Source organism: Mobula birostris, chromosome 28, assembly GCF_030028105.1.
Source record: "Mobula birostris isolate sMobBir1 chromosome 28, sMobBir1.hap1, whole genome shotgun sequence".
NCBI classification, from domain to species: domain Eukaryota; kingdom Metazoa; phylum Chordata; class Chondrichthyes; order Myliobatiformes; family Myliobatidae; genus Mobula; species Mobula birostris.
In genome coordinates this window covers 41,320,426-41,464,604 of record NC_092397.1, presented here as the reverse complement: position 1 = coordinate 41,464,604, position 144,179 = coordinate 41,320,426, and positions in this window count along the sequence as shown.

The window sequence follows — 144,179 nt, the reverse complement described above, 5'->3', positions numbered from 1 at the left end:
TCTATACCCATCTGCCTTACCCATGTGTGAGGTTGAATCCTTACAAGCACCGAGCCAATTTGGTGAGATCGAGAACAGCTTCAGGCCAAGAACGTTGCCACACCAGAGTTCAAATCCTTGAGTGAGTCACTGCTTGGTGCTTGACAATTGAAATGTTGGTTCAGATAGACTGAAAGCCCAAGAGTCAGGACCAGAGGTGAGCGTCGAGCTGATTTTGCTCACTCTCTCGCAATCGTGCTCCTCTCTGTTCCAGCAGCTGATGTCTCCGCAGGTTTGCGACATTTTTGCCCACTAATATGATGAGCCTTGGGTTTACTCTGGCTGCTTGGAGAGCAGATCTACGGAAAGGAGATTCAGTGGACAGGAATAAGATTTCAGGATGTTATGTTGCTTCCTTCGTCAATATCAGGGATATCTTGGAACAAGTCTTCAGACTTCTTAAAAGGAAAGATGAACAGTCAGAAGTTGTGGTCCATGTTGGTACCAGTGACATGGGTAGGAAGAGTGATGATGTTCTGCATAGGGAGTTCAGGGAGTTAGTTTCTAAGTTAAAGGGCAGGACCTCAGGGTTGTGTTCTCAGGAATGGGAGAAGTACCAGAGGATTGGAAGGTTGCAATAGCTGTTCCCTTGTTCAAGAAAGGGAATAGAGCTAACCCAGGAAATTATAGACCAGTGAGTCTGATTTCAGTGGTGGACAAGTTGTTAGAGAAGATCCTGAGAGACAGGATCTATGATTATTTGGAGAGATAAAATCTGATTGGGGGTAGTCAGCATGGATTTGTCAAGGGCAGGTAGATGGATTGAATTCTTTGAGGATGTAACAAAACACATTGATGAAGGTCGAGCAGTAGATGTAGTATATATGGATTTCAGCAACGCAATTGATAAGGATCCCCTTGCAAGGCTCATTCAGAAAGTAAGGAGCCATGAGATCCATGGAGACCTTGCTTTGTGGATCCAGAATTGGCTTGACCACAGAAGGCAGTGGGTAGTTGTAGATGGTTTGTATTCTGCATGGAGGATGGTGACCAGTGCTGTTCCACAGGGAGCTGTTCTGGGATCCCTACTCTTTGTGATTTTTATAAATTACCTAGAGGAAGTAGTTTGGAGAAGTAGTTTGAGGAAGAAGTGGGTTCGTAAGTTTGCTGATAATACAAAAGTTGAGGTGTTGTGGATCGTCTGGGGGGTTGTCAGAGATTACAGCGGGACATCGATAGGATGCAGAACTGGACTGAGAAGTGGCAGAAGGAGTTCAACCCAGATAAGTATAAAATGGATCATTTCAGCAGGTCAAGTTTGAAGACAGAATATTATATTAATGCTAAGACTTGGCAGTGTGGAGGTCAGTGAGATATTGGGGTCTGTGTCGATAGAACACTCAAAGCTGCTGTGCAGGTTGACAGTGTTGTTAAAAAGGCCTATGGTGTGTTGGCCTTCATGAACCGTGGGATTGAGTTCAAGAGCCGTGAGGTAATGTTACAGCTATATAAGACCTTAGTCAGACCCTACTTGGAGTACTGTGTTCAGTTCTGGTCACCTCACTACGGGAAGGATGTGGACACTATAGGGAGAGTGCAGAGGAGATTTACAAGGATGCTGCCTGGATTGGGGAGCATGCCTTATGAGAATAGGTTGAGTGAACTTAGCCTTTTTCTTCTTGAGCGACAGAGGTTCAGATGTATAAGATGATGAGGGGAATTGATCGTGTGGATAGACAGAGGTTTTTTCCCAGGGGTGAAATGGCTAACACGAGGGGGCATAGTTTTAAGGTGCATGGAAGTAGGTACAAGGGGGATATCAGGGGTAAGTTTTTCACACAGAGAGTGGTGGGTGCGTGGAATGCACTGCTAGCAAAGGTGGTAGGGTCTTTTAAGAGATCTTAGGTAGGTACATGGAGCTTAGTAAAATAGAGGGCTATGCGGTTGGGAAATTCTTGGCAGCTTCTCGAGTAGGTTACATGGTCGGCACAACATTGTGGGCCGAAGAGCCTGAAATGTGCTGTAGATTTTCTATGTTCTACTGCTACCTGTGCCACATGCTAATGAGGCCAGAACTAGACAGTTTATACAGTTTAACACGTGGCGAAGGAGTTGGTGTAGGCAGGAAGGCATAAGATTTTTGGTTCAGTGGGCTCTCTTCCAAGGAAGATGGGACCTGCACACAAGAGAAGGTTTGTTCCTGAACTGGAAGGAGATGAATATCCAAGTGGGAAGGTTTTCTGGTGCTGCACGTGAGGGTTTAAACTAGAGTTGCAGGGCAATGGGAGAATGGGAGAAGAGTGTCAGAACAGTTAATGGATAGGTTGTGGAGGCATCAGACAAAGTCAGAAATCAAAAGGCTGAGCCTGGTGTGACTAGTATCCTGAGCTGCGTATATTTCAAAGCAAGAAGTATCATAGGAAAAGCAGATAAGCTCAGGGCCTGGATGAACACCTCCTGTTATGACATTGGTTCCAGGACTGCCAGCTCAGTATTCTGGGGTTCCATTGTTTTTGACGTGACAGAGTGGGAGGGATTAAAGGAGGGTGCTGTTACCAGACATGGAGAATGTCATGACAGTGCTCAGCCAGGACCGACAGAAACACTCATCTAGTGAGGCGTTATGGGTGGAACTGAGAGATTAGAAAGATATGATCACGTTAACGGGGTTATATTTCAGACCACACAACAGCCTGATGGATTTACAGGAACAAATTTGTCAAGGGACTGCAGACTGTAGCAAGAAACATTATAGTTTGTTTTTGTCAGTGGTTTTAACTTTACACATATTGATGGGACGCCCATGCTATAAAAGGACTAGACGGGATAGAGTTTGTCAAATGTGTTCAGGAAAGTTTCTTAATCAGCATGTAGAAGTCCCAAAGACAGAGTGTGTGATATTTGATTTGCTATTAGGCAATGACAGCGACAGTGACAGAACTTTGTTTACGGGAAGATCTTCATCCAGTGCTCACAATGCCATGAGTTTCAAAGCAAATATGGAAAAAGATTGGTCTGGTCCGTTGGTTGAGATGCTAATTTGGAGAAAGGCCAATTTTGATGGTATCAGAAAGCTTTTAATTGGAGTAAAGTCTATCAGGCAGAAACTTGGAAGCATAAATGGGGAACAGATGTTCTCAGGGTAATGCACGGCAGAAATGTGGCAAATGTTCAGATGATATTTGCATGGAGTTCTGCATAGGTACGTTCCGATGAGACAGGGAAACAATTCTAGGGTACAGAAACTATAGTGTACAAAGACTGTTGTAAATCTAGTCAAGAAGAAAAGAAGAGCTTACAAAAGGTTCCAAAAGCTAGGCAATGATGGACAGCTAGAAGATTATAAGGCTAACAGGAAGGAGTTTAAGAATGAATTAGGAAAGACAGAAGGGGCCATGAGAAGACCTTGGCAGACAGGATTACGGAGAACCACAAGGCGTTCTACAAATATGCGAAGAGCAAGAAGATAAGGCGTGAGGGAATAGGACTAATCAAATGTGACAGTGGAAAAGTGTGTATGGAACCGGAGGAGATGGCAGAGGTACTTAATGAATACTTTGCTTCAGTATTCACTACGGAAAAGGATCTTGGCAATTGTAGGGATGACTTACAGTGACTGAAAAGTCTGAGCATATAGATATTAAGAAAGAGGTGCTGGAGCTTTTGGAAAGCATCCACAGGACACTCAATGCTGCCACACAGGTTGACTCTGTGGTTAAGAAGGCATACGGTGAATTGGCGCTCATCAACTGTGGGAGCCAAGAGGTAATGTTGCAACTATATAGGACCCTGATCAGACCCCACGTGAAGTACTGTGCTGAGTTCTGGTTGCCTCACTACAGGAAGGATGTGGAAACCATAGAAAGGGAGCAGAGGATATTTACAAGGGTGTGGCCATTACTGGGGACAATGCCCTATGAGAATAGGTTGAGTGAACTCGGCCTTTTCTCCTTGGAGAATTGGAGGATGAGAGGTGATAAGATGATGAGAGGCATTGATCATGTGAATAGTCAGAGGCATTTTCCCAGGGCTGAAATGGCTAGTACGAGAGTGCACAGTTTTAAGGTGCTTGGAGGTACATACAGAGGAGATGTTAGGAGTAAGTTTTTTTACGCAGAGAGTGGTGAGTGCGTGGAATGGGCTGTAGGTTTTCTGTGTTTCTATGTTTAAATGATCTGCCAGGTGCAGATTCGAACCGGCTGTTTCCTTGCAAATGTGTATGTATCTCCTAAGTGGGAGGACTTCAGAAGTGAAATTTTGAAAGGACAAAGCTTGTATGTACCTGTCAGAATAAAAAGTAAAGATAACAAGTGTAGGGAGCCTTGGTATTCAAGAGAAGAAAGGAGGTGCATAGCAGGTATAGGCAGGAGGGAACCAATGAGGTGCTGTGGAGAATAAGAAACTCCAGTGAACACTTAAGGAAGAAACCAGGAGGGCTAAAAGAAGGCATGACATTTACCTAGCTGACAAGGTGAAGGAGACTCCTCAGGGATTCTACAGGTATATTCAGAGCAAAAGGATTGCAAGGGACAAAATTGGTGCTATGGAAGATCAGAATTGTAATCCAGGTGTGAAACCAAAACAGATAGGGGAGAACTTAAATACATTTTTTGCATCTTTATTTACTCAGGAGATGGATACAGAGTCTATCAATCTGAGGCAAATTGGCACCAACTTTTGTGGATTTCATGATACATGCCAGTACTAATAAACCTAATGCTGATTCTGTAATATCAATAAGCCGGCTGGTGGTGTCATGGCATCCTTACCAGGCTTTGAGGTGAGTGAACCTGAGTTCGATTCTGATCATCTGCTTAAATGCTATCCATCAGCGCTGGATTGATGGTCGAGCTTGCAACATAGCCTCGTAAATGGAGGAGGAGAAGTTGGCGGTGTGACGGCAGCGCGCGCGGCCTCTCTGGTGAATGATATCTGTTATCTGTCAAGTAGGGTACCGTGCACAATTCTGATTTGATGGAGACAGACGTGAGAGTATCGAGGAACATCTGGAGAAACTTCTGAAATGCCCGCTTCGCTGCCGCTGCTACTGTGTGGTAACCGGAATCTCCTGAGCAGAAGGCCCCGAATCCTCGACTTTGCTTGTTTCAGCGGCCAGGGCGACGTCAAAAGCGCTCAGGAGGCTGTATCAGAGGGGCTGGTCGGAGGCTCGAAGTTTTCGGATGGACAGATTCAGTGTCAGTTGTGGTCAGCTGCTTCCGAGGCATCAGCAGTTCTCGGTGCCTGGAGGTTTATGGCAGGGAGTTTCTCACTTTTGCTGGCTGCTATCGGGGACTCAGGAGTCAATCGACTCGGAGACTTCAAGACTTTTTTTTACTGTGCCCATGGTTTGTTCTTCATCAAATTATGGTATTGCTTTGCACTGCTGTAACTATATGTTACAATTATTTGGTTCTGTCAGTGTTAGTCTTTGGTTTGTCCTGTTTTCTGTGATATCACTCTGGAGAAACATTGTATCATTTCTTAATGCATGTATGCATTTCTAAATGAAAATAAAAGAGGACTGAGTGTTCTCATAATTTAAAAGAAGACAAAAATGCAAAACAAATGGTTGAAAGGAACAACAACAAACATTAATATAGATAACAAACAGCAACAGACACAGCACCATCCCCTGCAGCACATTACAAGTCACAGGCGTCCAGTCAGAGAGGCAACCATCTACTGCCACTCTCTGGCTTCTCCCACAAAGGCAATGTCTTATGAAGTTTACTACCTCACTCTGAATGCCAAGCAACCGAACCTTCTAGACCAACCTCCCATGCGGGACCTTGTCAAATTCCTTGCTAAAGGCCGTATAGACAACACCCACTGCCTTTCTTTCATCAATAGTCCTGGTAACCATTTCAAAAAACTCTTCAAGATTAGATAGGCATGATCTACCATGCACAAAACCATGCTGACTATCCTTAATCAGTCCATGTCGATCCAAATACTTATTTGGTCCCTTAGAATACCTTCCAATAATTTACTCCCCTGTGATGTCTGACTCATCGGCCTGTAATTTCATGACTAATTCTTTGATGTTTTCTTCAACAACAGGTCGCGTTCCACAATTCACAGAGTGTACACTGACAATGGGATCAATGGTTTGAAACTGACCTCATCGCACAGTCACAGAGTATATACATACAATGAGTTCTAAGGTTTGAAACTGCCCTCGTTCTGCACTCAGAGTGTACACCGACAAAGGGTTCAATGATTTGAAACTGCCCTCTTTCCACAAGCACAGTGTGTGCACTGGCAATGGGATCAATGGGTTAAAATTGCGTTTCTTCCAGAGTCACAGAGTGTAAGCTGACAATGAGACCAGTGTTTTGAAACTGCCATCTTTCCACAGTCACAGCCTGTACACTGACAATGGGATGAATGGTTTTGAAACAACCCTCCTTCCACACTCACATAGTGTATACTGACAATGAAATCAATAGTTTGAAACTGCCCTCGTTCTACACTCACAGTGTACACTGATAATGGGATCAATGGTTAGAAACTGCATTTGTTCACATTCACAGAGTGCACACTGACAATGAGATCAATGGTTTGAACCTGCCCTCCTTCCAGAATCCGAGCGTGTACACTGACAATGGGATCAATAATTTGAAAGCGCCCTCGTTTCACATTCACAGAGAATACGCTGACAATGGGATGAATGGCTTGAAAGTGCCCTCGATCCACAGTCATACAGTGTAAATTGACAATGGGATGAATAGTTTGAAACTGCCCTCATTCCACACTCACAGAGTGTACACTGACAATGGGATCAATAGTTTGAAACTGCCCTCATTATACTTTCACAGAGTGTACACTGACAATGAGATCAATGGTTTGAAAGTGCCCTCGATCCACAATCAAAAGATGTATGCTGTCAATGCGATAAAGGGTTTGAAACCGCCCTCGTTTCACAATTCACAGAGTGTATGCTAACAATGAGATCAATGGTTTGAAACTGCTCTCGTTCCACAATTCACAGAGTGTACACTGACAATGGGATAAATGGTTTTAAATTGTCCTCGTTCCACACTCACACAGTATATGCTAATAATGAGATCAATGGTTTGAAACTGTCCTTGTAGAACAATCACAGAGTGGAAACTGCCAATGGGATCAGTGGTTTGAAATTGCCCTTGTTACACACTCACAGAGTGTACACTGACAATGGGATTAATAGTTTGAAACTGCCCTCGTTCCACAATTAAAAAATGTATGCTGGCAATGGGATAAAGGGTTTGAAACTGCCCTCATTCCACAATGACAGAATGTACACTGACAATGGGATCAATGGTTTGAAACTGTCATCGTTCCACAATCACAGAGTATACGCTGACAATGGGATCAAAGGTTTGAAAGTGCCATCGTTTCACAATTCACAAAGTCCATGCTGCGAATGTGATCAATGGTTTGAAAATAATCTTGTTGCACAATCACAGAGTATACACTTACAATGAGTTCCAAGGTTTGAAACTGCCCCCGTTCTGCACTCACAGAGTGTACACTGACACTGGGATGAATGGTTTTGAAACTGTCCCCGTTCCACATTCACAGAGTGTACACTGATAATGGGATCAATGGTTTGAAACTGCCCTCGTTCCACAATCACAGTGTGTGGACTGGCAATGGGATCAATGGGTTGGAATTGCCCTTGTTCCACAGTGTAAGCTGACAATGAGACCAGTGTTTTGAAACTGCTGTCCTTCCACTATCACAGCCTGTACCCAATGGGATGAATGGTTTTTGAAACAGGCCTCCTTCCACACTCACATAGTGTATGCTGACAATGAAATCAATGGTTTGAAATTGCCCTCGTTCCACACTCACAGAGTGTACACTCTCAATGGGATCAATGGTTAGAATCTGCCTTTGTTCCACAATTCACAGAGTATATGCTGACAATGGGATCATTGGTTTGAAAATGCCCTCGTTTCACAATTCACAGAATGTACGCTGACAATAGGATCAATTGTTTGAAACCGCCCTCGTTCCACAATCACAGAGCGTACACTGCCTGTGGGATCAATGGTTGGAAGTTGCCCTTGTTCCACAGTCATAGAGTGTAAGTTGACAATAAGATCAATGGTTTGAAACTGCCCTCGCTTCACACTCACAGAGTGTACACTGACAATGGGATCAATAGTTTGAAACTGCCCTCGTTCCACAATCAAAAGATGTACGCTGGCAATGGGATAAAAAGTTTGAAACCCGTTCCACAATTCAGAGTGTACACTGACAGAGTGTACATTGACAATGAGTTCAATGGTTTGAAGCTGCCCTCGTTCCACACTTACGGAGTGTACACTGACTGTGTGATCAATGGTTTGAACATGCCCTGCTTCCACAATCAGAGAGTGCACACTGACAATAGGATCAATGGTTTGAAACTGCCCGCGTTCCACAATCAGTATGCTGCGAATGGGAGCAATTGGTTTCAAACTGTCCTCACTCCACATTCACAGAGTATACATTAACGATGGGATCAATGGTTTTAAACTGCACTCTTTCCACAATCACAGAATGTACACTGACAATGACATCAATGGTATGCTGCAAATGGGTTCAATGGTTTGAAACTGCCCTCGTTCCACATTGACGGATCGTACGCTGACAATGGGATCAATGGTTTGAAACCGCCATCGTTCCACATCACAGAGTGTACCCTGACAGTGAGTTCAATCGATTGAAACTGCCATTGTTACAGAATTGCTCTGAAGGTCAAGACAAGCAGAGTCATATTTGGCATATAGATTGTAGCATAGTGGTCAGCACAATGATTTCCAGGGTTCAATTCCCGCCACTGTCTTAAAAAAGTACAGCAAAGAAACAGGCTCTTCGGTCCATCCAGTCCATGCCAAAACTATGAAAGGTGCCTACTCCCATTGCCCTGCACTGGTTCTGTGGCCCTCCATACCTCTATTATCCATGTACCTATCCAAACTGCTCTTAAATGTTGAAATTGAGCTTGCATGCACCACTTGTGCTGGCAGTTCATTCCACACTCTCAGAACTCTCTGAGTGAAGAAGTTTCCCCTCGTGTTCCTCTTAAACTTTTCACCTTTCACCCTTATCCCATGACCTTTGGTTGTCATCCCACACAACCTTAGTGGAAAAGGCTACTTGCATTTACCCTCTGTACACCCCTCACAATTTAGAATACCTCTTTCAAATCTCCCCTCAGTCTTCTACATTCCAAAGAATTAAGTCCTAACCTATTCATTAAAATGTGTGGCCACTGGGAGATCATGTCCCATTCAAGATGAAGCCACACTCAGGTTGGAGGAACAACACCTTATATTCCGTCTGGGTAGCCTCCAACCTGATGGCATGAACACTGACTTCTCAAACTTCCGCTAATGCCCCACCTCCCTCTTGTACCCCATCTGCTATTTATTTATATACACACATTCTTTCTTTCTCTGCAACACACATCAAAGTTGCTGGTGAACGCAGCAGGCCAGGCAGCATCTCTAGGAAGAGGTACAGTCGACGTTTCGGGCCGAGACCCTTTGTCAGGACTAACTGAAGGAAGAGTTAGTAAGAGATTTGAAACGGGGAGGGGGAGATCCAAAATGATAGGAGAAGACAGGAGGGGGAGGGATGGAGCCAAGAGCTGGACAGGTGATTGGCAAAGAAGATATGAGAGGATCATGGGACAGGAGGCCCGGGGAGAAAGACGGGGGGGGCGGGGGGACTAGAGGATGGGCAAGGGGTATAGTCAGAGGGACAGAGGAAGAAAAAGGAGAGTGAGAGAAAGAATGTGTGTGTAAAATAAATAACCGATGAGGTACAAGGGGGAGGTGCGCATTAGCGGAAGTTAGAGAAGTCAATGTTTCTGCCATCAGGTTGGAGGCTACCCAGACGGAATATAAGGTGTTGTTCCTCTAACCTGAGTGTGGCTTCATCTTTACAGTAGAGAAGGCTGTGGATAGACATATCAGAATGGGAATGGGATGTGGAATTAAAATGTGTGGGCACTGGGAGATCCTGCTTTCTCTGGCGGACAGAGCGTAGGTGTTCAGCAAAGCAGTCTCTCAGTCTGCATCAGGTCTCACCAATGTATAGAAGGCCACATCGGGAGCACCGGACGCAGTATATCATCCCAGCCAACTCACAGGTGAAGTGTCGCCTCACCTGGAAGGACTGTCTGGTGAACGGTGGCAAGGGAGGATGTGTAAGGGCATGTGTAGCACTTGTTCCGCTAACAAGGATAAGTGCCAGGAGGGAGATCAGTAGGGAGGGATGGGTGGGATGAATGGACAAGGGAGTCGTGTAGGGAGCAATCCCTGCGGAAAACAGAGGAGGGGCGGAGGGAAAGATGTGCTTGGTGGTGGGACCCTGTTGGAGGTGGCGGAAGTTACGGAGAATAATATGTTGGACCCGGAGGCTGGTGGGGTGGTGGGTGAGGACCAGGGGAACCCTATTCCTAGTGGGGTGACAGGAGGGTGGAGTGAGAGCAGATGTGCGTGAAATGGGGGAGATGCGTTTAAGAGCAGAGTTGATAGCGGAGGAAGGGAAGCCCCTTTCTTTAAAAAAGGAAGACATCTCCCTCGTCCTGGAATGAAAAGCCTCATCCTGAGAGCAGATGCGGCGGAGACGGAGGAATTGCGAGAAGGGGATGGCATTATTGCAAGAGACAGGGTGAGAAGAGGAATAGTCCAGGTAGCTGTGAGAATCAGTAGGCTCATAGTAGACATCAGTGGATAAGCTGTCTCCAAAGATAGAGACAGAAAGATCTAGAAAGGGGAGGGAGGTGTCGGAAATGGACCAGGTAAACTTGAGGGCAGGGTGAAAGTTGGAGGCAAAGTTAATAAAGTCAACGAACTCAGCATGCCTGCAGGAAGCAGCGCCAATGCAGTCGTCGATGTAGTGAAAGAAAAGTGGGGAACAGAGACCAGAATAGGTACGGAACATAGATTGTTCCACAAAGCCAACAAAAAGGCAGGCATAGCTAGGACCCATATGGGTGCCCATAGCTACACCTTTAGTTTGGAGGAAGTGGGAGGAGCCAAAGGAGAAATTATTAAGAGTAAGGCCTCTCCTTTTTCTCCCTCTGTCCCTCTCACTATACTCCTTGCCCATCCTCTGGGCTTCCCCCGTCCCCCTTTCTTTTTCCCTAGGCCTCCCGTCCCATGATCCTCTCATATTCCTTTTGCCAATCAACTGTCCAGCTCTTGGCTCCATCCCTCCCCTTCCTGTCTTCTCCTATCATTTTGGATCTCCCCTTCCCCTCCCCTTCCCCTCCCCTTCCCCCTTCCACTTTCAAATCTCTTACTAGCTCTTCTTTCAGTTAGTCCTGACGAAGGGTCTCGGCCCAAAACGTCGACTGTACCTCTTCCTACAGATACTGCCTGGCCTGTTGCATTCACCAGCAACTTTTATGTGTGTTGTCTAATCCAATTCACTACCTTATCTTGATTGCCCAGCAACAGAACCTCTTGATCAACCTTCCTTGCGGGACCTTGTCAAATGCCTTGCTGAAGTCCACGTGGTCAACATCTACTGCCTTGCCTTCATCCACTTTCCTGATAACTTCCTTTTCCAATATTTTTTTTATTAATTTTACTAGAGTACAAGAAAAATATATATGTCAATACATTATACTAAATCGCATATAAAGACTCCTTACCCTATATTCATACAGATTAATTAATTCGTAACATTGAAATATAGTAATTTTATTATATTAAAAACATGTAACCCACTACCATACTGAAGCTGACGAGTAAAGAAAAAAAGGAAAAAAAATTATTAGTCATCATCTGTGCTTTAACAGCAAATCAAAGGTTTTGAAAATAATTCAAAAAAGGTCCCCACAATGTTTGAAAGTCTTGCCTAGATTCAGAGACTGAACATAAAATCTTCTCTAAATTTAAACATGACATCACATCATGTAACCATTGAGCGTGAATAGGAGGGGCCACATCTTTCCATTTAAGCAAGAGCATCCTTCTGGCCATAAGAGACATAAAAGCAAGTCACATGACTCCAAAATAATATCCTTTCCTCCAACAATACCAAATAAGGATCCCAAAAGGATTAGGCTTAGAATTTACTTTGAAAAGTATCGAGAAAGTTTGAAATACTTCTTTCCAATATTTTACAAGACGCAGGCATGTCCAAAACATATGAATAAGTGAAGCTTCTCCATTATTACATTTATCACAATACGGAGATATATCGAAATAAAAACGAGACAACTTATCCTTGGTCATGTGGGCCCTATGGACCACTTTAAATTGTAGGAGAGAGTGCACATAATGACGAAGTATTAACCAATTAAAAAATTTGATTCCAGGTTTCCTCAGAATTGAAGTCTGTAAATCTTGTTCCCAAAGATTTTTAAGTTTATCTAAAGGAACACTTCTCATTCCCAACAGCATATTATATTAGATATAGATCCATTATAAAAAGGTTTCAAATTAAAAATTACATCTAATAGATTATTATCAGGACTTTTAGGAAATGTACTTATTTGAGACCGCAAAAAATCTCTTATTTGTAAGTATCAGAAAAAATGAGTTTGGGTAAAATATATTTAGTTGACAGTTGTTCAAACGAAAATAGACTTCCCTCTACAACAAGTCCTGAAAGCATTTAATACCTACCCTATCCCATTCTTTAATAGCCACATCAATCAACAGAGGGTTTAAAAAAAATTAGAAAAAATGGGATTCGAAAGAGAAAATCTCAATAAGCCAAAGTATTTTTGGAATTGTATCCAAATTCTCATAGTGTGTTTAACTACCAGATTATCAGTCAACTTACTCAGAGACAAAGGAAGTGAGGAACCAAGAAGAGAAATAATAGAAAATTTATTGACAGTTAGCTTCTGAAAAAAACCCACATCGGGCAATCCTCACGATTAATGTAATATAACCAAAATGTAAGATTTCTTATATTAACTGCCCAAAAATAAAATCTAAAGTTTGGTAGGGCTAATCCACCATTCTTTTTATCTCTCTGAAGATGAATTTTATTTAAACTAGGACGCTTATTCTTCCATATATAAGAAGATATAATATAGAGTCAAGAGAATCAAAGAAAGATTTAGGAATAAAAACAGGCAATGCCTGAAAAAGACATATAAATTTAGGTAATATATTCATTTTAAATAGAGTTAATTTGGCCAATCAGCGATAACGAAAAAGGCGACCAATTTGATAGTAACACACATCAAAGTTGCTGGTGAACGCAGCAGGCCAGGCAGCATCTCTAGGAAGAGGTACAGTCGATGTTTCAGGCCGAGACCCTTCGTCCGGTCTCGGCCTGAAACGTCGACTGTACCTCTTCCTAGAGATGCTGCCTGGCCTGCTGCGTTCACCAGCAACTTTGATGTGTGTTGCTTGAATTTCCAGCATCTGCAGAATTCCTGTTGTTTGTGTTTCCAATTTGATAGTATCCTTTTTACGTGATTCAATAGGGTAAGAGAATTTTCTTTAAATAGACGATTTTAGTTTTTAGTAATTGTTACACCTAAGTAGGTAAATTGGTTTCTTACAATTTTAAAAGGAAGGTTAGAATTTGTTGGTATCAAATTATTCTAAGGGAAAAGTTCACTTTTATGTAGGTGATATCATTAGATTCTCGAAAGGCAATGGCTGAAGGTTCTAAGGCCAGATCAAAAAGAAAAGGGCTCAAAGGACAGCCTTGTCTAGTGCCACATTGGAGCTTAAATGGTTTGGAATTATGAGAATTAGTGATAACCCTAGCGGAAGAAGCTAAATAAAGTAATTTAATCCATTGAATGAAAACGGGTCCAAAATTGAATTTTTCTGAAGTTTCAAATAAATAATTCCATTCAACTCTGTCGAAAGCTTTCTCAGCATTTTGGGATACCACATATACCAATATCATGTGTTACATGCCTCAAGGAAGTCTGTGATTTTTTTTTTGTGAAAATGATGTAATGGTCTTTTGGAGGTCACCTGATGTAATTTTCCCACCGATGTGAGGTCACGTGATGACATGTGCACCAGCGGTATATAAGAGTAGACGCAGTTAGTTTTTAGTTTGTAGACTTCCAAGTAGAACGTGCTGTCTCCACGTTTCTATTGCGTATTTGTTTTTATGACGCAGTTTCATTTTTTACACGGTTGTTCCGTTCTGTTGCAAGGTACAATATTACTGGAGTGGAAATTTTTGGCTAGATATGCTGATTTACCCTATTCCAGCAGTAGAAGGGAGAGTGAAGACTTTATCGAAGTACAGGACCGAAGGATTGAGAGGGGTCAGTATCGTTTGGCAGTTTAACAAAGGATCGACCTTATTGAGTCTTCGTTGAAGGAGTAGCGACCTGCATTAAAGATAATTCTTGCCAAAAGAGCAAAGAGTTCATGCAGAGGTTTGCTCTCTCTAAAAGAATTTAAGGTCAGTTGTTTTAAACTGTTTATTTACTGCATCGTGAATCCTTTGGACAGAACCAGCAGGAAAGTCACGTCAATGAAGAAATCCTTCTCCAGAGAAGTCTCTCCCAATTGAATGTATAAATCTGTTGGACTTTCGAATTTACCAATTAATTTTGCCGCCTTAAGAACAGTTTTCTCATTTAAAGCTTTAAGAACAAGTGCTGAGTGACGATTCGTTGAACGCCTGCACAGCGGTTAACTTCCCCTTGAGGTTTTCATTTGTTTTTTTTTTTGTTTATCGTTTATCTGTGTTTAATAAATATTTGGTTGTTTTTATATAACCTATCTCGATTGATATTCATTGCTGCCGGTTACGTAACACACGTTAGGAGAATAAATAACATTTAATAAACGATGAATATTAAAGTGAGAATATCGATTTTTGATAAATCCAATTTGGTTATCGGAAATGACAGATGGTAAAATATTTTAAATTCTATGGGCCAAAACATTAGATAGGATCTTAGTATCAACATTAAGTAAAGAAATTGGTCTATAAGAAGAGCATTCAGTTGGATCCTTTTTCTTTTTAAGGATAAGCGAAATGGAAGCCTTATAAAAAGATTGAGGGAGTCTGCCCAACTTGAATGAAACTGAACATAAATGAGGTATAAACAGCGAGGAAAAGATCTTGTAAAACTCTCCAGAAAGTCCATCTGGACCCGAAGCTTTCCTCAAATGTAATGAGCGCACAGCCTCAACAATTTCCTCAAAAGAAATAGGTTGTTCCAACAACTTTCTGTTGTCAGCAGAAATTGTAGAAATGTTTAGTTGGTCTAAAAAATTGTTCATTATAGTGTTATCCTTAAGATTCAGAACTATAGAGATTAGAATAAAATTCTCTAAAAGTATCATTTATTTCTAAATAATCAGTTGTCCTATCACCATTAGCTTTGCATATTTCTTTAATCTGCTGTTTAGCTATAACGGTTTTAATTTGATCAGCCAATAATTTACCTGTTTTATCTCCATGAATATAAAATTGACTTTTATCTTTTAGGAGAAGGGTTTCAACTGGACCTGATATCTTCCACGAAAAACTCTGTAAGATTGGTTAGACATAAGCTACCATGCACGAAACCATGCTGACTATCCTTAATCAGTCCATGTCTATCCAAGTACTTATACATCCAAGCTCTAAGGTATGTCCAACAACTTTCCCACAACTAATGTCAGGCTGCCGCTGTAAGAGTAGATGGAGAAGTGAGTCAGTTTATGAAAATCAAGAGAGGCGTTAGACAAGGGTGTGTTTTTTCCTCTGATTTGTTTAATGTGTACAGTGAAACAGTATTACAAAATATAAGAGACATCTTGGGAATCAAAACTGGCGGTGAAAGCATCAATAATTTTAGATATGTGGATGACACTGTGTTAATTGCAAGTATGGAGGAAGAACTACAAAACTTAATTGATATAGTTGTTGAAGAAAGTGCAAAAATGGGTCTATCTATCAATTGCAAAAAGACAGAATGTATGGTGATATCCAAAAAGAAGGAGAATCCTATCTGCAGGCTGAGAATAAACGGGGAAGACATAAAACAAGTACAGAACTTTTGCTACTTAGGAAGCTGGGTGACATCAGATGTCAAGTGCGACATGGACATCAAAAGAAGAATAGGGAAGGCAAAAGACACCTTTATGAAAATGAAGAGTATACTGACCAATACCAAACTAGGCATGACAACCCGCTTCAGAGCACTGAAATGTTACGTTTATCCAGTTACGTTATATGGCTCAGAATGTTGGACAATATCTAGTAACATAAAGAAACAATTGAAGCAGCACAGATGTGGTTTTTGAGGACGATGCAAAGAATATCATGGACGAAACAAATATCTAATGAGGATGTCATGAAAGAGAAATAATGTATGAGATCATGAAAAGGCAATGTGACTTCATTGGATATGTGATTAGCAAAGACAAGTTAGAATGCACAGTAATTGAAGAGAAAAAAACAAGAGGAAGGCAAAGACAAACGATGATGGAGACAGCAGCCAGAGAACTGGAAATTAATACCAATGAATTGATCCACTTGACCCGAAACAGGAGTGTGTGGGCATTGGCACCCGATGATGACGATGAATGTCAGACTCACCGGCTGATAATTTCCTGGTTTCTGTTTAGAGCTTTTCTTAAACAGCAGAACAAGATTGGCTATCCTCCAATCCTCTGGTACCTCTCCTGTCACTGAAGTATATTTAAACATCTCTGCTAGCATCCCAGCACTTGCCTCCTGTAGTGTCAGAGGGAACATCTTGTCAGGTCCTGGACATTTATTCACCCTGATTTGCCTCAGGGTAGCAAACAGCTCCTCCTCTGAAATCTGTACAGGGTCCATGAAGTTGATGCCACTTTAACTCACTTCTGTGTCCATCTCCTGAGTATGTCCAGGGGAAAAATTATTTAATATCTCCCCCATTTCTTTTGGCTCCACACATGGATTCTGATCTTCCAGAGGGCCAACTTTGTCCCTTGCAATCCTTTAGCTCTTAACATATCTGTAGAATCCCTTAGGATTCTCCTTCACCTTGCCTGCTAGAGCAACACTGTGCGTTCTTTTAGCCCTCCTGAATTCTTTCTTAAGTGTTCTCTTGCATTTCTTATACTCCAGAAACACCTCATTTGTTTCTACCTGCTTATACCTGCTATGCACCTCCATTTTTCCCTTAACAGGGTCTTAATATCTCTTGAAAACCAAGGTTCCCTACACTTGTTATCTTTACCTTTTGTTCTGACAGACACATACAAGCTTTGTCCTCTCAAAATTTCACTTTTGAAGACCTTCCACTCACCAAGTACACCTTTGCCAGAAAACAGCCTGTCCTAATCCACATTTACCAGATCATTTCTGGTAAAAATCAGCCCTTCAGAATTAGCGTTTCTCCAATTTAGAATCTCAACCTGTGGACCAGACTTTTTGCACATTTACTTTGAAACTAATGGCACTGTGGTGCAGAGTTTTCCCTACATAAACTTGTCTGTAAGGAGTTTGTACATTCTCCCACACTCCAAAATGGACGGTTAATTGGTCAACATAAATTGTTCTGTGATTAAGTCAATAAATGAGTATCAATAAATTAAGATTCTGTTGGTGCAAAATATTTTTGCAGACTGCACTTCACAAAGCAAAGATTGCAATTCATTGTGCAACGTCATCGATCAAGCAGATGGAAGTGACGTTGTGCATTTGCAGATGGCATGGCACCCTCAGACTGACGGAAGTGACATTGTGCATTTGCAGATGGCACAGCACCCTCAGGCTGACATAAGTGGCATTGTGTATTTGCAGATGGCATGGCACCCTCAGACTGACGGAAGTGACATTGTGTATTTGCAGATGGCACAGCACCCTCAGTCTGATGGAAGTGACATTGTGTATTTGCAGATGGCACAGTACTCTCAAGCTTTGGATAAGATTGAGTTTTTCATGCAACATTAACTGAAGAGAGTCAGGTTAGACAATGAAATGAATGTTTAAAGACACTCGAGCATTGATCTTCCTTCAGAAGCGGATTACTATCTGTCAGTCTGAAGATGGGTAGGGTTGGTGAAAAATACATCAAGCATTGCAAATGAGATTTATAGATGGTACGGAACTCGTAGCTTGATGTGTTTTGATAAGATCTGTGTATTTTGTGTTAGAAAAACTAAAAGAGGTTAAGCCTGATAGTCAGATAAAATTTCCAAATACTCAACCATTGTATAAAGTACGATCATTATATGACAAATGTTGAAATAGTTAACAGGCACCTGAAGGGCCAATTTTTTTTCATAAACGGCGGTATGTATGTGGAATGAGGAAGTGGCTGAAGCAGGCTTAACAACAGCTTCTAAGGGACTCTTGGACAGCTACGGTACTGTGCAAAAGTCTTAGGCACATATATATGTGTCAACGTGGAGCGGAAAGCCAGTTTGTAGATTTGGCGTGAGCAAAGGATGTGGGGAATGGTGAGAGTGGAGCACTGTGGGAGGGGTGAGGGACAGGTGGCAGAGAAGGAGTGTCAGGGTGGGTACACACACCCAGCCCTGAGACACCAGGCAGGGTCATTTGATTCCAAACAATTGGTTTATTGATCATTACAGAATGTCTATCTGGTGCTTCCCGCTCCCTCTCCTGCACACGGATAGGAAAGGCTTTATTTCTAAGAGGATTTAAGCTAAACTAGCAATGATACCAGCTTGGACTGGAACTCTTGCTCAGATTAGAACAGTTGGGCCAAAGGCCTATGTCCATGACTCTGTGATCTGATGACTAAACATATTATGTTGATACATTGTACATTACAATTAAGGTGTGCCAGATAATAATAAAAATTATAATAATTAACTATTTCATTTAGATAATGAAGTTCAAAGTTCTTTACAATGGAGTAAAAGTACAAATATGAAGAATAAAATAAATATGTAAGTAAAAGACAAAAAATCCCAGAGTTTAGCAGCCTACTTCAAAATAGCTGACCTGCCAATTATCTTTTGAGGGAATTTAAGAGACCGGTGGAAGACCAGAAAGCTCCAGTAGGATTATAAAACAAAGTATTTTTGTGATGTAGGTAATTTTATGTATTGCACTGTACTGCTGCCACAAAAAAAAATAAATTTCACGAAATATGTGAGTGATGATAAACCTGATTCTGATCTGGGTCTCTATTGTGGACTGAGAGTGGGAAGGGGGCAGGGAGGGGGAATCATGGTTGGGAAAAGGGGAAGGGAGAGTGTTGTGCAAAAGTCTCTGGAGCCCTAGCTTTATAAATGTGCCGGGATCTTTTGCACGGTGCAGCGTAGCAGCGTGACACTAACTGCTGGGCTATCATGTTGCTTATTGATCCTTCCTTGATTTCAAATGAGGTTTGCAGACGGTAGCACACTTAAATATCTTCGGATAAGATCGAGCATTTTCTTCCTTGGAAGATCAAATTCCATCTTAGCTGAGATAAATGTTTCCAAGCATGTCGCAGTCGCTCTCCACAAGAAAAAAAAGATTTGATTGCCTGGAATAGAGAATACGACGGCACCATAAAAGCCCTTCGGCCCATGATGTTGTGCTAACCTACTCTAAGAAGGGTCTAATCCTTCCCCCTAGATAACCCTCCACTGGTTATTATCCATGAGCCTACTGAAGAGTTCCTAGATGTCCTCAGTGTATCTGCTTCTGCAACACCCATGGCAGGGCATTCCTCAAGGTCATAAGGGTACAAAACATAGGAGCAGAATTAGGCCATCTGGCCCATGGAGTCTGCTCCGCCATTCATCACGGCTGATCATTTTTTTTAACCTCCTCCTCAACCCCCAGTTCCCGACCTTCTCCCTCTACCCTTTGATGCCATGTCCAATCAAGAACCTATCAATCTCTGCCTTAAACACTCCCAACGACCTGGCCTCCACAAATTTGTGGTAAACAAATTCCACAAATTCACCACCCCCTGGTTAAAGAAATTTCTCCGCACCTGTTTTGAAAGGACGCCCCTCTATCCTGAGGCTGTGCCCTCTTGTCCTCGACTCTCCCACCATGGGAAACATCCTTTCCACATCTACTCTGTCTAGGCCTTTCAACAATTGAAAGGTTTCAATGAGATCCCCCCTCATCCTTCTGAATTCTAGTGAGTACAGACCCAGAGTCATCAAACCCTTTCATTCCTGGAACCATCCTTCTGAACCTCCTCTGGACCCTCTCCAATGCCAGCACATCTTATCTAAGATAAGGAGCCCAAAACTGTTCACAATACTCAAGGTGAGGCCTCACCAGTGCCTTATAATCCCTCAGCATCACATCCTTACTCCTGTATTCTGTACCTCTTGAAATGAATGCTAACATGGCATTTGCCTTCCTCGCCACTGACTCAACCTGCAAGTTAACCTTCAGGGTGTTCTGCACGAGGACTCCCAAGTCCCTTTGCATCTCAGATTTTTGGATTTTCTCCCTGTTTCGAAAATGGTCTGCACATTTATTTCTCCTACTGAAGTGCATAACTATGTACTTTCCAACATTTTATTTAATTTGCCACTCTCTGCCCATTCTCCTAATCTGTCTTAAGTCCTTCTGCATCCTACCTGTTTCCTCAACACCACCCACCCCCCCCACCAATCTTTGTATCATCTGTAAACTTGGCAACAAAGCCATCTATTCCATCATCTAAATCATTGAAATACAGCATAAAAAGAAGCAGTCCCAACACCGACCCCTGTGGAACACCACTAGTCACTGGCAGCCAACCAGAGAAAGATCTTTTTATTCCCACTCGCTGCCTCCTACCAATCAGCCAATGCTCTGACCATGCCAGTAACTTTCCTGTATTACCATGGGCTCTTAACTTCTTAAGCAGCCTCATGTGTGGCACCTTGTCAAAAGCCTTCTGAATATCCAAATATACAACATTCACTGCATCCTCCTTATCTATCCTACTTGTAATCTCCTCAAAGAATTTCAACAGGTTTGTCAGGCAGGATTTTCCCTGAAGGAAATCATGCTGACTTTGTTCCATCTTGTCCTGTGTCACCAAATACTCCATCACCTCATCCTTAAAAATTGACTCTAACATCTTCCCAACCACTGAGGTCAGGTTAACTGGTGTATAATTTCCTTTCTGCTACCTTCCTCCTTTCTTAAAGAGTGGAGTGACATTTGCAATTTTCCAGTCCTCTGACACCATGCCAGAGTTCAATGATTTTTGAAAGTTCATTTCTAATGCCACCACAATCTCTACCGCTACCTCTTTCAGAACCCTAGCATGCAGTTCATCTGGTCCGAGTGACGTATGTACCTTCAGGGTGTTCTGCACGAGGACTCCCAAGTCCCTTTGCATCTACACTACAATGTCTACCGCTACCTCTTTCAGAACCCTAGGGTCAGTTCATCTGGTCCGAGTGACGTATGTACCTTTAGGTCTTTCAGCTTTTTGAGCACCTTCTCTCTTGTAACAGAAACTGCACCCACTTCCCTTCCTTCACACACTACATCTGGCACACTGCTAATGCCTTCCACAGTGAAGACTGATGCAAAATACTCAATTAGTTCATCAGCTATCTCCTTGTCTCCTGTTATTATTTCTCCTGTCTCATTTTTCTAGCGGCCCTATATCGACTCTCATTTCCCTTTTTATTTTTACATACTTGAAAAAACTTTTACTATCCACGGATATTATTTACTAGGTTACTTTCATATTTCATCTTTTCTAATGGTTTTTTAAGTTGCAGGCTTGTAGGTTTTTAAAAACTTCCCAATTCTCCATCTTCCCACTAATTTTTGCTTTGTTGTATGAACTTCTTTTGCTTTTACATTAGCTTTGACTTCCCTTGTCAGCCATGGTGGTACTATTTTACCATTTCTTCATTTTTGGAATACTCATGTCCTGCACCTTCCTCATTTTTGCTCTAAAAAGCCATGTCTTAGACATTCAACAAACTCGCTCTCTTGAGATCCATTACCAACCTGATTTTCCCAAAATCTCCCATGACTACCATAACATTTCCCTTTTGACCCTCCTTTCCAAATTTCCTGTTGTAACCTGTGGTCCATCTCCCGGCCACTTTTGGGGGGCCTCTATATAACTGCCATCAACATCCTTTTAAACTTGCAGTACCTTAACTCAACCCACTAGGATTCAACATCTTTTGATCCGATTTCACAGCTTTCTACTGATTTGATGCCACTCTTTACCAGCAGAGCCACACCAACTCCTCTGCCTACCTTCCTATCCTTCCGATATAACGTGTAACCTTGGACATTCAGTTCCCAACTACAACCATCCTCCAGCCACGATTCAGTGGAATGGCCACAGGGGTGCTCTGCTCTATTTGCCTATTTCCATTTCTCCTGACAGTCATCCGGCTACTCGTCTCCTGCAACTTCGGGGTGGCTACTTCCCTGTAACTCTGATCGATTATCTCCTCACTCTCCCGTACAAGCCGAAGGTCATCCAGCTGCCGCTCCAGATCCCGAACACGGTCTTCAAGGAGCTGCAGCCCAATGCACTTCACGCAGATGTAGTTCCCCGGGAGACTCCGGGTCTCCCAGAACTCCCAACAGCCGGCACGAAGAGCACACCACAGCCATTTAAATGGTACAGTAAGAAAGGGGGAGAAACAGAAAGGAAACCTGAACAGACGCTTTACACAGAGCCGTCGTCTCCTCCGAGCCGAAGCCTGTCGCCTCTCCTCTTTCCACTGGCCTACTCCTGACAATGACCACTCCGCTTACCCCTCCTGTATTTTTTAGTTATAGAGCTTTGGTGACGCCGCTGTATAATGGACAAACGCTCTCGGCCCCTTTTTAAGATAACCGCTGCTGACCTGCGGGAAATCCCTCTTGGTAAAGCTCTGTTGATGCCGCTGATAAGCCTCATGTACAATGGACAAACGCTCTCGAAGGTCTCTTTTTAAATAACCCTCACACCCACCACCCTAAAGAACCTCTGCCGTTCCCTCCGATCACTTTAAATCAGGTCTACTCCCATTGGAATGGAACGATGCACCAACGAGCTAACATGAAGACTCCAGAATGTTCTGCGACGTCTACCCTCGATGGTGACAGGACAATTGCGTCCTGGACAACTGTGTCCCGGTCAAATGCGTCCCTGGACATTTGCGTCTGGTTTCTTTGCGTCCCGGACATATGTATCCCAATATATGTACATCTCATATTAGATTTGTGTCCCAATATATGTATATTTCATAAAAGATATAATTTTACATATTCATGTAATGTTTTAAATTAAAAACAGTTTTATTAATTAAAATAGGGATTGTACAATGTATTTTATTGATTAAAAAGTTTAATTTATAAGTACAAACTTAAAAAGTATGCATGTTGTAGGCAACTCCTCGTAAGAAAATTAACTTGTTCTCAGGATTGTAACGTGCAATTAATGACTGATTCAAGATTCAAGATTCAAAAAACTTTATTGTCATTTTAACCGCACATCAGCTCTGCAGGGCAGAATGAGACAGCGTTTCTCAGAGGCAGTGCAATCATAACATAACAAACGCAACACTAAATAATAAACATAACAATAAATAGTAAAACACAACAGCCACATGCCAGTTAAAATCAGTTATAAGTGTCCGGTGCAAGTTAAAAGTGTCCAAAGCAGAGTCAGGTAGAGCAGCTATTTAGCAATCTGACTGCCTGTGGGAGGAAGCTGTTTAGTAGCCTTGTGGTTTTAGTTTTGATGCTCCTGTAAGGTTTGCCTGATGGCAGAAGAACAAACAGTTCATGGAGAGGGTGTGAGGGGTCTTTAATGATGTACTGTGTCTTCTGAAGGCATCGACTCTGAAAGAGGTCTTGGACAGAAGGTAGGGAGACCCCAATAACCTTCTCTGCTCCCTTAACCACCCTCTGCAAGGCTTTTTTGTCGACAGTACTGCAGCTGGAGTACCAGGTTGTGATGCAAAAGGTCAGCACACTCTCAACCATGCCTCTGTAGAATGTAGTTAAGATGTTAGTGGGGAGTGATGCTTGTTGAAGCTTCCTCAGAAAGTGCAAACTGAAGGTGCTTATTGATATTCTTATTTCTTGGTTGGACAATAATCCTTCTTTGGTAGTCAATTTTCTTCTTTGTTGACATAGCTTCCTCTTTCTTCAACCATATAACCATATAACAATTACAGCATGGAAACAGGCCATCTCGGCCCTTCTAGTCAGTGCCGAACTCTTACTCTCACCTAGTCCCACCGACCTGCACTCAGCCAATAACCTTCCACTCCTTTCCTGTCCATGTATCTATCCAATTTAACTTTAAACGACAACATCGAACCTGCCTCAACCACTTCTGCTGGAAGCTCGTTCCACACAGCTACCACTCTCTGAGTAAAGAAATTCCCCCTCATGTTACCCCTAAACTTTTGCCCTTTAACTCTCAACTCATGTCCTCTTGTTTGAATCTCCCCCACTCTCAATGGAAAAAGCCTGTCCATGTCAACTCTATCTATCCCCCTCATAATTTTAAATACCCCTGTCAAGTCCTCCCTCAACTTCTACGCTCCAACGAATAAAGACCCAACTTATTCAACCTTTCTCTGTAACTTAGGAGATGAAACCCAGGCAACATTTTAGTAAATCTCCTCTGTATTCTCTCAATTTTATTGACATCTTTCCTATAATTCGGTGACCACAACTGTACACAATACTCCACATTTGGCCTCACCAATGCCTTGTACAATTTCAACATTATATCCCAACTCCTACAATGGACGAGTTGACAGCACTTGTCAGGAGTCAGAGAACATTTCGGGAGAGCGGTGTTATGTGTTTTACTGCAACGTAGCTGCACGAGGGCATACCCGATCAAAACGTTTCCATTGAGGGCTGCCAGACCGTTCGGGCTGGCCGGAATTGCACTGAGAGTGGTAAGCGTAAAGGAGTGGGGGGCTTGCTGTTCTGGTAAACAACAGATGGTGCAATCCTGATCATATTACGATCAAGGAACATGGTTGTAGCCCAGATATTGAACTTTTTGCTGTTGGACTCCGGCCATATTATTTGCCAAGGGAAAACTCACATGCAATTGTGGTTGTTGTGTACATCCCTCCCTCTGCCAACCCGATGTCGGCATGTAACATCATTTACACCATCATAGCCAGATTACAAACCCAGCACCCTAGTGCCCTCATTACCATCTTGGGTGACTTCAACCATGTTACCATGGCTAGAACACTGCCCGACTTCACGCAGTATGTGAACTGTACAACCAGAGGGGAGAGGACTCTGGCTTTGATGTACGCTGACGTTAAGGATGCATACAGCTCCTCTCCCCTCCCCCCACTGGGAAGGTCAGATCACAACCTGGTGCATCTAAAACCCTGCTACGTGCCTCTGGTGAAGAGTAAACCTGCAACCTCGAGGACAGTGAGGAAATGGTCGGAGGAGGCTTATGAGGCACTCCAGGGTTGTTTTGAGGTGACAGACTGGCAGGCACTCTGTGAGCCACATGGAGAGGATATTGATGGACTCACAGAGTGCATCACTGATTACATCAACTTCTGTGTGGACTGCGATGTTCCAACAAGAACTGCCCATTGTTAATCAAATAACAAGCCATGGGTAACAAAGGACATCCTGAACGCTAAAAGAGGGCGTTTAGAGATAGAAATAGGGAGGAGCTGAGGGCAATACAGAGGGACCTGAAAGCCAGGATCAGGGAGGCTAAAGACAGGTATAGGAGGAAGCTTGAGTGGAAACTCCAGCAGAACAACATGAGTGAGTTCTGGAGTGGGATGAGGACCATCACTGGGTTCCGGCAAACTAGCAACAGAGGAGCTGAAGGCAGTGTGGACAGGGCCAACGAACTTAACCTGTTCTTTAACAGATTTCACTTTGCGGCCCCTGCCCATCCCCCACATGAGTCATCTGTTGTCGGCCCCCAACCAACACATATTCCACTCTCCCCTCCTACCCCTCCTCATAATCCCCCACCCTGCTCTCATGACTATACCCCTTCCCCACACGAAACTGCCACGGTGGGCTTCACAGCTGAACAGGTGAGAAGACAGCTGAAACGTCTCAACCCAAGCAAGGCTGCAGGACCGGATGGTGTCAGTACCAGGGTGCTCAAAGCCTGTGCCCCTCAGCTATGTGGAGTACTTCGCCATGTCTTCAACCTGAGCCTGAGGCTCCGGTGGGTTCCTGTGCTGTGGAAGATGTCCTGCCTCGTCCCTGTGCCGAAGACGCCACGCCCCAGCGGCCTCAATGACTACAGACTGGTGGCATTGACCTCCCACATCATGAAGACCCTGGAGAGACTTGTTCTGGAGCTGCTCCAGCCTATGGTCAGGCCACACTTAGATCCCGTCCATTTCGCCTACTAGCCCCGACTAGGAGTTGAGGATGCCATCATCTACCTGCTGAACCGTGTCTACACCCACCTGGACAAGCCAGTGAGCACTGTGAGGGTCATGTTTTTTGACTTCTCCAGTGCGTTCAACACCATCCGCCCTGCTCTGCTGGGGGAGAAGCTGACAGCGATGGAAGTGGATGCTTCCCTGGTATCATGGATTCTTGATTACCTGACTGGCAGACCACAGTACGTGTGCTTGCAACACTTTGTGTTCGACAGAGTGATCAGCAGCACTGGGGCTCCACAGGGTACTGTCTTGTCTCCCTTTCTCTTCACCATTTACACCTTGGACTTCAACTTCTGCACAGAGTCTTGTCATCTTCAGAAGTTTTCTGATGACTCTGCCATAGTTGGATGCATCAGCAAGGGAGATGAGGCTGAATACAGGGCTACGGTTGGAAACTTTGTCACATGGTGTGAGCAGAATTATCTGCAGCTTAATGTGAAAAAGACTAAGGAGCTGGTGGTAGACCTGAGGAGAGCTAAGGCACCAGTGACCCCTGTTTCCGTCCAGGGGGTCAGTGTGGACATGGTGCAGGATTACAAATATCTGGGAATACGAATTGACAATAAACTGGACTGGTCAAAGAACACTGAGGCTGTCTACAAGAAGGGTCAGAGCCGTCTCTATTTCCTGAGGAGACCGAGGTCCTTTAACATCTGCCGGACAATGCTGACGATGTTCTATGAGTCTGTGGTGGCCAGTGCTATCATGTTTGCTGTTGTGTGCTGGGTCAGCAGACTGAGGGTGGCAGACACCAACAGAATCAACAAACTCATTTGGAAGGCCAGTGATGTTGTGGGGATGGAACTGGACTCTCTGATGGTGGTGTCTGAAAAGAGGATGCTGTCCAAGTTGCATGCCATCTTGGACAATGTCTCCCATCCACTACATAGTGTACTGGTTGGGCACAGGAGGACATTCAGCCAGAGACTCATTCCACTGAGATGCAACACAGAGCGTCATAGGAAGTCATTCCTGCCTGTGGCCATCAAACTTTACAACTCCTCCCTTGGAGGGTCAGACACCCTGAGCCAATAGGCTGGTCCTGGACTTATTTCATAACTTACTGGCATAATTTACATATTACTATTTAACTATTTATTACTATTTTCTATTACTATTCTATTACTATTTATTATTTCTATGACTATTACTATTTACTAATAATAATATTACTATTACTATTACTGTTTATTATTTATGGTGCAACTGTAACGAAAACCAATTTCCCCCGAGATCAATAAAGTATGACTATGACTATGACTTCTCTGGACCCTCTCCAATGCCAGCATCTCCTTTCTTCACTAACAGGCACAAAATTGCTCACAATACTCTGTCAAATGCGGCCTGACCAATGCCTTATGAAACCTCACCATTACATCCTTCCTTTTGTATTGTAGTCATCTTGAAATGAATATTAATATTGCATTTGCCTTCCTCACCACCAACTCAAACTGTAAGTTAACCTTTCAGGAGTCCTGCATGAGAATTCCCAAAACACTTTGCATCCCTGATTTCCAAATTTTCTCCCTGTTTAGAAAATAGTCTGCACCTTTATTGTTTCTATCAGCGTGCATGACCATACACTTCCTGATATTATATTCCATCTGCCACTTCTTTGCCCATTTGTGCCACTCCCATCCCTCTTTAAATTGGCAGCACAGCTGTGGAAACTGCGAGGACTTTCAAACTCGCAAGTGTACATCTCGCACAACCTCGCATAGTCCCAGAACACATTCCCCATAGTCAGGAAAGCTCACCAACGCCTCTATTTTCTGAAGAGAGCTCTTTGTGCATACCTACATTCGTAGCCTTCTGCAGATGCATGGTAGAGAGCATCCCAACAAGCTGCATCGTTGCATGTACAGAAACTGCTCTGCGGTGGAGAGGAAGGTTCTACAACGGGTGGTCAAGGCTGCCAACACATCCCTGGCACCAGCCTACCCACCTTCAAGGACATAGGTACAGAAAGGTGCCAGAAAAAAGGCATTCTTGAAGAATCCCACCCACTCCCATCAGGGAGGTGGCTAAGTAGCATCCACACCAGGACTTTCAGACTCAAAATCAGTGACTTTCTCCCCAAGCAGTAAGGCTGAGCAACACCTCCACCCACAAACCCACCCGTCCACAACCCCAACTACCACTACTTTATCACTTCCTGTCAGTCACCTTGTGTACAGACACTCCTGTGCCTAGTGTCACTTTACATTCTGTAAATTCAATCAATCCATCTATATAAGCTATCATACATAATCATTGTGTTTTTGTTATTATTGTGTTCTTCAGCTTATTTTGATTTTTCTTATGGTGCATTGGATCTCAAAGAACAATCATTACATTCTCCTTTACATGTGTGTACTGGAAGTTACATTGATCAGTCTTGAATCACAAATCTTGTTCTCAAAATCTGTCCAAGTCCTTCTGCAAACTCCACACTTCCTCAAAACTGCCCTCCACCTGCCTCTGTACTGTCCACAAACTTGGCCACAAAGCCATCAATTCCGTCATGCGAATCATTGACATATAACGTGAAAAAGAAGCAGTTCCCAATACCGAACCCTGCAGAACACCATGAGTCACCAGCAGCCAGATAAGGTCACCTTGCTCCCACGCTTTGCTTCCTCACAGTCAGTCAATACTTCCTGTAACACCATGGGCTCAAATTCTGTTTCACTGCCTCTTGTGCAGCATCTTGTCAAAGGCCTTTTTGAAACTCCAAGTAAATAACATTCCCATGTCATTACTTCCTCAAAGAATATGAATAGATTATTCAGGCAAGATTCCCCTTAAGGAAAACATACTGACGGTGGTATATATTATCGTGTGCATCCTAGGGGCTGAATTAGGCTATTCCATCATAGCTGACTTGTTACTCCTCTCAAACCCTTTCTCCTGTCTTCTCCCCATAACCTTTGATGCAATCAGGAACCTATCAACCTCTGCCTTAAATACTCCTAGTGACTTGGTCTCCACTGCTGTCTGTGCCAAAGAATTCGACAGTTTCCCCACCCCCATGCTAAAGGAATTCCTCCTCATCTCTGTTCTAAAGGGATGTTCCTCCATTCTGAGACTGTGTCCTCTGGTCCTAGACTCCCTCACTATAGGAAACATCCTCTCTACATCCAATCTATCTGTGTCCTCTGGTCCTAGACTCCCCCACTATAGGAAACATCCTCTCCACATCCACTCTATCTGTGTCCTCTGGTCCTAGACTCCCCCACTATAGGAAACATCCTCTCCACATCCACTCTATCTGTGTCCTCTGGTCCTAGACTCCCCCACTATAGGAAACATCCTCTCCACATCCACTCTATCTGTGTCCTCTGGTCCTAGACTCCCCCACTATAGGAAACATCCTCTCCACATCCACTCTATCTGTGTCCTCTGGTCCTAGACTCCCCCACTATGGGAAACATCCTCTCCACACCCACTCTATCTGTGTCCTCTGGTCCTAGACTCCCCCACTATGGGAAACATCCTCTCCACATCCACTCTATCTGTGTCCTCTGGTCCTAGACTCCCCCCACTATAGGAAACATCCTCTCCACATCCACTCTATCTGTGTCCTCTGGTCCTAGACTCCCCCACTATAGGAAACATCCTCTCCACATCCACTCTATCTGTGTCCTCTGGTCCTAGACTCCCCCACTATAGGAAACATCCTCTCCACATCCACTCTATCTGTGTCCTCTGGTCCTAGACTCCCCCACTATGGGAAACATCCTCTCCACACCCACTCTATCTGTGTCCTCTGGTCCTAGACTCCCCCACTATGGGAAACATCCTCTCCACATCCACTCTATCTGTGTCCTCTGGTCCTAGACTCCCCCCACTATAGGAAACATCCTCTCCACATCCACTCTATCTGTGTCCTCTGGTCCTAGACTCCCCCACTATAGGAAACATCCTCTCCACATCCACTCTATCTGTGTCCTCTGGTCCTAGACTCCCCCACTATAGGAAACATCCTCTCCACATCCACTCTATCTGTGCCCTCTGGTCCTAGACTTCCCCCATGTTAGGAAACATCCTCTCCACATCCACTGTATCTGTGCCCTCTGGTCCTAGACTTCCCCCATGTTAGGAAACATCCTCTCCACATCCACTCTATCTGTGTCCTCTCATGAACCTCCTCTGGGCTCTGTCCAATGCCAGCGCATATTTTCTTGGATTATCAGCCCAAAACTCCTCACAATCCTCCATTTGGTCTGACTGATGCATTTCCTCAGGTGGGCTGAACCACAAGCTCCTCTGAAAATCCATCTCGTAGGCATTCTACAAATAACCTGTCTTGCGATCCAGCAACAACCTGACTTTCCCAATCTACCTGCATATTGAAATACCCATGACCTCTGCTACATTGTCCTTTTTGCATGCCTTATGTATCTGCATAAAATTGGAGCCCCAGATGTCACTGTCCGTTGATGCCGTTAAGCTGAATTTTATATCTGCCCGCTATCTTCTGTGTGCTTTGTGTGTGACGGACTGTTGGTACGGGGTTTTGAATCTTCGCCCTTTGGCTGTTTTGTTTAGGCATTCCTGTCTTGTTGACTGACAATTAAACTTGAATTTATGGCTCTGTTAACCTTGTTCAGTGCTGCCACCTGCTGTTGACTTGTGGAGATGGCATAACTTGCTTGGGTTTCACTTCAGCTCTTCATGAAACGGCTTTCTTTCACTTCCTCCTGAGATCTGTAGATTCGGATCAAGTGCACCTTAACACCTGTAACCTGGTGTCGCTCATTATGTTTAGATTCAGAAAATATTCAGTACATCATGGAAACGAGCCCCTTGGACAAATTGGTCCACATTGACCAAGGGGCACCGTCAAGCTCGTCACATTTCAAAATTATTGATCATCACAGAATGTCCCTCTGGTGCTTCTCATTTCTTCTCCTCTGCCTTCCCCTTTTCCCAACCATGATTCCCCTCTCTCTGCCCCCTTCCCACTCTCAGTCCACAATAGAGACCCAGATCAGAATCAGATTTATCATCACTCATATATGTCAGCCCTAGCCCATATAGGTGCCCTAGCAATGTATATGTGCCTAAGACTTTTACACAGTACTGTACATATATGTCACCACATTCAACCCTGAGATTAGTTTTGAGGACATACACAGTAAATCAAGGAATCATAATAGAATAAATGAAAGACCACACCCAACAGTGCAGACAACCCATGTGCAAATGACAATAAACTGTGGAAATAAAAAAGAGAAAACTAATAATAAATAAATAAATACATAAATAAATAAACAAACAAACAAACAATAAATATCCAGACCATTTGATGAGGAGTCCTTGAGAGTGAATCCATAGGTTGTAGGAACATTTCAATGATGGGGCAAGTGAGGTTGAGTGAAGTTATCCCCTCTGGTTCAGGAGCCTGATTGTCGAGGGGTAATAACAGTTCCTGAACCTGGTGGTGTGAGTACTGAGGCTCTTATACCTCCTTCCTGATGGCAGAACTGAGAAGAGAGCATGTCCTGGGTGGTGGGGGTCTCCAATGACGGATGCTGCTTTCCTGTGACAGTGTTTCATATAGATGTGCTCAATGGTGGGGAGGGCTTTACCCATGATGGACTGAGTCTACTTTTTGTGGAATTATCTGTTCTTGGGCATTGGAGTTTCCATACCAGGCTGTGATGCAGCCAGTCAATATACTCTCCACTATGCTTCTATAGAAGTTTCTCAAAGTTTTGCCAAATCTCTGCAAACTCCGATAGAAGTAGAGGTGGTGTCATACTTTCTCTATAAATGTACATCTGCTGAGCCCAGGACAGGTCCTCATCAACAGTAATACCCAGGAAATCAAGGTTGCTGACCCTCTCCACCTCTGATCCTCCAATGAGGACTGACTCGTGGACCTCTGCTTTCCTGCTCCTGCTCAATAACATCTCCTTGGTCTTGCTGATAATGAGTGAGAGGTTGTTGTTATGACACCACTCAGCCAGATTTTCAGTCTCCCTCCTGTATACCGATTCATCAGAAGCTTTGATTCGGCCTATGAAGGTGGTGTCATAAGCAAACTTAAATATGGCTTAGCCACACAGTCATAAATGTAAATAGAGTTGAGCAGGGGACTAAACACACAGCCTTGTGGTGAATCTAATGTCTTCTTTTAGCCCTCCTGATTTACCAGAGTTCCCTTAGTTTTCTCATTCTTCTCAAGTACCTCATTTGTTCCTGCCTGCCTGCCTATACCTGCGATGCCAGGGTCTCAATATCTTTCATAAACCAAGATTTCCTTAAACCTGCTATCATTCCATTGTATTCTGACAGGCACGCACAAACTCTGTACTCTCAAAATTTCACTTTTGAGGGCCTCCTACTTACCAAGTGCTCCTTTGCCAGAAAACAGCCTGTCCCAATCTACACTTGCCAGATCCTTTCTGATACTATCAAAATTGGCCTTTCTCCAATTTAGAATCTCAACCCACAGACCAGACCTATCTTTTAGCATATTTATTTTGAAACTAATGGCATTATGATCACCAGATGCAAAGTGTTCCCCTACACAAACTTCTGTCGCCTGCTTTGTCTCATTCCCTAATGAGAGATCTGGTATCACACTTCCGATCTATTCTTACTTTCTTCTTCTTACTTTTTAACTTACGTTATTTGTTTGTATTTTTTTTCTCACGGTAACACGTCGAAGCTGCACCCTCTCTAACATGCTGGTAGAGAGAGTTTTATTTGGGTTTTTTTTTTAGCGCTGGAGATAGATACATCCCGACACGCGGGACAGAAGCAAGGTCGCATTGTGTATTCCAGGGACCAGCTAATCCAGCCGGTTTAGCGAGCAGAGCGGCAGGCACCCCTGCTGAAATCTGGAGGAAAACACACAGAGGGGGATCACAAAGTCGAGGAAAGAGGACCGGGTCGAGACAACATAGACTTATGGAGAAGAGGAGTTCGGTGGGTAATACCATTCCGCCTGACCGGAAGTGTACTGAGAGCGGTAAGCGTAAAGGAGTTGGGTGCTTACTGATCTGGTTAACAACAGGTGGTGAAATCCGGTCGAGGAACAAGTTTGTAGACCGGATATTGAACTTTTTACTGTTGGACTTCGGCCATATTCCACCGTGATACAACACTTGGCGGCACGGGAGGTCGATCCTGCCTGTGGCCATCGAACTTGCAGCTCCTCCTGTGGAGGGTTCGACACCCTGAGCCAATAGACTGGTCCTGGACTTATTTTCCACCTGGCATAGTTTGCATTTTGTTGTTTGATTGTTTGTTGTTTTTGTATTGCTATGTTTACACTCTGGTGGTGCGGCTGTAACGAAACCAAATTTCCCTCGGGATTAATGAAGCATATCTATCTATCTATCTATCACTCTCTCTCCTGCTGGGTCTTCTGTGTACTGATTACGGAAACTTTCCTGAACACATTTGACAAACTCTGTCCTATCTAGCCTTTTTGCAGTATGGGAGTCCCAGTCAGTACGTGGAAAGTTAAAATCACCTACTATCACAACCTTGTGCTTTTCGCAACGAATTTGCTCCTGTAAATCCTGCAGACTACTGGGTGGTCTACATATCGACCCATTAATGTGGCCATAGTTTTCTATTTCCTCAGACCTACCCATGAATCCTACTAGAGAAGTCTCCAGTCTGTTTTGACTGAGAACTGTCGTGACATTTTACCTGAGTAGTAATGCTCCATCCCGTCCAAGACAACAGCACTCCGCAACGTTCCACTGCCAGTCCTGCCCCTCTGGCAAGCAGGTCTCAGTAATGGTTGCATACAATGTCTGTTTACATCGTCACCAGAGAAATTCCGCCAGGAAAACAGTCCTTTAACTCCCTTCGCCACAGGAAACCGCTGCCGCCCATCGAGACTCTGCCTGCTCACAGACAAACCCACCCAACTGTTCTTGCACCCACCGCACTCAGATTCTATCCCTCTGCTGAAGGTAATTTTCAGCGCCCCATCACCCAGCCTAGCCAGCATTTCGTGTGTGTTTCCCAATCACCGGCCTGCAAGGAACTTACTCCAACGTTTGAAAACTACTCCGCTGCACGGAGGCAGAGCTATTGTCGGTGCAGCAGAGTTGTTGTTGTATCTGGTGACTTGGCTCAATTGCTGCCCCCAGGGGCTGCACTGTGAAGTTTGCTTGTGGCTGTTTTTCGGTAACCTGGTGGGATTTTCACTTCAGCACCTTGGAAACTCCGCTTTCTCCGGCAGGAATAGATCCACCCAGCCCGCAATATCTTTCACCCTACCGTAGGGCAGGAGAATCAGATGAACCCCGCCCTCTCCTCCACCATCTGTGACCTAATCTGGAGGTCCTGGGAAATGGAGAGGCGATGGAGAACGTTCATCTCCGTTTTAGGAATCAGATTTCCGGAGTTTTGTGGGAAACTTTTGCAGTTTCAGGAGGAGAAAATATAACTTATTTCAAGTTCAAGTTTATTGTCATCTTAATATATAATAGTTTATTGCGTTACATGCCTTCTTCTTAGTTGTTTATTGTCGTCTTAATGTGCATACAGCACAGTACTGTATTTGTCAACGTGGAGCGGAGAGCGAGTTTGTGAATCTTACGGGAGCAAAGGATGTTGGGAATGGTGAGGGTGGGGCGCCGTGGGAGGGGTGTGGGACAGGGGGCAGAGAAGGAGTGGCAGGGGTGGGTACAGACGCACCCAGCCCTGAGACACCAGGCAAGGTCATTTGATTCCAAACAATTGGTTTATTGATCATCACAGAATGTCTCTCTGGTGCTTCCCGCTCCCTCCCCTCTCCCTTCCCCTTTTCCCAACCATGATTCCCCTCTCCCTGCCCCCTTCCCACTCTCAGTCCACAACAGAGACCCAGATCAGAATCAGGTTTATCATCACTCACACATGTCACTGTAAAAAGTAAAAAGTAAAGGCATCCGTTAGTCTTGCGAGACCATGGATCTGCGCCTGGAAAGCCTTCACTCTCCAGGGTGCAGGCCTGGGCAAGGTTGTATGGAAGACCAGCAGTTGCCCACGCTGCAAGTCTCCTCTCTCCACAACACTAATGTTGTCCAAGGGAAGGGCATTAGGACCCATACAGCTTGGCACCAGTGTCGTCACAGAGCAATGTGTAGTTAAGTGCCTTACTCAAGGACACAACACGCTGCCTTGGCTGGGGCTCAAACTCACGACCTTCAGGTCGCTAGTCCAATGCCTTAACCACTTGGCCACGTACTGTCAGTGACAGTAGTACAATGCAATACATCAAATTACTACACAGTCCTGTGCAAGTCCAGCCACCCTAGCTACAGTATACATGCCTAATACTTTTCCATAGTAGTGTACACACAACGAAATTAAACACCAGTATATCCTCACAGTGTGTCACACACAGCAAATAAAATATAATCTAAAAAAACTTAAAATATAGTTCAAAAATGTGTGGTGCACGGCACAGGTAACAGCAAACAGCGTTCCGTCTGAGTGACAAGATGTTGGTGGTGGCAGGGTATTCATCACTCACCCTGCTTGGGGGGAGAAGCTGTTACCCAGTCTGGTAGTCGAAGTCCTGGTGCTTTTGTACCTCTGTCCTGATGATAGTGGGTCAAAGAGATCATGGGATGGGTGGCAGCGACCCTCAACAATATTCTGGCTCTTGGGCAGCAACACTTCTGGTGAATGGAGTAGAAGAGTTTGTGAATGAGTGTAGAGGAGAAGGATTGGGGATGAGAGGGGTTCGGGAGGGATACAGAGGAGAGGGATTGGGGACGTGGAAGAGAGGGATTGGAGAGGAATGTGAAGGAGAGGAGTTCAGGAGGGATGTGGAAGAGAGGGATTCAAGAGGAATATGAAGGAGAGGGGTTTGGGAGGGATACAGAAGAGAGGGATTGGGGAGGTGGAGGAGAGAGTTTAGGGAGTCGGAGGAGGGATTGGAGAGATGGAGGAGAGGGATTGTGGATGTATGTGGAGGAGGGATTGGAGAGATGGAGGAGAGAGATTGGGGAGATGGAGGAGAAGGATTGGGGTGGTGGAGGAGAGGGATTGGGGAGATGGAGGAAAGGGATTGGGGATGTATGTGGAGGAGAAGGATTGGGGAGGTGGAGGAGAGAGATTGGGGAGGTGGAGGAGGGGGATTGGGGTGGTGGAGGAGAGGGATTGGGGATGTATGTGGAGGAGAGGGATTGGGGAGATGGAGGAGAGAGATTGGGGAGATGGAGGAGAGGGATTGGGGTGGTGGAGGAGAGGGATTGGGGATGTATGTGGGGGAGAGGGATTGGGAAGATGGAGGAGAGGGATTGGGGTGGTGGAGGAGAAGGATTGGGGAGATGGAGGAGAGAGATTGGGGAGATGGAGGAGAGGGATTGGGGTGGTGGAGGAGAGAGATTGCGGAGATGGAGGAGGGATTGGGGTGGTGGAGGAGAGGGATTGGGGAGATGGAGGAAAGGGATTGGGGATGGATGTGGTGGAGAGGGATTGGGGAGATGGAGGAGAGGGATTGGGGAGATGGAGGAGAGGGATTGGGGTGGTGGAGGAGAGGGATTGGGCAGATGGAGGAAAGGGATTGGGGATGTATGTGGAGGAGAGGGAGTGGGGATGTATGTGGAGGAGAGGAATTGGGGAGGTAGAGGAGAGAGATTGGGGAGATGGAGGAGAGCGAATGGGGTATGTGGAGGAGAGAGATTGGGGAGGTGGAGGAGAGAGTTTAGGGAGATGGAGGAGAGAGATTGGGGAGGTGGAGGAGAGAGTTTGGGAGTTGGAGGAGGGATTGGAGAGATGGAGGAAAGGGATTGGGGAGATGGAGGAGAGGGATTGAGGATGTATGTAGAGGGAAAGAATTTGGGATGAATGTGCAGGAGAGAGATTAAGGTCGAAGGTAGAGGAGAGGGATTGGGGACGTCAAGGACATGTTGAACCAGTTTGTGTTTGTGCATTAAAATGACATCCTTATCTGTTCCTGCTCTCATCAGGAGCACATCTAGCATGCCTAGAGAGTTCTCAGACGGCTTCTGGAAAGTAACCTGTATGCCAAGCCTGAAAAATGTGATTTCTATGAAGACCAGGTGTCGTTTTTAGGCTATATGCTTACCCCATCCAGTCTTCAAATGGACCCTAGTAAAGTTCAGGCAGTTGCAGAGTGGCCCAAACCATCTACAGTCAAACAGGTATGGCGCTTCATGGGGTTTGCAAACTTTTATCGCTGCTTCATCCGGAATTTCGGTTTATCCCAGCTCCAATTAATGCACTCACCTAGAAGCCCTCGGTAGGATTCAATTGGACAGACGATGCCGACCAAGCATTTTCCAAGCTAAAGTGACGTTTCACCACTGTCCCACTGCTGCAATTCCCAGACCCATCTCAGCCATTCATTGTCAAGGTGGATGCATCCGATGTAGGCATTGGAGCTGTCCTCTCTCAGCACTCATCTGCGGATAGCCAGAGGCACCCCTGTGTCTTTCTTTCCCATCGCTTGACTCCAGCCGAGAGGAACTGAAATTTGAGAGCCAGGAGCTTCTGGCGTCAAGCAGGCCCTGGAAGAATGGCGACACTGGCTGGTGGGGGCAGAGCATCCATTCTTGGTCTGGACAGATCACAAGAATCTCTCCTACATTCAGGATGCTGGGAGACTCAACTCTCGTCAAGTCCGGTGGGCTCTCTTCTTCACACGGTTCAATTTCGTCCTCATTTATCGTCCCAGCAACCAGAATACAAAGGCTGACGCCCTCTACCGACAGTTTGATGGATCTGAGGACAATGCTGGTCCAGAGCCCATTCTTCCTCACTTGTGTATCACTGCTCCATTGATCTGGGGATTAGAAACAGAGGTGAAGGCTGCCCAACAATCAGATCCAAGCCAGAATGGGGTCACTCCTCCCGTCTGGCTGGACATCCGGGAATTCAACTGACTCAGGAGTTTAGAAAGAGACAATTTTGGTGGTCATCTATGTCCCAGGATGTCCACAATTTTGTATCTGCCTGTCCCACCTGCAGTTGGAACAAGACATCACGGCAGCGTCCTGCAGGTCTGTTACGTTCACTGCCTGTGTCCCACCGCCCCTGGTCCCACCTCTCAGTGGATTTCATCACAGGGCTGCCCCCAGTTAATGGAAACACCACCATTTTGTTCATTGTGGATTGATTTTCCAAGGCTGCCCACTTCATTGCCTTCCCCAAGCTGCCATCTGAAGGACTGTCACATTGATGGTTCAACACGTGTTCAGGCTCCTTGGCTTTCCTCAAGACACAGTGTCTGATCATGGACCACAGTTCACTTTCTGCTTTTGGAAGATTTTCTGCTCTCTTGTAGGAGCCACAGCCAGCCTCTCATCTGCCTTCCACCCCCAATCTAATGGCCAGACCGAGAGAGTGAACCAGGAGTTGGAGACAACCCTACACTGCCTTACCTCTTCCAACCCCACATCCTGGAGCTCCCAACTGGTTTGAGCAGAGATCGCCCACAATAACCTCCAGTCATCCTCTGGTATGTCTCCCTTTGAATGCCAGTAGGGAATCCAGCCCCCGCTCTTCCCTGATCAGCAGATCGACGTAGGAGTTCCCGCTACCGAACAGCTGATCCAGTGCTACAAGCGCACCTGGAGATGGGCCAGGGCTTCTCTGCTGCACGCCCAGAAGCAGCGTTCCCGGCAAGCTGATCGGCTCCATCGACAGGTAAGGCCATTCAAGCCAGGAGAGGAGGTCTGGCTGGCATCAAGGGATCTTCCCCTGAAAGTTCAGAACTGGAATTTGGCACCATGCTACGCGGGACCATTTGTAGTGGAAAAAGCTGTCAACAAGGTGTCCTATAGATTGCGTCTACCAGCATCACTGAAGATCGAACCAGTATTCCATGTTTCCCACCTCAAACTGGTTACTACCTCTCCCTTGGCCCCAGTCACTCCACCTCCCCCTCCTCCCCGCCTGGTAGTTGGTTCCCTTGTCTATACTGTATGGCACCTCCTGGCATCTCGCCGGGTACGTAGTAAGGTCCAGTACCGTGTAGACTGGGAAGGGTATGGTCCCGAAGAACATACTTGGATCCTGGTGCTCCCGGTATGGCCACCTGTGTATCGGTGAGACTCGATGTAGATTGGGATTTACTGAGCACCTACGCTCCATCTGCCAGAACAAGCGGGATCTCCCGGTGGCCACCCATTTTAATTCCACTTCCCATTCCCATTCCGGTATGTGCATCCATGGCCTCCTCCACTGTTGGGATGAGGCGACACTTAGGTTGGAGGAACAACACCTTACATTCTGTATGGGTAGCCTCCAATCTAATGGCATGAACATTGATTTCTCAAACTTTCAGTAATGCCTCCAACCCCTCCCACCCCCACTTCACCGTTTTCCATCCCCTTGTCTCTCTCTCATGTTATCTCCTTGCCCTCCCATCACCTCGCTCTGGTGCTCCTCCCATCCCCCCTTTCTTCTTTCTTCCATGGCCTTCTGTTTCTTTCACCAATCTACTTCTCAGCTCTTTGTTTCATCCCTCCCACTCCAAATTTCACCCACCGCCTGGCCTTTCTCTCTCCCTTCCCCCTACCTTTTAAATCTACACCTCAGCATTTTTGCTCCAGTCCTGCTGAAGGGTTTTGGCCCGAAAAATGTCCAGTGTACTCTTTTCCAGAGTTCCTCCAGCATTTTGTGTGTGCTTCTTGGATTTCCAGCATCTGCAGATTTTCTCTTGTTTGTTACCAGTCAAGGAGATTTGATTCCAAATTATTGGTTTATTCACCTTTACAGAATGTCTCTCTGGTGCTTCCCGCTCCCTCTCCTCTCCCTTCCCCTTTTCCCAACCATGAATCCCCTCTCCCTGCACCCTCAGTCCACAACAGAGACCCATGTCAGAATCAGGTTTATCATCACTCACTTATGTCATGAAATTTGTTTTTTTTTACAGTGCAATACATAAAATTACCACAGTACTGTGCAAAAGCCTTAGGCACCCCAGCTCTATATATGACTTTTGCACAGGACTGTAGGTAATTGATTTGTTGTAGTCTGGCGGCAGGACAGTGCAAGGCATAATGATAAGAACTGTAAATTTCAGTAAGAAGTAGATACGTATCTAATTTTAAAGTTAAATTAAATAAATACTGCAAAAAAAAAACTAGTGAGGTGGCATTCATGGGTTCAACGTCCATTCAGAAATCTGATGGTAGAGGGGAAGAAGCTGTTCCTGAATCAACAGCATTGTGTGTGTGTGTATCACTTGAATTTCCATAATCTGCAGATTTTCTCTTTTCTGTGTTGTTCCTGAATGGTTGAGTGTGTGCCTTCAGGCTTCTGCACTTCCTCCCTGATGGTAGCAATGACTGCTTGGACTGGCCTCCTGGTACACATCAGCTTTCAATAAATCACTCATTATCCCATCATTTGCTCGGTGTGACCTTTCAATTTGCTCCAGAGAAATGCTTCGCTGATCTCCGTGTGTCTGTGACGTTACTCTGGAGCAACTTTTAGGGTTCTTTCCCGTGTTAGTTCTACATCATTTTCTGCAGCATGAATTGCACAGGCTGAGTTGCTTGTTATGCTGTGTGCTCGATAGGACCCGTGCCTTGGAAGCCAAAGGTCATTCTGTTGTGTCTTATGGGTCTGGAATTTGTTTTCTTTTCTGTAACCCCTGCTGTAACACATGCCAATATTTTGTAATGCTTTCCAAATTCGAGGTGTTTCTATGTGCAATATATTGAAGTCTCAGGGTGTTATATTGAATTCGCTTTTCAAAATTCCAAGCTCTGTTGTTTTGAAATGGTTTTAGAATCTAAGATAAGATAAATGCTTTATAAATCCGGGCTGTTGCCGTTGATCTTTGTATGTTGGTTGTGTCACGCCTTTTAAGCTCTTTTCATGTTAGACCGCCATTGTACCTGATAAAGTGCTCCGTGGCCTTCTGTTGCTGTAGCCCGTCCACTTCAAGGTTCAACATGCTGTGTCTTCAGAGACACTCCTCTTGCTCACCACTGTTGTATAAAGTGGTATTCGAGTTACTCTCACCTTGAACTAGATTGCCATTCTTTTCTGAACTCTCGTTAATAAGGCATTTTCACCCGCAAAACTGCTACTCACTGGATGATTCTTTTTGCACCAATTTCAAAAAAATCCCCAGATATCAGCATTTTCTGATATACTCACACTGCCCCATCTGGCACCAACAATCATTCCACAGTCAAAGTCACTTAGATCACATTTCTCCCCCATTCTGACATTTGGTCAGAATGACAACTGAACGCCTTCACCGTGCCTGCTTGCTTTCAACACTGAGTTGCTACCAATTGATTGACTGATTAGATACACTACCATGGAAAAGTCTTCGGCATATGTGGTACCTAAGACTTTTGCACAGTACTGTAGTGCTGCACAAAAAAAAACAAATTTCATGACATGTGTGAGTGATGATAAACCTGATTCTGATATAGGTCTCTGTTGTGGACTGAGAGTGGGAAGGGGACAGGGAGAGGGGAATCATGGTTGGGAAAAGGGGAAGGGAGAGGGGAGGGAGCGGGAAGCACCAGAGAGACATTCTGTAATGATCAATATACCAATTGTTTGAAATCAACCGACCTTGCCTGTTGTCTCAGTCCTGGGTACAATTCGCCCTCACCACCGTATCCACACAACCACCCCCATTCCCTGCAGCTCCTTCTCTGCCACCTGTCCCACATCCCTCCCATGGTGCCCCACTCTCACCATTCCCAACATCCTTTGGTGCTGCCAGATTTACAAACTCACTCTCAGCTCCACATTGACAATATCAAATATCTTCGCAATATATGTGCGTGTGTGTCTGTGTGTGTGTGTGTGTGTGTGTGTGTGTGTACGCACACACGTGTGTCTGGGTGTGTCTATGTGCCTAGGACTTGCAAAAATTTATGTACCAGCTTGTTGCTGAATTTGAAAATACATCAGTGAGGATGTAACACTGAGGCTTTATAAGGTGTAGTACTGTTAGAAGATTGGACCGATTATCACAAATAGGGCGTGATGACATTGTAGAGAGTTCAGAGGAGGTTCGCGAGAATTATTCTGGAAATAAAAGAGTTATCATATGATCAGCAATTGATGCCTCTGGGGCTGTACTCGCTGGAATTTAGTAGAATAAGAGAGATCTCACTGAGACCCATTGAGTGGGAAAACGCCGAGATAGAGTGGATGTGGAGAGGATGTTTCCTACAGTGGCATGCAAAAGTTTAGGCACCCCTGGTCAAAATTTGTGTTGCTGTGAATAGCTAAGCGAATAAAAGATGACCTGATTTACAAAAGGCATAATGTTAAAGATGACACATTTCTTTAATATTTTAAGCAAGATTACTTTTTTATTTCCATCTTTTACAGTTTCAAAATAACAAAAAAAGATAAAGGCCTGAAGCAAAAGTTTGGGCACCCTGCATGGTCAGTACTTAGGAGTAACACCACCTTTGGCAAGTATCACAGCTTGTAAACACTTTTTGTAGCCAGCTTAGAGTCTTTCAATTCTTGTTTGGGGGATTTTCACCCATTGTTCCTAGTTCTGTGAGATTCTTGGGCTGTCTTGCATGCACTGCTCTCTTGAGGTCTATCCACAGATTCTCGATGATGTTTAGGTCAGGGGACTGTGAGGGCCATGGCAAAATCTTCAGCTTGTGCCTCTTGAGATAGTCCATTGTGGATTTTGAGGTGTGTTTAGGATCATTATCCTGTTGTAGAAGCCATCCTCTTTTCATCTTCAGCTTTTTTACAGATGGTGTGATGTTTGATTCCAGAATTTGCTTGTATTTAATTGAATTCATTCTTCCCTCTACCAGTAAATGTTCCCCATGCCACTGGCTGCAACACAAGCCCAAAGCATGATCGATCCAACCCGTGCTTAACAGTTGGAGAGGTGTTCTATTCATGAAATTCTGCACCCTTTTTTCTCCAAACATACCTTTGCTTATTGAGGCCAAAAAGTTTTATTTTAACTTATTAATGTCCTTAGGACTTGTTTCCAAAATGCATCAGGCTTGTTTAGATGTTCCTTTGCAATCTTCTGAGGCTGAATTTTGTGGTGAGGACACAGGAAAGGTTTTCTTCCGATGACTCTTCCATAAAGGTCATATTTGTGCAGGTGTCGCTGCACAGTAGATCAGTGCACCACCACTCCAGAGTCTGCTAAATCTTCCTGAAGGTCCTTTGCAGTCAAACGAGGGATTTGATTTGCCTTTCTAGCAATCCAATCTTACAAGCAGTTCTCTCGGAAAGTTTTCTTGGTCTTCCAGACCTCAACTTCACCTCCACTGTTCCTGTTAACTGCCATTTCTTAATTACATTACGAACTGAGGAAACGGCTACCTAAAAACTCTTTGCAATCTTCTTATAGCCTTCTCCTGCTTTGTGGGCATCATTTATTATAATTTTCAGAGTGCTAGGCAGCTGCTTAGAAGAGCCCATGGCTGCTGATTGTTGGGACAAGGTTTGAGGAGTCAGGGTATTTATAAAGCTTTGAAATTTGCATCACCTGGCCTTTCCTAACAATGGCTGTGGAGAAGCCATACCCCTAACAAGCTAATTAAGGTCTGAGTGGATGTGGAGAGGATGTTTCCTATCGTGGGGGAGTCTAGGACCAGAGGACACAGATAGAGTGGATATGGAGAGGATGTTTCCTATAGTTAGGGAGTCTAGGATCAGTGGACACAGATAGAGTGTATGTGGAATGGATGTTTCCTACAGCAGGGGAGTCAGTGGTGATACCACTTATTTTCATGTTATTGGGCAAAGTCGTGTTGAGGAAGCAGAGAGTCTGCACAAGTGCTCAGACAGATTAGGGGAATGGCCAGTGAAGTAGTCTTGGACAAGAAAATACAGATAGAGTAGATGTGGAGAGGATGTTTCCTATAGTGGGGGAGTCTAGGACTAGAGGACACAGATAGAGTGGATGTGAAGAGGATGTTTCTGATAGTGGGGGATCTTGGACCAGAGGGCACAGCTTCAGGATGCAGTTGAGGAGGAATTTCTTTAGCCAGAAGGTGGTGAATCTGTGGAATGTATTGCCATTGGGTGCATTTAAAGCTGAGGTTGATGGGTTCTTGAGTAGTCAGGGTGTCAGAGGTTATAGGGAGAATCCAGTAGAATGCCGTTGAGGAGGAAAATGGATCAGCCATAATGAAATGGCAGAAGATACCCAATGGGCCGAATGGCTGAATTCTACTCCTATATTTTATTATCTTTATGGCCTCATTATATCCCTCTCAATCACCTCTATAGCATTCCCTGCAACAGATATTAGACTTACTGCTCTATAGTTCCCAGGATTTTCTTAAATAAAATAAACTGCTCTCCTGACTTCAGGCAGCTTCCTCACTCACCAACAACGATGATGTATATATCTCTTCAATTTCTTCTCTCACTTCCCCGGAAATTTATACTACATCACAAGTACATACAGAACTGTGCCAAAGTCTCAGGCACGGTACTGTATTTGTCAACGTGGAGCGTAGAGAGTTTGTAAATCTGGTGGGAACAAAGGATGTTGGGAATGGTGAGGTTGGAGCGCCATGGGAGGGGTGTAGGACAGGTGGCAGAGATGGAATGTCGGATGTAGGGGTGTGGCAGGGGTGTAGACACCAGGCAACGTCATTTAATTGCAAACAATTGGTTTATTGATCATTACAGAATGTCTCCTTTTCCCAACTCAGTCCACAACAGAGACCCAGATCAGAATCAGGTTTATCATCACTCATATCTGTCATGAAATTTGTTTTTCTTTGCGACTGCCCTATAGTGCAAGACATAAAATTACAACAGTACTGTACAAAAGTCTTAGGCCCTCTCGCTATATACTGTATGTGTGCCTAAGGCTTTTAAACAATACTGTGCGTGAAGAACTTCTTGGGATTGTCTTAAACCATGCCTGTGAAATCCATCTCACCCTCTCGTTTTCCCTCCTGATTTCCCTCTGAAGCTATTTATATTCATCCAGAGATTCATTCATGCCTTGCTATCCACCTCTTTATATTTTTCCTGACCGGGGCCTGGATATTTCTCCTGAGCCGGAGTTCCCTGCATCTGCTATGTCTACCCTTCATCCTAACAGGAATATGCTGCTCCTGCACTCATGAAATGAATCTTTGAAAAGCCTCCTACTTGTCAACTGGTCATTTGCCTTTAAACAGAGCCACCCAGATAACATAGCTAAATCCTGCCTTCAAGTTGGACCTGCTCCAGTTCAGGACTTTAATCTGTCGACATTTTCCATTTTTTTCGACAACTATTTGACACTACTCGAATTGCGCACTGAACCACAATGGTCACTTCAGTTACTTGGCCTTCCTTGTGCGCGAAGAGAAGGTCCCACACCGATCGTGAGTAGGTTCACCTGTTTATCACGAGTGGAACCTATCTGGTCAAATTCTGCACCTTTGAACTCTGGGTGGTCCAGTCGATGACCAGGGAAGCAGAAATCTCTCACTAGCACTACCTGACTGTTCACACAACTGTAGTACTCTGCAAAAGTCATATATGTAGCTCAGGTACCGAAGACGTTTACACAGTACTGTATTTGTGGAGTAGAGAGCAAGTTTGTAAATCTGGCGGGAGCAAAGGATGTTGGGAATGATGAGGGTGGAGCACCGTAGGAGGGGTGAGGGACAGGGGTGAACCTCCTCTGAACTCTCTACAATGTCAACACACCCTATTTATGATAATCGGCCCAAATCTTCTAACAGTACTACACCTCATAAAGCATCAGTGTTACATCCTTACTGATGTATTTTCAAATTCAGTAACAAGCTGGTACAGTACTTTGTGCAAGTCCTAGGCACATAGACACACACACACACACAGACACACACACACACACACACACACACACACACACACACATATATTGTTGAGATATTTGATATTGTCAACATGGAGCGGAGAGTGAGTTTGTAAATCTGGCAGGAGCAAAGGATGTTGGGAATGGTGAGGGTGGAGTGCCGTGGGAGGGGTGTGGGACAGATGACAGAGAAGGAGTTGCAGGGAATGGGGTTGGTGGTGTGGATGCGATGGTGGGACTGAGTTGTACCCAGGACTGAAACAACAGGCAAGGTCGGTTGATTTCAAACAATTGGTTTATTGATCATTACAGAATGTCTCTCTGGTGCTTCCCGCTCCCTCCCCTCTCCCTTCCCCTTTTCCCAACCATGATTCCCCTCTCCCTGCCCCCTTTCCACTCTCAGTCTGCAATAGAGACCCATATCAGAATCAGGTTTATCATCACTCACATATGTCATAAAATTTATATATATGTGGCGACCCACTTTCTAGCACACACTAACCGGCTCACAACAGCGCGCGCAGGCAGAGGGCCGGCCCCAAAAAGGGCACCAGGCCATCTTCACCAGCAGGGGGAGAATCCCGCGCGCGGAAAGGGTCTGGGAATGTGCATTCCCCATGGTAGTCCTGCCCAGGGAGGGCGGGAACAGGAAGGCTTTAAAGCAGGCCGCGAAGTTTGAATAAATCTCTTTCATCACAGCTCCAACTCACCGAATCCGTGTGGTTAGTCTAGCGCTGTGTGTAGCACACCGCTACAATTGGTGACCCCGACGACCCAAACGATATTTGGGCCAGAGATGACCGACGCCGTATCTGTTCACACAGTTCCGTTACAACTGCCAAGCTTTTGGCCGCTGAGAGCCCGTCTGTGGTTCGAACAAGCAGAAGCACAATTCCACATTCGGCAGATAACCTCAGAGTCCACTCGTTACTACTACATGCTGAGCTCTCTCGACCAAGAGACAGCTGCACAAGTTGAGGAGTTTATACAGTCGCCCCCGGAGGAAGGCAAATACACAGCATTCAAAGCCCTGCTCATAAGGACTTTCGGACTCTCACGGCGCGAACGAGCACGCTGCTTAATGCACCTGGATGGTTTGGGAGACAGGCCGCCATCGGCATTAATGAATGAAATGCTGGCCCTGGCTGAAGGATCATGTTTGAGCAGGCATTCCTAGAGCAACTGCCCGAGGACATATGCCTGCTGCTGTCCGACACAGATTTCAGCGACCCCTGGGAGGTGGCGGCCCGAGCAGATGTGTTGTGGAATGCCAAGAAGGAGAGAGGGGTGTCCGTCGCACAGATCACCAAGCCGCGTGCCCAACGACAGACCAGACCAGGCCTGGCAGCAGAGCCCAACGAACAATGGTGCACAGAGGCCCGCCGCTGTAGACCACCCTGCAAGTTTCCCGGAAACGCCAAGGCCCAGCTGCCGCCAATCGCTACAGCAGCTGGCCATCAGGACAGCCTCCTGTACGTCTGGGACAAGCAGTCAGGACGCCGATTTTTGGTCGACACCGGAGCGGAGATCAGCGTTTTACCTCCAACGAGTTACGACACCTGCAACAGAGAACCGGGACCCACTCTGAGGGCCGCAAATGGCAGTACAATACAAACCTACGGCATCCGCACGGTGCGGCTACAGTTCAGCTCCAGCCGGTTCACGTGGGACTTCACACTGGCCGCCGTGGTCCAACCACTCCTGGGGGCGGATTTTCTGCGAGCCCACAGCCTGCTGGTCGACCTGCAAGGGAAGCGATTAGTCCACGCCAAGACTTTTCAAACGTTCCCTGGGTGAAGCACAGCTGCCAGCCCCACACCTGGACTCCATCACGCTGTCCGACGACGAATTCACCAAGGTCCTGGCGGATTTCCCATCAGTACTGACACCGCAGTTCACGGCAGCCATGCCCAGACATGGAGTACAGCACCACATCCCGACCCAGGGACCACCCCTCCACGCCCATGCTCAAAGGCTTCCCCCGGACAAGCTCCGACTGGCGAAGGAGGAGTTCAAGAAGATGGAGGAATTGGGGATCATACGACGGTCCGACAGCCCATGGGCCTTCCCCCTTCATATGGTGCCCAAGGCAACAGGGGGCTGGAGACCATGGGATGACTACCGCAGACTGAACGAGGCTACAATGCCAGACCGCTACCCTGTGCCGCACATTCAAGACTTCGCAGCAAACCTACACGGCGCAAGGATCCTTTCCAAGGTAGACCTCGTCCGGGGATACCATCAAATCCCTGTACATCCAGACGACATCCCCAAAACAGCACTTATCACCCCGTTCGGACTTTTCGAATTCCTCCGAATGCCGTTTGGTCTAAAGAATGCCGCACAGACTTTCCAGCGGCTAATGGACGCGGTGGGACGCGATCTGGACTTTGCATTCATCTATTTGAACGACATCCTCATAGCCAGCAGTAGTCGGCAGGAGCATCTGTCCCACCTCCGCCAGCTCTACTCCCGCCTGAGTGAATTCGGCCTTGCAATCAACCCAGCCAAATGCCAGTTCGGACTCGACACCATTGACTTCCTGGGCCACAGGATTACTAAAGACGGGGCAACCCCGCTGCCCGCCAAGGTAGACCGCAACTTCCCCCGACCCAACACAATCAAAGGCCTGCAGGAATTCATGGGTATGGTGAATTTCTACCACCATTTCCTCCCCTCAGCAGCCCGAACCATGCGCCCCTTGTTCACTGTAATGTCAGGTAAGGGCAAGGACATTACCTGGGACGAAGAGGCCGCAGCCGCTTTCGTTAAAACCAAAGAAGCCTTGGCAAACACGGCGATGCTAGTGCACCCCAGAATGGACCTTCCTACTGCCCTCACAGTGGACGCATCCAACACAGCAGTCGGTGGAGTGCTGGAACAACTCATCGAGGGTCGCTGGCAACCCCTGGCGTTCTTCAGCAAACACCTACGACCACCCGAACTCAAATACAGTGCTTTCGACCGGGAGCTATTGGCACTGTACCTGGCAATCCGGCATTTCAGGTACTTCTTAGAAGGTAGGCCCTTCACCGCGTTCACAGACCACAAACCGCTTACCTTTGCGTTCACTAAGGTGTCCGACCCCTGGTTGTCCCGCCAGCAGCGACATCTGTCCTACATCTCCGAGTACACGACGGACATCCGGCATGTCTCTGGAAAGGACAACGTCGTGGCGGACGCACTTTCCAGACGACCATACAGGCCCTGTCCCAGGGGGTGGACTATGCAGTGCTGGCAGAGGCACAGCAGGCAGACGCTGAGATCCCCAGTTACAGGACTGCAGTCTCCGGTTTGCAGCTCCAAGACCTCCCCGTAGGCCCAGGTGAGAGGACCCTACTATGTGACGTAGCTACCGGCCAACCCCGCCCCGTTGTCCCAGCAGCCCGGCGGCGGCGGGTTTTCGAATCCATTCACAACTTAGCGCATCCCTCCATCAGGACGACCGTCCGGCTGGTTGCCAACAGGTTCGTGTGGCATGGACTGCGTAAACAGGTCAGTGAATGGGTCAAAACGTGCATGCAGTGCCAAACGGCCAAGGTGCAGTGGCACACCAAGGCTCCGCCGCAGCAGTTCGAACCCACCCGCTGGAGGTTCGACCACATTCATGTGGATATCGCGGGGCCCCTGCCAGTGTCGCGAGGAGCGCGGTACCTCCTAACTATGATAGACCGGTTCACCAGATGGCCAGAGGCAGTCCCGCTCACCGACACCACCTCCGAATCCTGCGCCCGAGCACTGATCGCAACCTGGGTAGCCCGCTTCGGGGTACCGGCCCACATTACCTCCGACAGGGGCGCCCAGTTCACCTCCAGCCTGTGGTCAGCGATGGCCAGACTTTTAGGATCGCAGCTACACCACACAACTGCCTACCACCCACAGTCGAACGGACTAGTGGAGCGTTTCCACAGTCACCTGAAGTCGGCTCTCATGGCCCGCCTGGAGGGGCCTAACTGGGTGGACGAGCTTCCCTGGGTCCTGCTTGGAATCCGCACGGCGCCCAAGGAAGATCTGCACACCTCGTCGGCCGAGTTTTGGTCGTCCCAGGAGAGTTCATACCAGCCCCAAGGGGGCAAGAGGAAGAACCCGCAGCAGTCCTGGACAGACTACGTGAGAGGCTCGGTAACCTGGCCCCCATCCCCACTTCACAGCAGGGACAGAGCCCGACCTGCGTACCCAAAGACCTGCAGAACTGTAAGTTTCTTTTTGTACGATGGGGCGGACACCGGGCACCGCTACAGCGGCCCTATGAGGGGCCGTTTAAGGTGATCAGGAACAACGGGTCCACGTTCGTGCTGGACATTGGGGGGAGAGAGAAGGTTTTCACGGTGGACCGACTCAAACCGGCCCATGTGGACTTGGCGCAGCCGGTCCAGGCTCAGGCACCGCGGAGCAGGGGCAGACCTCCCAAACAGAGGCCAATCCAGACTGTGGACATTGGGGGAGGTATCGCCGGTTCTGGTGGGGGGGATATGTGGTGACCCACTTTCTGGCACACACGAACCGGCTCACAACAGCGCGCGCAGGCAGAGGGCCGGCCTCAAAAAGGGCGCCAGGCCATCTTCACCAGCAGGGGGAAGATCCCGCGCGCGGAAAGGGTCTGGGAATAGGCATTCCGCACGATAGTCCCGCCCAGGGAGGGCGGGAATGGGAAGGTTTTAAAGCAGGCCGCGTAGTTTGAATAAATCTCTTTCATCGCAGCTTCAACTCACCGACTCCGTGTGGTTATTCTAGCGCTGTGTGTAGCAGACTGCTACATACATATATAATTACCCGGTACTGTACATAACCCTCCTTTGATAAAATAGTCCACCGAAAATATTACTTTCCAGTCCATGAAGCAATAAATTCCAGCACATTCAATCCATTAAACACTCAGATAATATATCAGATCAAATCAATGAAATTCTTTGAAATATTGAGATAGTAGACACTGAAAGCAGCCAATGTATTACAGAAATTGTAATGCTTAGAAAAGGAAAATTCAAAGAACTGCGAATTCTTGTTGACGTCATTGGAATATTTTAACTTTCTAGAGCTGAATGCAAATGTGGATTCGGTCTTACAAAGTCAAGCAAATGTAAATACAGAAACTGTTCTAGAAGTAGAACATTTGGATCAGCTCACGAGGAGTAAGACATATCTTTTATCTGGATGTGAAGTTAATCTGGACAATGTTTAAAGACAATGGATTTGTAACAAAGTCAGACTAGAAAATGTTTACAAAACTTGAAAGATTTTCATTATTGTCCTGCATTTGATTATAGGTTGCAATTCATCGATAAAATCAAAAGTATGTGATTCTGCGATTCTCATTCTAAATATTCATCATATGCACATTACCAAAAAAAAATTTACAGTGCCATGCAGTTTTCAAGGCCATTTAAAGATTTCCAGCTCAAAGCAATGGTTGGTCCACACATCTGTAAAACAAGTGAGAGGGAATGTTGCCTAATACAGTTAACAAAACCATAGAATCGCAAATTTCAGAATCAAAACTAGGATTAACATCACCGGCATATATCATGAAATTTGTTGTTATGCGGCAGCAATACATTGCAATACAGGTCTTAAAACCTGTGAATTACAGTGGTATATATATTTAAATTTAAAATTAAATTAAATAAGTAATGCAAAAAGAGAAGAAAAATGTAGAGAGGTTCACTGTCCATTCGGAAATCTGATGGCAGAGGGGAAGAAACTGTTCCTGAATCGTTGAGTGTGTGTCTTCAGGCTCCTGTACCTCCTCCCTGATGGTAGCAATGAGAAGAGGGCCTGTCCTGGGTGACGGGGGTCCTGAACGACGGATGCTGCCTTTTTGAAGCATTGCTCCTTGAAGATGTCCTGGATGCTGGAGAGGCTGGTGCCCATGATGGAGCTGATTGGGTTCAGAGAGTGAGCAAACATCCAATAATGATGAACCTCTCAGACGCACAAAGTTTAGAGCAGTTCGTGTGCGTGAAGAATGACAAATGAACAAGAGACAGCAAATGTCTCCAAAGCACTGTTCAGTGTTTAAAAGGTGCCACAGATCTGTTACAAACAGCATAGACGTCCAACAGCAAAGCACCACCAATGCCAGATCACAAACAAATTAAATATTACATTGAACACAGAACAACATAGCAGCTGACCATTCTGGCCATCGTGGCTGCACAGCCACAATGCCAATTATAAACTAATCCCATCTGCCTGTTCATGGTCCACAGCCCTCCATTCCCTACCTCTTCACAAGACCAGAAGATTCCGTTTGTTAAGAGCACGATTAAGCCATTTGAGTCTGCTCCACCATTCCATCATGGCTGATTTATTATCTCTTTCACCCCAATTCTCCTGACTTCACCCCATAATCTTTGACACCCTGATTAAGTAATAACCTATCACCCTCCACCTTAATTACATACAATTACTTGGCCTGTACAGCCATCTATGCCAATGAAATCCACAGATTCACTGCACTCTGACTACAGAATATTTTCATCATTTTTGTTCTAAATGGGCATCCCTCTATCCTGAGGCTGTGCCCTCTACTCCTAGACTCCCCCACTATAGGAAACATCCTCTCCACATCCACTCTATCTGTGTCCTCTGGTCCTAGACTCCCCCACTATAGGAAGCATCTTCTCCACATCCACTCTATCTGTGTCCTCTGGTCCTAGACTCCCCCACTATAGGAAACATCTTCTCCACATCCACTCCATCTGTGTCCTCTGGTCCTAGACTCCCCCACTATAGGAAACATCCTCTCCACATCCACTCTATCTGTGTCCTCTGGTCCTAGACTCCCCCACTATAGGAAACATCCTCTCCACATCCACTCTATCTGTGTCCTCTGGTCCTAGACTCCCCCACTATAGGGAACATCCTCTCCACATCCACTCTATCTGTGTCCTCTGGTCCTAGACTCCCCCACTATAGGAAGCATCTTCTCCAGATCCACTCCATCTGTGTCCTCTGGTCCTAGACTCCCCCACTATCAGAAATATCCTCTCCACATCCACTCAATCCGTTCCCTCTTTTTCTAGACTCCCCCACTATCGGAAACATCCTCTCCACATTCCCCTCGCCCCTCTCTCTCTCTCTTTCTTTCTTTCTGTATATGTGTGTCTGTACGTTTGTGTGTGTGTGTGTGTGTGTGTGTGTGTGAATGCACACACCTAAAGCGAAGGAGGTATTTGCAGCCTTGAAGTTCTTTAAGGTGGGCAAATTCCCAGCACCTGCCCACATGCACCTCTTGACCTTATGGGAAGTCAGAGAAGAAATCGGAGTTGAGAGATTTGTGTTATCATTCTCCACAGGCTCCTGCAGTTTGAGTGTGGATCATGTTGTTCTGTTGCTCGGGACAGGTAACAGTGACTGCCCAGTGAACTACAGACCGGTCAGCCTGAATTCAGTTGTCGGGAAGTTCCTGAAGGAGTTCAGAAGGAGCAGATTGACCATCACTTTGTTACAAGACTCATCCCTTGTAATAATGATCAGTGAGGCACAGCGAATCCGTATTTATCGACAAGTAACTTTTATTGCTTCAACTAAAAGCACGTGGGTTCACAAACTACCTAGCTGAATGCAGCCTACTAGAATCCCTGACCCTCCATAAAGAGAAAAGCTATTACCCGGGAAGGAGTGTACGCTGGCCAGGCGTCCCTCGTGGTCCCGATCTCCACGTGTCTGTGGGGTTCTCCTGATCCGCGATGGTTGGTCTCTGGCTGCTGGAGAGTTATTGCCCCAGTGCATTTGGAGCTCCTGAGTCTCATACGGTTCCTCATCCATCGAACCATTGGATCTCCACCCCATTGGCTCAGGGTCACCTGACCTACCTGGGCCACCTTCTTACTGGTCATTGTACAGGGTTACAGCCAACATTGTTTCATGGCTCTGCCTACCCCAGCCTTGTGTATTCATGCCTTTACACTCTGACTGGTTCAAACCAGTTAAATGAGGCAGTACTAGCGTATTTGCATCCTGGACGATTGTGTCCCGGTCATTTGCGTCCCACTATATGTAACTATTACAGGGTAACAATCCCCATGTTATATATGCTAAGCCTCTTATCTCAGCTCAAAAAGCAACCGTCTGATCAATTAGGGTAATTGTAGGCAAATGAGGGGTGCCTCATTTGCGACTGAGCTACTTATAAACAAACCCCCACGTTTCCTATCACAATTTGGCTTTAAATTTACTTTTTTTTTCAGAAACCAAGCTATGTCATAGTTCTTGAAATCAAGCAAAGGTGGAAACATACTTGTTGATGACGGAAATTATATCTATCACTATCATAAGAAAAATGCTGCAGGCACGAAAACGTACTGGAGATGTGTGGTACGATCCTGAAAAGCAAGAGTTCATACCGAGAGCGATGTAATAACAAAACGAATTATTGAGCATAACCATGGTTCTTCTGCTGCTGCAATTAGAGCAAAATAATCGATTTTAGAGTTGAAAGAAACTGCGATATCCTCACAAGAATCAACAAGATATCTCATTGGAACAACTTTGTCAAAACATGATGAATTTTCAATGGCAGAAATGCCCTCTGTCTCAGCAATGGGGAGAAATGTTCATCGTTAGAGACAGAAAGCACAAAATGCTCCATCTATACCAAACCAAAGATGTAATTATGAAATACTGGAAGAATATTGTATTCTCCCGACAGGACAAAGGTTTCTTGCAATTGATACTGGCATAAATGATGAAAATAGAATGCTCATCTTTGCTTCTGAAGAGGGTTTGAATGACTTGACACGATCTCAGAATTGGGCAGCAGATGGCACTTCTAAAATTTGCCCACAAATCTATTATCAATTGTACTGCCTCCATGTCCAAAAAGGTACATTCAGTATTCCCTGTGTTTTCGCTCTTCTACCCAATAAGGCTAAGGAACAATATGACCGACTATTCACTCTTTTGTTGCAGACTCGCCCTCAACTTAATCCCAAATTAGTGCTGATGGATTTTGAACTAGGAGCAAGAAAGAGTATAGCAGAAACATATCCTAATGCAACAATAAGCTCGTGTATTTTCCATTTGTCAAAATCCATCTTTAAGAAAATATGTGATCTCAGTTTAAGAACGGTATAACAAAGGTCAAGAATCCAATTTAAAAATGAGTTGTTTCTCTGCATTAGCTTTCCTTCCAGTAAATGATGTGGTAGCAGGCTTTTTGGATCTGAGTGAACATCACGACTTACCTCCCGAATTAATCGCATACTTTGAAGTTACATATATTGGCCACGCAAGAGGTAGAAGTGGGCACAGGATTGCAGCAATCTTTTCCATTGCATCTTGGAATGTTCATGATCGAACAATGAACGACTTACCGAGATCTAACAATAGTTTAGAGGGGTGGCATAATGCTATCCAAAATTCAATTACTTGTCATCACCCCTCTGTTTGGAAACTAAATGATGCGTTGAGTGGGAGTGCGGCGGAAGCCATTTTGAATTTTTCAGTGTCTTTCATCGGAGTTCAGAGAGGCGGGATTGCGCAGACATGTGACATTGAGCAGTGAAGCGCGGAAGGTTTAAAAGGTCAGAAATCCTGATTCAGGTTTAATTCAGAGCAGGAAGTCTGAGAATCAGAGCAGGAGTGCAGTGGAAACCATTTTGAATTTTTTGTTTTTTTTCATCAGAGTTCATAGAGGCAGGACTGTGCAGGCATGTAACGTTGGGCAGTGAAGCACGGAAGATTTAAAAGGAACACAGCCTTATACAGTGGGCAGCATTGTTTGCGGTCTGAGGAGTGAGCTGGGAGCAGAGTGAGGGCTTAAGGGCTTTGGCTCAATGGGCTTAGGTGGAAACGGGCGAGGCAAAGTAGGTTTGGTTTTCATTTTTTCCTGTTATTTGAGGAGAGGGGGAAGTATGAGTGTGAGGGCAGCTTGTTGTTCTCAGTGTCGGATGTGGGAGGTCCTGGGGTCTCCCAGCCTCCCGGATGTCCACATCTGTGCCAGGTGCACCAAGATGCAGCTCCTAAGGGACCGCATTAGGGAACTGGAGCTGCAGCTCGATGACCTTCGTCTGGTCAGGGAGAGTGAGGAGTTGATAGAGAGGAGTTACAGGCAGGTGGTCACACCGGGGCCACGGGAGGCAGACAAGTGGGTCACGGTTAGGAGGGGGAAGGGGAAGAGTCAGGTAATAGAGAGTACTCCGGTGGCTGTGCCCCTTAACAATAGGTACTCCTGTTTGAGTACTGTTGGGGGGGACAGCTTACCCGGGGGAAGCGACAGTGGCTGTTCCTCCGGCACAGAGTCCGGCCCTGTAGTTCAGAAGGGTAGGGAAGGGAAGAGGAGGACAGTTGTAATAGGGAACTTGATAGTTAGGGGGTCAGATAGGTTATTCTGTGGATGCAGTCTGGAGACCCGGATGGTAGTTTGCCTCCCTGGTGCCAGGGTCCAGGATGTTTCTGATCGCGTCCAAGATATCCTGAAGTGGGAGGGAGAAGAGCCAGAGGTCATGGTACATATAGGAACTAATGACATAGGTAGGAAAAGGGAAGAGGTCCTGAAAGGAGAATATAGGGAGTTAGGAAGGGAGTTGAGAAGAAGGACCGCAAAGGTAGTAATCTCGGGATTACTGCCTGTGCCACGCGACAGTGAGAGTAGGAATGGAATGAGGTGGAGGATAAATGCGTGGCTGAGGGATTGGAGCAGGGGGCAGGGATTCAAGTTTTTGGATCATTGGGACCTCTTTTGGCGCAGGTATGACCTGTACAAAAAGGATGGGTTGCACTTGAATCCTCGGGGGGACCAATATCCTGGCGGGGAGATTTGCGAAGGCTACTGAGGTGACTTTAAACTAGGATGGTTGGGGGGTGGGAATCAAATTGAAGAAACTAGGAGAGAGGAGGTTAGTTCACAAATAGAGAAAGTTAGTAAGTGTGTGAGGGAGCATAGGCAGGGGACAGAGATCGGGAGCACTCAGGCTGAAGATGTAGGGGAGAAGGAAGAAAAAGATAACAAAGTTGTTTGCTCCATTAAGGATAAACAGAGAGTAAGAGGTGGAGAGTTTCTTAAATACATCTATTTTAATACTAGGGCTTAGAGCATGGATTGATACGTGGAAATATGATGTTGTAGCTATTAGTGAAACATGGATGCAGGAGGGGTGTGATTGGTAACAAAATATTCCAGGATTTCGTTGCTTCAGATGTGACAGAATAGGAGGGGAAAGAGGTAGAGTTATTGCATTGCTTGTCAGAGAAAATATAACAGTGGTGCTCTGGCAGGATAGATTAGTGGACCCGTCTAGGGAGGCTATTTGGGTGGAATTGGGGAATGGGAAAGGTGTGGTGACGCTTATAAGGGTGTATTATAGACCACCTAATGGGGACTGAGAATTGGAGGAGCAAATTTGCAAGGAGATAGCAAATATTTGTAGTAAACACAAGGTTGTGATTGTGTGAGATTTTAATTTTCCACACGTTGACTGGGAAGCCGATTTTGTAAAAGGGCTGGATGGTTCGAAGTTTGTCAAATGTGTGCAAGATAGTTTTTTGCAACAATACATAGAGGTACCAACTACAGAAGGGGCAGTGTTGGATCTCTTATTAAGGAATGAGATAGGGCAGGTGATGGAGGTATGTGTTGGGGAGCACTTCGGGTCCAGTGATTACAATACCATTAGTTTCAATATAATTATGGAGAAGGATAGGACTGGACTCAGGGTTGAGATTTTTGATTGGAGAAAGGTTCACTATGAGGAGATGCAAAAGGATTTAGAAGGAGTGGATTGGGACAATTTGTTTTATGGGAAGGATGTAATAGAGAAATAGAGTTAATTTAAAGGTGAAATTTTGAGGGTACAGGATCTTTATGTTCCTGTTAGGTTGAAAGGAAAGGTTAAAAGTTTGAGAGAGCCATGGTTTTCAAGGGATATTGGAAACTTGGTTCGGAAAAAGAGATGGATCTACAATAAATACAGGCAGCTTGGAGTTAATGAGGTGCTTGAGGAATATAAAGAATGTAAAAAGATTCTTAAGAAAGAAATTAGAAAAGCTAAAAGAAGATACGAGGCTGCTTTGGCAAGTCAGGTGAAAATAAATCCAAAGGGTTTCTACAGTTATATTAATAGCAAAAGGATAGTGAGAGATAAAATTGGTCCCTTAGAGAATCAGAGTGGATGGTTATGTGCGGAGCCAAAAGAGATGGGGGAAATTTTGAACAATTTCTTTTCTTTGGCGTTCACTAAGGGAGAAGGGTATTGAATTGTGTAAGGTAAAGGAAACAAGAAGGGTAGTTATGGAAAGTGTGACGATTAAAGAAGAGGAAGTACTGGCACTTTTAAGGAATATAAAAGTGGATAAGTCTTTGGGTCTGGACAAGATATTCCCTAGGACCTTGAGGGAAGTTAGTGTGGAAGTAGCAGGGGCTCTGATAGAAATATTTCAAATGTCATTAGAAACGGGGATGGTGCCGGAGGATTGGCATATTGCTCATGTGGTTCCATTGTTTAAAATGGGTTCTAAGAGTAAACCTAGCAATAATCGTCCTGTGAGTTTGACGTCAATGGTGGGTAAATTGATGGAAAGTATTCTTAGAGATGGTATATACAATTATCTGGATAGACAGGGTCTGATTAGGAACAGTCAACATGGATTTGTGTGTGGAAGGTCATGTTTGACAAATCTTATTGAATTTTTTGATGAGATTACTAGGAAAGTTGACGAGGGTAAAGTGATGGATGTTGTCTGTGTGGACTTCAGTAAGTCCTTTGACAAGGTCCCACGTGGAAGGTTAGTTAGGAAGATTCAATCGTTAGGCATTAATATCAAAGTAGTAAAATGGATTCAGCAGTGGCTGGATGGGAGACGCCAGAGAGTAGTGGTGGATAACTGTGTGTCAGATTGGAGGACGGTGTGTAGCTGTGTGCCTCAGGGATTTGTAATGGGTCCAGTGTTGTTTGTCATATATATTAATGATCTGGATGATGGGGTGGTAAATTGGATTAGTAAGTATGCAGATTATACTAAGATAGGTGGCATTGTGGATAATGAAGTAGGTTTTCAAAGCTTGCAGAGAGATTTAGGACAGTCAGAAGAGTGGGCTGAAAGATGGCAGATGGAGTTTAATGCTGAAAAATGTGAGGTGCTACAGTTTGGTAGGACTAATCAAAATAGGATATACATGGTAAATGGTAGGGCATTGAAGAATGCAGTAGAACAGAGGGATCTAGGAATAATGGTGCATAGTTCCCTGATGGTGGAATGTCATGTGGATAGAGTGATGAAGAAAGCTTTTGGTATTCTGGCTTTTATTAATCCGAGCATTGAGTATAGTCATAGTCATAGTCATAGTCATACTTTATTGATCTTGGGGGAAATTGGTTTTCATTACAGTTGCACCATAAGTAATTAAATAGTAATAAAACCATAAATAATTAAGATAGATAGACAGATAGATAGATATACTTTATTAATCCCGAGGGAAATTTGGTTTCGTTACAGCTGCACCAACCAAGAATAGAGCGTAAATATAGCAATACAAAAAACCCCAACAATCAAACACCAAAATGCAAATGCATAAGTCCAGGACCAGTCTATTGGCTCAGGGTGTCTGACCCTCCACGGGTGGAGCTGCATGTTCAATGGCCCCAGGCAGGAATAACCTCCCGTGCCGCCAAGTGTTGTATCACGGTGGAATGTGGCAGAAGTCCAACAGTAAAAAGTTCAATATCCAGTCAATATCCGATCTGCAAACACGTTCCTCGATCGTAATATGCCCCGGATTGCACCACCTGTTGTTAACCAGATCAGTAAGCACCCAACTCCTTTACGCTTACCGCTCTCAGTGCACTTCCGGTCAGCCCGAACGGTATTACCCACCGAACTCCTCTTCTCCATAAGCCTCTTTCCTGGACTTTGTGATCCCCCTCTGCATCCTCTGTGTGTTTTCCTCCGGATTTCAGCAGAGGTGTCCGCCGCTCTGCTCGCTAAACCGGCCGGCATTAGCTAGTCCCTGGAATACACAATGCGACCTTGCTTCTGTCCCGCGTGTCAGGATGTAACCATTTCCAGCGCTAAAAAAAACCCAAATAAAACTCTCTCTACCAGCATGTAAGAGAGGGTGCAGCTTCGATGTGTTACCGTGAAAAAAAAATACAAAAAATAACGTAAATTAAAATGTAAGAAGAAGAAAGTAAGAATAGATCGGAACGGCTGTACCAGGCTGCGTGCACGACCAGCACATGCGCACTAAGTCTAAATAGTAATATGTCAATTATGCCAGGAAATAAGTCCAGGACCAGCCTATTGGCTCAGCGTGTCTGACCTCCAAGGGAGGAGTTGTAAAGTTTGATGGCCGCAGGCAGGAACGACTTCCTATGACGCTCTGTGCTGTATCTTGGTGGAATGAGTTTCTGGCTGAATGTACTCCTGTACCCACCCAGTACATTACGTAGTGGATGGGAGGCATTGTCCAAGATGGCATGCAACTTGAACAGCATCCTCTTTTCAGACACCACCGTCAGAGAGTCCAGTTCCATCCCCACAACATCACTGGCCTTACGAATGAGTTTGTTGATTCTGTTGGTGTCTGCTACCCTCAGCCTGCTGCCCCAGCACACAACAGCAAACATGATCGCACTGGCCACCACAGACTCGTTGAACATCCTCAGCATCGTCCGGCAGATGTTAAAGGACCTCGGTCTCCTCAGGAAATAGAGACGGCTCTGACCCTTCTTGTAGACAGCCTCAGTGTTCTTTGACCAGTCCAGTTTATTGTCAATTCGTATCCCCAGGTATTTGTAATCCTGCACCATGTCCACACTGACCCCCTGGATGGAAACAGGAGTCACTGGTGCCTTAGCTCTCCTCAGGTCTACCACCAGCTCCTTAGTCTTTTTCACATTAAGCTGCAGATAATTCTGCTCACACCATGTGACAAAGTTTCCTACCGTAGCCCTGTACTCAGTCTCATCTCCCTTGCTGATGCATCCAGCTATGGCAGAGTCATCAGAAAACTTCTGAAGATGACAAGACTCCGTGCAGTAGTTGAAGTCCGAGGTGTAAATGGTGAAGAGAAAGGGAGACAAGACAGTCCCCTGTGGAGCCCCAGTGCTGCTAATCACTCTGTCGGACACACAGTGTTGCAAGCACATGTACTGTGGTCTGCCAGTCAGGTAATCAAGAATCCATGATACCAGGAAAGCATCCACCTGCATCGCTGTCAGCTTCTCCACCAGCAGAGCAGGGCGGATGGTGTTGAATGCACTGGAGAAGTCAAAAAACATGACCCTCACAGTTCTCGCTGGCTTGTCCAGGTGGGCGTAGACATGGTTCAGCAGGTAGATGATGGCATCCTCAACTCCTAGTCGGGGCTAGTAGGCGAACTGGAGGGGATCTAAGTGTGGTCTAACCATAGGCTGGAGCAGCTCCAGAACAAGTCTCTCCAGGGTCTTCATGATGTGGGAGGTCGATGCCACCGGTCTGTAGTCATTGAGGCCGCTGGGGCGTGGCGTCTTCGGCACAGGGACGAGGCAGGACGTCTTCCACAGCACAGGAACCCACCGGAGCCTCAGGCTCAGGTTGAAGACATGGCGAAGTACTCCACATAGCTGAGGGGCACAGGCTTTGAGCACCCTGGTACTGACACCATCTGGTCCTGCAGCCTTGCTTGGGTTGAGACGTTCCAGCTGTCTTCTCACCTGTTCAGCTGTGAAGCCCACCGTGGCAGTTTCGTGTGGGGAAGGAGTATAGTCATGAGAGCAGGGTGGGGGACTGTGAGGAGGGGTAGGAGGGGAGAGCGGAATATGTGTTGGTTGGGGGCCGACAACAGATGACCCATGTGGGGGATGGCAGGGGCCACAATGTCAATTCTGTTAAAGAACAGGTTAAGTTCATTGGCCCTGTCCACACTGCCTTCAGCTCCTCTGTTGCTAGTTTGCTGGAACCCAGTGATGGTCCTCATCCCACTCCAGACCTCTCTCATGTTGTTCTGCTGGAGTTTCCACTCAAGCTTCCTCCTATACCTGTCTTTAGCCTCCCTGATCCTGGCTTTCAGGTCCCTCTGTATTGTCCTCAGCTCCTCCCTATTTCCATCGCTAAATGCCCTCTTTTTAGCGTTCAGGACATCCTTAATGTCCTTTGTTACCCATGGCTTGTTATTTGAATAACAAAGGACAGTTCTTGTCGGAACAGGAACTTTGCAGTCCACACAGAAGTTGGTGGAATCAGTGATACACTCTGTGAGCCCATCAATATCCTCCCCATGTGGCTCACAGAGTGCCTGCCAGTCTGTCACCTCAAAACAACCCTGGAGTGCCTCATAAGCCTCCTCCGATCATTTCCTCACTGTCCTCGAGGTTGCAGGTTCACTCTTCACCAGAGGCTCGTAGCAGGGTTTTAGATGCACCAGGTTGTGATCTGACCTTCCCAGTGGGGGGAGGGGAGAGGAGCTGTATGCATCCTTAACGTCAGCGTACATCAAAGCCAGAGTCCTCTCCCCTCTGGTTGTACAGCTCACATACTGTGTGAAGTTGGGCAGTGTTCTAGCCATGGTAACATGGTTGAAGTCACCCGTGATGGTAATGAGGGCACTCGGGTGCTGGGTTTGTAATCTGGCTATGACGGTGTAAATGATGTTACACGCCGACGTCGGGTTGGCAGAGGGAGGGATGTACACAACAACCACAATTGCATGTGAGTTTTCCCTTGGCAAATAATATGGCCGGAGTCCAACAGCAAAAAGCTGGGCTACAACCATGTTCCTTGATCGTAATATGATCAGGATTGCACCATCTGTTGTTTACCAGAACAGCAAGCCCCCCTCCTTTACACTTACCACTCTCAGCGCAATTCTGGTCAGCCCGAACGGTCTGGAAGCCCTCTATGGAAACGTTTTGATCGGGTATGCCCTCGTGCAGCTACGTTGCAGTAAAACACATAACACCGCTCTCCCGAAATGTTCTCTGACTCCTGACAAGTGCTGTCAACTCGTCCATTGTAGGAGTTGGGATATAATGTTGAAATTGTATAAGGCATTGGTGAGGCCAAATTTGGAGTATTGTGTACAGTTGTGGTCACCGAATTATAGGAAAGATGTCAATAAAATTGAGAGAATACAGAGGAGATTTACTAAAATGTTGCCTGGGTTTCATCTCCTAAGTTACAGAGAAAGGTTGAATAAGTTGGGTCTTTATTCGTTGGAGCGTAGAAGTTGAGGGAGGACTTGACAGGGGTATTTAAAATTATGAGGGGGATTGATAGAGTTGACATGGATAGGCTTTTTCCATTGAGAGTGGGGAAGATTCAAACAAGAGGACATGAGTTGAGAGTTAAAGGGCAAAAGTTTAGGGGTAACATGACGGGGAACATCTTTACTCAGAGAGTGGTAGCTGTGTGGAACAAGCTTCCAGCAGAAGTGGTTGAGGCAGGTTCGATGTCATTTAAAGTTAAATTGGATAGATATATGGGCAGGAAAGGAATGGAGGGTTATTGGCTGAGTGCAGGTCGGTGGGACTAGGTGAGAGTAAGAGTTCGGCACGGACTAGAAGGGCCAAGATGGCCTGTTTCCGTGCTGTAATTGTTATATGGTTATATCGTTGAAGAAAGAGGAAGTTATGTCAACAAAGAAGAAAATTGACTACCAGAGAAGGATTATTGTCCAACCAAGAAATAAGAATATCAATAAGCACCTTCAGTTTGCACTTTCTGAGAAAGCTTCAACAAGCATCACTCCCCACTAACATCTTAACTACATTCTACAGAGGCATGGTTGAGAGTGTGCTGACCTTTTGCATCACAACCTGGTACACCAGCTGCAGTGCTGTCGACAAAAAAGCCTTGCAGAGGGTGGTTCGGGGAGCAGAGAAGGTTATTGGGGTCTCCCTACCTTCTGTCCAAGACCTCTTTCAGAGTCGATGCCTCCAGAAGACACGGTACATCATTAAAGACCCCTCACACCCTCTCCATGAACTGTTTGTTCTTCTGCCATCAGGCAAACATTACAGGAGCATCAAAACTAAAACTACAAGGCTACTAAACAGCTTCCTCCCACAGGCAGTCAGACTGCCAAATAGTTGCTCCACCTGACTCTGCTTTGGACACTTTTAACTTGCACTGGACAGTTATAACTGATTTTAACTGACATGTGGCCGTTGTGTTTTACTATTTATTGTTATGTTTGTTATTTAGTGTTGCGTTTGTTATGTTATGATTGCACTGCCCCTGAGAAATGCTGTCTCATTCTACCCTGCAGAGCTGATGTATGGTTAGAATGACAATAAAGTTTTTTGAATCTTGAATCTTGAATCAGTCATTAATTGCACGTTACAATCCTGAGAACAAGTTAATTTTCTTACGAGGAGTTGCCTACAACATGCATACTTTTTAAGTTTGTACTTATAAATTAAACTTTTTAATCAATAAAATACATTGTACAATCCCTATTTTAATTAATAAAACTGTTTTTAATTTAAAACATTACATGAATATGTAAAATTATATCTTTTATGAAATATACATATATTGGGACACAAATCTAATATGAGATGTACATATATTGGGATACATATGTCCGGGACGCAAAGAAACCAGACGCAAATGTCCAGGGACCCATTTGACCGGGACACAGTTGTCCAGGACGCAATTGTCCTGTCACCATCGAGGGTAGACGTCGCAGAACATTCTGGAGTCTTCATGTTAGCTCGTTGGTGCATCGTTCCATTCCAATGGGAGTAGACCTGATTTAAAGTGATCGGAGGGAACGGCAGAGGTTCTTTAGGGTGGTGGGTGTGAGGGTTATTTAAAAAGAGACCTTCGAGAGCGTTTGTCCATTGTACATGAGGCTTATCAGCGGCATCAACAGAGCTTTACCAAGAGGGATTTCCCGCAGGTCAGCAGCGGTTATCTTAAAAAGGGGCCGAGAGCGTTTGTCCATTATACAGCGGCGTCACCAAAGCTCTATAACTAAAAAATACAGGAGGGGTAAGCGGAGTGGTCATTGTCAGGAGTAGGCCAGTGGAAAGAGGAGAGGCGACAGGCTTCGGCTCGGAGGAGACGACGGCTCTGTGTAAAGCGTCTGTTCAGGTTTCCTTTCTGTTTCTCCCCCTTTCTTACTGTACCATTTAAATGGCTGTGGTGTGCTCTTCGTGCCGGCTGTTGGGAGTTCTGGGAGACCCGGAGTCTCCCGGGGAACTACATCTGCGTGAAGTGCATTGGGCTGCAGCTCCTTGAAGACCGTGTTCGGGATCTGGAGCGGCAGCTGGATGACCTTCGGCTTGTACGGGAGAGTGAGGAGATAATCGATCAGAGTTACAGGGAAATAGCCACCCCGAAGTTGCAGGAGACGAGTAGCCGGATGACTGTCAGGAGAAATGGAAATAGGCAAATAGAGCAGAGCACCCCTGTGGCCATTCCACTGAATCGTGGCTGGAAGATGGTTGTAGTTGGGAACTGAATGTCCAAGGTTACACGTTATATCGGAAGGATAGGAAGGTAGGCAGAGGAGTTGGTGTGGCTCTGCTGTTAAAGAGTGGCATCAAATCAGTAGAAAGCTGTGAAATCGGATCAAAAGATGTTGAATCCTAGTGGGTTGAGTTAAGGTACTGCAAGTTTAAAAGGACGTTGATGGCAGTTATATAGAGGCCCCCCAAAAGTGGCCGGGAGATGGACCACAGGTTACAACAGGAAATTTGGAAAGGAGGGTCAAAAGGGAAATGTTATGGTAGTCATGGGAGATTTTGGGAAAATCAGGTTGGTAATGGATCTCAAGAGAGTGAGTTTGTTGAATGTCTAAGACATGGCTTTTTAGAGCAAAAATGAGGAAGGTGCAGGACATGAGTATTCTAAAAATGAAGAAATGGTAAAATAGTACCACCATGGCTGACAAGGGAAGTCAAAGCTAATGTAAAAGCAAAAGAAGTTCATACAACAAAGCAAAAATTAGTGGGAAGATGGAGAATTGGGAAGTTTTTAAAAACCTACAAGCCTGCAACTTAAAAAACCATTAGAAAAGATGAAATATGAAAGTAACCTAGTAAATAATATCCGTGGATAGTAAAAGTTTTTTCAAGTATGTAAAAAATAAAAGGGAAATGAGAGTCGATATAGGGCCGCTAGAAAAATGAGACAGGAGAAATAATAACAGGAGACAAGGAGATAGCTGATGAACTAATTGAGTATTTTGCATCAGTCTTCACTGTGGAAGGCATTAGCAGTGTGCCAGATGTAGTGTGTGAAGGAAGGGAAGTGGGTGCAGTTTCTGTTACAAGAGAGAAGGTGCTCAAAAAGCTGAAAGACCTAAAGGTACATACGTCACTTGGACCAGATGAACTGTATGCTAGGGTTCTGAAAGAGGTAGCGGTAGACATTGTAGTGTAGATGCAAAGGGACTTGGGAGTCCTCGTGCAGAACACCCTGAAGGTTAACTTGCAGGTTGAGTCAGTGGCGAGGAAGGCAAATGCCATGTTAGCATTCATTTCAAGAGGTACAGAATACAGGAGTAAGGATGTGATGCTGAGGCTTTATAAGGCACTGGTGAGGCCTCACCTTGAGTATTGTGAACAGTTTTGAGCTCCTTATCTTAGATAAGATGTGCTGGCATTGGAGAGGGTCCAGAGGAGGTTCAGAAGGATGGTTCCAGGATGAAAGGGTTTGATGACTCTGGGTCTGTACTCACTACAATTCAGAAGGATGAGGGGGGATCTCATTGAAACCTTTCAATTGTTGAAAGGCCTAGACAGAGTAGATGTGGAAAGGATGCTTCCCATGGTGGGAGAGTCGAGGACAAGAGGGCACAGCCTCAGGATAGAGGGGCGTCCTTTCAAAACAGGTGCGGAGAAATTTCTTTAACCAGGGGGTGGTGAATTTGTGGAATTTGTTTACCACAAATTTGTGGAGGCCAGGTCGTTGGGAGTGTTTAAGGCAGAGATTGATAGGTTCTTGATTGGACATGGCATCAAAGGGTAGAGGGAGAAGGTCGGGAACTGGGGGTTGAGGAGGAGGTTAAAAAAAATGATCAGCCGTGATGAATGGCGGAGCAGACTCCATGGGCCAGATGGCCTAATTCTGCTCCTATGTTTTGTACCCTTATGACCTTGAGGAATGCCCTGCCATGGGTGTTGCAGAAGCAGATACACTGAGGACATCTAGGAACTCTTCAGTAGGCTCATGGATAATAACCAGTGGAGGGTTATCTAGGGGGAAGGATTAGACCCTTCTTAGAGTAGGTTAGCACAACATCATGGGCCGAAGGGCTTTTATGGTGCCGTCGTATTCTCTATTCCAGGCAATCAACTCTTTTTTTTCTTGTGGAGAGCGACTGCGACATGCTTGGAAACATTTATCTCAGCTAAGATGGAATTTGATCTTCCAAGGAAGAAAATGCTCGATCTTATCCGAAGATATTTAAGTGTGCTACCGTCTGCAAACCTCACTTGAAATCAAGGAAGGATCAATAAGCAACATGATAGCCCAGCAGTTAGTGTCACGTTGTTACGCTGCACCGTGCAAAAGATCCCGGCACATTTATAAAGCTAGGGCTCCAGAGACTTTTGCACAACACTCTCCCTTCCCCTTTTCCCAACCATGATTCCCCCTCCCTGCCCCCTTCCCACTCTCAGTCCACAATAGAGACCCAGATCAGAATCAGGTTTATCATCACTCACATATTTCGTGAAATTTATTTTTTTTTGTGGCAGCAGTACAGTGCAATACATAAAATTACCTACATCACAAAAATACTTTGTTTTATAATCCTACTGGAGCTTTCTGGTCTTCCACCGGTCTCTTAAATTCCCTCAAAAGATAATTGGCAGGTCAGCTATTTTGAAGTAGGCTGCTAAACTCTGGGATTTTTTGTCTTTTACTTACATATTTATTTTATTCTTCATATTTGTACTTTTATTCCATTGTAAAGAACTTTGAACTTCATTATCTAAATGAAATAGTTAATTATTATAATTTTTATTATTATCTGGCACACCTTAATTGTAATGTACAATGTATCAACATAATATGTTTAGTCATCAGATCACAGAGTCATGGACATAGGCCTTTGGCCCAACTGTTCTAATCTGAGCAAGAGTTCCAGTCCAAGCTGGTATCATTGCTAGTTTAGCTTAAATCCTCTTAGAAATAAAGCCTTTCCTATCCGTGTGCAGGAGAGGGAGCGGGAAGCACCAGATAGACATTCTGTAATGATCAATAAACCAATTGTTTGGAATCAAATGACCCTGCCTGGTGTCTCAGGGCTGGGTGTGTGTACCCACCCTGACACTCCTTCTCTGCCACCTGTCCCTCACCCCTCCCACAGTGCTCCACTCTCACCATTCCCCACATCCTTTGCTCACGCCAAATCTACAAACTGGCTTTCCGCTCCACGTTGACACATATATATGTGCCTAAGACTTTTGCACAGTACCGTAGCTGTCCAAGAGTCCCTTAGAAGCTGTTGTTAAGCCTGCTTCAGCCACTTCCTCATTCCACATACATACCGCCGTTTATGAAAAAAAATTGGCCCTTCAGGTGCCTGTTAACTATTTCAACATTTGTCATATAATGATCGTACTTTATACAATGGTTGAGTATTTGGAAATTTTATCTGACTATCAGGCTTAACCTCTTTTAGTTTTTCTAACACAAAATACACAGATCTTATCAAAACACATCAAGCTACGAGTTCCGTACCATCTATAAATCTCATTTGCAATGCTTGATGTATTTTTCACCAACCCTACCCATCTTCAGACTGACAGATAGTAATCCGCTTCTGAAGGAAGATCAATGCTCGAGTGTCTTTAAACATTCATTTCATTGTCTAACCTGACTCTCTTCAGTTAATGTTGCATGAAAAACTCAATCTTATCCAAAGCTTGAGAGTACTGTGCCATCTGCAAATACACAATGTCACTTCCATCAGACTGAGGGTGCTGTGCCATCTGCAAATGCACAATGTCACTTCCGTCAGTCTGAGGGTGCTGTGCCATCTGCAAATACACAATGTCACTTCCGTCAGTCTGAGGGTGCCATGCCATCTGCAAATACACAATGCCACTTATGTCAGCCTGAGGGTGCTGTGCCATCTGCAAATGCACAATGTCACTTCCGTCAGTCTGAGGGTGCCATGCCATCTGCAAATACACAATGCCACTTATGTCAGCCTGAGACACAGTGCCATCTGCAAATGCACAACGTCACTTCCATCAGCTTGATCGATGACGTTGCACAATGAATTGCAATCTTTGCTTTGTGAAGTGCAGTCTGCAAAAATATTTTGCACCAACAGAATCTTTATTGATACCCATTTATTGACTTAATCACAGAACAATTTATGTTGACCAATTAACCGTCCATTTTGGAGTGTGGGAGAATGTACAAACTCCTTACAGACAAGTTTATGTAGGGAAAACTCTGCACCACAGTGCCATTAGTTTCAAAGTAAACATGCAAAAAGATAGGTCTGGTCCACAGGTTGAGATTCTAAATTGGAGAAACGCTAATTCTGAAAGGCTGATTTTTACCAGAAATGATCTGGCAAATGTGGATTAGGACAGGCTGTTTTCTGGCAAAGGTGTACTTGGTGAGTGGAAGGTCTTCAAAAGTGAAATTTTGAGAGGACAAAGCTTGTATGTGTCTGTCAGAAGAAAAGGTAAAGATAACAAGTGTAGGAAACCTTGGTTTTCAAGAGATATTAAGACCCTGTTAAGGGAAAAAAGGAGGTGCATAGCAGGTATAAGCAGGTAGAAACAAATGAGGTGTTTCTGGAGTATAAGAAATGCAAGAGAACACTTAAGAAAGAAATCAGGAGGGCTAAAAGAACGCACAGTGTTGCTCTAGCAGGCAAGGTGAAGGAGAATCCTAAGGGATTCTACAGATATGTTAAGAGCTAAAGGATTGCAAGGGACAAAATTGGCCCTCTGGAAGATCAGAATCCATGTGTGGAGCCAAAAGAAATGGGGGAGATATTAAATAATTTTTCCCCTGGACATACTCAGGAGATGGACACAGAAGTGAGTCAAAGTGGCATCAACTTCATGGACCCTGTACAGATTTCAGAGGAGGAGCTGTTTGCTACCCTGAGGCAAATCAGGGTGAATAAATGTCCAGGACCTGACAAGATGTTCCCTCTGACACTACAGGAGGCAAGTGCTGGGATGCTAACAGAGATATTTAAATATACTTCAGTGACAGGAGAGGTACCAGAGGATTGGAGGATAGCCAATCTTGTTTGGCTGTTTAAGAAAAGCTCTAAACAGAAACCAGAAAATTATCAGCCGGTGAGTCTGACATTCATCATCATCATCAGGTGCCATGGCTCACACACTCCTGTTTTGGGTCAAGTGGATCAATTCATTAGTATTAATTTCCATTTCTCTGGCTGCTGTCTCCATCATCGTTTGTCTTTGCCTTCCTCTTGTTTTTTTCTCTTCAATCTTTCCCATAATTACTGTGCATTCTAACTTGTCTTTGCTAATCACATATCCAATGAAGTCACATTGCCTTTTCATGATCTCCTACATTATTTCTCTTTCATGACATTCTCATTAGATATTTGTTTCGTCCATCATATTCTTTGCATCGTCCTCAAAAACCACATCTGTGCTGCTTCAATTTGTTTCTTCATGTTACTAGATATTGTCCAACATTCTGAGCCATATAACGTAACTGGATAAACGTAACATTTCAGTGCTCTGAAGCGGGTTGTCATGCCTAGTTTGGTATTGGTCAGTATACTCTTCATTCTCGTAAAGGTGTCTTTTGCCTTCCCTATTCTTCTTTTGATGTCCAAGTCGCACCGGCCATCTGATGTCACCCAGCTTCCTAAGTGGCAAAAGTTCTGTACTTGTTTTATGTCTTCTCCATTTATTGTCAGCCTGCAGATAGGATTCTCCTTCTTTTTGGATATCACCATACATTCTGTCTTTTTGCAATTGATAGATAGACCCATTTTTGCACTTTCTTCAACAACTATATCAATTAAGTTTTGTAGTTCTTCCTCCATACTTGCAATTAACACAGTGTCATCCACATATCTAAAATTATTGATGCTTTCACCGCCAACTTTGATTCCCAAGATGTCTCTTATTTTTTGTAATACTGTTTCACTGTACACATTAAACAAATCAAGGAAAAAACACACCCTTGTCTAACGCTTCTCTTGATTTTCATAAACTGACTCACTTCTCCATCTATTCTTACAGTGGCAGTCTGACATTAGTTGTGGGAAAGCTGTTGGACATACCTTAGAGCTTGGATGTATAAGTACTTGGATAGACATGGACTGATTAAGGATAGTCAGCATGGTTTCGTGCGTGGTAGCTTATGTCTAACCAATCTTACAGAGTTTTTCGTGTAAGTTATCAGGTCCAGTTGAAACCCATCTCCTAAAAGATAAAAGTCAATTTTATATTCATGGAGATAAAACAGGCAAATTATTGGCTGATCAAATTAAAACCGTTATAGCTAAACAGCAGATTAAAGAAATATGCAAAGCTAATGGTGATAGGACAACTGATTATTTAGAAATAAATGATACTTTTAGAGAATTTTATTCTAATCTCTATAGTTCTGAATCTTAAGGATAACACTGTAATGAACAATTTTTTAGACCAACTAAACATTCCTACAATTTCTGCTGACAACAGAAAGTTGTTGGAACAACCAATTTCTTTTGAGGAAATTGTTGAGGCTGTGCGCTCGTTACATTTGAGGAAAGCTTCGGGTCCAGATGGACTTTCTGGAGAGTTTTACAAGATCTTTTCCTCGCCGCTTATACCTCATTTATGTTCAGTTTCATTCAAGTTGGGCAGACTCCCTCAATCTTTTTATAAGGCTTCCATTTCGCTTATCCTTAAAAAGAAAAAGGATCCAACTGAATGCTCTTCTTATAGACCAATTTCTTTACTTAATGTTGATACTAAGATCCTTTCTAACGTTTTGGCCCATAGAATTTAAAATATTTTACCATCTGTCATTTCCGATAACCAAATTGGATTTATCAAAAATCGATGTTCTCACTTTAATATTCGTCATTTATTAAATGTTATTTATTCTCCTAAACAACAGGAATTCTGCAGATGCTGGAAATTCAAGCTACGCACATCAAAGTTGCTGGTGAACGCAGCAGGCCAGGCAGCATCTCTAGGAAGAGGTACAGTTGACGTTTCAGGCCGAGACCCTTCGTCCTGACGAAGGGTCTTGGCCTTTATTCTCCGAACGTGTGTTACGTAACCAGCAGCAATGAATATCAATCGAGACAGGTTATATAAAAACATCCAAACATTTATTAAACACAGATAAACGATAAACAAAAAAAAACAAATGAAAACCTCAAGGGGAAGTTAACTGCTGTGCAGGCGTTCAACGAATCGTCACTCAGCACTTGTTCTTAAAGCTTTAAATGAGAAAACAGTTCTTAAGGCGGCAAAGTGAGATATAGTTCTTAAAATGGTAAATTCGAAAGTCCAACAGATTTATACGTTCAATTGGGAGAGACTTCTCTGGAGAAGGATTTCTTCATAGACGTGACTTTCCTGCTGGTTCTGTCCGAAGGATTCACGATGCAGTAAATAAACAGTTTAAAACAACTGACCTTAAATTCTTTTAGAGAGAGCAAACCTCTGCATGAACTCTTTGCTCTTTTGGCAAGAGTTATCTTTAATGCAGGTCGCTACTCCTTCAAGGAAGACTCAATAAGGTCGATCATTTGTTAAACTGCCAAACGATACTGACCCCTCTCAATCCTTCGGTCCTGTACTTCGATAAAGTCTTCACTCTCCCTTCTACTGCTGGAATAGGGTAAATCAGCATATCTAGCCAAAAATTTCCACTCCAGTAATATTGTATCTTGCAACAGAACGGAACAACCGTGTAAAAAATGAAACTGCGTCATAAAAACAAATACGCAACAGAAACATAGAGACAGCAGGTTCTACCTGGAAGTCTACAAGCTAAAAACTAACTGCGTCTACTCTTATATACCGGTGTGCACATGTCATCACGTGACCTCACATCGGTGGGAAATTCAGGTGACCTCCAAAAGACCATTACATCATTCTCACAAAAAAAATCACAGACTTCCTTGAGGCATGTAACACATGATATTGGTATATGTGGTATCCCAAAATGCTGAGAAAGCTTTCGACAGAGTTGAATGGAATTATTTATTTGAAACTTCAGAAAAATTCAATTTTGGACCCGTTTTCATTCAATGGATTAAATTACTTTATTTAGCTTCTTCCGCTAGGGTTATCACTAATTCTCATAATTCCAAACCATTTAAGCTCCAATGTGGCACTAGACAAGGCTGTCCTTTGAGCCCTTTTCTTTTTGATCTGGCCTTAGAACCTTCAGCCATTGCCTTTCGAGAATCTAATGATATCACCTACATAAAAGTGAACTTTTCCCTTAGAATAATTTGATACCAACAAATTCTAACCTTCCTTTTAAAATTGTAAGAAACCAATTTACCTACTTAGGTGTAACAATTACTAAAAACTAAAATCGTCTATTTAAAGAAAATTCTCTTACCCTATTGAATCACGTAAAAAGGATACTATCAAATTGGAAACACAAACAACAGGAATTCTGCAGATGCTGGAAATTCAAGCAACACACATCAAAGTTGCTGGTGAACGCAGCAGGCCAGGCAGCATCTCTAGGAAGAGGTACAGTCGACGTTTCAGGCCGAGACCGGACGAAGGGTCTCGGCCTGAAACATCGACTGTACCTCTTCCTAGAGATGCTGCCTGGCCTGCTGCGTTCACCAGCAACTTTGATGTGTGTTACTATCAAATTGGTCGCCTTTTTCGTTATCGCTGATTGGCCAAATTAACTCTATTTAAAATGAATATATTACCTAAATTTATATGTCTTTTTCAGGCATTGCCTGTTTTTATTCCTAAATCTTTCTTTGATTCTCTTGACTCTATATTATATCTTCTTATATATGGAAGAATAAGCGTCCTAGTTTAAATAAAATTCATCTTCAGAGAGATAAAAAGAATGGTGGATTAGCCCTACCAAACTTTAGATTTTATTTTTGGGCAGTTAATATAAGAAATCTTACATTTTGGTTATATTACATTAATCGTGAGGATTGCCCGATGTTGGTTTTTTTCAGAAGCTAACTGTCAATAAATTTTCTATTATTTCTCTTCTTGGTTCCTCACTTCCTTTGTCTCTGAGTAAGTTGACTGATAATCTGGTAGTTAAACACACTATGAGAATTTGGATACAATTCCAAAAATACTTTGGCTTATTGAGATTTTCTCTTTCGAATCCCATTTTTTCTAATTTTTTTTAAACCCTCTGTTGATTGATGTGGCTATTAAAGAATGGGATAGGGTAGGTATTAAATGCTTTCAGGACTTGTTGTAGAGGGAAGTCTATTTTCGTTTGAACAACTGTCAACTAAATATATTTTACCCAAACTCATTTTTTCTGATACTTGCAAATAAGAGATTTTTTGCGGTCTCAAATAAGTACATTTCCTAAAAGTCCTGATAATAATCTATTAGATGTAATTTTTAATTTGAAACCTTTTTATAATGGATCTATATCTAATATTATATGCTGTTGGGAATGAGAAGTGTTCCTTTAGATAAACTTAAAAATCTTTGGGAACAAGATTTACAGACTTCAATTCTGAGGAAACCTGGAATCAAATTTTTTAATTGGTTAATACTTCGTCATTATGTGCACTCTCTCCTACAATTTAAAGTGGTCCATAGGGCCCACATGACCAAGGATAAGTTGTCTCGTTTTTATTTCGATATATCTCCGTATTGTGATAAATGTAATAATGGAGAAGCTTCACTTATTCATATGTTTTGGACATGCCTGTGTCTTGTAAAATATTGGAAAGAAGTATTTCAAACTTTCTCGATACTTTTCAAAGTAAATTCTAAGCCTAATCCTTTTGGGATCCTTATTTGGTATTGTTGGAGGAAAGGATATTATTTTGGAGTCATGTGACTTGCTTTTATGTCTCTTATGGCCAGAAGGATGCTCTTGCTTAAATAGAAAGATGTGGCCCCTCCTATTCACACTCAATGGTTACATGATGTGATGTCATGTTTAAATTTAGAGAAGATTTTATGTTCAGTCTCTGAATCTAGGCAAGACTTTCAAACATTGTGGGGACCTTTTTTGAATTATTTTCAAAACCTTTGATTTGCTGTTAAAGCACAGATGATGACCAATAATTTTTTTTCCTTTTTTTCTTTACTAATCAGTTTCAGTATGGTAGTGGTTTACATGTTTTTAATATAATAATATTACTATATTTCAATGTTACAAATTAATTAATCTGTATGAATGTAGGGTAAGGAGTCTTTATATGTGATTTAGTATAATGTATTGACATATATATTTTTCTTGTGCTCTATTATACGTAAAATTAATAATAAAAATATTGGAAAAGGAAGTTATCAGGAAAGTGGATGAAGACAAGGCAGTAGATGTTGACCACGTGGACTTCAGCAAGGCATTTGACAAGGTCCCGCAAGGAAGGTTGATCAGGAGGTTCTATTGCTGGGCAATCAAGATAAGGTAGTGAATTGTATTAGACAACACACATAAAAGTTGCTGGTGAATGCAACAAGCCAGGCAACATCTCTAGGAAGAGGTACAGTCGACATTTTGGGCCGAGACCCTTTGTCAGGACTAACTGAAAGAAAAGCTAGTAAGAGATTTGAAAGTGGGAGGGGAGTGGGAGATCCAAAATGATAGGAGAAGACAGGAAGGGGAGGGGTGGAGCCAAGAGCTGGACAGTTGATTGGCAAAAGGAATATGAGAGGATCATGGGTCGGGACTCCTAGGGAGAAAGAAAGGGGGAGGGGGGAAGCCCAGAGGATGGGCAAGGAGTATAGTGAGAGGGACAGAGGGAGAAAAAGGAGAGGCCTTACTCTTAATAATTTCTCCTTTGGCCTTACTCTTAATAATTTCTCCTTGGCTCCTCCCACTTCCTCCAAACTAGAGGTGTAGCTATGGGCACCCATATCGGTCCTAGCTATGCCTGCCTTTTTGTTGGTTTTGTGGAACAATCTATGTTCCGTACCTATTCTGGTATCTGTCCCCCACTTTTCCTTCAGTACATCGACGACTGCATTGGCACTGCTTCCTGCACGCATGCTGAACTCGTTGTCTTTATTAACTTTGCCTCCAACTTTCACCCTGCCCTCAAGTTTACCTGGTCCATTTCTGACACCTCCCTCCCCTTTCTAGATCTTTCTGTCTCTATCTCTGGAGACAGCTTATCCACTGATGTCTACTATAAGCCTACTGACTCTCACAGCTACCTGGACTATTCCTCTTCTCACCCTGTCTCTTGCAAAAATGCCATCCCCATCTCGCAATTCCTCTGTCTCCGCCGCATCTGCTCTCAGGATGAGGCTTTTCATTCTAGGACGAGGGAGATGTCCTCCTTTTTTAAAGAAAGGGACTTCCCTTCCTCCACCATCAACTCTGCTCTCAAACACATCTCCCCCATTTCATGCACATCTGCCCTCACTCCATCCTCCTGCCACCCCACTAGGAATAAGGTTCCCCTGGTCCTCACCTACCACCCCACCAGCCTCCGGGTCCAACGTATTATTCTCCGTAACTTCCGCCACCTCCAACGGGATCCCACCACTAAGCACATCTTTCCCTCCCCCCCCCCCTTTGTGCTTTCCGCAGGGATCGCTCCCTACGCGACTCCCTTGTCCATTCGTCCCCCCCATCCCTCCCCACTGATCTCCCTCCTGGCACTTATCCTTATAAGCGGAACAAGTGCTGCACATGCCCTTACACTTCCTCCCTTACCACCATTCAGGGCCCCAGACAGTCCTTCCAGCTGAGGCGACACTTCACCTGTGAGTCGGCTGGGGTGATATTCTGCGTCCGGTGCTCCCGATGTGGCCTTCTATATATTGGCGAGACCCGACGCAGACTGGGAGACCGCTTTGCTGAACACCTACGCTCTGTCCACCAGAGAAAGCAGTATCTCCCAGTGGCCACACATTTTAATTCTACATCCCATTCCCATTCTGACATGTCTATCCATGGCCTCCTCTACCGTAAAGATGAAGCCACACTCAGGTTGGAGGAACAACATCTTATATTCCGTCTGGGTAGCCTCCAACCTGATGGCATGAACATTGACTTCTCTAACTTCTGCTAATGCCCCGTGGAATTAGCTTGCAGCATGATCTCCCAGTGGCCGCACATTTTAATGAATAGGTTAGGACTTAATTCTTTGGAACGTAGAAGACTGAGGGGAGATTTGAAAGAGGTATTCTAAATTGTGAGGGGTGTACAGAGGGTAAATGCAAGTAGCCTTTTCCACCAAGGTTGTGTGGGACGACAACCAAAGGTCATGGGATAAGGGTGAAAGGTGAAAAGTTTAAGAGGAACACGAGGGGAAACTTCTTCACTCAGAGAGTTCTGAGAGTGTGGAACGAACTGCCAGCACAAGTGGTGCATGCAAGCTCAATTTCAACATTTAAGAGCAGTTTGGATAGGCACATGGACAATAGAGGTATGGAGGGCCACAGAACCAGTGCAGGGCAATGGGAGTAGGCACTTTTCATAGTTTTGGCATGGACTGGATGGACCGAAGAGCCTGTTTCTTTGCTGTACTTTTTTAAGACAGTGGTGGGAATTGAACCCTGGAAATTATTGTGCTGACCACTACGCTACAATCTATATGCCAAATATGACTCTGCTTGTCTTGACCTTCAGAGCAATTCTGTAACAATGGCAGTTTCAATCGATTGAACTCACTGTCAGGGTACACTCTGTGATTGTGGAACGATGGCGGTTTCAATCCATTGATCCCATTGTCAGCGTACGATCAGTCAATGTGGAACGAGGGCAGTTTCAAACCATTGAACCCATTTGCAGCATACCATTGATGTCATTGTCAGTGTACATTCTGTGATTGTGGAAAGAGTGCAGTTTAAAACCATTGATCCCATTGTTAATGTATACTCTGTGAATGTGGAGTGAGGACAGTTTGAAACCAATTGCTCCCATTCGCAGCATACTGATTGTGGAACGCGGGCAGTTTCGAACCATTGATCCCATTGTCAGTGTACACTCTCTGATTGTGGAAGCAGGGCATGTTCAAACCATTGATCACACAGTCAGTGTACACTCTGTAAGTGTGGAACGAGGGCAGCTTCAAACCATTGAACTCATTGCCAACTTACACTCTGTCAGTGTACACTCGGAATTGTGGAACGGGTTTCAAACTTTTTATCCCATTGCCAGCGTACATCTTTTGTGATTCAAACCATTGATCTTATTGTCAACTTACACTCTATGACTGTGGAACAAGGTCAGCTTCCAACCATTGATCCCACAGTCAGTGTACATTACGTTAGTGCGGAACAAAGGCAGCTTCCAACCATTGATTTCATTATCAGTGTACGCTCTGTGAGTGTAGAACGAGGGCAGTTTCAAACCATTGATCTCATTGTCAGTACACACTATGTGCATGTAGAACGAGGGCTGTTTCAAACCATTCATCCCATTGTCAGTGTGCACTCTGTGAGTGCGGAACGGGGGCAGTTTCAAACCTTGGAACTCATTGTAAGTGTAACTATGTGAGTGTGCAACAAGATTATTTTCAAATCATTGATCACATTCGCAGCGTGGACCATGTGAATTATGAAACGATGGCACTTTCAAACCTTTGATCCCATTGTCAGCGTATACGCTGTGATTGTGGAACGATGACAGTTTCAAACCATTGATCCCATTGTCAGTGTACATTCTGTCATTGTGGAATGAGGGCAGTTTCAAACCCTTTATCCCATTGCCAGCATACATTTTTTAATTGTGGAACGAGGGCAGTTTCAAACTATTAATCCCATTGTCAGTGTACACTCTGTGAGTGTGTAACAAGGGCAATTTCAAACCACTGATCCCATTGGCAGTTTCCACTCTGTGATTGTTCTACAAGGACAGTTTCAAACCATTGATCTCATTACTGGCGTATACTGTGTGAGTGTGGAACGAGGACAATTTCAAACCATTGATCCCATTGTCAGCGTACACTCTGTGAGTGAGGAACTATGGCATTTTCAAACCATTGATCTCATTGTCAGCGTACACTCTGTGAATTGTGAAACGAGGGCAGTTTCAAACCCTTTATCGCATTGACAGCATACATCTTTTGATTGTGGAACGGGAGCACTTTCAAACCATTGATCTCATTGTCAGCGTACACTCTGTGAGAGTATAATGAGGGCAGTTTCAAACTATTGATCCTTTTGTCAGTGTACACTCTGTGAGTGTGGAATGAGGGCAGTTTCAAACCATTGATTTCATTGTCAGTATACACTATGTGAGTGTAGAAGGAGGGTTGTTTCAAAACCATTCATCCCATTGTCAGTGTACAGGCTGTGACTGTGGAAGGATGGCAGTTTCAGAACACTGGTCTCATTGTCAGCTTACACTCTGTGACTCTGGAACAAACGCAATTTCAACCCATTGATCCCATTGCCAGTGCACACACTGTGATTGTAGAACGAGGGCAGTTTCAAACCATTGATTTCATTGCCAGTATACACTATGTGAGTGTGGAAGGAGGCCTGTTTCAAACCATTGATCCCTTTGTCAGTGTACACTCTGTGAGTGCGGACCGAGGGCAGTTTCGAACCATTGATCCTATTGTCAGCGTACAGGCTGTGAGTGCGGAACGGGGGCAGTTTCAAACCTTAGAACTCATTGTATGTGTATACTCTGTGAGTGTGCAACGAGGTCAGTTTCAAACCATTGATCACATTCACAGCGTGGACTCTGAATTGTGCAACGACGGCACTTTCAAACCATTGATCCCATTATCAGTGTACACTCTGAATTGTGGAACGCGGGCAGTTTAAAACCATTGATCCCATCGTCAGCGTACATTCTGTGAGTGAGGATCTATGGCATTTTCAAACCGTTGATCTCATTAGCAGTGTACACTCTGTCATTGTGGAACGAGGGCAGTTTCAAACACTTTATCCCATTGACAGCGTACATCTTTTGATTGTGGAACGAGGACACTTACAAACCATTGATCTCATTGTCAGCGTACACTCTGTGAGTGTGGAATGAGGGCAGTTTCAAACTATTCATCCCATTGTCAACTTACACTGTATGACTGTGGATTGAGGGCAGTTTCAAACCGTTGATCCTATTGTCAGTGTATATTCTGTGAATGTGGAACGAGGGTGCTTCCAAATTATTGATCCCTTTGTCAGTGTACACGCTCTGATTGTGGAAGCAGGGCAGTTTCAAACCATTGATCTCATTGTCAGTGTGCACTCTATGAATGTGAACAAATGCAGTTTCTAACCATTGATCCCATTGTCAGTGTACAATCTGTTAGTGTGGAACGAGGGCAGTTTCAAACCACTGATCCCATTGTCAGCGTACACTATGTGAGTGTGGAAGGAGGGCAGTTTCAAAACCATTCATCCCATTGTCAGTGTACAGGCTGATATTTTGGACCAAGGGCATTTTCAAACCATTCATCCCAATGTCCGTGTACTCTCTGTGATTGTGGAACGAGGGCAGTTTCAAACCATTGATCACTTTGTCATCTTACACTCTGTGAGTGTGGAACAAGGGCAATTTCAACCCATTGATCCCATTGCCAGTGTACACTCTGTGATTGTGGAACGAGGGTGGTTTCAAACCATTGATCCCATTGTCAGTGTACACTCTGTGAATGTGGAAAGAGGGCAATTTAGAACATAGAACATAGAGAAGTACAGCACAGTAACAGGCCCTTCGGCCCACAATGTTGTGCCGAACCTCAAACTCTGCCTCCCATATTAGCCCCCACCTTAAATTCCTCCATAAAACTGTCTAGTAGTCTCTTAAACTTCACTAGTGTACCTGCCTCCACCACCAACTCAGGCAATGCATTCCATGCACCAACCACTCTGAGTAAAAAACCTTCCTCTAATATCCCCCTTGAACTTCCCACCCCTTACCTTAAAGCCACGTCCTCTTGTATTGAGCAGTGGTGCCCTGGGGAAGAGGCGCTAGCTATCCACTCTATCTGTTCCTCTTATTATCTTGTACACCTCTATCATGTCTCCTCTCATCCTCCTTCTCTCCAAAGAGTAAAGCCCTAGCTCCCTTAATCTCTGATCATAATGCATACTCTCTAAACCAGGCAGAATCCTGGTAAATCTCCTCTGTACCCTTTCCAATGCTTCCACATCCTTCCTATAGTGACGCGACCAGAACTGGACACAGTACTCCAAGTGTGGTCTAACAGGAGTTTTATAGAGCTGCATCATTACATCGCGATTCTTAAACTCTATCCCTCGACTTATGAAAGCCAACACCCCATAAGTTTTCTTAACTACCCTATCCACCTGTGAGGCAACTTTCAGGGATCTGTGGACATGTACCCCCAGATCCGTCTGCTCCTCCACACTACCAAGTATCCTGCAATTTACTTTGTATTCTGCCTCAGAGTTTGTCCTTCCAAAGTGTACCACCTCACACTTCTCCGGGTTCAACTCATCTGCCACTTCTCAGCCCACTTCTGCATCCTATGCAACCTCTCTGCAATCTTTGACAATCCCCTACACTATCTACAACACCATCAACCTTTGTGTCGTCTGTAAACTTGCCAACCCACCCAAACCATTGATTTCATTGTCAGCATAAAATATGTGAGTGTGGAAGGAGGGCTGTTTCAAACCTTAGAACTCATTGTAAGTGTATACTCTGTGAGTGTGCAACGAGGTCAGTTTCAAACCATTGATCACATTCACAGTGTGGAGTCTGTGAGTTGTGAAATGTGGCACTTTCAAACCTTTGATCTCATTATTTGCATATACTGTGTCAGTGTGGAATGAGGACAATTTCAAACCATTGATCCCATTGTCAGCATACATTCTGTGAGCGAGGAACTATGGCATTTTCAAACCATTGATCCCATTGTCAGTGTACACTCTGTGAGTATGGAAGGAGGGCTGTTTCAAAACATTGTCAGTGTACACTCTGTGAGTATGGAAGGAGGGCTGTTTCAAAATCCATTGTCAGTGTCCAGTCTGTCATTGTGGAACAAGGACAGTTTCAAACCATTGATCACATTCACAGTGTGGAGTCTGTGAATTGTGAAATGTGGCACTTTCAAACCTTTGATCTCATTATTAGTGTATACTCTGTGAGTGTGGAACGAGGACAGTTTCAAACCATTGATCTCATTATTAGCGTATGCTGTGTCAGTGTGGAATGAGGACAATTTCAAACCATTGATCCAATTGTCAGTGTTCACTCTGTGAATTGTGGAACGAGGATAATTTCAATCCAATGATTTCATTGTGAACTTGCACTCTATGGCTGTGGAACGAAGGCAGTTTCAAACCATTAATCCCAATGTCTGCGTAATCTCTGTGATTGTGGAACGAGGACAGTTTCAAACCATTGATTTCATTGTCAGCATACACCATGTGAGTGTGGAAGGAGGGCTGTTTCAAACCATTGATCCCATTGTCAGCGTACATTCTGTGACTGAGGAACTATGACATTTTCAATCAATTGATCCCATTATCAGTGTACACTCTGTCATTGTGGAATGAGGGCAGTTTCAAACCATTTATCCCATTGCCAGCATACATCTTTTGTTTGTGGAACGAGGGCGCTTTCAAATTATTGATCCCATTGTCAGTGTACACTCTTGGATTCTGGAAGGAGGGCAGGTTCAAACCATTGATCTCATTGTCAGTGTGCACTCTGTGAATGTGAACAAATGCAGTTTCTAACCATTGATCCCATTATCAGTGTACACTCTGTGAGTGTGGAACGAAGGCAGTTTCAAACCATTGATTTCATTGTCAGTATACACTATGTGAGTGTGGAAGGAGGGTTGTTTCAAAGCCATTCATCCCATTGTCAGTGTACAGGCTGTGACTGTGGAAGGACAGCAGTTTCAAAACACTGGTCTCATTGTCAGTTTACACTCTGTGACTGTGGAACAAGGACAATTTCAACCCTTTAATCCCATTGCCAGTGCACACACTGTGATTGTGGAATGTGGGCAGTTTAAAACCATTGATCCCAATGTCCGCGTACGCTCTGTGAGTGTGGAACGAGGGCGGTTTCAAACCTTAGGACTCATTGTATGTGTATACTCTGTGATTGTACAACGAGGTCAGTTTCAAACCAATGATCGCATTCACAGCATGAACTCTGTGAATTGTGACACGATGGCACTTTCAAACCATTGATCCCAATGTCCACATACGCTCTGTGAGTGTGGAACAAGGGCAGTTTCAAACCTTTGATCTCATTGTCAGTGTGCACTCTGTGAATGTGAACAAATGCAGTTTCTAACCATTGATCCCATTATCAGTGTACACTCTGTGAGTGTGGAACGAGGGCAGTTTCAAACCATTGATTTCATTGTCAGTATACACTATGTGAGTGTGGAAGGAGGGTTGTTTCAAAGCCATTCATCCCATTGTCAGTGTACAGGCTGTGACTGTGGAAGGACAGCAGTTTCAAAACACTGGTCTCATTGTCAGTTTACACTCTGTGACTGTGGAACAAGGACAATTTCAACCCTTTAATCCCATTGCCAGTGCACACACTGTGATTGTGGAACGAGGGCTGTTTCAAACCATTGATCCCATTGCCAGTGTACACTCTGTGAAAGTCATAGACTTACTGGTATTATTTACTCCATCTTCTCCTTGGACATGGAACCAAGATTGCAGTGGCATCCCCACACCTCACTTCCAGTCACAGGATCTGAATATTGTGTGTCAGGCTATCGTCTGCATCACTTCATGGGAAGATTATTTTTGTGCTATTTGCAGGTGCTTATCTCTTTCAAACATTTCAGTCTGTTTGGTTAAGACCTTTGTGCCACAAATTCCTGTATCTTTGCCAAAATAATCTGACTGAATATGCTGTACAATCTGCAAAACCCACATGTAAGTTGCTGAATATTTTTTATCAAACGAATTTATTCATGTTGTGATGGAGTGCACTCCGCTTCTTGAACAGAGAACAGAGCAGGTCAGAAACTGGTCCCTTGGCCCACCATATTGTGCTGAAATGATTAAATGAGCTATCAAGTGGCCAGCTAAACTCATCCATTCTGCCTACACTAATCCTTCAGGTTGTTAAAGCCAGGGGTGGTGTTGCTAATCAGTCCCCACTACCTATTAAATGCTCCCATGGTGTGCGTCTCAAATAGTCTCTGACCCCCCAGTCCAGCTTCTACCCTTCACGTGTGGCTTAGCTACTAAGCTCGGCAGAACCACTTCTACTGACAGGAGAAGGGACAAAGACAGGTTACTGGCACCTTAAAACCAGTTGCTTCGGACAGTTGGGGCTCATCCACCGTGGTTGGCAGCTCATCTAGGAGAAGGAAAACTGATCTCAAACCTCTGCTGCCTTGCCCACTCATGGGGAGGGCTTCAGGAATAAATCCTGAGGGGAAAAATCCGGAGCTGGTGTCCCTGAGGTGGTGTGACATTAAGTTCAATGCTGACGGGCAGCTCCTGAGCTGTCGGTGGTTTCAAACTGTGTCGGTTTCTGCCATTCCTTTGGGTTCATCAGCTGTGTGGAGAGGGGGAGCCTGCTGCATGGGCGACAACTTGCTCTCCATATGGTACTGTCCAGGCTTGTGTACAGTATCTAGACAGCTAGGACACAACATCTATGTTCGACCCTGACCGAGAGAGTCCTCACTCACACTATGTGTGGACCCTTCCAAGTCCTGCACCTTCACGTCTCTAAGAGCTTTTGAATTCCTTGCTGTGTGTCCATGCTACCTTGAGATGCACATCATTTAATAGGTAGTGGGAACTTGACCCCATTACCACCCCCGGCTATAACAACCTTGATGTCGACACAGCACCTATATCCCTTCATTCTCTGCCCTGTTTCTGCTTAAGGGGAACACCAGGAAAAAGTTCTTCACTCAGAGGGTCGGGAGAGTGTGGAACGAGCTACCAGAGCAAGTGGTGGATGTGGGTTCGATTTCAACATCTAAGAGAAGTTCAGATAGGTACACGGTTGGGAGGGCTATGTTCTGGCTGCAGGCCGATGGGTCTCGGCAATTGAAATGGTTCGTCACGGACCAGATGGGCAGAATGGCCTATGGCTCTATCCATCTACCTCCACTCTCACACAGAAAGCTCGTTCCAGGTACCCAGCAGTCTCTGTGTAAAAAAAAACGTGCCCCGTACACCTCTTTTGAAGTTACCCCTTCTCGCGTTAGATCATGACACACTTGGGCCCCACGATGAAGAAACTGGCGGCCTACTCTGATCTCATCAAACCAAGGCATGCTGGCTCACACAATGCTACCACACCTCAACGTGTCAGAGATCCGGCAACATTCTGTAAGAAGTCTCTGAACGTTCCCCTCGTGGGATGCAGAGGTTTCCCTGGGTGCTATTGTTTCCTCACACAGTCCAAAGATGTACTGGGTAGGTCATTCTGTCAGTGTAAACTGTCCTGAGATTAGGCTCGGGTTAAAAATTGGGGATGTCGGGTGTTGCTGAGCGGTGTCCCTGCTGTATCACTGAGAAACCTCGATCAAGTCACCCTCAGCCTCCAGTGCTCCAGAGATAACAACTCAAGTTTCTCCAAACTCTCCTTATAAGTCATGCTCTGAATCCAGGCAGCATCCTGGTGTAGCTCGACATCCTTCCCCCAATGAAGGAACCAGAACTCAGTTCAATCATCCAACAGCCCGACTCTATTTGTCAACATGAAGCAGAGACAGGGTTTGTAAATGTGGCAGGAGCAAAGAGTGTTGGGAATGGTGGGAGGGGTGGGGGACAGGTGGCAAAGAAGGAGTGTTGGGTGGGGGGTGGTGTGGATGCAGACGCACCCAGCCCTGAGTCACCAGCCAAGGTCATTTGATTCCAAACAATTGGTTTATTGATCATTACAGACTGTCTCTCTGGTGCTTCCCACTCCCTCCCCTCTTCCTTCCCCTTTTCCCAACCATGATTCCCCTCTCCCTGCCTCCTTCCCACTCTCAGTCCACAATAGAGACCCAAATCAGAATCAGGTTTTTGTCATCAGAATCAGATTTAATTTAATATGTTGTGAAACTTGTCTTTGCGGCAGCAAGCAATACAGAGCAATACTAAAAGCTATGAATTACAGTGAATTATTTATTTTTATATATATATATATATATATATATAAAAAATTAAAAAGTAGTGAGGTGGTGTTCATGGGTTCAATGTCCATTCAGAAATCGATGGCAGAGGGGAAGAAGTTGTTCCTGAATTGTTGAGTGTGTGTCTTCAGTCTCCTGTACCTCCTCCCTGATGGTAACAATGAGAAGTGGGCATGTCCTGGGTGATGGGGGTCCTTAATAATGGACGCCACCTTCCTGAGACACCGCTCCTTGAAGATACTACTGATGGAGCTGACTAATTTTACAACTGTCTGTAGCTTCTTTCAATCTTGTGCAGTGCCTCCCCCTCCATACCAGACAGCGATGCAGCCAGTCAGAATGCTCTCCATGGTACACCTGTAGAGATTTGCAAGTGTCTTTGATGACAAACCAAATCTCCCCAAACTCCGAGTGAAATATAGCCACTGCAGTGCTTTCTTTGTAGCTGCATTGACATGTTAGTCCCTGGTTAGGTCCTCAGAGATACTGACACCCAGATATGTCATGAAATCTGTTTTTTGCAGCAGCAGTACAGCACAATACAAAAAATTATTACGGCAGTGTGCCTACTCTTAGGGAAGGATTCAGGAGCAAACTCTGAGGAAAATCCCAAAGCTGGAGTCCCTAATGCAGGCCTATGTTGAGTTCAACACTCACTGGTAGCTCCTGCAAGGCTGCTGGTACCAAACTGTATCGTCCTCGGCTGTTCCTTGGTTCATGGGCTGTGTGGAAAGGGGGAGCCTGCTACGCGGGCATCAGCTTACTGTCTGTATCATACTGCCCTGGCTTACATATGAGACACGAGAGAGGAGCTGGCCAAAGTTGATTGGAAGGGGACACTAGAAGGGATGACGGCAGAACAGCAATGACTGGAGTTTCTGTGAGCAATTGGGAAGGCACTGAATAGATACATCCCAAAGATGAAAAAGTATGCTAAGGGGAGAATGAGGCAACTATGGCTGACAAAGACAGCGTAAAAGCGGATGTGGCAAGTTCAGGGCCTGGATCTACCAGCATGGTATCATTCCCCAAATTCCCTGGCCCATTCTGGTATATGAAATGCCCATATCAATAGTTCAACTCTTGAATCAATGGCTACCTTCGAAGATGGCTGGGTCTCCTGCGTAGCCTGAGCAGCATTTCTCCATACTGGAAGAGGAATAAACTGCAGCTCCCCTTGAACGAGAAGTTCATGGTTTCTCGTACAAGGGAATTGCTGCAGTACAGAGATTCCAGCAACCACAAAATCTTGTTAGGAGACACAGAGGACTGAGGTCCAGACAGGCAGGAAATGGATGGACAAGGACGCAGTGGAGGTGGCTGAGTCACATCTGAGGTACAGGGATCTCGTAGAGACAGTGGCGTCCAGTAAGGTGGGGCTTCCCTTCATTAGGGCCCAGGGCAGGGACAGGAAGAGGAGTGTACAGCTGCTGAGAAAGTGGGTACCACCAGGATGGTAGGATTTGGGCAGCAGGGAGCTTGGACAAAGTGGGAGGGTGCGCTGAAGCAGAAGATCTCCTGGTCCAACATCTGGTAGGCAGAACCCCAGCGCATTAAGTACGGCCTGCTGTCTAGTCCAGCAAAACTTTTGCGTAGGGCAAAGGAAAGGCACCATCCTGTCCTCTCTGCCTTGGCAGAGAAATCCAGGAACACATCCACAGCAGCTGAGGATGTTTCCTGTAGTGGGGGAGTCTAGGACCAGAGGACACAGAAAGAGTGGATTCCCCTTTAGTGGGGGAATCAACGATGATGAAATGGTGGAGCAGATGTGATGGGTTGAATGGCCTAATTCTGCTCCAATGTCTTATGGCCACGTGGTCTTATTTAGAGTCACACACAGTCATAGTGTATTACAACATAGGAACATGCCCTTCGGCCCATCTAATCTGTTCCCATTTACCTGCACCCGGACCATACTCCTCCTATCCATGAACCTCCCCAAACTTCTCATGAAAATTACAGTCGAGCCTGTATCCACCACTTGCACCATCTCTAGACTGTTTTGGGATTTTCATAAAAAGGGCCCACCAATGACACTTCATGTGATGGCGTTCCCCTCCTCTCTGTTTTTTACTCCATCCCGAAATTTCCAATATCTCTGCTGTTCCCCGTCTGGCTGTATCCTTTATCGGACTCAGTCTCTCCACGTGCCAGGTTCCTTGAGTTTGTTGTCTTTAACTTTCACCCTCACTGGAACACGTTGGCCTTGAATGCACACTGTCTCACTTGTAACTCTCTCCCACTTGCAAGATATAGGCTTGCCTGCCACTTGCTGTTACCAGTCTATTGTCATTCGCCTCTGCCTTATGACACTGAAATCACCCTCCTCCAATCTGTTAATTCCAGCCCATCCTGATATTTATTTTTTCTACTTAATTGTGAAGGTTACTGAGTTACAATCACGTTTTGGAAATGTTTTACCTTGGACCCTTGAGCTATTCTTGGCTGCACAGGTCATCGTGTCTGCAGTACTGTGCAAAAGACTAACCTACTGACCCATACATCTTCCGGAGGAAACCACAGTGGAGAAACCCTCACAGTCATGGGGAAAACATACGGTACTATGCAAAAGCCTTAGGCACATATATATTGTTGGGGTGCCTGAGACTTTTGCACAGTACTATAGTAATTTTATGTATCAAACTGTACTGTAGTAATTTTATTTATTGCACTGTACTGCTGCCACAAAAAAAAACAAATGCCATGATATATGAGAATGATGATAAACTTGATTCTGATATGGGTCTCTATTGTGGACTGAGAGTGGGAAGGGGGCAGAGAGAGGGGAATCATGGTTGGGAAAAGGGGAAGGGAGAGGGGAGAGAGCAGGAAGCACCAGAGAGGCATTCTGTAATGATCAATAAACCAATTGTTTGGAATCAAATAACCTTGCCTGGTGTCTCAGGGCTGGGTGTGCCTACCCCTGCCCCTGGTACTCCTCTGCCACCTGTCCCACACCCCTCCCATGGCACTCCACCCTCACCATTCCCGACATTCTTTGCTCCTGCTGATTTACTGTATTTCAGCCCACAAATTAGGCCAGTCCCTCTGCTCCTGCATTCTTCATTCTTCCGGCAAAAGTGTGTCATCTTGTCTCCACACTCAACTTCACCTGCCCGTTCCAAATGTTAAGATTCAAAGTGCTGCCAACCAGTGCATCAGCCGCATAGGTCAGCACCACGACATACCCATGATGTCAGAGTTCACCACTGGTCAATGCCACCATCACCTTCCTCCAGCCTGAAGAACAATCATTGCCTCCGACCCCTACTGTCCACCACTCAGCTGACACCTGTATCTGGTGCTCTCGGTGAGGACTTCTCAACGTCGGTGAGACCCATCGTTGACTCGCGGATCACTTTGTCGAGCACCTTCTTTCTGCCAGCAAGAAGCAGGATTTCAAATTATAGGCCAGATAACCTGATGTCAGTGGTTGGGAAGATGTTTGGACTCATTGTTAAGGATGAGGTTTTGAGGCCAAAGTCAGCATTGTTTCCTTGAGGGGAAGTCTTGCCTGACAAATCTGTTGGAATTCTCTGAGGAAATAACAGGCAGGCAAGAGAAAGGAGAGACAGTATATGTTGTTTATTTGGATTTTCAGAAGAGTTTTATGAGCTGACACACATGAAGCTGTTTAGACAATAGACAATAAGTGCAGTAGTAGACCATTCGGCCCTTCGAGCCTGCACCGCCATTCTGAGATCATGGCTGATCATCTACTATCAATACCCTGTTCCTATCTTGTCCCCATAACCCTTGATTCCCCTATCCATAAGGTAACTATCTAGCTCCTTCTTGAAAGCATCCAGAGAATTGGCCTCCACTGCCTTCTGAGGCAGCACGTTCCACACCTCCACAACTCTCTGGGAGAAGAAGTTCCTCCTCAACTCTGTCCTAAATGACCTACCCCTTATTCTTAAACCATGCCCTCTGGTAATGGACTCTCCCAGCATCTAGAACATATTTCCTGCCTCTATCTTGTCCAGAACCTTAATAATCTTATATGTCTCAATCAGATCCCCCCTCAATCTCCTTAATTTCAGTGTGTACAGGCCCAGTCTCTCTAACCTTTCTGCGTAAGACAGACAAATCTGTTGGAATTAACCTAGTGAACCTATGCTGCACCTCCTCCACAGCCAGGATGTCCTTCCTTAACCCTGGAGACCAAAACTGCACACAATACTCCAGGTGTGATCTCACCAGGGCCCTGTACAAATGCAAAAGGATTTCCTTGCTCTTGTACTCAATTCCCTTTGTAATAAAGGCCAACATTCCATTAGCCTTCTTCACTGCCTGCTGCACTTGCTCATTCACCTTCAGAGACTGATGAAGAAGTACTCCTAGATCTCTTTGTATTTCTCCCTTACCTAACTCCACACCGTTCAGATAATAACCTGCCTTCCTGTTCTTGCTCCCAAAGTGAATAACCTCACACTTATTCACATTAAATGCTATCTGCCAATTTTCTGCCCACTCACCCAGCCTATCCAAGTCACCTTGAATTCTCCTAACATCCTCATCACATGTCACACTGCCACCCAGCTTAGTATCATCAGCAAATTTGCTGATCTTATTCACAATGCCTTCCTCTAAATCATTGACGTAAATCGTGAACAGCTGTGGTCCCAATACCGAGCCCTGTGGCACCCCACTAGTCACCACCTGCCATTCCGAGAAACACCCATTCACTGCTACCCTTTGCTTTCTATCTGCCAACCAGTTTTCTATCCATGTCAATATTCTCCCCCCAATGCTGTGAGCTCTGATTTTACCCACCAATCTCCTATGTGGTACCTTATCAAATGCCTTCTGAAAGTCAAGGTACACCACATCCACTGGATCTCCCGCGTCTATCTTCCTGGTTACATCCTCGAAAAACTCCAATAGTTTAGTCAAGCATGATTTACCCTTGGTAAATCCATGCTGGCTCGGCCCAATCTTATCACTGCTATCAAGATATGCCACTATTTCATCTTTAATAATGGACTCTAGCATCTTCCTCACTACTGATGTTAGGCTAACAGGGCGATAGTTCTCTGTTTTCTCCCTCCCTCCTTTCTTAAAAAGTGGGATAACATTAGCCATTCGTCAATCCTCAGGAACTGATCTTGAATCTAACGAACATTGGAAAATGATCACCAATGCATCCGCAATTTCCAGAGCCACCTCCTTTAGTACCCTAAGATGCAGACCATCTGGACCTGGGGATTTGTTAGCCTTCAATCCCATCAGTCTACTCATCACCGTTTCCTTCCTAATGTCAATCTGTTTCAGTTCCTCTGTTACCCTATGTCCTTGGCCCATCCATATATCTGGGAGATTGCTTGTGTCTTCTCTTGTGAAGACAGATCCAAAGTACTTACTAAATTCGTCTGCCATTTCTCTGTTTCCCATAACATTTTCTCCCAATTCATTCTTCAAGGGCCCAACATTGTTCTTAACTATCTTCCTTCTCTTGACATACCTAAAAAAACTTTTGCTATCCTCCTTTATATTCCTAGCAGGCTTGCGTTCATACCTCATTTTTTCTCCCCGTATTGCCTTTTTAGTTAAGTTCTGTTGCTCCTTAAAAATTTCCCAATCATCTGTCTTCCCACTCACCTGAGCTCTGTTATACTTCTTTTTTAATGCTATGCTATCTCTGACTTCCTTTGTCAACCACTGGGGCCACTTTCCCCCCTTTGAATCCTTCCTTCTCCGGGGGATGAACTGATTTTGCACCTTGTGCATTATTCCCAAGAATACCTGCCATTGCTGTTCCACTGTCTTTTCTGCTAGGATATCCGACCAGTCAACTTTGGCCAGCTCCTCCCTCATGGCTCCATAGTCTCCTTTGTTCAACTGCAATACTGACACTTCTGATCTGCCCTTATCCCTCTCAACTTGCAGACAAAAACTTACCATATTATGGTCACTACCTCCTAATGGCTTCTTTACTTCAAGAACACTTATCAAATCCTGTTCATTGCACAGGATTACCTTTAACAAGATAAGAACCCAGGAAAGATACAAGTGTGGATAGAGGATTGGCTGACTGGCAGAAGGCTAAGACTGGGAATAAAGGTGACACTTTCTGGTTGGCTACCAGTGACTAATGGTGTCCCACCAGGATTGGTGCTGGGGTGGCTTCTTTTAACATTGTATCTCAAACTTGACAGAATTGATGGCTTTCTGGCCAAGTTTGTAGACAATACGAAGAGAGGTGGAGGGGCGGGTAGTGTTGGGGGAACAGGGTATCTGGAGAAGGACTTGATTAGATTGGGAGCATGGGTAAAGAGGTGGCCATTGGAATATAGCATAGGGAAATGTTTGTTGGGAGAAGGAATAAATGCATTGACGATTTTCTAAATGAGGAGAAAATACAAAAATCTGAGATGCAAAGGAACTTGGGAGTCATTGTGTAGGATTCCTGAAGGTTAACTTGCAGATCAATGGTGGGAAAGACAAAATGTAATGCCAGCATTTCTTTTGAGAGGACTAGAAGATAAAAGCAAGGATGTAATGCTGAGACTTCGTACGGCATTGGTCTGACAGCACTTAAGGTATTGTCTGCAGTTTTGGGCTGCTTATCTAAGAAAGGATGTGCTGGCATTGGAGAGGGTCCAGAGGAGGTACATGAGAATGATTGCAGGAATGAAAGGTTAATATATGAGAAGCATTTGAAGACTATGGGCCTGTATTCACTGGAGGGGCGATCTCATTGAAATCCATCAAATATTGAAAGCCCGAGACAGAATGGATGTGGAGAGGATGTTTCCTATAGTGGGCGAGTTTAGGACCAGAGGGCACAGAGAGAGTGGATGCGGAGAGGATGTTTCCTTTAGTGGGGGAGTCTAGGACCAGAGGACATAGATAGAGTGCATGTGGAGAGGATATTTCCTATAGTAGGGGAGTCTAGGACCAGAGGACATAGATAGAGTGCATGTGGAGAGGATGTTTCCTATAGTGTGGGATTCTAGGACCAGAGGGCACAGATAGAGTGGATGTGAGAGGATGTTTCCTATACTGAGGGAGTCTGGAGTGGAATGCATTGCAACAGATGGTTGTGAAGGCCAATTCATTGGATATTTTTGAAATGGAGATTGTAAGGTTCTTGATTAGTCTGGAAATCAAAGTTTACAGGGAGAAGGCAGGAGAATGTATTTGAGAGGGATAATCAATCAGCCATGATGGAATGGTGGAGCAGATGTGACGGGTTGAATGGCCTAATTCTGCTCCAATGTCTTATGGCCACGTGGTCTTATTTAGAGTCACACACAGTCATAGTGTATTACAACATAGGAACATGCCCTTCGGCCTATCTAATCTGTTCCTATTGACCTGCACCCGGACCATATCACTCTCATCCATGAACCTCCGCAAACTTTCACGAAAATTACAGTCGAGCCTGTATCCACCACTTGCATCATCTCTAGACTGTTTTGGGATTTTCATAAAAAGGGCCCACCAGTGACACTTCATGTGATGGCGTTCCCCTCCTCTCTGTTTTTTACTCCATCCCGAAATTTCCAATATCTCTGCTGTTCCCAGTCTGGCTGTATCCTTTATCGGACTCAGTCTCTCCACGTGCCAGGTTCCTTGAGTTTGTTGTCTTTAACTTTCACCCTCACTGGAACACGTTGGCCCTGAATGCACACTGTCTCACTTGTAACTCTCTCCCACTTGCAAGATGTACACTTGCCTGCCACTTGCTGTTCCCAGTCTATTGTCATTCGCCTCTGCCTTATGACACTGAAATCACCCTCCTCCAATCTGCTAAATCCAGCCCATCCTGATATTTATTTTTTCTACTTAATTGTGAAGGTTACTGAGTTACAATCACGTTTTGGAAATGTTTTACCTTGGACCCTTGAGCTATTCTTGGCTGCACAGGTCATCGTGTCTGCAGTACTGTGCAAAAGACTAACCTACTGACCCATACATCTTTCGGAGGAAACCACAGTGGAGAAACCCTCACAGTCATGGGGAAAACATATGGTACTATGCAAAAGCCTTAGGCACATATATATTGTTGGGGTGCCTGAGACTTTTGCACAGAACTATAGTAATTTTATGTATCAAACTGTACTACAGTAATTTTATTTATTGCACTGTACTGCTGCCACAAAAAAAAACAAATGAGAGTGATGATAAACTTGATTCTGATATGGGTCTCTATTGCGGACTGAGAGTGAGAAGGGGGCAGGGAGAGGGGATTCATGGTTGGGAAAAGGGGAAGGGGGAGGGGAGAGAGCAGGAAGCACCAGAGAGGCATTCTGTAATGATCAATAAACCAATTGTTTGGAATCAAATGACCTTGCCTGGTTCCTCAGGGCTGGGTGTGCCTGCCCCTGCCCCTGGTACTCCTCTGCCACCTGTCCCACACCCCTCCCATGGCACTTCACCCTCACCATTCCCAACATTCTTTGCTCCTGCTGATTTACTGTATTTCAGCTCACAAATTAGGCCAGTCCCTCTGCTCCTGCATTCTTCATTCTTCCAGCAATAGAGTGTCATCTTGTCTCCACACTCAGCTTCACCTGCCCGTTCCAAATGTTAAGATTCAAAGTGCTGCCAACCAGTGCATCAGCTGCATAGGTCTGCACCACGACATACCCATGATGTCAGAGTTCACCACTGGTCAATGCCACCATCACCTTCCTCCAGCCTGAAGAACAATCATTGCCTCCGACCCCTGCTGTCCACCACTCAGCTGACACCTGTATCTGGTGCTCTCGGTGAGGACTTCTCAACGTCGGTGAGACCCATCCTTGAGTCGGGGACCACTTTGTCGAGCACCTTCTTTCTGCCCGCAAGAAGCAGGATTTCAAATTATAGGCCAGATAACCTGATGTCAGTGTTTGGGAAGATGTTTGGACTCATTGTTAAGGATGAGGTTTTGAGGCCAAAGTCAGCATTGTTTCCTTGAGGGGAAGTCTTGCCTGACAAATCAGTTGGAATTCTCTGAGGAAATAACAGGCAGGCAAGAGAAAGGAGAGACAGTATGTGTTGTTTATTTGGATTTTCAGAAGAGTTTTATGAGCTGACACACATGAAGCTATTTAGACAATAGACAATAATTGCAGAAGTAGACCATTCGGCCCTTCGAGCCTGCACCGCCATTCTGAGATCGTGTCTGATCATCTACTATCAATACCCGGTTCCTATCTTGTCCCCATAACCCTAGATTCCCCTATCCATAAGATACCTATCTAGCTCCTTCTTGAAAGCATCCAGAGAATTGGCCTCCACTGCCTTCTGAGGCAGCGCGTTCCACACCTCCACAACTCTCTGGGAGAAGAAGTTCCTCCTCAACTCTGTCCTAAATGACCTACCCCTTATTCTTAAACCATGCCCTCTGGTAATGGACTCTCCCAGCATCTAGAACATATTTCCTGCCTCTATCTTGTCCAAAACCTTGATAATCTTATATGTCTCAATCAGATCCCCCCTCAATCTCCTTAATTTCAGTGTGTACAAGCCCAGTCTCTCTAACCTCTCTGCGTAAGACAGACAAATCTGTTGGAATTAACCTAGTGAACCTATGCTGCACCTCCTCCACAGCCAGGATGTCCTTCCTTAACCCTGGAGACCAAAACTGCACACAGTACTCCAGGTGCGGTCTCACCAGGGCCCTGGACAAATGCAAAAGGATTTCCTTGCTCTTGTACTCAATTCCCTTTGTAATAAAGGCCAACATTCCATTAGCCTTCTTCACTGCCTGCTGCACTTGCTCATTCACCTTCAGAGACTGATGAAGAAGTACTCCTAGATCTCTTTGTATTTCTCCCTTACCTAACTCCACACCGTTCAGATAATAACCTGCCTTCCTGTTCTTGATCCCAAAGTGAATACCCTCACACTTATTCACATTAAATGCTATCTGCCAAGTTTCTGCCCACTCACCCAGCCTATCCAAGTCACCTTGAATTCTGCTAACATCCTCATCACATGTCACACTGCCACCCAGCTTAGTATCATCAGCAAACTTGCTGATCTTATTCACAATGCCTTCCTCTAAATCATTGACGTAAATCGTGAACAGCTGTGGTCCCAATACCGAGCCCTGTGGCACCCCACTAGTCACCACCTGCCATTCCGAGAAACACCCATTCACTGCTACCCTTTGCTTTCTATCTGCCAAATAGTTTTCTATCCATGTCAATACTCTCCCCCCAATGCCGTGAGCTCTGATTTTACCCACCAATCTCCTATGTGGTACCTTATCAAGTGCCTTCTGAAAGTCAAGGTACACCACATCCACTGGATCTCCCGCGTCTATCTTCCTGGTTACATCCTCGAAAAACTCCAATAGTTTAGTCAAGCATGATTTACCCTTGGTAAATCCATGCTGGCTCGGCCCAATCTTATCACTGCTATCAAGATATGCCATTATTTCATCTTTAATAATGGACTCTGGCATCTTCCTCACTACTGATGTTAGGCTAACAGGGCGATAGTTCTCTGTTTTCACCCTCCCTCGTTTCTTAAAATGTGGGATAACATTAGCCATTCGTCAACCCTCAGGATCTGATCTTGAATCTAACAAACATTGGAAAATGATCACCAATGCATCCGCAATTTCCAGAGCCACCTCCTTTAGTACCCTAGGATGCAGACCATCTGGACCTGGGGATTTGTTAGCCTTCAGTCCCATCAGTCTACTCATCACCGTTTCCTTCCTAATGTCAATCTGTTTCAGTTCCTCTGTTACCCTATGTCCTTGGTCCATCCATACATCTGGGCGATTGCCTGTGTCTTCTCTCATGAAGACAGATCGAAAGTACTAATTAAATTCGTCTGCCATTTCTCTGTTTCCCATAACATTTTCTCCCAATTCATTCTTCAGGGGCTCAACATTGTTCTTAACTATCTTCCTTCCCTTGACATACCTAAAAAAACTTTTGCTATCCTCCTTTATATTCCTAGCAGGCTTGCGTTCATACCTCATTTTTTCTCCCCGTATTGCCTTTTTAGTTAAGTTCTGTTGCTCCTTAAAAATTTCCCAATCATCCGTCTTCCCACTCACCTTAGCTCTGTTATACTTCTTTTTTAATGCTATGCTATCTCTGACTTCCTTTGTCAACCACTGGGGCCACTTTCCCCCCTTTGAATCCTTCCTTCTCCGGGCGATGAACTGATTTTGCACCTTGTGCATTATTCCCAAGAATACCTGCAATTGCTGTTCCACTGTCTTTTCTGCTAGGATATCCGACCAGTCAACTTCGGCCAGCTCCTCCCTCATGGCTCCATAGTCTCCTTTGTTCAACTGCAATACTGACACTTCTGATCTGCCCTTATCCCTCTCAACTTGCAGATAAAAACTTACCATATTATGGTCACTACCTCCTAATGGCTCCTTTACTTCAAGAACACTTATCAAATCCTGTTCATTGCACAGGATTACCTTTAACAAGATAAGAACCCATGGTGTTACAGGAAAGATACAAGTGTAGATAGAGGATTGGCTGACTGGCAGAAGGCTAAGACTGGGAATAAAGGTGACACTTTCTGGTTGGCTACCAGTGACTAATGGTGTCCCACCAGGATTGGTGCTGGGGTGGCTTCTTTTAACATTGTATCTCAATTTTGACAGAATTGATGGCTTTCTGGCCAAGTTTGTAGACAATACGAAGAGAGGTGGAGGGGCGGGTGGTGTTGGGGGAACAGGGTATCTGGAGAAGGACTTGATTAGATTGGGAGCATGGGTAAAGAGGTGGCCATTGGAATATAGCATAGGGAAGTGTTTGTTGGGAGAAGGAATAAATGCATAGACGATTTTCTAAATGAGGAGAAAATACAAAAATCTGAGATGCAAAGGAACTTGGGAGTCATTGTGTAGGATTCCTGAAGATTAACTTGCAGATCAATGGTGGGAAAGACAAAATGTAATGCCAGCATTTCTTTTGAGAGGACTGGAAGATAAAAGCAAGGATGTAATGCTGAGACTTCGTACGGCATTGGTCTGACAGCACTTAAGGTATTGTCTGCAGTTTTGGGCTGCTTATCTAAGAAAGGATGTGCTGGCATTGGAGAGGGTCCAGAGGAGGTACACGAGAATGATTGCAGGAATGAAAGGTTAATATATGAGAAGCATTTGAAGACTATGGGCCTGTATTCACTGGAGGGGCGATCTCATTGAAATCCATCAAATGTTGAAAGCCCAAGACAGAATGGATGTGGAGAGGATGTTTCCTATAGTGGGCGAGTTTAGGACCAGAGGGCACAGAGAGAGTGGATGTGGAGAGGATGTTTCCTTTAGTGGGGGAGTCTAGGACCAGAGGACATAGATAGAGTGCATGTGGAGAGGATATTTCCTATAATGGGGGAGTCTAGGACCAGAGGACATAGATAGAGTGCACGTGGAGAGGATGTTTCCTATAGTGTGGGATTCTAGGACCAGAGGGCACAGATAGAGTGGATGTGAGAGGATGTTTCCTATACTGAGGGAGTCTAGAGTGGAATGCATTGCAACAGATGGTTGTAAAGGCCAATTCATTGGATATTTTTAAAATGGAGATTGTAAGGTTCTTGATTAGTCTGGAAATCAAAGTTTACAGGGAAAAGGCAGGAGAATGTATTTGAGAGGGATAATCAATCAGCCATGATGGAATGGTGGAGCAGATGTGACGAGTTGAATGGCCTAATTCTGCTCCAATGTCTTATGGCCATGTGGTATTATTTAGAGTCACACACAGTCATAGTGTATTACAACATAGGAACATGCCCTTCGGCCCATCTAATCTGTTCCCATTGACCTGCACCCGGACCACATCCTTCTCATCCATGAACCTCCCCAAACTTTCACGAAAATTACAGTCGAGCCTGTATCCACCACTTGCATCATCTCTAGACTGCTTTGGGATTTTCATGAAAAGCGCCCACCAGTGACACTTCATGTAATGGCGTTCCCCTCCTCTCTGTTTTTTACACCATCCCGAAACTTCCAATATCTCTGGATGGCCTCTACCTCTCTGCTGTTACCCGTCTGGCTGTATCCTTTATCGGACTCAGTCTCTCTACGTGCCAGGTTCCTTGAGTTTGTTGTCTTTAACTTTCACCCTCACTGGAATACGTTGGCCCTGAATGCACACTGTCTCACTTGTAACTCTCTCCCACTTGGCAGATGTAGACTTGGCTGCCATTTGCTGTTCCCAGTCTATTGTCATTCGCCTCTGCCTTATGACACTGAAATCACCCTCCTCCAATTTTCTAATTCCAGCCCATCCTGATATTTCCTTTTTCAACTTAATTGTGAAGGTTACTGAGTTACAATCACGTTTCGGAAAGGCTTTACCTTGGAACCTTGAGCTATTCTTGGCTGCACAGGTCATCGTGTCTGCAGTACTGTGCAAAAGACTAACCTACTGACCCATACATCTTTCGGAGGAAACCACAGTGGAGAAACCCTCACAGTCATGGGGAGAACATATGGTACTATGCAAAAGCCTTAGGCACATATATATTGTTGGGGTGCCTGAGACTTTTGCACAGAACTATAGTAATTTTATGTATCAAACTGTACTGTAGTAATTTTATTTATTGCACTGTACTGCTGCCACAAAATAAAACAAATGAGAGTGATGATAAACTTGATTCTGATATGGGTCTCTATTGCGGACTGAGAGTGGGAAGGGGGCAGGGAGAGGGGAATCATGGTTGGGAAACGGGGAAGGGAGAGGGGAGAGAGCACAAAGCACCAGAGAAGCATTCTGTAATGATCAATAAACCAATTGTTTGGAATCAAATGACTTTGCCTGGTTCCTCAGGGCTGGGTGTGCCTGCCCCTGCCCCTGGTACTCCTCTGCCACCTGTCCCACACCCCTCCCATGGCACTCCACCCTCACCATTCCCAACATTCTTTGCTCTGGCTGAGTTACTGTATTTCAGCTCACAAATTAGGCCAGTCCCTCTGCTCCTGCATTCTTCATTCTTCCGGCAAAAGTGTGTCATCTTGTCTCCACACTCAACTTCACCTGCCCGTTCCAAATGTTAAGATTCAATGTTAAGATTATCCCCATAACCCTTGAATTCCCCTATCCATAAGATACCTATCTAGCTCCTTCTTGAAAGCAGCCAGAGAATTGGCCTCCACTGCCTTCTGAGGCAGCACGTTCCACACCTCCACAACTCTCTGGGAGAAGAAGTTCCTCCTCAACTCTGTCCTAAATGACCTACCCATTATTCTTACACCATGCCCTCTGGTAATGGACTCTCCCAGCATCTAGAACATATTTCCTGCCTCTATCTTGTCCAGAACCTTAATAATCTTATATGTCTCAATCAGATCCCCCCTCAATCTCCTTAATTTCAGTGTGTACAGGCCCAGTCTCTCTAACCTTTCTGCGTAAGACAGACAAATCTGTTGGAATTAACCTAGTGAACCTATGCTGCACCTCCTCCACAGCCAGGATGTCCTTCCTTAACCCTGGAGACCAAAACTGCACACAATACTCCAGGTGTGATCTCACCAGGGCCCTGTACAAATGCAAAAGCATTTCCTTGCTCTTGTTCTCAATTCCCTTTGTAATAAAGGCCAACATTCCATTAGCCTTCTTCACTGCCTGCTGCACTTGCTCATTCACCTTCAGAGACTGATGAACAAGTACTCCTAGATCTCTTTGTAGTTCTCCCTTACCTAACTCCACACCGTTCACATAATAACCTGCCTTCCTGTTCTTGCTCCCAAAGTGAATAACCTCACACTTATTCACATTAAATGCTATCTGCCAAGTTTCTGCCCACTCACCCAGCCTATCCAAGTCACCTTGAATTCTCCTGACATCCTCATCACATGTCACACTGCCACCCAGCTTAGTATCATCAGCAAACTTGTTGATCTTATTCACAATGCCTTCCTCTAAATCATTGACGTAAATCGTGAACAGCTGTGGTCCCAATACCGAGCCCTGTGGCACCCCACTAGTCACCACCTGCCATTCCGTGAAACACTCATTCACTGCTACCCTTTGCCACCAGGATTGGTGTTGGGATGGCTTCTTTTAACTTTGTTTCTCAATTTTGACAGAATTGATGGCTTTCTGGCCAAGTTTGTAGACAATACGAAGAGAGGTGGAGGGGCGGGTAGTGTTGGGGGAGCAGGGTATCTGGAGAAGGACTTGATTAGATTGGGAGAATGGGTAAAGAGGTGGCCATTGGAATATAGCATAGGGAAGTGTTTGTTGGGAGAAGGAATAAATGCATAGACGATTTTCTAAATGAGGAGAAAATACAAAAATCTGAGATGCAAAGGAACTTGGGAGTCATTGTGTAGGATTCCTGAAGGTTAACTTGCAGATCAATGGTGGGAAAGACAAAATGTAATGCCAGCATTTCTTTTGAGAGGACGAGAAGGTAAAAGCAAGGATGTAATGCTGAGACTTCGTAGAGCATTGGTCTGACCGCAGTTAAGGTACTGTCTGCAGTTTTGGGCTGCTTATCTAAGAAAGGATGTGCTGGCATTGGAGAGGGTCCAGAGGAGGTACACAAGAATGATTCCAGGAATGAAAGGTTAATACATGAGAAGCATTTGAAGACTATGGGCCTGTACTCACTGGAGGGGCGATCTCATTGAAATCCATCAAATGTTGAAAGCCCGAGACAGAATGGATGTGGAGAGGATGTTTCCTATAGTGGGGGAGTCTAGGACCAGAGGACACAGATAGGGTAGATGTGGAGAGGATATTTCCTATAGTGTGGGAGTCTAGGACCAGAGGGCACAGATAGAGTGGATGTGGAGAGGATGTTTCCTATCGTGGGGGAGTCTAGGACCAGAAGACACAGATACAGTGCATGTGGAGAGGATGTTTCCTATAGTGGGGGAGTCTAGGACCAGAGGGCACAGAAAGAGTGGATGTGGAGAGGATGTTTCCTACAGTGGGGAGTCTAGGACCAGAGGACATAGATAGAGTGCATGTGGACAGGATGTTTCCTATAGTGGGGGAGTCTAGGACCAGAGGACATAGATAGAGTGCAAGTGGAGAGGATGTTTCCTATAGTGGAGGAGTCTAGGACCAGAGGACACAGATACAGTGGATGTGGAGAGGATATTTCATATAGTGGGGGAGTCTAGGACCAGAGGGCACGGAAACAGTGGATGTGGAGAGGATGTTTCCTACAGTGGGGGAGTCTAGGACCAGAGGGCACAGATACAGTGGATGTGGAGAGGATGTTTCCTATCGTGGGGGAGTCTAGGACCAGAGAACATAGATAGAGTGCATGTGGAGAGGAAGTTTCCTATAGTGGGGGAGTCTAGGACCAGAGGACACAGAGAGAGTGGATGTGGAGAGGATGTTTCCTATAGTGGGGGAGTCTAGGACCAGAGGGCACGGAAAAAGTGGATGTGGAGTGGATGTTTCCTATAGTGGGGGAGTCTAGGACCAGAGGACATAGATAGAGTGCATGTGGAGAGGATGTTTCCTATAGTGGGGGATTCTAGGACCAGAGGGCACAGATAGAGTGGATGTGGAGAGGATGTTTCCTATCGTGGGGGAGTCTAGGACCAGAGAACACAGATACAGTGGATGTGGAGAGGATATTTCATATAGTGGGGGAGTCTAGGACCAGAGGGCACAGATACAGTGGATGTGGAGAGGATGGTTCCTACAGTGGGGGAGTCTAGGACCAGAGGGCACAGATACAGTGGATGTGGAGAGGATGTTTCCTATCGTGGGGGAGTCTAGGACCAGAAGACACAGATACAGTGCATGTGGAGAGGATGTTTCCTATAGTGGGGGAGTCTAGGACCAGAGGGCACAGAGAGAGTGGATGTGGAGAGGATGTTTCATATAGTGGGGGAGTCTAGGATCAGAGGACACAGATACAGTGGATGTGGAAGGGTATTTCCTATAGTGGGGGAGTCTAGGACCAGAGGGCACAGAAACAGTGGATGTAGAGAGGATGTTTCCTACAGTGGGGGAGTCTAGGACCAGAGGACATAGATAGAGTGCATGTGGAGAGGATGTTTCCTATAGTGGGGGAGTCTAGGACCAGAGGACACAGATAGAGTGGATGTGGAGAGGATGTTTCATATAGTGGGGGAGTCTAGGATCAGAGGACACAGATACAGTGGATGTGGAAGGGTATTTCCTATAGTGGGGGAGTCTAGGACCAGAGGACACAGATAGAGTGGATGTGGAGTGGATGTTTCCTATAGTGGGGGATTCTACGACCAGAGGGCACAGATACAGTGGATGTAGAGAGGATGTTTCCTACAGTGGGGGAGTCTAGGACCAGAGGACATAGATAGAGTGCATGTGGAGAGGATGTTTCCTATAGTGGGGGAGTCTAGGACCAGAGAACATAGATAGAGTGCATGTGGAGAGGAAGTTTCCTATAGTGGAGGAGTCTAGGACGAGAGGACACAGATACAGTGGATGTGGAGAGGATATTTCATATAGTGGGGGAGTCTAGGACCAGAGGGCACGGAAACAGTGGATGTGGAGAGGATGTTTCCTACAGTGGGGGAGTCTAGCACCAGAGGACACAAATAGAGTGGATGTGGAGTGGATGTTTCCTATAGTGGGGGAGTCTAGGACCAGATGAGATAGATAGAGTGCATGTGGAGAGGATGTTTCCTATAGTGGGGGATTCTAGGACCAGAGGACACAGATAGAGTGGGTGTGGAGAGGATGTTTCCTATAGTGGGGGAGTCTAGGACCAGAGGACACAGATAGAGTGGATGTGGAGAGGATGTTTCCTATAGTGGGGGAATATAGGATGAGAGGACACAGATAGAGTGGATGTGAGAGGATGTTTCCTATAGTGAGGGAGTCTAGAGTGGAATGCATTGCAACAGATAGTTGTAAAGGCCAATTCATTGGATATTTTTAAAATGGAGATTGTAAGGTTCTTGATTAGTCTGGAAATCAAAGTTTACAGGGAGAAGGCAGGAGAATGTATTTGAGAGGGATAATCAATCAGCCATGATGGAATGGTGCAGCAGATGTGACGGGTTGAATGGCCTAATTCTGCTCCAATGTCCTATGGCCACGTGGTCTTATTTAGAGTCATACACAGTCATATTGTATTACAACATAGGAACATGCCCTTCAGCCCATCTAATCTGTTCCCATTGACCTGCACCTGGACCACATTCCTCTCATCCATGAACCTCCCCAAACTTTCACGTAAATTACAGTCGAGCCTGTATCCACCACATGCATCATCTCTAGACTGCTTTGGGATTTTCATGAAAAGGGCCCACCAGTGACACTTCATGTGATGGCGTTCCCCTCCTCTCTGTTTTTTACTCCATCCAGAAACTTCCAATATCTCTGGACGGCCTCTACCTCTCTGCTGTTTCCCGTCTGGCTGTATCCTTTATCGGACTCAGTCTCTCCACGTGCCAGGTTCCTTGAGTTTGTTGTCTTTAACATTCACCCTCACTGGAACACGTCGGCCCTGAATGCGCACTGTCTCACTTGTAACTCTCTCCCACTTGCCAGATGCAGACTTACCTGCCACTTGCTGTTCCCAGTCTATTGTCATTCGCCTCTGCCTTATGACACTGAAATCACCCTCCTCCAATCTGCTAATTCCAGCCCATCCTGATATTTATTTTTTCTACTTAATTGTGAAGGTTACTGAGTTACATTCACGTTTTGGAAATGTTTTACCTTGGACCCTTGAGCTATTCTTGGCTGCACAGGTCATCGTGTCCGCAGTACTGTGCAAAAGACTAACCTACTGACCTGTACATCTTTCGGAGGAAACCACAGTGGAGAAACCTTCACAGTCATGGGGAGAACATATGGTATTATGCAAAAGCCTTAGGCACATATATATTGTTGGGGTGCCTGAGACTTTTGCACAGTACTATATTAATTTTATGTATCACACTGTACTGTAGTAATTTTATTTATTGCACTGTACCGCTGCCACAAAAAAAAACAAATGCCATGATATATGAGAGTGATGATAAACTTGATTCTGATATGGGTCTCTATTGTGGACTGAGAGTGAGAAGGGGGCAGGGAGAGGGGAATCATGGTTGGGAAAAGGGGAAGGGAGAGGGGAGAGAGCAGGAAGCACCAGAGAGGCATTCTGTAATGATCAATAAACCAATTGTTTGGAATCAGATGACCTTGCCTGGTGTCTGAGGGCTGGGTGTGCCTGTCCCTGCCCCTGGTACTCCTCTGCCACCTGTCCCACACCCCTCCCATGGCACTCCACCCTCACCATTCCCGACATTCTTTGCTCCTGCTGATTTACTGTATTTCAGCCCACAAATTAGGCCAGTCCCTCTGCTCCTGCATTCTTCATTCTTCCGGCAAAAGTGTGTCATCTTGTCTCCACACTCAACTTCACCTGCCCGTTCCAAATGTTAAGATTCAAAGTGCTGCCAACCAGTGCATGAGCCGCATAGGTCAGCACCACGAGATACCCATGATGTCAGAGTTCACCACTGGTCAATGCCACCAGTCACCTTCCTCCAGCCTGAAGAACAATCATTGCCTCCGACCCCTACTGTCCACCACTCAGCCGACACCTGTATCTGGTGCTCTCGGTGAGGACTTCTCAATGTCGGTGAGACCCATCGTTGACTCGGGGACCACTTTGTCGAGCACCTTCTTTCTGCCCGCAAGAAGCAGGATTTAAAATTATAGGCCAGATAACCTGATGTAAGTGTTTGGGAAGATGTTTGGACTCATTGTTAAGGATGAGGCTTTGAGGCCAAAGTCAGCATTGTTTCCTTGAGGGGAAGTCTTGCCTGACAAATCTGTTGGAATTCTCTGAGGAAATAACAGGCAGGCAAGAGAAAAGAGAGACAATATATGTTGTTTATTTGGATTTTCAGAAGAGTTTTACGAGCTGACACACATGAAGCTGTTTAGACAATAGACAATAAGTGCAGAAGTAGACCGTTCGGCCCTTCAAGCCTGCACCACCATTCTGAGATCGTGGCTGATCATCTACTATCAATACCCGGTTCCTATCTTGTCCCCATAACCCTTGATTCCCCTATCCATAAGATACCTATCTAGCTCCTTCTTGAAAGCATCCAGAGAATTGGCCTCCACTGCCTTCTGAGGCAGCGCGTTCCACACATCCACAACTCTCTGGGAGAAGAAGTTCTTCCTCAACTCTGTCCTAAATGACCTACCCCTTATTCTTAAACCATGCCCTCTGGTAATGGACTCTCCCAGCATCTAGAACATATTTCCTGCCTCTATCTTGTCCAAAACCTTAATAATCTTATATGTCTCAATCAGATCCCCCCTCAATCTCCTTAATTTCAGTGTGTACAGGTTCAGTCTCTCTAACCTTTCTGCGTAAGACAGACAAATCTGTTGGAATTAACCTAGTCAACCTATGCTGCACCATCTCCACAGCCAGGATGTCCTTCCTTAACCCTGGAGACCAAAACTGCACACAATACTCCAGGTGTGGTCTCACCAGGGCCCCGTACAAATGCAAAAGTATTTCCTTGCTCTTGTACTCAATTCCCTTTGTAATAAAGGCCAACATTCCATTAGCCTTCTTCACTGCCTGCTGCACTTGCTCATTCACCTTCAGAGACTGATGAACAAGTACTCCTAGATCTCTTTGTATTTCTCCCTTACCTAACTCCACACCGTTCACATAATAACTTGCCTTCCTGTTCTTGCTCCCAAAGTGAATAACCTCACATTTATTCACATTAAATGCTATCTGCCAAGTTTCTGCCCACTCACCCAGCCTATCCAAGTCATCTTGAATTCTCCTAACATCCTCATCACATGTCACACTGCCACCCAGCTTAGTATCATCAGCAAACTTGCTGATCTTATTCACAATGTCTTCCTCTAAATCATTGACGTAAATCGTGAACAGCTGTGGTCCCAATACCGAGCCCTGTGGCACCCCACTAGTCACCACCTGCCATTCCGAGAAACACCCATTCACTGCTACCCTTTGCCAACCAGTTTTCTATCCATGTCAATACTCTCCCCCCAATGCCATGAGCTCTGATTTTACCCACCAATCTCCTATGTGGTACCTTATCAAATGCCTTCTGAAAGTCAAGGTACACCACATCCACTGGATCTCCCGCGTCTATCTTCCTGGTTACATCCTCGAAAAACTCCAATAGGTTAGTCAAGCATGATTTACCCTTGGTAAATCCATGCTGGCTCGGCCCAATCTTATCACTGCTATCAAGATATGCCACTATTTCATCTTTAATAATGGACTCTAGCATCTTCCTCACTACTGATGTTAGGCTATCAGATAGTTCTCTGTTTTCTCCCTCCCTCCTTTCTTAAAAAGTGGGATAACATTAGCCATTCGCCAATCCTCAGGAACTGATCTTGAATCTAACGAACATTGGAAAATGATCACCAATGCATCCGCAATTTCTAGAGCCACCTCCTTTAGTACCCTAGGATGCAGACCATCTGGACCTGGGGATTTGTTAGCCTTCAGTCCCATCAGTCTACTCATCACCGTTTCCTTCCTAATGTCAATCTGTTTCAGTTCCTCTATTACCCTATGTCCTTGGTCCATCCATACATCTGGGCGATTGCTTGTGTCTTCTCTCATGAAGACAGATCCAAAGTACTTATTAAATTCGTCTGCCTTTTCTCTGTTTCCCATAACATTTTCTCCCAATTCATTCTTCAAGGGCCCAACATTGTTCTTAACTATCTTCCTTCTCTTGACATACCTAAAAAAACTTTTGCTATCCTCCTTTATATTCCTAGCAGGCTTGCGTTCATACCTCATTTTTTCTCCCCGTATTGCCTTTTTAGTTAAGTTCTGTTTCTCCTTAAAAATTTCCCAATCATCCGTCTTCCCACTCACCTTAGCTCTGTTATACTTCTTTTTTAATGCTATGCTATCTCTGACTTCCTTTGTCAACCATGTGGCCACTTTTCCCCCTTTGAATCCTTCCTTCTCCGGGGGATGAACTGATTTTGCACCTTGTGTATTATTCCCAAGAATACCTGCCATTGCTGTTCCACTGTCTTTTCTGCTAGGATATCCGACCAGTCAACTTTGGCCAGCTCCTCCCTCATGGCTCCATAGTCTCCTTTGTTCAACTGCAATACTGACACTTCTGATCTGCTTTTATCCCTCTCAACTTGCAGATAAAAACTTACCATATTATGGTCACTACCTCCTAATGGCTCCTTTACTTCAAGAACACTTATCAAATCCTGTTCATTGCACAGGATTACCTTTAACAAGATAAGAACCCATGGTGTTACAGGAAAGATACAGGTGTGGCTGGAGGATTGGCTGACTGGCAGAAGGCTAAGACTGGGAATAAAGGTGACACTTTCTGGTTGGCTACCAGTGACTAATGGTGTCCCACCAGGATTGGTGCTGGGGTGGCTTCTTTTAACATTGTATCTCAATTTTGACAGAATTGATGGCTTTCTGGCCAAGTTTGTAGACAATACGAAGAGAGGTGGAGGGGCGGGTAGTGTTGGGGGAACAGGGTATCTGGAGAAGGACTTGATTAGATTGGGAGAATGGGTAAAGAGGTGGCCATTGGAATATAGCATAGGGAAGTGTTTGTTGGGAGAAGGAATAAATGCATAGACGATTTTCTAAATGAGGAGAAAATACAAAAATCTGAGATGCAAAGGAACTTGGGAGTCAATGTGTAGGATTCCTGAAGGTTAACTTGCAGATCAATGGTGGGAAATTCAAAATGTAATGCCAGCATTTCTTTTGTGAGGACTAGAAGATAAAAGCAAGGATGTAATGCTGAGACTTCGTACAGCATTGGTCTTACCGCACTTAAGGTACTGTCTGCAGTTTTGGGCTGCTTATCTAAGAAAGGATGTGCTGGCATTGGAGAGGGTCCAGAGGAGGTACACGACAATGATTGCAGGAATGAAAGGTTAATATATGAGAAGCATTTGAAGACTATGGGCCTGTACTCACTGGGGGGCGATCTCATTGAAATCCATGAAATGTTGAAAGCCCGAGACAGAATGGATGTGGAGAAGATGTTTCCTATAGTGGGGGAGTCTAGGACCAGAGGACACAGATAGAGTGGATGTGGAGAGGATGTTTCCTGTAGTGAGGCAGTCTTGGACCAGAGGACACAGATAGAGTGGATGTGGAGAGGATGTTTCCTAAAGTGGGGGAGTCTAGGACCAGAGGACATAGATAGAGTGCATGTGGAGAGGATGTTTCCTATAGTGCGGGAGTCTAGGACCAGAGGACACAGATACAGTGCATGTGGAGAGGATGTTTCCTATAGTGCGGGAGTCTAGGACCAGAGAGCACAGAGAGAGTGGATACGGAGAGGATGTTTCCTTTAGTAGGGGAGTCTAGGACCAGAGGACATAGATAGAGTGCATGTGGAGAGGATATTTCCTATAGTGGGGGAGTCTAGGACCAGAGGACATAGGTAGAGTGCATGTGGAGAGGATGTTTCCTATAGTGGGGGATTCTAGGACCAGAGGGCACAGATACAGTGGATGTGGAGAGGATATTTCCTATAGTGGGGGAGTCTAGGACCAGAGGACACAGATACAGTGGATGTGGAGAGGATATTTCCTATATTGTGGGAGTCTAAGACCAGAGGGCACAGATACAGTGGATGTGGAGAGGATGTTTCCTACAGTGGGGGAGTCTAGGAGCAGAGGGCACAGATACAGTGGATGTGGAGAGGATGTTTCCTATCGTAGGGGAGTCTAGGACCAGAAGACACAGATACAGTGTATGTGGAGAGGATGTTTCCTGTAGTCGGGGAGTCTAGGAGCAGAGGACACAGATATAGTGCATGTGGAGAGGATGTTTCCTATAGTGGGGGAGTCTAGGACCAGAGGACACAGATACAGTGCCTGTGGAGAGGATGTTTCCTATAGTGCGGGAGTCTAGGACCAGAGAGCACAGAGAGAGTGGATGCGGAGAGGATGTTTCCTTTAGTAGGGGAGTCTAGGACCAGAGGACATAGATAGAGTGCATGTGGAGAGGATATTTCCTATAGTGGGGGAGTCTAGGACCAGAGGACATAGATAGAGTGCATGTGGAGAGGATGTTTCCTATAGTGGGGGATTCTAGGACCAGAGGGCACAGATACAGTGGATGTGGAGAGGATATTTCCTATAGTGGGGGAGTCTATGACCAGAGGACTCAGATACAGTGGATGTGGAGAGGATATTTCCCATATTGTGGGAGTCTAAGACCAGAGGGCACAGATACAGTGGATGTGGAGAGGATGTTTCCTACAGTGGGGGAGTCTAGGAGCAGAGGGCACAGATACAGTGGATGTGGAGAGGATGTTTCCTATCGTAGGGGAGTCTAGGACCAGAAGACACAGATACAGTGCATGTGGAGAGGATGTTTCCTGTAGTGGGGGAGTCTAGGAGCAGAGGACACAGATACAGTGCATGTAGAGAGGATGTTTCCTATAGTGCGGGAGTCTAGGACCAGAGGGCACAGAGAGAGTGGATGCGGAGAGGATGTTTCCTTTAGTAGGGGAGTCTACGACCAGAGGACATAGATAGAGTGCATGTGGAGAGGATATTTCCTAAAGTGGGGGAGTCTAGGACCAGAGGACATAGATAGAGTGCATGTGGAGAGGATATTTCCTATAGTAGGGGATTCTAGGACCAGAGGGCACAGATACAGTGGATGTGGAGAGGATGTTTCCTGTAGTCGGGGAGTCTAGGAGCAGAGGACACAGATACAGTGCATGTGGAGAGGATGTTTCCTATAGTGCGGGAGTCTAGGACCAGAGAGCACAGAGAGAGTGGATGCGGAGAGGATGTTTCCTATAGTGGGGGAGTCTAGGACCAGAGGACACAGATACAGTGCATGTGGAGAGGATGTTTCCTATAGTGCGGGAGTCTAGGACCGGAGGGCACAGATACATTGGATGTGGAGAGGATGTTTCCTATCGTAGGGGAGTCTAGGACCAGAAGACACAGATACAGTGCATGTGGAGAGGATGTTTCCTATAGTTGGGGAGTCTAGGACCAGAGGACACAGATACAGTGCATGTGGAGAGGATGTTTCCTATAGTGCGGGAGTCTAGGACCAGAGAGCACAGAGAGAGTGGATGCGGAGAGGATGTTTCCTTTAGTAGGGGAGTCTAGGACCAGAGGACATAGATAGAGTGCATGTGGAGAGGATATTTCCTATAGTGGGGGAGTCTAGGACCAGAGGACACAGATATAGTGCATGTGGAGAGGATGTTTCCTATAGTGGGGGATTCTAGGACCAGAGGACACAGATACAGTGGATGTGGAGAGGATATTTCCTATATTGTGGGAGTCTAAGACCAGAGAGCACAGATACAGTGGATGTGGAGAGGATGTTTCCTACAGTGGGGGAGTCTAGGACCGGAGGGCACAGATACATTGGATGTGGAGAGGATGTTTCCTATCGTAGGTGAGTCTAGGACCAGAAGACACAGATACAGTGCATGTGGAGAGGATGTTTCCTGTAGTGGGGGAGTCTAGGAGCAGAGGACACAGATACAGTGCATGTGGAGAGGATGTTTCCTATAGTGCGGGAGTCTAGGACCAGAGGGCACAGAGAGAGTGGATGCGGAGAGGATGTTTCCTTTAGTAGGGGAGTCTAGGACCAGAGGACATAGATAGAGTGCATGTGGAGAGGATATTTCCTAAAGTGGGGGAGTCTAGGACCAGAGGACATAGATAGAGTGCATGTGGAGAGGATGTTTCCTATAGTGGGGGATTCTAGGATCAGAGGGCACAGATACAGTGGATGTGGAGAGGATGTTTCCTATCGTAGGGGAGTCTAGGACCAGAAGACACAGATACAGTGTATGTGGAGAGGATGTTTCCTGTAGTCGGGGAGTCTAGGAGCAGAGGACACAGATATAGTGCATGTGGAGAGGATGTTTCCTATAGTGCGGGAGTCTAGGACCAGAGGGCACAGAGAGAGTGGATGCGGAGAGGATGTTTCCTTTAGTGGGGGAGTCTAGGACCAGAGGACATAGATAGAGTGCAGGATCCTCAACAGCCAGGATGTCCTTCCTTAACCCTGGAGGCCAAAACTGCACACAGTGCTCCAGGTGTGGTCTCACCAGGGCCCTGTAGAAATGCAAAAGGATTTCATAGAAACATAGAAAATAGGTGCAGGGGTAGGCCATTCGGCCCTTCGAGCCTGCACCGCCATTTATTATGATCATGGCTGATCATCCAACTCAGAACACCGCCCCAGCCTTCCCTCCATACCCCCTGACCCCCGTAGCCATAAGGGCCATATCTAACTCCCTCTTAAATATAGCCAATGAACTGGCCTCAACTGTTTCCTGTGGCAGAGAATTCCACAGATTCACCACTCTCTGTGTGAAGAAGTTTTTCCTAATCTCAGTCCTAAAAGGCTTCCCCTCTATCCTCAAACTGTGACCCCTCGTTCTGGACTTCCCCAACATCGGGAACAATCTTCCTGCATCTAGCCTGTCCAATCCCTTCAGGATCTTATACGTTTCAATCAGATCCCCCATCAATCTTCTAAATTCCAACGAGTACAAGCCCAGTTCATCCATTCTTTCTTCATATGAAAGTCCTGCCATCCCAGGAATCAATCTGGTGAACCTTCTCTGTACTCTCTCTATGGCAAGGATGTCTTTCCTCAGATTAGGGGACCAAAACTGCACACAATACTCCAGGTGCGGTCTCACCAAGGCCTTGTACAACTGCAGTAGTACCTCCCTGCTCCTGTACTCAAATCCTCTCGCTATAAATGCCAGCATACCATTCGCCTTTTTCACCGCCTGCTGTACCTGCATGCCCACTTTCAATGACTGGTGTATAATGACACCCAGGTCATGTTGCACCTCCCCTTTTCCTAATCGGCCACCATTCAGATAATAACCTGTTTTCCTATTTTTGCCACCATAGTGGATAACTTCACATTTATCCACATTAAATTGCATCTGCTATGAATTTGCCCACTCACCCAACCTATCCAAGTCACCCTGCATCCTCCTCACAGCTAACACTGCCACCCAGCTTCGTGTCATCCGCAAACTTGGAGATGCTGCATTTAATTCCCTCATCCAAGTCATTAATATATATTGTAAACAACTGGGGTCTCAGCACTGAGCCTTGCGGTACCCCACTAGTCACCGCCTGCCATTCTGAAAAGGTCCCGTTTATTCCCACTCTTTGCTTCCTGTCTGCTAACCAACTCTCCACCCACACCAATACCTTACCCCCAATACCGTGTGCTTTAAGTTTGCACACTAATCTCCTGTGTGGGACCTTGTCAAAAGCCTTCTGAAAATCCAAATATACCACATCCACTGGTTCTCCCCTATCCACTCTACTAGTTACATCCTCAAAAAATTCTATGAGATTCGTCAGACATGATTTTCCTTTCACAAATCCATGCTGACTTTGTCCGATCATCTCACCACTTTCCAAATGTGCTGTTATCACATCCTTGATAACTGACTCCAGCAGTTTCCCCACCACCGACGTTAGGCTAACCGGTCTATAATTCCCTGGTTTCTCTCTCCCTCCTTTTTTAAAAAGTGGAGTTACATTAGCCACCCTCCAATCCTCAGGAACTAGTCCAGAATCTAACGAGTTTTGAAAAATTATCTCTAATGCATCCACTATTTCTTGGGCTACTTCCTTAAGCATCCTGGGATGCAGACCATCTGGCCCTGGGGATTTATCTGCCTTCAATCCCTTCAATTTACTGAACACCACTTCCCTACTAACATGTATTTCACTCAGTTCCTCCATCTCACTGGACCCTCTGTCCCCTACTATTTCTGGAAGATTATTTATGTCCTCCTTAGTGAAGACAGAACCAAAGTAATTATTCAATTGGTCTGCCATGTCCTTGCTCCCCATAATCAACTCACCTGCTCTTGTACTCAATTCCCTTTGTAATAAAGGCCAACATTCCATTAACCTTCTTCACTGCCTGCTGCACTTGCTCATTCACCTTCAGAGACTGATGAAGAAGTACTCCTAGATCTCTTTGTATTTCTCCCTTACCTAACTCCACATCGTTCAGATAATAACCTGCCTTCCTGTTCTTGCTCCCAAAGTGAATAACCTCACACTTATTCACATTAAATGCTATCTGCCAAGTTTCTGCTCACTCACCCAGCCTATCCAAGTCACCTTGAATTCTCCTAACATCCTCATCACATGTCACACTGCCACCCAGCTTAGTATCATCAGCAAACTTGCTGATCTTATTCACAATCCTTCCTCTAAATCATTGACGTAAATCGTGAACAGCTGTGGTCCCAATACCGAGCCCTGTGGCACCCCACTAGTCACCACCTGCCATTCCGAGAAACACCCATTCACTGCTACCCTTTGCTTTCTATCTGCCAACCAGTTTTCTATCCATGTCAATACTCTCCCCCCAATGCCGTGAGCTCTGATTTTACCCACCAATCTCCTATGTGGTACCTTATCAAATGCTTTCTGAAAGTCAAGGCACACCACATCCACTGGATCTCCTGCGTCTATCTTCCTGGTTATATCCTCGAAAAACTCCAATAGTTTAGTCAAGCATGATTTACCCTTGGTAAATCCATGCTGGCTCGGCCCAATCTTATCACTGCTATCAAGATATGCCATTATTTCATCTTTAATAATGGACTCTAGCATCTTCCTCACTACTGATGTTAGGCTAACAGGGCGATAGTTCTCTGTTTTCTCCCTCCCTCCTTTCTTAAAAAGTGGGATAACATTAGCCATTCGCCAATCCTCAGGAACTGATCTTGAATCTAACGAACATTGGAAAATGATCACCAATGCATCCGCAATTTCCAGAGCCACCTCCTTTGTACCCTAGGATGCAGACCATCTGGACCTGGGGATTTGTTAGCGTTCAGTCCCATCAGTCTACTCATCACCGTTTCCTTCCTAATGTCAATCTGTTTCAGTTCCTCTGTTACCCTATGTCCTTGGCCCATCCATACATCTGGGAGATTGCTTGTGTCTTCTCTCGTGAAGACAGATCCAAAGTACTTATTAAATTCGTCTGCCATTTCTCTGTTTCCCATAACATTTTCTCCCAATTCATTCTTCAAGGGCCCAACATTGTTCTTAACTATCTTCCTTTTCTTGACATACCTAAAAAAACTTTTGCTATCCTCCTTTATATTCCTAGCTAGCTTGCGTTTATACCTCATTTTTTCTCCATGTATTGCCTTTTTAGTTAAGTTCTGTTGCTCCTTAAAAATTTCCCAATCATCCATCTTCCCACTCACCTTAGCTCTGTTATACTTCTTTTTTAATGCTATGCTATCTCTGACTTCCTTTGTCAACCATGTGGCCACTTTTCCCCCTTTGAATCCTTCCTTCTCTGGGGGATGAACTGATTTTGCACCTTGTGCATTATTCCCAAGAATACCTGCCATTGCTGTTCCACTGTCTTTTCTGCTAGGATATCCGACCAGTCAACTTTGGCCAGCTCCTCCCTCATGGATCCATAGTCTCCTTTGTTCAACTGCAATATTGACACTTCTGATCTGCCCTTATCCCTCTCAACTTGCAGATAAAAACTTACCATATTATGGTCACTACCTCCTAATGGCTCCTTTACTTCAAGAACACTTATCAAATCCTGTTCATTGCACAGGATTACCTTTAACAAGATAAGAACCCATGGTGTTACAGGAAAGATACAGGTGTGGATAGAGGATTGGCTGACTGGCAGAAGGCTAAGACTGGGAATAAAGGTGACACTTTCTGGTTGGCTACCAGTGACTAAAGGTGTCCCACCAGGATTGGTGCTCGGGTGGCTTCTTTTAACATTGTATCTCAATTTTGACAGAATTGATGGCTTTCTGGCCAAGTTTGTAGACAATATGAAGAGAGGTGGAGGGGCGGGTAGTGTTGGGGGAACAGGGTATCTGGAGAAGGACTTGATTAGATTGGGAGCATGGGTAAAGAGGTGGCCATTGGAATATAGCATAGGGAAGTGTTTGTTGGGAGAAGGAATAAAGGCATAGACGATTTTCTAAATGAGGAGAAAATACAAAAATCTGAGATGCAAAGGAACTTGGGAGTCATTGTGTAGGATTCCTGAAGGTTAACTTGCAGATCAGTGGTGGGAAATTCAAAATGTAATGCCAGCATTTCTTTTGAGAGGACTAGAAGATATAAGCAAGGATGTAATGCTGAGACTTCGTACAGCATTGGTCTTACCGCACTTAAGGTACTGTCTGCAGTTTTGGGCTGCTTATCTAAGAAAGGATGTGCTGGCATTGGAGAGGGTCCAGAGGAGGTACATGAGAATGATTGCAGGAATGAAAGGTTAATATATGAGAAGCATTTGAAGACTATGGGCCTGTACTCACTGGGGGGCGATCTCATTGAAATCCATCAACTGTTGAAAGCCCGAGACAGAATGGATGTGGAGAGGATGTTTCCTATAGTGGGGGAGTCTAGGACCAGAGGACACAGATAGAGTGGATGTGGAGAGGATGTTTCCTGTAGTGAGGCAGTCTAGGAGCAGAGGACACAGATACAGTGCATGTGGAGAGGATGTTCCCTATAGTGGGGGATTCTAGGACCAGAGGGCACAGATAGAGTGGATGTGAGAGGATGTTTCCTATACTGAGGGAGTCTAGAGTGGAATGCATTGCAGCAGATGGTTGTAAAGGCCAATTCATTGGATATTTTTAAAATGGAGATTGTAAGGTTCTTGATTAGTCTGGAAATCAAAGTCTACAGGGAGAAGGCAGGAGAATGTATTTGAGAGGGATAATCAATCAGCCATGATGGAATGGTGGAGCAGATGTGACGGGTTGAATGGCCTAATTCTGCTCCAATGTCTTATGGCCACGTGGTCTTATTTAGAGTCACACACAGTCATAGTGTATTACAACATAGGAACATGCCCTTCGGCCCATCTAATCTGTTCCCATTGACCTGCACCCGGACCATATCCCTCTCATCCATGTACCTCCCCAAACTTTCAACAAAATTACAGTCGAGCCTGCATCCACCACTTGCATCATCTCTAGACTGTTTTGGGATTTTCATAAAGAGGGCCCACCAGTGACACTTCATGTGATGGCATTCCCCTCCTCTCTGTTTTTTACTCCATCCCGAAATTTCCAATATCTCTGCTGTTCCCAGTCTGGCTGTATTCTTTATCGGACTCAGTCTCTCCACGTGCCAGGTTCCTTGAGTTTGTTGTCTTTAACTTTCACCCTCACTGGAATACGTTGGCCCTGAATGCACACTGTCTCACTTGTAACTCTCTCCCATTTGCAAGATATAGACTTGCCTGCCACTTGCTGTTCCCAGCCTATTGTCATTCGCCTCTGCCTTATGACACTGAAATCACCGTCCTCCAATCTGCTAATTCCAGCCCATCCTGATATTTACTTTTTCTACTTAATTGTGAAGGTTACTGAGTTACAATCACGTTTTGGAAAGGTTTTACCTTCGACCCTTGAGCTATTCTTGACTACACAGGTCATCGTGTCTGCAGTACTGTGCAAAAGACTAACCAACTGACCCATACATGTTTCGGAGGAAACCACAGTGGAGAAACCCTCACAGTCATGGGGAGAACATATGGTATTATGGAAAAGCCTTAGGCACATATATATTGTTGGGGTGCCTGAGACTTTTGCACAGAACTATAGTAATTTTATGTATCAAACTGTACTGCAGTAATTTTATTTATTGCACTGTACTGCTGCCACAAAAAAAAAACAAATGAGAGTGATGATAAACTTGATTCTGATATGGGTCTCTATTGTGGACTGAGAGTGGGAAGGGGGCAGGGAGAGGGGAATCATGGTTGGGAAAAGGGGAAGGGAGAGAGGAGAGAGCAGGAAGCACCAGAGAGGCATTCTGTAATGATCAATAAACCAATTGTTTGGAATCAGATGACCTTGCCTGGTTTCTCAAGGCTGGGTGTGCCTGCCCCTGCCCCTGGTACTCCTCTGCCACCTGTCCCACACCCCTCCCATGGCACTCCACCCTCACCATTCCCAACATTCTTTGCTCTGGCTGAGTTACTGTATTTCAGCTCACAAATTAGGCCAGTCCCTCTGCTCCTGCATTCTTCATTCTTCCGGCAAAAGTGTGTCATCTTGTCTCCACACTCAACTTCACCTGCCCGTTCCAAATGTTAAGATTCAAAGTGCTGCCAACCAGTGCATCAGCCGCATAGGTCGGCACCACGACATACCCATGATGTCAGAGTTCACCACTGGTCAATGCCACCATCACCTTCCTCCAGCCTGAAGAACAATCATTGCCTCCGACCCCTACTGTCCACCACTCAGCCGACACCTGTATCTGGTGCTCTGGGTGAGGACTTCTCAACGTCGGTGAGACCCATCATTGAGTCGGGGACCACTTTGTCGAGCACCTTCTTTCTGCCCGCAAGAAGCAGGATTTCAAATTATAGGCCAGATAACCTAATGTCAGTGGTTGGGAAGATGTTTGGACTCATTGTTAAGGATGAGGTTTTGAGGCCAAAGTCAGCATTGTTTCCTTGAGGGGAAGTCTTGCCTGACAAATCTGTTGGAATTCTCTGAGGAAATAACAGGCAGGCAAGAGAAAGGAGAGACAGTATATGTTGTTTATTTGGATTTTCAGAAGAGTTTTACGAGCTGACACACATGAAGCTGTTCAGACAATAGACAATAAGTGCAGAAGTAGACCATTCGGCCCTTCGAGCCTGCACCGCCATTCTGAGATCATGGCTGATCATCTACTATCAATACCCGGTTCCTATCTTGTCCCCAAAACCCTTGATTCCCCTATCCATAAGATACCTATCTAGCTCCTTCTTGAAATCATCCAGAGAATTGGCCTCCACTGCCTTCTGAGGCAGCGCGTTCCACAACTCTCTGGGAGAAGAAGTTCCTCCTCAACTCTGTCCTAAATGACCTACCCCTTATTCTTAAACCATGCCCTCTGGTAATGGACTCTCCCAGCTTCTAGAACATATTTCCTGCCTCTATCTTGTCCAAAACCTTGATAATCTTATATGTCTCAATCAGATCCCCCCTCAATCTCCTTAATTTCAGTGTTTACAAGCCCAGTCTCTCTAACCTCTCTGCGTAAGACAGACAAATCTGTTGGAATTAACCTAGTGAACCTACGCTGCACCTTCTCCACAGCCAGGATGTCCTTCCTTAACCCTGGAGACCAAAACTGCACACAGTACTCCAGGTGTGGTCTCACCAGGACCCTGTACAAATGCAAAAGGATTTCCTTGCTCTTGTACTCAATTCCCTTTGTAATAAAGGCCAACATTCCATTAGCCTTCTTTACTGCCTGCTGCACTTGCTCATTCACCTTCAGAGACTGATGAAGAAGTACTCCTAGATCTCTTTCTATTTCTCCCTTACCTAACTCCACACCCTTCAGATAATAACCTGCCTTCCTGTTCTTGCTCCCAAAGTGAATAACCTCACACTTATTCACATTAAATGCTATCTGCCAAGTTTCTGCGCTCTCACCCAGTCTATCCAAGTCACCTTGAATTCTCCTAACATCCTCATCACATGTCACACTGCCACCCAGCTTAGTATCATCAGCAAACTTGCTGATCTTATTCACAATGCCTTCCTCTAAATCATTGACGTAAATCGTGAACAGCTGTGGTCCCAATACCGAGCCCTGTGGCACCCCACTAGTCACCGCCTGCCATTCTGAGAAACACCCATTCACTGCTACCCTTTGCCAACCAGTTTTCTATCCATGTCAATACTCTCCCCCCAATGCCGTGAGCTCTGATTTTACCCACCAATCTCCTATGTGGTACCTTATCAAATGCTTTCTGAAAGTCAAGGTACACCACATCCGTTGGATCTCCCGCGTCTATCTTCCTGGTTACATCCTCAAAAAACTCCAATAGTTTAGTCAAGCATGATTTACCCTTGGTAGATCCATGCTGGCTCGGCCCAATCTTATCACTGCTATCAAGATATGCCATTATTTCATCTTTAATAATGGACTCTAGCATCTTCCTCACTACTGATAGTTCTCTGTTTTCTCCCTCCCTCCTTTCTTAAAAAGTGGGATAACATTAGCCATTCGCCAATCCTCAGGAACTGATCTTGAATCTAATGAACATTGGAAAATGATCACCAATGCATCTGCAATTTCTAGAGCCACCTCCTTTAGTACCCTAGGATGCAGACCATCTGGACCTGGGGATTTGTTATCGTTCAGTCCCATCAGTCTACTCATCACCGTTTCCTTCCTAATGTCAATGTGTTTCAGTTCCTCTGTTACCCTATGTCCTTGGTCCATCCATACATCTGGGAGATTGCTTGTGTCTTCTCTCATGAAGACAGACCCAAAGTACTTATTAAATTCGTCTGCCATTTCTCTGTTACCCATAACATTTTCTCCCAATTCATTCTTCAAGGGCCCAACATTATTCTTAACTATCTTCCTTCTCTTGACATACCTAAAAAAACTTTTGCTATCCTCTTTTATATTCTTAGCTAGCTTGCGTTCATACCTCATTTTTTCTCCCCGTATTGCCTTTTTAGTTAAGTTCTGTTGCTCCTTAAAAATTTCCCAATCATCCGTCTTCCCACTCACCTTAGCTCTGTTATACTTCTTTTTTAATGCTATGCTATCTCTGACTTCCTTTGTCAACCATGTGGCCACTTTTCCCCCTTTGAATCCTTCCTTCTCTGGGGGATGAACTGATTTTGCACCTTGTGCATTATTCACAAGAATACCTGCCATTGCTGTTCCACTGTCTTTTCTGCTAGGATATCCGACCAGTCAACTTTGGCCAGCTCCTCCCTCATGGCTCCATTGTCTCCTTTGTTCAACTGCAATACTGACACTTCTGATCTGCCCTTATCCCTCTCAACTTGCAGATAAAAACTTACCATATTATGGTCACTACCTCCTAATGGCTCCTTTACTTCAAGAACACTTATCAAATCCTGTTCATTGCACAGGATTATCTTTAACAAGATAAGAACCCATGGGGTTACAGGAAAGATACAGGTGTGGATAGAGGATTGGCTGACTGGCAGAAGGCTAAGACTGGGAATAAAGGTGACACTTTCTGGTTGGCTACCAGTGACTAATGGTGTCCCACCAGGATTGGTGCTAGGATGGCTTCTTTTAACATTGTATCTCAATTTTGACATAATTGATGGCTTTCTGGCCAAGTTTGTAGACAATACGAAGAGTGGTGGAGGGGCGGGTAGTGTTGGGGGAACAGGGTATCTGGAGAAGGACTTGATTAGATTGGGAGCATGGGTAAAGAGGTGGCCATTGGAATATAGCATAGGGAAGTGTTTGTTGGGAGAAGGAATAAAGGCATAGACGATTTTCTAAATGAGGAGAAAATACAAAAATCTAAGATGCATAGGAACTTGGGAGTCATTGTGTAGGATTCCTGAAGGTTAACTTGCAGATTAATGGTGGGAAAGACAAAATGTAATGCCAGCATTTCTTTTGAGAGGACTAGAAGATAAAAGCAAGGATGTAATGCTGAGACTTCGTACAGCATTGGTCTGACCGCAGTTAAGGTACTGTCTGCAGTTTTGGGGTACTTATCTAGGAAAGGATGTGCTGGCATTGGAGAGGGTCCAGAGGAGGTACAAAAGAATGATTGCAGGAATGAAAGGTTAATATATGAGAAGCATTTGAAGACTATGGGCCTGTATTCACTGGAGGGGCGATCTCATTGAAATCCATCAAATGTTGAAAGCCCGAGACAGAATGGATGTGGAGAGGATGTTTCCTATAGTGGGGGAGTCTAGGACCAGAGGACACAGATAGAGTGGATGTGGAGAGGATGTTTCCTGTAGTGAGGCAGTCTTGGACCAGAGGACACAGATAGAGTGGATGTGGAGAGGATGTTTCCTATAGTGGGGGAGTCTAGGACCAGAGGACACAGATAGAGTGGATGTGGAGAGGATGTTTCCTATAGTGGGGGAGTCTGGGACCTGAGGACACAGATAGAGTGGATGTGGAGAGGATGTTTCCTATAGTGGGGGATTCTAGGACCAGAGGGCACAGATAGAGTGGATGTGAGAGGATGTTTCCTATACAGAGGGAGTCTAGAGTGGAATGCATTGCAACAGATGGTTGTAAAGGCCAATTCATTGGATATTTTTAAAATGGAGATTGTAAGGTTCTTGATTAGTCTGGAAATCAAAGTTTACAGGGAGAGGGCAGGAGAATGTATTTGAGAGGGATAATCAATCTGCCATGATGGAATGGTGGAGCAGATGTGACGGGTTGAATGGCCTAATTCTGCTCCAATGTCTTATGGCCATGTGGTATTATTTAGAGTCACACACAGTCATAGTGTATTACAACATAGGAACATGCCCTTCGGCCCATCTAAACTGTTCCCATTGACCTGCACCCGGACCATATCCCTCTCATCCATGAACCTCCCCAAACTTTCACGAAAATTACAGTTGAGCCTGTATCCACCACTTGCATCATCTCTAGACTGCTTTGGGATTTTCATGTAAAGGGCCCACCAGTGATAATTCATGTGATGGCGTTCCCCTCCTCTCTGTTTTTTTCTCCATCCCGAAACTTCCAATATCTCTGGACGGCCTCTACCTCTCTGCTGTTCCCCGTCTGGCTGTATCCTTTATCGGACTCAGTCTCTCCACGTGCCAGGTTCCTTGAGTTTGTTGTCTTTAACTTTCACCCTCACTGGAACACATTGGCCCTGAATGCATATTGTCTCACTTGTAACTCTCTCCCACTTGCCAGATGTAGACTTGCCTGCCACTTGCTGTTCCCAGTCTATTGTCATTCGCCTCTGCCTTATGACACTGAAATCACCCTCCTCCAATCTTCTAATTCCAGCCCATCCTGATATTTACTTTTTCTACTTAATTGTGAAGGTTACTGAGATATAATCACGTTTTGGAAAGGTTTTGCCTTGGAACCTTGAGCTATTCTTGGCTGTACAGGTCATCGTGTCTGCAGTACTGTGCAAAAGACTAACCTACTGACCCATACATCTTTCGGAGGAAACCACAGTGGAGAAACCCTCACAGTCATGGGGAGAACATACGGTACTATGCAAAAGCCTTAGGCACATCTATATTGTTGGGGTGCCTGAGACTTTTGCACAGAACTATAGTAATTTCATGTATCAAACTGTACTGTAGTAATTTTATTTATTGCACTGTACTGCTGCCACAAAAAAAAAACAAATGAGAGTGATGATAAACTTGATTCTGATATGGGTCTCTATTGCGGACTGAGAGTGGGAAGGGGGCAGGGAGAGGGGAATCATGGTTGGGAAAAGGGGAAGGGAGAGGGGAGAGAGCAGGAAGCACCAGAGAGGCATTCTGTAATGATCAATAAACCAATTGTTTGGAATCAAATGACCTTGCCTGGTTTCTCAGGGCTGGGTGTGCCTGCCCCTGACCCTGGTACTCCTCTGCCACCTGTCCCACACCCCTCCCATGGCACTCCACCCTCACCATTCCCAACATTCTTTGCTCCTGCTGATTTACTGTATTTCAGCCCACAAATTAGGCCAGTCCCTCTGCTCCTGCATTCTTCATTCTTCCGGCAAAAGTGTGTCATCTTGTCTCCACACTCAACTTCACCTGCCCGTTCCAAATGTTAAGATTCAAAGTGCTGCCAACCAGTGCATCAGCCGCATAGGTCGGCACCACGACATATCCATGATGTCAGAGTTCACCACTGGTCAATGCCACCATCACCTTCCTCCAGCCTGAAGAACAATCATTGCCTCCGACCCCTACTGTCCACCACTCAGCCGACACCTGTATCTGGTGCTCTCGGTGAGGACTTCTCAACGCGGGTGAGACCCATCGTTGACTCGGGGACCACTCTGTCGAGCACCTTCTTTCTGCCCGCAAGAAGCAGGATTTCAAATTATAGGCCAGATAACCTGATGTCAGTGGTTGGGAAGATGTTTGGACTCATTGTTAAGGATGAGGCTTTGAGGCCAAAGTCAGCATTGTTTTCTTGAGGGGAAGTCTTGCCTGACAAAACTGTTGGAATTCTCTGAGGAAATAACAGGCAGGCAAGAGAAAGGAAAGACAGCATACGTTGTTTACTTGGATTTTCAGAAGAGTTTTACGAGCTGACACACATGAAGCTGTTTAGACAATAGACAATAAGTGCAGAAGTAGACCATTCGGCCCTTCGAGCCTGCACCGCCATATTGAGATCGTGGCTGATCATCTACTATCAATACCCGGTTCCTATCTTGTCCCCATAACCCTTGATTCCCCTATCCATAAGATACCTATCTAGCTCCTTCTTGAAAGCATCCAGAGAATTGGCCTCCACTGCCTTCTGAGGCAGCGCGTTCCACACCTCTACAACTCTCTGGGAGATGAAGTTCTTCCTCAACTCTGTCCTAAATGACCTACCCCTTATTCTTAAACCATGCCCTCTGGTAATGGACTCTCCCAGCATCTAGAACATATTTCCTGCCTCTATCTTGTCCAGAACCTTAATAATCTTATATGTCTCAATCAGATCCCCCCTCAATCTCCTTAATTTCAGTGTGTACAGGCCCAGTCTCTCTAACCTTTCTGCGTAAGACAGACAAATCTGTTGGAATTAACCTAGTGAACCTATGCTGCACCTCCTCCACAGCCAGGATGTCCTTCCTTAACCCTGGAGACCAAAACTGCACACAATACTCCAGGTGTGATCTCACCAGGGCCCTGTACAAATGCAAAAGGATTTCCTTGCTCTTGTTCTCAATTCCCTTTGTAATAAAGGCCAACATTCCATTAGCCTTCTTCACTGCCTGCTGCACTTGCTCATTCAACTTCAGAGACTGATGAACAAGTACTCCGAGATCTCTTTGTATTTCTCCCTTACCTAACTCCACACCGTTCAGATAATAACCTGCCTTCCTGTTCTTGCTCCCAAAGTGAATAACCTCACACTTATTCACATTAAATGCTATCTGCCAAGTTTCTGCCCACTCACCCAGCCTATCCAAGTCACCTTGAATTCTCCTAACATCCTCATCACATGTCACACTGCCACCCAGCTTAGTATCATCAGCAAACTTGCTGATCTTATTCACAATGCCTTCCTCTAAATCATTGACGTAAATCGTGAACAGCTGTGGTCCCAATACCGAGCCCCGTGGCACCCCACTAGTCACCGCCTGCCATTCCGAGAAACACCCATTCACTGCTACCCTTGGCTTTCTATCTGCCAACCAGTTTTCTATCCATGTCAATATTCTCCCCCCAATGTCGTGAGCTCTGATTTTACCCACCAATCTCCTATGTGGTACCTTATCAAGTGCCTTCTGAAAGTCAAGGTACACCACATCCGTTGGATCTCCCGCGTCTATCTTCCTGGTTACATCCTCGAAAAACTCCAATAGTTTAGTCAAGCATGATTTACCCTTGGTAAATCCATGCTGGCTCGGCCCAATCTTATCACTGCTATCAATATATGCCATTATTTCATTTTTAGTAATGGACTCTAGCATCTTCCTCACTACTGATGTTAGGCTAACAGGGCGATAGTTCTCTGTTTTCTTCCTCCCTCCTTTCTTAAAAAGTGGGATAACATTAGCCATTCGTCAATCCTCAGGAACTGATCTTGAATCTAATGAACATTGGAAAATGATCACAAATGCATCTGCAATTTCCAGAGCCACCTCATTTGTACCCTAGGATGCAGACCATCTGGACCTGGGGATTTGTTAGCGTTCAGTCCCATCAGTCTACTCATCACCGTTTCCTTCTTAATGTCAATCTGTTTCAGTTCCTCTGTTACCCTATGTCCTTGGCCCATCCATACATCTGGGAGATTGCTTATGTCTTCTCTCATGAAGACAGATCCAAAGTACTTATTAAATTCGTCTGCCATTTCTCTGTTTCCCATAACATTTTCTCCCAATTCATTCTTCAAGGGCCCAACATTGTTCTTAACTATCTTCCTTCTCTTGACATACCTAAAAAAACTTTTGCTATCCTTTTTTATATTCCTAGCTAGCTTGCGTTCATACCTCATTTTTTCTCCCCGTATTGCCTTTTTAGTTAAGTTCTGTTGCTCCCTAAAAATTTCCCAATCATCCGTCTTCCCACTCACCTTAGCTCTGTTATACTTCTTTTTTAATGCTATGCTATCTCTGACTTCCTTTGTCAACCATGTGGCCACTTTCCCCCCTTTGAATCCTTCCCTCTCTGGGGGATGAACTGATTTTGCACCTTGTGCATGATTCCCAAGAATACCTGCCATTGCTGTTCCACTGTCTTTTCTGCTAGGATATCCGACCAGTCAATTTTGGCCAGCTCCTCCCTCATGGCTCCATAGTCTCCTTTGTTCAACTGCAATACTGACACTTCTGATCTGTCCTTATCCCTCTCAACTTGCAGATAAAAACTTACCATATTATGGTCACTACCTCCTAATGGCTCCTTTACTTCAAGATTACTTATCAAATCCTGTTCATTGCACAGGATTATCTTTAACAAGGTAAGAACCCATAGTGTTACAGGAAAGATACAAGTGTGGATAGAGGATTGGCTGACTGGCAGAAGGCTAAGACTGGGAATAAAGGTGACACTTTCTGGTTGGCTACCAGTGACTAATGGTGTCCCACCAGGATTGGTGCTGGGGTGGCTTCTTTTAACATTGTGTCTCAATTTTGACATAATTGATGGCTTTCTGGCCAAATTTGTAGACAATACGAAGAGTGGTGGAGGGGCGAGTAGTGTTGGGGGAACAGGCTATCTGGAGAAGGACTTGATTAGATTGGGAGAATGGGTAAAGAGGTGGCCATTGGAATATAGCATAGGGAAGTGTTTGTTGGGAGAAGGAATAAAGGCATAGACGATTTTCTAAATGAGGAGAAAATACAAAAATCTGAGATGCAAAGGAACTTGGGAGTCATTGTGTAGGATTCCTGAGGGTTAACTTGCAGATCAATGGTGGGAAAGACAAAATGTAATGCCAGCATTTCTTTTGTGAGGACTAGAAGATAAAAGCAAGGATATAATGCTGAGACTTCGTACAGCATTGGTCTGACCGCAGTTAAGGTACTGTCTGCAGTTTTGGGCTACTTATCTAAGAAAGGATGTGCTGGCATTGGAGAGGGTCCAGAGGAGGTACACGAGAATGATTCCAGGAATGAAAGGTTAATATATGAGAAGCATTTGAAGACTATGGGCCTGTATTCACTGGAGGGGCGATCTCATTGAAATCCATCAAATGTTGAAAGCCCGAGACAGAATGGATGTGGAGAGGATGTTTCCTATAGTGGGGGAGTCTAGGACCAGAGGACACAGATAGAGTGGATGTGGAGAGGATGTTTCCTATAGTGGGGGATTCTAGGACCAGAGGGCACAGATAGAGTGGATGTGAGAGGATGTTTCCTATACAGAGGGAGTCTAGAGTGGAATGCATTGCAACAGATGGTTGTAAAGGCCAATTCATTGGATATTTTTAAAATGGAGATTGTAAGGTTCTTGATTAGTCTGGAAATCAAAGTTTACAGGGAGAGGGCAGGAGAATGTATTTGAGAGGGATAATCAATCTGCCATGATGGAATGGTGGAGCAGATGTGACGGGTTGAATGGCCTAATTCTGCTCCAATGTCTTATGGCCACATGCTCTTATTTAGAGTCACACACAGTCATAGTGTATTACAACATAGGAACATGCCCTTCGGCCCATCTAATCTGTTCCCATTGACCTGCACCCGGACCATATCCCTCTCATCCATGAACCTCCCCAAACTTTCACGAAAATTACAGTTGAGCCTGTATCCACCACTTGCATCATCTCTAGACTGCTTTGGGATTTTCATGTAAAGGGCCCACCAGTGACAATTCATGTGATGGCGTTCCCCTCCTCTCTGTTTTTTACTCCATCCCGAAACTTCCAATATCTCTGGACGGCCTCTACCTCTCTGCTGTTCCCCGTCTGGCTGTATCCTTTATCGGACTCAGTCTCTCCACGTGCCAGGTTCCTTGAGTTTGTTGTCTTTAACTTTCACCCTCACTGGAACACGTTGGCCCTGAATGCATATTGTCTCACTTGTAACTCTCTCCCACTTGCCAGATGTAGACTTGCCTGCCACTTGCTGTTCCCAGTCTATTGTCATTCGCCTCTGCCTTATGACACTGAAATCACCCTCCTCCAATCTTCTAATTCCAGCCCATCCTGATATTTACTTTTTCTACTTAATTGTGAAGGTTACTGAGATATAATCACGTTTTGGAAAGGTTTTGCCTTGGAACCTTGAGCTATTCTTGGCTGTACAGGTCATCGTGTCTGCAGTACTGTGCAAAAGACTAACCTACTGACCCATACATCTTTCGGAGGAAACCACAGTGGAGAAACCCTCACAGTCATGGGGAGAACATACGGTACTATGCAAAAGCCTTAGGCACATCTATATTGTTGGGGTGCCTGAGACTTTTGCACAGAACTATAGTAATTTCATGTATCAAACTGTACTGTAGTAATTTTATTTATTGCACTGTACTGCTGCCACAAAAAAAAAAACAAATGAGAGTGATGATAAACTTGATTCTGATATGGGTCTCTATTGCGGACTGAGGGTGGGAAGGGGGCAGGGAGAGGGGAATCATGGTTGGGAAAAGGGGAAGGGAGAGGGGAGAGAGCAGGAAGCACCAGAGAGGCATTCTGTAATGATCAATAAACCAATTGTTTGGAATCAAATGACCTTGCCTGGTTTCTCAGGGCTGGGTGTGCCTGCCCCTGACCCTGGTACTCCTCTGCCACCTGTCCCACACCCCTCCCATGGCACTCCACCCTCACCATTCCCAACATTCTTTGCTCCTGCTGATTTACTGTATTTCAGCCCACAAATTAGGCCAGTCCCTCTGCTCCTGCATTCTTCATACTTCCGGCAAAAGTGTGTCATCTTGTCTCCACACTCAACTTCACCTGCCCGTTCCAAATGTTAAGATTCAAAGTGCTGCCAACCAGTGCATCAGCCGCATAGGTCGGCACCACGACATATCCATGATGTCAGAGTTCACCACTGGTCAATACCACCATCACCTTCCTCCAGCCTGAAGAACAATCATTGCCTCCGACCCCTACTGTCCACCACTCAGCCGACACCTGTATCTGGTGCTCTCGGTGAGGACTTCTCAACGCGGGTGAGACCCATCGTTGACTCGGGGACCACTCTGTCGAGCACCTTCTTTCTGCCCGCAAGAAGCAGGATTTCAAATTATAGGCCAGATAACCTGATGTCAGTGGTTGGGAAGATGTTTGGACTCATTGTTAAGGATGAGGCTTTGAGGCCAAAGTCAGCATTGTTTTCTTGAGGGGAAGTCTTGCCTGACAAAACTGTTGGAATTCTCTGAGGAAATAACAGGCAGGCAAGAGAAAGGAAAGACAGCATACGTTGTTTATTTGGATTTTCAGAAGAGTTTTACGAGCTGACACACATGAAGCTGCTTAGACAATAGACAATAAGTGCAGAAGTAGACCATTCGGCCCTTCGAGCCTGCACCGCCATATTGAGATCGTGGCTGATCATCTACTATCAATACCCGGTTCCTATCTTGTCCCCATAACCCTTGATTCCCCTATCCATAAGATACCTATCTAGCTCCTTCTTGAAAGCATCCAGAGAATTGGCCTCCACTGCCTTCTGAGGCAGCGCGTTCCACACCTCTACAACTCTCTGGGAGATGAAGTTCTTCCTCAACTCTGTCCTAAATGACCTACCCCTTATTCTTAAACCATGCCCTCTGGTAATGGACTCTCCCAGCATCTAGAACATATTTCCTGCCTCTATCTTGTCCAGAACCTTAATAATCTTATATGTCTCAATCAGATCCCCCCCTCAATCGCCTTAATTTCAGTGTGTACAGGCCCAGTCTCTCTAACCTTTCTGCGTAAGACAGACAAATCTGTTGGAATTAACCTAGTGAACCTATGCTGCACCTCCTCCACAGCCAGGATGTCCTTCCTTAACCCTGGAGACCAAAACTGCACACAATACTCCAGGTGTGATCTCACCAGGGCCCTGTACAAATGCAAAAGGATTTCCTTGCTCTTGTTCTCAATTCCCTTTGTAATAAAGGCCAACATTCCATTAGCCTTCTTCACTGCCTGCTGCACTTGCTCATTCAACTTCAGAGACTGATGAACAAGTACTCCGAGATCTCTTTGTATTTCTCCCTTACCTAACTCCACACCATTCAGATAATAACCTGCCTTCCTGTTCTTGCTCCCAAAGTGAATAACCTCACACTTATTCACATTAAATGCTATCTGCCAAGTTTCTGCCCACTCACCCAGCCTATCCAAGTCACCTTGAATTCTCCTAACATCCTCATCACATGTCACACTGCCACCCAGCTTAGTATCATCAGCAAACTTGCTGATCTTATTCACAATGCCTTCCTCTAAATCATTGACGTAAATCGTGAACAGCTGTGGTCCCAATACCGAGCCCTGTGGCACCCCACTAGTCACCGCCTGCCATTCCGAGAAACACCCATTCACTGCTACCCTTGGCTTTCTATCTGCCAACCAGTTTTCTGTCCATGTCAATATTCTCCCCCCAATGTCGTGAGCTCTGATTTTACCCACCAATCTCCTATGTGGTACCTTATCAAGTGCCTTCTGAAAGTCAAGGTACACCACATCCGTTGGATCTCCCGCGTCTATCTTCCTGATTACATCCTCGAAAAACTCCAATAGTTTAGTCAAGCATGATTTACCCTTGGTAAATCCATGCTGGCTCGCCCAATCTTATCACTGCTATCAAGATATGCCGCTATTTCATCTTTAATAATGGACTCTAGCATCTTCCTCGCTACTGATGTTAGGCTAACAGGGCGATAGTTCTCTGTTTTCTTCGTCCCTCCTTTCTTAAAAAGTGGGATAACATTAGCCATTCGTCAATCCTCAGGAACTGATCTTGAATCTAATGAACATTGGAAAATGATCACAAATGCATCCGCAATTTCCAGAGCCACCTCCTTTGTACCCTAGGATGCAGACCATCTGGACCTGGGGATTTGTTAGCGTTCAGTCCCATCAGTCTACTCATCACCGTTTCCTTCTTAATGTCAATCTGTTTCAGTTCCTCTGTTACCCTATGTCCTTGGCCCATCCATACATCTGGGAGATTGCTTATGTCTTCTCTCGTGAAGACAGATCCAAAGTACTTATTAAATTCGTCTGCCATTTCTCTGTTTCCCATAACATTTTCTCCCAATTCATTCTTCAAGGGCCCAACATTGTTCTTAACTATCTTCCTTCTCTTGACATACCTAAAAAAACTTTTGCTATCCTTTTTTATATTCCTAGCTAGCTTGCGTTCATACCTCATTTTTTCTCCCCGTATTGCCTTTTTAGTTAAGTTCTGTTGCTCCTTAAAAATTTCCCAATCATCCATCTTCCCACTCACCTTAGCTCTGTTATACTTCTTTTTTAATGCTATGCTATCTCTGACTTCCTTTGTCAACCATTGTGGCCATTTTCCCCCCTTTGAATCCTTCCCTCTCTGGGGGATGAACTGATTTTGCACCTTGTGCATTATTCCCAAGAATACCTGCCATTGCTGTTCCACTGTCTTTTCTGCTAGGATATCTGACCAGTCAACTTTGGCCAGCTCCTCCCTCATGGCTCCATTGTCTCCTTTGTTCAACTGCAATACTGACACTTCTGATCTGCCCTTATCCCTCTCAACTTGCAGATAAAAACTTACCATATTATGGTCACTACCTCCTAATGGCTCCTTTACTTCAAGAACACTTATCAAATCCTGTTCATTGCACAGGATTATCTTTAACAAGGTAAGAACCCATGGTGTTACAGGAAAGATACAAGTGTGGATAGAGGATTGGCTGACTGGCAGAAGGCTAAGACTGGGAATAGAGGTGACACTTTCTGGTTGGCTACCAGTGACTAATGGTGTCCCACCAGGATTGGTGCTGGGGTGGCTTCTTTTAACATTGTATCTCAATTTTGACAGAATTGATGGCTTTCTGGCCAAATTTGTAGACAATACGAAGAGTGGTGGAGGGGCGGGTAGTGTTGGGGGAACAGGGTATCTGGAGAAGGACTTGATTAGATTGGGAGAATGGGTATGAGGTGGCCATTGGAATATAGCATAGGGTAGTGTTTGTTGGGAGAAGGAATAAAGGCATAGACGATTTTCTAAATGAGGAGAAAATACAAAAATCTGAGATGCAAAGGAACTTGGGAGTCATTGTGTAGGATTCCTGAAGGTTAACTTGCAGATCAATGGTGGGAAAGACAAAATGTAATGCCAGCATTTCTTTTGTGAGGACTAGAAGATAAAAGCAAGGATGTAATGCTGAGACTTAATACGGCATTGGTCTGACCGCACTTAAGGTATTGTCTGCAGTTTTGGGCTGCTTATCTAAGAAAGGATGTGCTGGCATTGGAGAGGGTCCCGAGGAGGTACACGAGAATGATTCCAGGAATGAAAGGTTAATATATGAGAAGCATTTGAAGACTATGGGCCTGTATTCACTGGCGGGCGATCTCATTGAAATCCATCAAATGTTGAAAGCCCGAGACAGAATGGATGTGGAGAGGATGTTTCCTATAGTGGGGGAGTATAGGACCAGAGGACACAGATAGAGTGGATGTGGAGAGGATGTTTCCTATAGTGGGGGAGTATAGGACCAGAGGACACAGATAGAGTGGATGTGGAGAGGATGTTTCCGATAGTGGGGGAGTATAGGACCAGAGGACACAGATAGAGTGCATGTGGAGAGGATGTTTCCTATAGTGGGGGATTCTAGGACCAGAGGGCACAGATAGAGTGGATGTGAGAGGATGTTTCCTATACTGAGGGAGTCTAGAGTGGAATGCATTGCAACAGATGGTTGTAAAGGGCAATTCATTGGATTTTTTAAAAGTGCAGATTGTAAGGTTCTTGATTAGTCTGGAAATCAAAGTTTACAGGGAGAAGGCAGGAGAATGTATTTGAGAGGGATAATCAGTCAGCCAAGGTGGAATGGTGGAGCAGGTGTGACGGGTTGAATGGCCTAATTCTGCTCCAATGTCTTATGGCTACGTGGTCTTATTTAGAGTCACACACAGTCATAGTGTATTACAACATAGGACCAGGCCCTTCGGCCCATATAATCTGTTCCCATTGACCTGCACCCAGACCTTATCCTTCTCATCCATGAACCTCCCCAAACTTTCACGAAAATTAGTCGAGCCTGTATCCACCACTTGCATCATCTCTAGACTGCTTTGGGATTTTCATGAAAAGGGCCCACCAGTGACACTTCATGTGATGGCGTTCCTCTCCTCTCTGTTTTTTACTCCATCCCGAAACTTCCAATATCTCTGGACGGCCTCTACCTCCCTGCTGTTCCCCGTCTGGCTGTTTCCTTTATCGGACTCCGTCTCTCCACGTGCCAGGTTCCTTGAGTTTGTTGTCTTTAACTTTCACCCTCACTAGAACACGTTGGCCCTGAATGCTCACTGTCTCACTTGTAACTCTCTCCCACTTGCCAGATGTAGACTTGCCTGCCACTTGCTGCTCCCAGTCTATTGTCATTCGCCTCTGCCTTATGACACTGAAATCACCCTCCTCCAATTTTCTAATTCCAGCCCATCTTGATATTTATTTTTTCTACTTAATTGTGAAGGTTACTGACTTACAATCTCATTTTGGAAATGTTTTACCTTAGAACCTTGAGCTATTCTTGGCTGCACAGGTCATCGTGTCTACAGTACTGTGCAAAAGACTAACCTACTGACCTATACATCTTTCGGAGGAAGCCACAGTGGAGAAACCCTCACAGTCATGGGGAGAACATATGGTACTATGCAAAAGCCTTAGGCACATATATATTGTTAGGGTGCCTGAGACTTTTGCACAGTACTATTTTATGTATCACACTGTACTGCTGCCACAAAAAAAAACAAATGTCATGACATATGTGAGTGATGATAAACCTGATTCTGATATGGGTCTCTATTGTGGATTGAGAGTGGGAAGGGGCCAGGGAGAGGGGAGTCATGGTTGGGAAAAGGGGAAGGGAGAGGGGAGGGAGCAGGAAGCACCAGAGTGACATTCTGTAATGATCAATGAACCAATTGTTTGTAATCAGATTACCTTGTCTGGTGTCTCAGGGCTGGCTGTGTCTGCCCCTGCCCCTGGCACTCCACTGCCACCTGTCCCACACCCCTCCCGTGGCACTCCACCCTCACCATTCCCAACATTCTTTGCTCCTGCTGATTTACTGTATTTCAAATTAGGCCAGTCCCTCTGCTCCTGCATTCTCCATTCTTCCCACAAAAGTGTGTCATCATGTCTCCACACTCAACTTCACCTGCCCGTTCCAAATATTAAAATTCAAAGTATTGCCACCCAGTGCATCAGCCATACATGTAGGCACCACAACATATCGATGATGTCAGAGTTCACCCTTGGTCACTGCCACCAGTCATCTTCCTCCAGCCTGAAGAACAATCATTGCCTCTGACCCCTACTGTCCACCATTCATTCCACACCTGTATCTGGTGCTTTCGGTGAGAACTTCTCTCTATTGGTGAGACCCGACGTTGACTGGGGGACCACTTTCTCGAGCACCTTCGTTCCGCCCGCAAGACACAGGATTTCCCAGTGGTCAACCATTTTAATTCCACCGCCCATTCCCATTCCAGCATGTCAGTCCAAAGTTCAGAGTATTTTCAAAATACTTTATACCAGCTTGTGATTTGTCTCCTTAAGGGGAACACAAAACAAAGAAACCCAATAGGACCTCTTATAAAACGACCATCAAACACCCCATGTGCAGAAAAAGACAAATCATGCAAACAATAAAAGTAAGCAAATGACATTGAGAACTGCAGTTCACGAAAGTGAGTCCACAGCCACAAAGTCAGTCAGAGCCGATCCAGGAGCCCGTTAGTCGCTGGCCACAGCCTCTGTTCAGTGCAGAAATGGATAAACCTCGTTGGGCAGTGAGCTGAATCTCCCTCACCTCCGGCCCTGACACCCTGACCTTTACGATCTGGCCCGGCCAAACAGTGGATCCTCTCCTGCCACAATGAGGCCACTCTCAGCATATTCCACCTGGGTAGCCTCCACACTGCTGCAGGAACACTGATTACTCTCATTTCAGGTCATTTCTACACCCTCCTTTTTTTCAATTCTCAGTCTGACTCCAGCCCCCCCCCCTTACTCCTCTCTTCCGCTCACCTGCCTATCACCTCCTCCTTCCCTTTCTCCTATGGTCCACTCTCCTGTCCCATCATATTTCTTCCTCTTCAGTCCATTATCTTTCCCATCTGTCACCTCCCAGTTTCTCACTTGACTCTGGCTTGTGTTTAGTCTGGCCGTCCTGCGGCAGAGTGGTGAGGGAGTTGCCCCAGGTCCTCCAAAGCAGCCTCCTGCCCCCTCTCACCTGGCTTCACCAATAAACTTCCAGCTTGCATTCCTTCCCCTCCCTCACTTTTTTTATTCCAGAGTCTTCCCTTCCTTTCCAGTTGTGATGAAGTGTCTCGGCCCAAGACATCACCTCTTTATTCCCCTCCGTAGATCCTGCCCAACCAGCTGAGTTCCTCCAGCATTTTCTGTGAATCACCCTGGATTTCCAGCCTCTGCAGAATCTCTTTTCTATTTATATAGAGCACAGAATATGCCATTCCAGACCTTCAAGTGCGCAACCCAGCAGTTCCCCGATTTAATCCTGGCCTAATCACGGGACAGTTTACAATGACCAATTAACCTACCACCCACAGTCTTTGGACTGCGGGAGGAACCCAGGGAACACCAATGCGGTCACTGGGAGAATGGACAAACATCTTGCAGACAACAGCGGGGATTGAACCTAAGTCTTCCCTTCCCTCTCTCAGTCCACAACACAGAATGTCTCTCTGGTGCTTCCCGCTCCCTCCCCTCTCCCTTCCCCTTTTCCCAACCATGATTCCCCTCTCCCTGTTCCCTTCCCACTCTCAGTCCACAACAGAGACCCGTATCAGAATCAGGTTTATCATCACTCACACATGTCATGAAATTTGTTTTTTTGTGGCAGCAGTACAGTGCGATACATAAAATTACTACAGTCCTGTACAAAAGTCTCAGGCACCTTGGCTATATACATGTGCCTAAGAGCTCAGCACAGGACTGTATGTCCTCCCCATGACGGTGTGGGCTCCTCTGGGCACTTGGGTTTCCTCTCATGGACGTGCCGGTTAGTAGTTTAATTGGTCCCAATGGTGCAGTTGGTTGGTGCAGGCTTGTGCCCAGAGGGGTGTTACCCAGCTGTATCTCTAAATAAAATAAAATTACTGGAGGTGACCATCATGCTCTTTTGTTTAATTTTATTTTTGTTCCATTTTTTTTATATATCATATTTTTCCTGTGATTGCTGCTTATATGATGCCTGCTGGTTCCTTCAGGTTGTTATAGCTGGGGGTGGGGGGTGGTAGTGGGGGTTAAACTCTCATTACTAAATGCTCCCAATGGCCTGCGTCTCAAATGGCCTGTGACAACCAAACAGTTCAAAGGTTTATTTTATTGTCAACCTATGCACGCGCAATACAACTCTGGAATGAACATAGAATAGTACAGCACAGTACAGGTCCTTCAGCCCACAATGTTGTACCAATGCTCAAACCCTGCCTCCTATATAACCCCCCCACCTTAAATTCCTCCATATACCTGTCTAGTAGTCTCTCAAATTTCACTAGTATATCTGCCTCTACCACTGACGCAGGCAGTGCATTCCACGCACCAGCCACTCTCTGAGTAAAAAACCTTCCTCTAATATCCCCCTTGAACTTCCCACCCCTTACCTTAAAGCCATGTCCTCTTGTATTGAGCAGTGGTGCCCTGAGGAAGAGGCGCTGGCTGTCCACTCTATCTGTTCCTCTTATTATCTTGTACGCCTCTATCATGTGTCCTCTCATCCTCCTTCTCTCCAAAGAGTAAAGCCCTAGCTCCCTTAATCTCTGATCATAATGCATACTCTCTAAACCAGGCAGCATCCTGGTAAGTCTCCTCTGTACCCTTTCCAATGCTTCCACATCCTTCCTATAATGAGGCGACCAGAACTGGACACAGTACTCCAAGTGTGGCCTAACCAGAGTTTTATAGAGCTGCATCATTACCTCACGACTCTTAAACTCTACCCCGCGACTTATGAAAGCTAACACCCCATAAGCTTTCTTAACTACCCTATCTACCTGTGAGGCAACTTTCAGGGATCTGTGGACATGTACCCCCAGATCCCTCTGCTCCTCCACACTACCAAATATCTTGCCATTTACTTTATACTCTGCCTTGGAGTTTGTCCTTCCAAAGTGTACCACCTCACACTTCTCCGGGTTGAACTCCATCTGCCACTTCTCAGCCCACTTCTGCAACCTATCAATGTCTCTCTGCAATCTTCGACAATCCTCTACACTACCTACAACACCACCAACCTTTGTGTCATCTGCAAACTTGCCAACCCACCCTTCTACCCCCACATCCAGGTCGTTAATAAAAATCACAATAAGTAGAGGTCCCAGAACAGATCCTTGTGGGACACGACTAGTCACAATCCTCAAATCTGAATGTACTCCCTCCACCATGACTCTTTGCCTTCTGCAGGCAAGCCAATTCTGAATCCACCTGGCCAATCTTCCCTGGATCCCATGCCTTCTGACTTTCTGAATAAGCCTACCGTGTGGAACCTTGTCAAATGCCTTACTAAAATCCATGTAGATCACATCCACTGCACTACTCTCATCTACATGAATGTGTCTTCTCCAGATAGTCATAGAATACAGAGAACCGTATAAGTAGTTGGAAGAAAGGCACCAATTCCCACCCCAACCCCGCACAGAATGAAAAAGGAACAAAAGCTGGCAAACCCCACACTCCCCTCTACCCCTCCCCTGCAGAAAAACTGACAGCATCACTCAAACCAAGTCCAGCTCCCGGCCTTCACGTGTGGGTTAGCTACGAAGCCCGGTGGAACCATTTCTACTGACAGGAAGGGTCAAAGTTGGGTCACTGGCACCTTAAGACCAATCGCTTTGGGCAGATTGGGCTTGTCAGCCGTGGTTGGCAGCTCACCTAGGAGAAGGAAATCTCCGCTGCCTTGCGGGTACACCCACACATGGGGAAGCAAACCCTGAGGGAAAAATTCAGAGCTTGAATCTCTGAAGAAGTCCTACATTGAGTTCAACGCTGACTGGCAAACTGTATCGGTCTCTGCTGTTCCTTTGGATTCATGTGCTGCGTAGGGAGGGGGAGCCTGCTACACGGGCAACAGATTTCTCTCCGTCTCTCTGACTTGCGTGCCACGGACGGCACAACATCCATGGCCGACCCCAGCCAACGGCGGGTCTCAGGGTAGGAAGGTTCCCTCAGGTACGTACAGTCCCTGTGACAATAAACTCGGCTCTGATGGGAAAGCTTACTCTGAGTGCACTGTGGCTGTGAAAGCTGTATGCTTCTCCTGCAGACTCAGGGCCTCACTATTTTTGGAGATGAGGATGTCCTTGGAGTCCCCTCCTCCAATTCTGTTCAAAGATACACCCTCGCAATTGACTGCTGGCTGGGAGCCAACTATGTTCTATATCTGCCGCTTTGCGCTGTGCATTAGCTAGACTGCTGGCCCACCTAGCTGCTTTTGGTTAGCGCCCACCCGGCCAGGATGCCCAGTTCAGCTCCCAGCATGCCCTTGTGTGCTCGTCGCTGGAGGAAGTTGGCAGCAGTTGCCCAGGGAAGCTTTTACTGGGCTCTGAGGGCTCAGTCTCTCTCTCTGCCAAGCTAGGCAAGATCCCTGTAATCGTGTTTAGACTTGGTGTGGGCTCTGGCTTGTGTTTAGTCTGGCCGTCCCGCGGCAGGGAGGCGAGGGAGTTGTCCTATGCTTGCCGAGCAAGGGTCCAGCCCAATGTGCTGCCTGCAGCAGCCTCGTAGAGAGATGTCCCTGTCCCAAGGTCAGCCTGGTGTGTAGCAGGAGATAAAGAGTTGTTCCCAGGCTGAACAGAGTAACACCCGCCACAGGCAGCCAGGCAATCCCACAGACAGGGCTGGCAGACCGCACTCGATGATCCCATCACTCCACGGCGACCTGCAGGCTTCGTTACGGCCGGCCGTTTCCTGTTTACTCGGGGCTTTATCTGCGTGCAGGACTTATCGGCCAGGTGTGGCCTTGTGAGCCGGCTCTAATTGGCTTCACTTGATGGGCTTGCGAGCAACATGCGGCCTCTTCCTATCTCCCTGCTGCTCGCCCTCTCCCTGGCCCACCTCAGGATGTCGCATTTCCTTCCAGCCTCCGAGTGGCAGCCGGGTCGTGCCCCCGCCAGCAGGTAAACAGAGCTTCCTTGCCGTGCCCGTCGCATTTCCCTGCAGTCATCGGGAGCTGCCTGTCACCTGGTGAGCTGTGTGCAGTGGCCAGCACCAGCACTGTTCAACACGCGGTGGTGGGGGTGGTGGGGAGCAGACTCCATCTTGCAGGTTCTCCAACCCACCCTGCAGGTGGATGACATCACCCCTCCCTCACTCATGTGACAGGAAAGTGCGCTGAGATCAAAGACAGAGATCAGGGCTCAGACAGGAGAACAGGACCTTGTCGAGACTTCTTAAATCCTGAAGGTCTTTTCCCCAGGGCAGGGGGAATCTGCAACTTGAGGGCACAGGTTTAAGTTGAGAGGGGAGAGATTTAACCTAGTCCCAATGGCCCTGTCTGCTCCCATATTCCACTAAAGCTTTCTTATCTTTGAAATGCTGTTAATGTATCTGCCTCTGGCAGCTCGTTCCATATACTGACCACCTTCTGAGTGGAAATGTTGGCCCTCGAGTCCCTCTCAAACTTAGTGTTACAGCGCGGAGTTGGCCTTTGCGGGCCTTTGAGCAACCCCTGACGACCACAACCTAATCATGGGGCGATTTACAATGACCAATTAACCTACCTGTGCCTCTTTGGACTGTGGGAGGAAACCGGAGAAAATCCACACGTTCCGCAAGGAGGATAGAGGTTCCTCGCAGAACTCTGAACCCTGGAACGTCCGAGCTGTCCGGCTAACTGCCACACTACCCTTTCCTGAATGCTACCTCTGCCCCCACCCCCACATTAAACTGGCGCCTGACTTGCATTCACTGGTGAAAAAGACTGTGTGCCTTCTCTCAGTCGTTACCCAGATGCACCTTGGGAAGGTCACCCCTCAGTCTCCTGAACTCCAAGTGCTTCCGGTCCAGGCAGCCGAGGAGAGGAGGCAAGTATTGAAAGGTATATGAGGGAAGCAGGCTCCAGTGGGACAGCCATTTCTGAGCAGCCATCTTTTGGATGTGTCTGAGCTGTTGGTGCTGTGGTCGAGCGGAAATGCTGAACGGAGACTGAGTAGGTAGGGTTTCCCTGCTGAGGGGACACTGCCTGTCCAATCTGCCAGAAACATCTTCGCCAAGACGGTAAGACTGAAAACAGCTTCTACCCGGGGGCTGCTGTGTAGCTGAGTAATGCTACACCGGGATTGCCAATGGCCTTTGAGTGTTACGGACTATAAAAGTCACTTGTTGCATGTGGGTATGGGATTTAAAAAAAATTAAACCATACTGCATGCATTGTAAATATCCATTTTGCAGAGACTGGGGCAGCACCACAATCTCATTGCCTTGAGCAATGACAATAAAGTTGCATTCAACTCTATGAGAGTGATTGGCATGTGCGCCTCCTGCAGAAAGCAGGAGATCAGGGGCAGTTCCAATGACCCTGAGGACCTCAACTGTGGGCCTGTGGAACATCCATCTCACTGCAACTCCTGACTGACTGGGGGAAGAAACCAAAGTGGACTCAGATTATCTAGGATGCTGAGAGCAGCCTAGATAAGATTTAGAGCAAAGTGGTAGCACAACAGGCAGCAGATAGTTCAGAGAGGCTTAAAAAGCCTAAAGCCTGCTTGCACAGAGTGTGGGGTTTCCCTGTGGCCATTCCAGTCAACAGGAAGTATAACAACAGGAATTCTGCAGATGCTGGAAATTCAAGCAACACACATCAAAGTTGCTGGTGAACGCAGCAGGCCAGTCCTGACGAAGGGTCTCGGCCTGAAACGTCGACTGTACCTCCTCCTAGAGATGCTGCCTGGCCTGCTGCGTTCACCAGCAACTTTGACGTGTGTAACAGGAAGTATAATTTCACTTTGAACTGAGGGCACAGCCGATGGGCTTGCTTTCAAGGACTCAACAACTCGTGTTCTCAATATTATATATTTATTATTATTTTTGTATTTGCACAGTTTGTCTTGTTTTGCATATTTGTTGTTAGTCAAAGCCCTGACAAAGGGTCTCGGCCCAAAATGTCGACTCTACTTTTTTCCTGGCCTGCTGAGTTCCTCCAGAATTTTGTGTGTGTTGCTCTGAATTTCCAGCATCTGCAGAGTTTCTCTTGTTTGTGGTTGTTAGTAAGTCTTTGATTGTCATAGAGTCACAGAGTCATAGGCACAGAAACGGGCCCTTCAGCCCATCTAGTCCATGCTGAACCATTTAAACTGCCTGCTCCTATCAACCTGCACCAGGACCATAGCCCTCCACACCCCTCCCATCCATGTACCTGTCCAAACTTCTCTCAAACATTGAAATCGAGCCCACATTCACTACTGGCAGCTCGTTCCACACTCTCGACACTGTCTGAGTGAAGATGTTTCCCCTCATGTTCCCCCTAATGATTTTACCTTTGACCCTTAACCCATGACCTCCAGTTGTAGTTTCACCCAACCTCAGTGGAAGTGGACTGTGTGTAGTTTTTCATTGATTCTATTGCACTTCTTTCTTCCACTGTGAATGCCTGCAAAAAAAAAGGAATCTCAAGGTAGTATACACATACTTTGATAATGAATTTACTTTGGACATTGAACTTTGAACTCCTTTTAGTACTGCTGGGAGGGTGAGCAGGGCGCACGAGTAACAGCCAGATCAATGGCACTGTGGTTGTCTCTGAAGGGCAGGGTGGCGTTAGACAGAGCAATACTGATCAAAAATTTGACACTTATTGGGGCAGACAGAAGCTTCCGTGGCTGTAGAAGAGTCTCCAGGATGCTGCGTTGCCAATGCCCCCCCCGCCCACTCTGCCCATGTGTCCATGATGTCTCAGAGCTGCTGAAGACCCTTCGCAAAGCAGTGGGTGAGCTGCCAGGATTGTGGTGCACATTGGTGCCAAAGACATGCAGAACTGTGCAGAAGTCTTGGGCACATATACGTATATCACTAGGGTGCCCAGGACCTTAGTACAGTACTGTATTTGTCAATGTGGAGCAGTGAGCGAGTTTGTAAATCTGGCGGGAGCACAGGATATTGGGAATTGTGAGGGTGGAGCGCCGTGGGAGGGGTGTGGGACAGGTGGCAGAGAAGGAGTGTCAGGGGCGGGTACAGACACACCCAGCCCTGAGACACCAGGCAAGGTCATTTGATTCTGAACAATTGGTTTATTGATCATTACAGAATGTCTCTCTGGTGCTTCCTGCTCCCTCCCCTCTCCCTTCCCCTTTTCCCAACCATGATTCCCCTCTCCCTGCCCCCTTCCCACCCTCAGTCCACGTAGAGACCCAGATGAGAATCAGGTTTATCATCACTCACATTTGTCAATAAATTTATTTTTTTGTGGCAGCAGTACAGTGCAATACATACAATCACTACAGTACTGTGCAAAAGTCTTAGTCACCCTAGATATGTATCTATGTGTCTAAGATTTTTGCACAGTACTGTACATGGATAGAAATAAAAAATAAGAAAGACAAAGTGATTGTAAAGATGAAGGCCCAGTAGCCGTTGAGAAATTGAGGAACAACCTGAGTAGATAAGGTGTAACAACGAAGGGGTTGTTGTGGTAGACGACTTCACTTAGACATAGGAGCAGAATTAGGCCATTCAGCCCATCGAGTCTAATTTGCCATTTAGTCACAACCAATTTATTTTCCCCCTCAACCCCATTCTCCTGCCTTCTCCCCATCTCCCCACTTGGTGTCTTTACTAATTCACTACATATCGACCTCTGCTTTTAAATATGCCCAAAGCAGACAAGAACTTCTCTGGTGCAGGAGGTGTAGACGGAGCAGAATTTGTTAGGTGCGTCCAGGAGGGTTTCCCATGAGTTCACCCACGGACTGTACTGGACCTAGTACTAGGGTATGAGCCAGGTCAGTGTAAGAACAGATAGGGAATAGTGGCTACAACCCCTTAGGCATAAAGGCAGTTAGTGTGGCCCTCCATGAGTCAGGATCAGCCATGGATGTTGTATCCCAGCTGACTACAAGGTACACAAGCCAGGGCAGTACGATACGGAGAGCAAACTCTTGCCCATGCAGCAAGCTCCCCCTCTCTGTGTAGCTGATGAATGGCAGAGACCAATACAGTTTGGCACCAGAGGCCTCACAAGAGTTGCCAGTCAGTGTTGAACTCAATGTAGGACTGCCTTAGGAACCCTAGCTCTGGACTTTCCCCTCAGGGTTTACACCCCAAGCCTTCCCCATGAGCAAGACAGCGGAAGCTGGAGATCAGAGCTATCCTTCTCCTGGGTGAGCTGCCAACAACAGCTGATGAGCCCCGTCTGTCCAAAGGCGCCTCGAGGAGGAATTTCCTTAGTCAAAGGGCAGCGGGTCTGTGGAGTTCATTGCCACAGGCAGCTCTGGAGGCCAGGTCATTGGGTGTATTTAAGGAGGCGATTGATAAGTTCTTGATTAGTCAGGGTGTGAAAGTTTACAGGGAGAAGACAGGAGAAAGGCATTGAGAGGGAAAATGGATCAGCCATGATGAAATGTAAGAACAAACTCGATGGGCCGAATAATCTGATTCAGCTCCTTTCTCTAGAAGGAAAAGGAAGCATTTGTAAGGACTAGGAAGGTCAAATCAGACCTTCAAGCCTTTAAGCTAGAAGGGGACTCAAGAAAGGAATTAGGAGATGCAGGGCAGGTCACAAAAGTAGGTAATTTCTTTAGCCAGAGGGTGGTGAATCTGTGGAATTCATTGCCGCAGACAACTGTAGAAGCCAAATCTTTGGGTAGACTTAAAGTGAAGTTGACAGGTTCTTGATTAGTCAGGGCACCAAAGGTTATGGGGAGAAGGCTGGAGAATGGGGTTTGGGAGGGATAATAGATCAGCCATGATGGAATGGTGGAACAGACTCAATGGGCCGATTGGCCTAATTCTTGCTCCTCTCTGTTATGCTCTAAAATGTCCCTTGCAAGTAGCATTAAAGAGAATCCCAACGTAGGACCACATCATTCTCCTTAACTTGTGCCATCTTCAATAGGATCCTATCACCAAACATGTCTTTGCCTGTCCCCCATTCTTGGCCTTCTGCTTCATCTGTGATTCCTTG